The 144179-nt window shown below is 43.0% G+C and overlaps 5 protein-coding genes across 5 annotated transcripts in view; 4 read left to right on the forward strand and 1 right to left on the reverse strand.

Moving 5' to 3' along the window:
- Nucleotides 1-5381: 5381 nt before the first annotated feature.
- Nucleotides 5382-46075, forward strand: LOC308334832 (connector enhancer of kinase suppressor of ras 3-like). Its single transcript, XM_080791699.1, has 13 exons — nt 5382-5622; nt 20114-20277; nt 30796-30998; nt 32951-33038; nt 35078-35119; nt 36070-36189; nt 36455-36514; nt 37109-37177; nt 37424-37573; nt 40842-40966; nt 41276-41463; nt 41883-41972; nt 42710-46075. The coding sequence occupies exons 1-13, from the start codon at nt 5571-5573 to the stop codon at nt 43072-43074; spliced, it is 1716 nt and encodes a 571-aa protein (XP_080647825.1). The 5' UTR covers nt 5382-5570; the 3' UTR covers nt 43075-46075.
- Nucleotides 46076-55399: 9324 nt separating this feature from the next.
- On the forward strand, nt 55400-120790 carry lpgat1 (lysophosphatidylglycerol acyltransferase 1). Its single transcript, XM_080791065.1, has 8 exons — nt 55400-56095; nt 58718-58971; nt 73664-73782; nt 76424-76519; nt 82505-82775; nt 96073-96199; nt 119557-119663; nt 120401-120790. The coding sequence occupies exons 2-8, from the start codon at nt 58734-58736 to the stop codon at nt 120550-120552; spliced, it is 1110 nt and encodes a 369-aa protein (XP_080647191.1). The 5' UTR covers nt 55400-56095; nt 58718-58733; the 3' UTR covers nt 120553-120790.
- On the reverse strand, nt 85778-88726 carry LOC308334080 (ubiquitin carboxyl-terminal hydrolase 4-like; the record flags this gene model as incomplete). The annotated part of the gene is made up of 1 exon (XM_080790668.1): nt 85778-88726. The coding sequence occupies one exon, from the start codon at nt 88724-88726 to the stop codon at nt 85778-85780; it is 2949 nt and encodes a 982-aa protein (XP_080646794.1).
- Nucleotides 120791-131184: 10394 nt separating the features above from the next.
- Nucleotides 131185-136362, forward strand: nek2 (NIMA-related kinase 2). The gene is made up of 10 exons (XM_080790591.1): nt 131185-131459; nt 132448-132665; nt 132875-133115; nt 133234-133316; nt 133412-133538; nt 133632-133720; nt 133910-134088; nt 134749-134803; nt 135150-135235; nt 135579-136362. The coding sequence occupies exons 1-10, from the start codon at nt 131364-131366 to the stop codon at nt 135767-135769; spliced, it is 1365 nt and encodes a 454-aa protein (XP_080646717.1). The 5' UTR covers nt 131185-131363; the 3' UTR covers nt 135770-136362.
- Nucleotides 136363-139422: 3060 nt separating this feature from the next.
- slc30a1a (solute carrier family 30 member 1a) overlaps nt 139423-144179 on the forward strand; it is a 7161-nt gene continuing 2404 nt past the window's right edge. The window contains exons 1-2 of the mRNA XM_080791228.1: nt 139423-139833; nt 140085-140823. Of these exons, the coding sequence (XP_080647354.1) occupies nt 140232-140823 (592 nt within the window). The 5' untranslated portion in view covers nt 139423-139833; nt 140085-140231. The remainder of the gene's footprint in view (nt 139834-140084; nt 140824-144179) is intronic.

Consider the following 144179-nt stretch of genomic DNA (forward strand, 5'->3'; position numbering starts at 1 on the left):
TGCATTGTGCATAAAGTGAAATATTTTAAACCGTTTTTTTTGTTTTCAATCATGATTCTGGCATACAGCTCTCATCAACTCTCCACCTCAGAACAACGAAACAACAGATAATACCAAATACAAACTGAACTACACAAATACTAATTATGGCTGGCCATAACAACAACAAAAAACATTTATAATACATAAATGTCGACCATCTGAAAAGTATGTTAATTTATGCACTCAATACGTGATGGTCTGGGCTATACTTTTAAACAAATTATTTCATCAATGCGGGGCATGGAGATGATTAACTTGTAGCACTGTTGAGGTGTTATGGAAGCTCAGATTTGCTTTGGTAGCAGCTTTAAACTAATTTGTATTGTATTATACTAATTGTATTATACTAATATATAGTGTCTCACGCCTTCCTCTTGACAATAAAACATTTTCTGTGGGGACCACATTTGGTTACCAACTCCATCATTTAGCTGGGGACCACCTGGATCTCCTTCAAGGACCACTGGTGGTCCCCGGAAAACCACTGGTTGTGTTGACTCTGAAAACGATTAAACACAGTGATGATTTGGGGCCATGTTATCCGCATGGTGTTGGTCCACTGACAGTGAAAACTTCACACTGGAGTCAACACAGCCATCTATCATATTTTAGAGCACTTTGTGCTTCAGCGTGTTGACAAGCTTTATGGAGATGCTGATTTTCCTTTACGGCCAGCTCGGTTTGGCACCTGCCAAAACTACTAGTAATTGGTGTACTGTACTGACCATGGTATTACTGTGCTTAAATGACCAGCCGATTGGCCTGACCTGAACCCTATAGAGAATCTGGTTGTATTGTCAAGAAGAAGTTGTGAGACAGTAGATTCAACAATACAAATGAGTTTAAAGCTTCTATCAAAGCAAATCTGGGCTTCCATAACACCTCAACAGTGCCACAGGCTTATCACCTCTATTCCACGCCCCATTGATGAAATCATTTTTTTTAAGTAGCCTGGACAACATATTGAGTGCATGAAGTAACTTTTCAGATGGCCGACATTTCTGTATTATAAATATTAGGGATGCACGATTAATCGGTAGCATAATTGGAATTGGCCATATCGACCATAAAAATGCCATATCGGTATCGGAATGGTCTCAAAATAATACAGATTATTTAATCGGTTTTCATCAGCAAAAAAGAAATATATATATTGTTTTAATCTACATTTAATTTGTGTACAGGACATGTATATGTATGTATGTACCGGTATGTAACGGTATGTATGTGTGTGTGTGTGTGTGTGTGTGTGTGTGTGTGTGTGTGTGTGTGTGTGTGTGTGTGTGTGTGTGTGTGTGTGTGTGTGTGTGTGTTATTTCAGGTATTAATTGCGATGATGATTTGATGTGTGCAAATTGTCTAACCACAACTGCAAGTACAAAATGGGAAAGGAAGGATACATGTGGTCAATAATGGACAATAAAGACAAATGACAACAAAAATAAATAAATAAAATAAAACACTATTGTACCCTACAATATATTTTGTAACCTATAGTTTCTGTCTCCCTCACTCTCTTGAATGAATGGTTGTATGGTAGATGGTAGAAGAGGTCAACAATATTGAAAACTAAATCGATTGTAAAATGTATTTTACTTTTACCTCTACACCAATCCTCTGCTCCAAAAATAGCTGATCTACAAGCTCAAAACACCTAGCTGCAAGGCTTTGTGAGCTTGTAGATCAGCTATTTTTGGCTAATGTTCCCCTCGGAATAGGGTTAGTAAAATGTACTGTACTGTACTTAAATGCAATGTGTTTTTTTTTACTTTACTGGAGTATTTCCCCTTAGATTAGAACCACTGTTCTGAATCCTGAGTTTTATGAAAAACATATTGCTATAGCGAAAACATAAAATGACAGATGCATTCCCAATTTTAGTGTGTTGAATATGTTATCTTTAAATTATAGGGGGCTTGTTTCCATTGTGATCCATACTCAATTCATCAATAAACAAAACAGAACCCCCCCTCAACAAAAAGATTAAAACTGAAAGTTGTATTTAAATACAGTACTAACTAGCCTACCTATAATCCCACAGAAGCTTTTCCATTATCAAAGATTTTGTTTAATGTGAAAAGTCCTCAAATTCAGATGAATCCGGGCTGTATCCTATATTAAAATGTCCTAATAAGTGGATGGTGGGTGGACATCTGGACTTATAGTTGCAAGTTACTCCAATCCGCACACATTGGGGGCACAACAGCAGTGTTACAGCAGTGTTTAACATTTCCATTGGTGGAAAGTAACTAAGAACATTTACACAAGTACTGTATTTATGTGAGTGTATATAGGTACTTTTACTTTACTGTCTGGAGTATTTGCCATTTTCAATAATTTTACTTCTACTCCATGCATCAAGGTATACATACAAGGTTTCTTTGACTATGCATGCACCTCTTGGTGGTATCAGGTGGTATCAGCTAAACCATCTCGCCCCTCGATTTTCTTCTGCCCATCTCACGCCGACCACTCGGTGCCGCGGTTCTTGTATTCTTTATTTTACTGAGAGTTAAGGTTAGAAATAACTTAAGTTTAGGCATAGTTTTACTGGGGTAAGTTTAGGTATGGAGTTACGTTTAGGCATAGTTTTACAGGAATAAGGTTAGGTTTAATCGTTTAAGCATAACTTACTTAGGTTACTAGAATACCAGGCTGCTAATATTTTAGAAATAGGTCAACATTACAAATGACGCTAGTTTTCACCAAAACCAGAGCAGAACTCCCATCACGGGACTCCGGCAATCAATTAATACAGTTGCAACCATGGCAATTATTTCAGCAATAAGTTAAAAAATGGTGAACTATCCCTTTAATGTCAACAAAGTCCACACCCACAACATCATGCTACTGGTATATTAACTACTTTTGCTGGGTACCCCCCTGGAATCCCATGGACCCCTGGGGGTCATGAGGGAAAGCCACTGACTGCAGTAGGAGCAGGATCAATGGACAAGCCTGATTGAAAGGTAACCTGACTGACTGACTGAATGACAGGACAGTGGACACTAGTGACACACACCTGCGCGCACGCACACGCCTACACACACACACACACACACACACACACACACACACACACACACACAAACACACACATTTTAATCTTTTATTTTTGTACGATTTTTTTGGGCACTCCTCTGCTGTCATAGACAGTATTTACCACAAGGAGGTAGTGTAATAAGCTGAATACTAACACTACAGGCATAGCATAGCATGTGCAAATGGACCAAAGTGTGTGTTTGCTGCTACTCTGTTCATCGCCTGTGAAGAAAAGAAGCCGGTTTTTCCCACCATAAAGGGAACAACAACTGCTGCAATTTCCATAGCATGTTGTCGGCCTGTTGCTAAAATAGCTGAAAGTATTGGAACAGGCAATTACAATCACAAATAACATGGAAAATACATGCTTCTGATGGGAAAGCGCCTCTTCTGAGAGGGTTTCTTTAGACTTTGAAGGCCCACAAGTATGTGGAAGAGCAGGGGTGAAACCCCACGTCTTCACCCCCACGCAGGATGTGAGGGTTCCCTCACAGCCCAACAAACTGCATGTCTCTGGAAGTCAAAGCATGTGTTCACTCACTTCAAAGCAGAGGTGGGGGAGTAATGACTTACATTTACTCGGATACATTTATTTAACCACTTAAACCTCCTATATACTTAGTTGACCGGAGTCCCCCAGCGCTTTATATATGCGCATGCATAAAGTGAGTGGCAAATCGAGTGGCACAGTGAGTGGCAAAGTAAGTTTAACGTTGTTTAATGCAATCAGATATGAATTTTCTGTTAGGTATAGGATGCATGGGATTTCAAGGCCACTCAGTAGGTGTTCACGCATTACTTCCGGGTATGATGATGATGTCAAGTGCATACCCTCTAAGACAGTGGATTTCAACCAGTTCCAGGTGGTCCCCAGCTGAATGATGTAGAGTTGGTAATGGAATGGATATACTCCAATACTCCAAAATAACCGATCTACAAAGTCACAATGCGCTGCACTGCAACATGTTGTGCATGAGCTTGTATTTTGGCAATTGTAGATCAGAGCTTGTAGAGCTTGATCAGATGGCTAAGTAGTTCATCCCAAAATATAGGGTCGCTAGGTTTCAAGTGGTTTATTAAGTTTTTGAATACATTACCGGTATACTAGTAAGAATAGTTTTTAATAACATGTTTTTCTTTACATTTTCTTATTTCTTTTTCCAAATCATTACTTATTTACTATTCAATCAAAATGGTACCCATTTTTTATTCAATGCCCATTTTGTGTGCTTGTATCAGAGATAGCCTACTAAAACATTGTTTTAGTTTGATTTGATTTTAGACAAGACAGTTCCGTAGATTTAAGTTAACCCACCTCTGCTCCAAATCTTCCATCCATCCTAGCTAGCCCTTATCACCAAAGCGTTCACACAGTAGATTATCGCACAGAAAAAGCATCTTCCAGTAGCCTCTAATTACAGCTTTCATCTTTCTGCATCCACAACCCGTTCTGTAATATGTGCTGTTTGGGTGTTGCCTACTTGAAGCATGTTTTCTTTTTTAGGTTTCTGGAGAAACGGTTCCCATGGGAAGAGAAGAGTCAGTGAGCGCATCTGATCTGATCTGGAGGACACTTCAGTAGTTTAGTGTCTCCTCTCATATCTATATAATCAGTGGTCGTTCTAAACGTGTGGGCCTGGGTGCAGTGAAGTGACAGTTTAAAGAGGTTCAGCGACAGGGAGGCCCCTGTTACAAAGAAATATGATTAGTAACATAGACTAGACTCCAAATTTGTAACTTTCTTTTCTTTACCTAAAATATCCCTTACAGAAGTGGTTCCCAAACTTTTCCGTGCCAAGGACCCCCAAATTGACATTTATTAGCCTGTGGACCCCCATTTGAAAAGATATGCCAGGCGGGACCCCCATAAGAGAGTGTACAAATGGAACCAAATGAATGGGTCCATTTGGTTCCATTTGTACACTCTCAGAGTTACGAATCCATGGGTGCATTTGGTTCCTAACTATCCACATAGCTGGGGGACTCCCTGGAACTCCCTGAAGGACCCCTGGGGGTCCCCAGACCACACTTTGGGAACCTCTGCCTGACTGCCTTACAGTACAGGCCCTAAATCTCAAGAGAAATGTTCAGTGCGAGATTCTTTAAAGTTTGTCGAGATTATGAGCAGAAAAATAAAGAAAAAAAGGAACATTTTACTTTTTAAACTCCGAACCCCACGTTGATTACCACTGCCTGTAATTGGACACCACCGACTCATGGACCCGCCCCCATGCGCTCGTGTTGCTGCTGCAGCTTTTCACAGGGGAAGGGGAACTTGTTTCAGTGTGTAACACACACGGCGCAGTGAGGACTGAGGAGGACGCAGAGAGCGTGCGTGTGTGCTTGTGTGTGTCAGTGGATATCTCCGTGTTGTTGTAGTAGTAGTCAGTTACAAATTATTATGTTAATTGGTTAAAAAAAACTGCCTGGTTCGTTTCGGGTGTTCCCGTGCGTGTGTGTGTGCTCGGGTAGAATTAAGTAGAAACATGGACCCTGTTACCAAGTGGACCCCGCAAGAAGTTGTGGACTGGATGAAAGGTTGGTACTAGAATAAAAAAGCTAAATAAATAACGTCTCCACTAGACCGCTATGACTTTTGCACAATTTGCTTATTTTACTTTGTCAACGCAGCCGCTTGCTTTATTTATTTATTTAGTTTCCAGACACAATGAAAGTTATTCCCCGATAGTCACAGAACACTTAGTGCTGTGCTGCTGAGTCCTGAGTCCTGAGTCCTGACCCAGACCACATGTGGACCCACTATCTATAGTTTGTTTGCCAACCTGTTGCTGCTGCTGTCAAACACTTTGGAACATTGTTTACTGTAGGACTAGTGGCCTGAGTTGATGTTGATTTTAGTTTCTTGTTATTATGTAGTAGTATAGGTACTATAGGTACTAGGTAGTAGGTAGAGATAAAGATAAGACAAAATATTACCTTTTGTACTACAGTGGTTAATAGGCAGTGTAGAATAACGTGCTGTTTACAGTTTATGTAGCCTAGATGCTATGAATCAGTTGACATTGCCATTGTATGGTATTGTATGGGCCAGTGGATAAAGACCCAGTGGTTATTGTGTTGACATTTATCTATCTATCTATCTATCTATCTATCTATCTATCTATCTATCTATCTATCTATCTATCTATCTATCTATCTTGTTGAAATGCACTATACAAATACAATTGCAGCCTTGCCTTGTCTTACCAAACTTGAAATTGAAAAAATAAATAACCCCAGCAAAACTGTGCCTAAACCTTAACCACAGTCAAATGAATACAAGAAGCCGGTGGGGGCTAGTGGTCCTCATTAGTGTCTAGTGTGGTTGAACACCCCCCCCCCCCCCCCCCCCAGGGTTTAAGCGTTCCTCTCTGGCTGAATGGAGTTGTTATTGTGAGCAGGTTTGACCCACCCACTCATAACCTAACCTCTAATGCACTGTTGGTGTTTTTAAATTAACGTAAAAAAGGCTTCAGCTCTCCATTCCACTGTCGGAAGTTTCAAACAGTACTAGGGGGCGGGAATACAAGAGCGATCGCCCCCAAAACATGATCCCCCTGGGTCAAACCCGGCGGCGGTGACCGGTGTTCCTAAACGGTACCTCAGTAGCTGTGCCCTAAACTATACCTATTACCTAACCTTATAGCCTTAATCTCAGTGAAACTATTCCTAAACCTAACTTTAATCCAAACCTTAAACTCAGTGAAACTATTCCTAAACCTAACCTTAATCCTACAGTAACCTTAACCTCAGTGAAACTATTCCTAAACCTAACCTTAATCCTAACCTTAACCTCAGTGAAACTATTCCTAAACCTAACCTTATTCCTAATCTTAACCACACTAAAACAGTACCACAACCGATGGGCGCAAGCGGTCTGTGAAAGAAATGTGGTGAGATACAGATATCCATATACTGTATATACAGTAACAGTATATAATTTTGGGGGTTCTTGGAACAAAAAAAGTTTGAGAACGAATGGCTTAGAAATAGAATTAGAAGGCATTTTGTAGAATCGGCCTCAGGTCTTTATGGGTTAAAGCCATTTAGATCTTTGCCCCTATCAGACAAACTGTGTGTTTTGTGCCTTTGGGCACCAGCACAATGACACATGACACACAAATGGCTGTTGCTGTGCGTGTGTGAGTGTGTGTGTGCGCGTGTGTGTGGCTGCGTGTGCGCCGTGCATGCGTGCGTGACGGCCAAAAAGAAGTTTGGTGCCTGCAGCTAATATGAAGTGTGTCTGCGTGTACACGTGTGTGTGTGTGTGTGTGTGTGTGTATGTATGTTTGTATGTGTCTGTGTATTATGTTTTTATTAAAATGATTTTATTAGGCTTATAGGATTAGACTTTTGCAGCCTGATTCATAGTTGACCGCCGGACGGAGTCATGACCCAGAAAATAGCCGATCTACAAGCTCACACCGTGTTGCGGCGAGACACGCTGTGTCTCCTATTTCTGACTTATAGTTGGGGTTAAAAAAATTGGCAATTTTTTCATATTCATAAAATTGTGTGTGTGTGTGTGCGTGCGTGCGCGTGTGTGCGTGCGTGTTTCCTGGGGAGATGTTAGAGGTGGTGTTAAAATAACTCTGTTTATCTTGGCATAGTTTCCCACGGTGCCGACGACACCTCGTCTGCACGTCTGTGTCAAAGTCACGTCAGTTAGCCAACATGCGTACATAACAAGGCAAACATGGACTGGGTGATATGGCCATATAAATGTCCTCGAGGCGATACAATGTCTCCATGATTTTCAGAGATATCGTACCATATATATCCGATATCGTGATGCAGTGAGTGAATGCACATATATGATTTTGCAGTTCTATACCTTAATTGGTACTTAAAAATAAGAATTGAGATCACGATGATTCTCACACGATTCTCATTTTTTCCATGAAAATATTTTTTGTATTTAGTCTGTATTTGCTGAACATTTACATTCAAAATGTGGCACCTGGAGGAGTCAACTACTGTGGCTTTAAACAGTACATCAAAGTGCTTGACTTAAACCTCTCTTAAAGTGTCTCTTGTAGCAAATATATAAGGGTAACTACTAACTAAAATGAATTGGACACCAACCAATGCTGCACGATTCTTGCTCATATTTAGAAATAATATTGCATAGGTGTATGAATCTACTGTAGATCGCACTCTTTTTTCGATTAATTGTGCAGCGCTACCAAAAGTATACAAAATAGATCGGCAATTTTTGGCTAACGTTCCCCGCCAGAATATGGATGCTGCCTGGGGTTCCAGTGGTTCACCACCAATTCCAACCTGGCATCCCTATTTTGTGATGCACTTAGTTACTCTCCAGCAGTGTTGGTGGCATTCTGAAACACGTGCTCCCTCCCATGCAGCGGTCACTCAGCCATGAAGTGACAACATTGAGGCATTGATGGTGGTGGTGGGTGCATGGAACTGTTGATGTGTGGATGTAGATATATTATGGATTTGAACTGTATTTACCACTCTGTCAATGACTATGCCAGTGGTTTTTACAAGCCCTTCCTTGGAATCCCCCCCCCACCCTTTCTTATATCTGACAAAAGATATCCCCCCCCCCGAGCCTGTGTTTGAGAAGCACAGATGATGAGCTGGTTTATAGGCAGAGAGGTATAAATACTGTGCTGTACATGTGTGGAGGTTTACATGGAATGCTCTCTCTCACTCTCGTGTTCAGGCATGATTCACATATTTCTCTGGTTTTGTGGCAGCAGGTGCTGTCTGTCATACAGGGGAATTTAGTTAATTGAATTGTAAATCAAAATTTCACATTCAATCAAGGTTGACAGAGTACAGAGGCACTGAACAGTACAACCACAGTCTTCTACGGTTGGTCACTGGGAGCTGACCAGTACAAGTCATCATAATGACTTGATTGGCTGAGCATGGAATGTGATGTATGATCATAAAAGCACTTCACACGAGTGTGTGTGTGTTTTAAAAAATTACACATGTGTGAACTGAGTGGTGAAACTCTCCTCTCTCCCCCCCTCCCTCCTCTCTCTCTGTCTCTCATTAGCAGGCAACAGTACAGCACTGTCTCTCTCTCTGTTTCTGGCACAACAGCGCCCCTACTGGTACTAATAGTCATACTCGAGCTCATTAACGTCACATACATAGGCGGACACATAGGTGAACAACACGGACATTGCTGTTCCTTGGAGTTGTTGCACCACTCAAAAATCGTCTCTTATAGGGACACCTAACACAAAATGTTTTCAGATGGGGATCCACAGCCAAATGCATATCAATTTGGGGGACCTTGACAATGACGATGTTTGAGAACCACGTTGATCTCAGATGTTGAGGAGAAGCAGGGAAGAGCAGTGCTTTAGCTTTCCCAGACTTATCCCCGCTGGCCCTGCTGGGGATTTGAACCGACAAACCGTGGAGTCTTAACCTCTGGATATAATATATGAGCGACAAAACCAATATTGACACCACATCGTTTTCAGCAAGTGTTAATCCTGTAATGTCCTTTTGGACGTCAACCGGCATTTAGATTAGATAACATTCTGATGGGTTTCCTGCCGATAAGCAGGAGAGAGAGGATCTGGAGACACAAGGTTTCCCATCGCCTCTGACAAGATGTTCTTTTACTAGTGTTGCCATGACTGCATTATTATAAGTGACCTTGGAGCTTGTTCTTCTGTAAATCTGCTTGTGAATATCGGTTAGTTGCCGGTTTGCGTTTTGTTCTGGGGCTTGTTTTTAATAGTATAGGGTGCTTATTTGGGCTTCCTTCCGAAATGTTGTTTAATTAAAACCCAGTGGTTCTAAAACATTTTCAAATCAAGGACCACCCAAATTAATTTGCACACAGATTGTGTTCAAAATGTTGAACTTTTTTTCTAGATTTCTTTTGAAAATAGAAGATCTACAAGCTCACAACGTGTCAGATCAATATCAAATCAAATATCCAATGCATATAGGATTCAAGTGCACATGTAGCGTAGTTGCTTCTTTTCGGCTCGTTTTCACAGACCTGGTTGCTTGTTTCTTTCGCAAAGTCTGGCAACGTTGGTGCTTGCACCTCTCCCTGTAGTCACAAATCTCACCATCATGAAACTTATAGTTGACGATTAATTCAATTGTCATACAAATAATAGCTTTTGGCAGGGTCCCCAAAAGGCTGTTGAGGAGCTGTGTACAAATGGAACCAAATGGCTGCACCTCCCACAGTTAAAATAGTGTGGCGGTGTTACATCAATAAGTGCAGCTATAAGTTAGTAACATAATATAAATAGTACAGAGTGAGAGTGTAAAACAATCGTTCAACATCAACTGAGGCATTCAAAATAATTGATTAAAAATGACAATCATCATAAGATAAATCGGAATGGCATAGACTGCCATGCTCACCGATACCAGCATTTTAGGCACTATCGGCAGCTTTTTATCGATAGCTTACTGGTATCGGTATGGGAACAGCTGTAGTTGAAAACATCCATGCGCTCCGCACTGTGTGTGGAACATTGTGTGAGGACAGTTGGACCAAAATGTACTGTTTGTGCATGCCACTGCTCCATATGACCGTATGGCGGTGGAGAGAGGGGCGTAGTGTGTGCGACTTGTTTTGTTACCGTTCAGTGTTTGTCTCAAGACGTCTGTCACCTCCTACGTACATATCTTATCAGGAGAGAAGCTGACTTCCCCCGGTAGCACACCACGTTTTTTCACTGAATCAGCGGAAACGGACAGATGCCATCTCGTTCTGGGATGTTCTTCCTGTTCCTGCTGAACCTTTCTTTCCCTTGTCACTTTTACGTTCATGGTTCAGCCGTGGTTCAGACGGACTGACACTAAACTGTTCCTGCACGTGACGTCTTTGTTAGGGCTGTCACCATTATGAAAATGCACTTACTAAATAATTGCGATTAACAACTGAATTGTCGTTGAACATTATTGGAACATTATGAATGAAAGATTACATTTCTTTTTGGCTTTTGGCTTTTCCTTGGTCCTCCCGGGCCAAGGAAGACTTTCAAAATGATTTGTAGGGTCAGTCTTATGATTGCATGGGAAAACATTGAGGTTGGGGTAAGGCCGGGGATTAGACTTTCAGGGTTGGAGTTATGCCTTATTTAGTGTACGTACAGTAGGTGATCTACAAGCTCACAGCGTGCGTTTGTACGTGCATGCGTGATGGCTCTTCAAGGTATTCATAGCCCTATGCTGATATGAGTTGCTGGTGGGAAAACTATTTTATTATCAGCATGATTCACTGTTTAGTCTCCTTAAGGACTGTCAAACACTGCCACTCCCATGGGAACCACATGCCAGTGATGCCACTCACACTGTAGTGAAATATAACTCAGTCACCAATGACTTCTGTTGGTGTGTATGTGTGTAATTATTTTGTAGTTCATACTCTTGTTTTGGTTCTTATAGTAGTCTTGGAGAATGTTTCGCTTGCACTGATGTTATATTGGATGTGAATCCCGATTCCCTGGCTTGACTTCCATACAAATTGTGATTACTGGTTACTGGTTTGGCCGGGATGCATGGCCGGGATTGTCCCGATTACAATCTGTGTGTCCCGAGTCCCGACAAATATCTTAAAACACTAATGTCCCGGTTTTCAACATTCACTACAAAATGTACCCACGCGCGTACCCACCCGCGTCCCCATTGATTTTAGGGTCCCCGTTTGAGGGGCTGGATAAATGGTCACTGGTCCACTATAGGTTAAACTGATTTCCAAGTTAACAGTCGAGGAAAAACGCAACAATGTTCACTCACATCCTGAACAATCTTTAGATCCTACTGTATTTTATAACAATGGTCTTTCTTCAGGCTGTTAGGATGTCGTGTTGGCTTTGTACTTCATGCTGTATGGACCTTGTGTTTTGCGTCCTAAGCTTGTTGTGTGTTCGTTTAATGCGACCTAAAGAATGCAGCACTTTGTTGAATGGTTCCAGCCTCGTGTTGTTGTCGGAGACTGTTCCCACAAATCCCCAGAATGCTCAAGGAAATCCTTTTTTTCTCTTGAATAGGCTTGGTTTTTAACAGAGTACATGCTTCCTTTGTACCGTTCTGGGGGTGTGTGTGTGTGTGTGTGTGTGTGTGTGTGTGTGTGTGTGTGTGTGTGTGTGTGTGTGTGTGTGCGCATGCACAACAGGCATATATTGAGGGGAGTGACATACCCACAGCGCAAAAGAGACAGACAGAGAGGGAGAGTATAAACATTGTTTTTATTGATCTCTGGGCGTGTTAGAATGCAGGGTTCAAATTCCACCGTCATTCTGTCTGTGGTGTGGGGCCACCCGACCCGTGGCAGACAACACCGCACGTGCCTGACTGTGTGAACAACACTCATCTGATGTACGACCAGGCCAATAAATCACAGTTGAATTTGAGAGCACACACACACACACACACACACACACACACACACACACACACACACACACACACACGGTATCAATGAAAGCAGTGGCTGATTCACTGCACTGACTGAGCCAATGTTTGGATTCCCTCTCTGAGTGTTGAAGTATAATGATTGTCCATCCACGCGTTTTTTAGTTGTTGTTGCTGAAGTGTAGTCACATATTGGCCATGATATTGGTTGAATTCATGTGAATTTCAACGCTATTTATTTTCTAGATGCCTTGATAAAGGTTTGTGTTTTGCTGGTTCACTAACAGTCCCCCAGGGGAGGGTTATTTTGAGGGGTCGTGGCCTGAAAAGGTTGAGAATGAGAACCACTGTGCTGAGCTAAGGGTACATAGTTAAACTGTCACACACCCAAGTCCAGGAGATAAATGTTTTGGGTGAAAGGTGGAAAAGCTCTCATTAACCAGGGAGACACCATCAAGTCTAAATGAGTGTTTTTATCGTTATCGTGAATGATTAACCTGCAGTCTGTTTGTAACTCTGTATGAGAGAGAGTAGCATGACATTTGTAACGATGCCCACAGAGTGCACACACACACTCACATGTGGATTAACTGACGTTAGCCTACTTTTCAGCGTTTTTGCTCATTCTAAATATTCCATCATCCATGAATTCAAGGCTTCATGGGATGTGTAATAGATAGAAGATATGTAGTTTTTTGGGTGAACTACTCCTTTAAATGACTTCTTTGCCATCACAGAACATGATAACCTGTCTTACTTTTCTTGTATTAATTAATAATTACATTAGTATTGTGGTCTTTGTCTCATGCACCATGCGGTGGACATGGACATTATGTAAGAACATACTGTAGGCATAAATGTTGTAAATAAATAAAATTAATGAATACAAAAAAGAAATTTTGGCTACAAATGAAGAGTCTGCTCTTGGCAGCTTGAAGGACAATAAAAGCGACCAGCTGTTCTTAGACCTGGCTGTAGAACAAATCGTATCCTTCGTTGAGGCATATTGCATCACAACAAATGAGTAATTGTGTGTAGCTCTGTTTTATTGTTTTATTATAGTGTTGTAATGTTTTTTTGGTTTTTGCTCAAAGCAGCAGGTGTTTCTCTTCTACTGTCAAACTCTCATCACACTCATCCCGCTTTGTTTGGAAAGGTAACCCCTAGCAACCAGAGCTCGGCCTGTGAATATTTCATGTGTCTGTACTCTGTCCCTATGTGCGTGTCTGTGTGCGTGTGCATGTGTGAGTTTTGTGTGACAAAACAATACTAACTAATGGAGTCACAGTTAGCCAAAGTAGCAGATCTACAAGCTCAGAACACATTGCATGACAACGTGTTGTGAGCTTAGAGATCAGCTATTTCTGAAAATTTGGAGGGAAATATTAATTATATGAAATATTTTAGAAAAATGTCAAATAGGGTCGCCAGATTGAAACATTAAATCTCATATTTGAATGTAAGAAATGTTGTGGTGAGTTTTAAGTCACCCTTGTGGGTCGGGCGTCGGGCCAAAGCCTGATGGAAGGCGACAATATCATGGGATGATGAAATGAAATTGCAACAGAACGATACCAATGTTTTGACTATAAATTAAATCAACGGCTTGTTCTGTTTCTCAACAGAGAAAGTTGTCTCCGGTTGTGGTTTATTGCAGAGCGTTTAAGTGGATTAACAAAGACTGGATTAACTGTCCAACCTCCCAGGGGATTAATGGAGTTTTTAGTACTTTGTTTATCCTAGTCTAACTATAGTCTAACTTCTCAAACATTTTCATGTCAAGGACCCTCAAAATGATATTATTATATATTACATTTAGGCCTGTCACAAATTCACAATTATTACATAGTCGTCTAATCGCAATAATTTGAGATAATCGCAATTACTTTTGCATTACCGTATTGTTTCCATGTTGACGTGTGTGTGTGTGTGTGTGTGTGTGTGTGTGTGTGTGTGTGTGTGTGTGTGTGTGTGTGTGTGTGTGTGCGTGCACAGAGGCTGGCTGTACATCATGCGTTCTGTTTACAGACATCAGCCTCCTCAGGTGACAGGAACAGGATCCTGCCTGTCTGAGACACACACACACACACACACACACACACACACACACACACACACACACACACACACCACAAACACGACAACATAACATGACAACAGCTGGTTAGAACAGTGACAAACTCTGGACAGACAAGCTCCTGGCTTCTTGGTGTCATATTGGATAAACAGTCTTTAGTTGTATTTGTTTAAGTGGGCTCTTAGCATTTTTTGCAGTGTATCCTATTCCTAGCCATTATATTTTGTCTAACAAAATACAGTAGTTGACAGGTCAGGTAGCACACATTATTATCTTATTACAAGGTCTGTCTGTCTGTCTGTCCCTCCTCTCTCTCTCTGACCATTGCTCGTTCAGCCAGTGTCAACCATCTGTTGCTTGGCGTGGCATTCCAAACCAACCAGGAGACGGCTGCCCTGCTGTGCTTTTAATGACCGCATGCGCGCACACACACACACACACACACACACACACACACACACACACACACACACACACACGCACACGCACAGCATTGGGGGTGCCAGTTGCCAGTGCAAAACGTAAGACCATTTGGTGGATGCATTTCTCAAGTGTCTCTTTCTCTCTCGTGTATTTGTTTTTATTACACAGACCATGACCACAGTGGGAATCGTACCAGCAAACTCCAACAGTGTTTTGGTGTCACGGCTCCATCCCTTCAGCTGAACTACTGGAATTAACACATTATAATTAATACACTGTAAACTCTAAAACGCTGTTAGTAGTTCAATATGCCAGTTCAAGGTGGGGTCCAGGCTGGGACCCTCCCATGGGAAATCAGTTTAACCCTGTTTTATTATTAATTTAGACAATAGGCAATGTACAAGCTTAGCTCAGATTTGAGTTTGTAGATCAGCTATTTTTGATGGGACTTCGCGGCCAAATACCTATGAAATACCTACCTATCTTGTCATGCCGGATCCCTTAGTTAGGCTGATCAATTGAGTTGATCAACCACAACAATTATATTAACCATTATTGTCACATTATGAACATAGAATATTTCTCCCTATAGATACCTTTCAACCCATCTAAACTTTATTATTCATATAAAACGTTGGACTCATTCTTCGATTCTGTGCTTGTCTTGCTCCATTTAGCAGCCTTTAAGACATAAAAGTGAGACATGGCCAAAGCATTTCCGTGGGTCCACAGCCAGAAAGGTTGAGAACCCCTGACCTACGTAGTACGTACAGTAACCTACCTAGTGACGGCTTGTGTCAACAGTGGCTCTGTGACACACTTCTATGTTCATTCACTAAACCAAGGGTCATCGTTTCTTCTTGACCCTCTGGCTGCTCCCAGACGTCAGATTATATGGATTACTTTGGTTACTTTGGTTAACTGTTAGGCCCGCAGTTCCTTCCTTCACATCTTTCTCGCCACAAACCATGTTGTTTTCTTAATGCTACGTTCATTTCTTTCTAGCGGTTTTGAGATGTGCATAGTTTAAAGTCTCAACCTTTCAGCACAAGGCGCAGAGTCGCACCGCTCAGTAACCGTGCAGAGTGACAGCGCGGAAGTGTTGATTTTGACAACAAATTTGATTTGGTTTAGTCATAGTCTTTGGTCATCTGAAAAAAAGAATCACACCCGTGTGAAGTGAGGGGCGCTCTGGTCATCGTACATCATCATACACATCATCTCATTCTGGCCAACCGGAATTTGTCTCCTCACCTTCGTCATCCATGTTTGTGTTACGCATTGTTTGTGTTTACACGAACACTCGAAATTGTCCATTCATTGTCAATAGTCTTTTAATGTTTGTGTAGGACAAAGTTTGTGCACATACACCAAAAGCTGGACATTAGTGTTAGTCTAGTTAGTCTAGTCGACTAAATATCATTTATAACATTTTAGTCGACTACAATTGTCTATAATGTATTTTGGCGGGCCTTTATCATGTCATAATGGTTATTTTACACTTGGTAGAAAGCTGAAAATAGCCGATCTACAAGCTCACAACACGTCGCAATGTAACGCGTTGTGAGCTTGTAGATCGGCTATTTTAAGAGCGCAACCGAACATAAAATTGACTTGTCTTTTAGTTCTACTGCATCTCTTCCCCACTACCCTCCCTAACAGGAGGCTTTAGTTTAGCTTTTATTTGTTTGTACGAATTGTCAATATATCGTCATAGCTTCATTTTTATTTGGTTTTTCGCCATAGTTTTGGTCGACAACATCAACAGTGCAGTGCTGGCAGTCAAAGAGCGCTTTCTCTCTGTGGACACAGACACCTGTTTGCCAAGGATGAAGTGCCTGTAGCGACACGTCTGGGTGTCGTCGTCTTCTTAAGCCTGATTTATACTCTGTCATTATGTCGTGTCACACCCCTCAAATAGCTAGCAGAGCGTCAAGCTCACAACGCGTCGTGTTCACGACGCGTCGTGTTCACAACGCGTTGTGAGCTTGTATAGGTCTGCTATGGCAGACAACGCTGTCATTCGGCAGATTCTAAATCGGGCTTTAGTCGGCATGAAGCGGTAAAGCGCCACTGTGCAGGGCTGGAGGTGACGTATATATTATGCATAATTATATTCTTCTGAAATTAGCATAGAACAAACATGGTTTTCTGTAAAGCTTAGATTTTTGGGTATAAACCCGTACAACCGCACCTTGCGTGATTTAAAGACATGAATTCAAGTGCTAGTAACGTTCATTTTGTAATACCTGACAAATGGCCCAATTTGCCCATGAGTTGCAACTTGCAAGGGCCGGCCCTAGTACTTTGGTAGCCCTGAAGATAGTTTGTGGCCTCAAAACACTCCCAGCATAACCCCAAAAAGTGCTAAACCCCTTATCCCTAAACTTCTTTGCCTTTTTTACTATTTTGAAAAACAAGCTCAATGTGTTGGTGTAGATCGGCTAGTTGAACAATTTGAACATGTTTTTCAAAATGGTAAAAAAAGGCAAAGAAGTTTAGGGATAAGGTGTTTAGCACTGACGAAAATAGGGCCGTACGTGTTCTTAGTACTGTCTTATTGTGACTGTCCAACTGATAATTCTCACCTGTCATTTGAGTCACAGTCTCTCACAGCCACAGTAAGGGTTCTTTGAATCTTTTGTGAGCATTCAGGTAGACCGTTATGATCACACTTTTTGATTGCCTGCGTGTTTGGCATTTCTTCCTACTCCTGCAGAAACCATAGAAGAGTACAGAAACATGACTGCTCCACAGGTTGCTCAACATCATCACAGAGCCCAATTTACTTCCCATTGAGTCATCTCCTCTGTTCCCTCTGAACCTTGATTTCCAGGTGGCTAACGGGTCCCAGCCATTATTCCTGTCAAATTTGATGCTTGTATCACAAAGTGAAGGATTGTGTCACCAATCTGCTGCACTCCCATCCCATCGGCAAAGCACCGTTTAGTGGCGAGTTCAAGTTGAGCACAGCTGCTCCTCCCCGCCCCTCTCAACTGAACTTTTTCTTTCCAGTAGCCGCTCATGAAACTATACTACTAATCCCCAAATCCAAAAGGACATTTTTCTTTTCCATCCTTGTATAATTATTGCATTTAGGCTATGTGTAATAATGTTCAGAGGCATTATATTGCCTTTTGTTAGGCCAGATATTTGTTTTACATATTTAATTAATATGTCTTTATTTTGCTAAACTTAACCTGAAGCAAAAGGACAGTCACAGTTTTTTCTTTGTCCTATCACTATCGAGGTATTGAACAAAATTATCGAATATCACATGCTTTCCTAATATTGGGCGGCTTTAGTTGGTTCCTTATGTTCCAAGCGCTTTACAAAGTACATCACATTCACACACCTATGGCAGACGCAACCATGCAGGGTGCCAACCTGCTCATCCGGACCAGTTAGAGGTTAAATCAGTGTCTGTTTCATCGAATACCGGAAGACTCGCCCCGGTGCTTGCCCGTTTTTCCTCCCGGAATTGTCACCAGTGAGGGGGATAACTTTGTAATATGCTATTGGCTGTTTGTATTCTTTTTGGAAAAATATAAAAAGATACTCCTGTAGAAAGGCTATATTATTTTACTTATATTGACCCTATAAACAATTTAGTATTATTTAGTATATGTAAGGTTTTGCACACTCAAATGGTACCTCGTCGGATAATCCCCACATAGCCTACAACAACTTCTGTGAACAGACTTCAATGTAGTAGCTTTTCATAAATTATATTTGTACTTAGGCTGTCTGCTGTCATGAAAGTTTATAGTTAGAGAAATTCAAAGTCCAGCCGTCTGCTGTACAGCCTCTCCCACCCCTCACTGGGGAAAATTCTGGGAGCAAAACAGAAACGGGGCGAGTCTTCTTGTTACCGTTTCATTTTATGAAGAGTTATTGTTTAGAATCTTTTCGTTTAATCACCAGGGTTTGTGAAAAAACGGTTTTCCATGTCGTGAATTGAACGTGCTTTGAACAGCTTGACTCCATCTGTGAATTGAAGCAAATGGAAAGTTGACACCAAGTTGTGTGATTGTGTGGCGTTGTGTCGGGACAGTGTTAACAGCATTGATGCTTCATCAAAGAGTCAATAGAGTGTGTGGGTGTGCGTGTGTGCGAGTCTGCTGTCAGACTGCTATGAGATCATAACACACATCCTCTCCTCTGGCGCAAAGAATGGAGCTCTTTGTGAAGAAACTCAACTCAATCCTCTCCCTTTCTCTCAAGCTTCATTCATTATACTCCCATAGCACAACTGCACGTCCCCACTGAGGAAGTTGCTAATGTTACTCGGGAAGGGGAAAGTCTGGAGCTCTCTGTTGGAATTACCTCCACGACCTGAGTCCGGGTAAGCGGTTGAAGGTGGATGGATGGGCAGAAAGCAAGCCTGAGAGACGAGACCTTCTTTATTGAACTTTCACTAAGTCTTCATAACCGGCTTTCATTCACTCTCTGCCTACAGGCATGTTCTCAATGTGACATCAGTCCAACTTGTCTTACAGACTTTATTATCCTAAAACTTTAACATGGCTAACTCTCCCACATGTTACATCATTGTGAAGCACGCTAATAATGCAACTTTTGTTCTTGGTGCATTATGAGCTTGCAGATCAGCATATTTTTTGCTACTCATATGGGAAGGATATGTAGGGCTTAAGTTGTTACCGTGTGTGTGTGTGTGTGTGTGTGTGTGTGTGTGTGTGTGTGTGTGTGTGTGTGTGTGTGTGTGTGTGTGTGTGTGTGTGTGTGTGTGTGTGTGTGTGTGTGTGTGTGTGTGTGTGTGTGTGTGTGTGTGTGAGAGCTCCGCACACCTGGGGGGTCTCGACCTTTTTTGGATATGAGAAGGGGGGACTCAAAGGGGAAAATAAGGTTGTTTGGAAACCATTGAACGGAGTATAAATTAGGCTTGACACATCGTAATGCTTTCTCATGCATCCACCTATCACAACCCTCCTTCGTTGTGTCTCTCTTTCTCTCAGTCCATCCACCCTTCTGTCCATGTGCTAAATGTCATCAGATGGTGGTCCGTGGCTCAGATGCCAGATAAATAGTGGACCGTGATATGAAAAGGGTTGAATTATTTTTTTATACAAATTAACACTGTGAACAAGCAACGTAAACTAAAGTACCCTCCCCTCCCCTCCCATCCCCCTCTCCCAGGTCTAGACGACAGCCTCCAGCAGTACATCGCGTCCTTCCAGAGGGAGGGGGTGGACGGGGAGCGGTTGCTGAGGGTCACCCACCAGGAGCTCCTGGTGCTGGGAGTGAGCCGCGTGGGCCACCAGGAGCTGGTGCTGGAGTCCGTGGACCTGCTGTGTGCTCTGGTTAGTAGTAGCACCGTCACCATTACATCTAACACCTGCTGTGTGCTCTGGTTAGTAGTAGCACTGTCACCTTTACAACATTTAACACCTGCTGTGTGCTCTGGTTAGTAGTACAGTAGCACCGTCACCTTTACAACATCGAACACCTGCTGTGTGCTCTGGTTAGTAGTGGCCCATTACCATTGGGCGGGAGTGGCTCAGGGGTAGAGTCGGTAGAGCAGCCAGACGGTAACCATCCCGGTTCGATCCCGGGCTCCCCCAGAGTTGGTGTCGAAGTGTCCTTGACCAAGAAAGACGCTGAACCCCAAATTGCAGGTTGGTGCCTTGCATGGTTTCCACCGCCATCGGTGTATGTAAAATGCTTTGGATAAAAGCACTATATAAATGCACCATTTTCCATTTATGACAACATTTAAGTTAGTCGACGATCATCACACAAATGATTGCGATGAACGATTGATTTTAACAGTTTTTGGCCTTGAACATAAAGGATACATTTATGTTTGCCTGGTAATCAAAATATGCACGGGGGAGATGACAAATGATGGAAATATATACTGTATTAATGACATACCGGTATTCATTATTTTTATACTTAAAGGACCACTTCACCACTTTTCAACCTATCTTCATATAATAGGTCCTCACTAATAATCATGATAAAATGGCTGTGTCTCATAGGAAGGCTGTGGGCAGTTCAGAAACCCGTCCACCAGTGGACAAAACATCATCGACATGGGGAATCCAAGCTAATAGAAACTTCAGGCTTTCTATTCCTGAAAAGTTGCAATGGAATGCGAAAATGGAAGCTATCGTTCTCATGATAATAAAAATCACACCCGTGTGAAGTGAGGGGCGCTAATATATTAAAGTCTAACACATGTTGATTAGGTGATGTAATGGTGATGTGAAACAACACAAACATTAAACGCCATTAACAATAAAGAGACTATGACAAAATTTTCCCTTCTCTTTTGCCATTGTCAATGGCGTTTACAAAACAAACAAAAAAATCTTGTTTAAATAAATATCTGCCTAATGATGATGTCACTGGTGGACGGGTTTCTGAACTGCCCACAGCCCTCCTATGAGAAAAGAATTGTGCCATTTTATCATGATTATTAGTGAAGACCTATTATATGAAGATAGGTTAAAGTGGTGAAGTGGTCCTTTAAACAAATCGCAGATCCACAGGCTTACATCCACATATCTACAGGCAGATCTGCTATTACAGCTTTTTATGTATATAAACATTTTTTCAACACTATTATGACAAAATTATTGCAATTACCTCAAATCATTGTGATCATACCATTATGTAATAATTGTGACAGGCGGCCTACTGGTTTATACACCCTGCTTTAAGCCTCTTAGTTGGACTTGTCGTTCGTTTCATAACTTCAATATTGATTAAATAAACACATACCCACTGTGTCCGTGTGCTGTCAAGTGGGTGTGGACTAGACACTCGATACCAACTTCATTGTTATGTTTTCAATACTAGCACATCTAGATTGGCTATTTTTCCTATTTGTGTGCATATAAACTAGGGCTTAAGAGAGGTTAAGCAACCAATATAGCCGTGTGGATGTTGCTGATGAGTTTGGGCTGGTCTCCTAGCAACGTGACTGTGTATATGGATGAAATCATGGTTGTAGGCCATTGTTCGTGACATCAGGTGTTGAAGTTTCAGTCAGGTGTGTTTACATTGTCACAGTGTGTGCTGTTCATGGGGGGTGGGGCGGGGAGGAACAAGGGATTACACTGGAATGTTAGGTCGTCTGTCTGTCTGTCTGTCTGTCTGTCTGTCTCTTTGTATGCATTTCTGTATCTGTGTGTGTACAGTGGTGGAAGAAATACAGATTTACAGACCAGCGTAAACATTTTTCAGAGTTTCTCAAACATTTTGGAAGATTTCAGATCTATCAGCTCACAACTTGGCGCCACGATGCGGACGTGTTGTGTCAGCTTGTAGATCTGCAGTCTTCAAATAGATGAAGTATAGGCTTAATGTGGTTAATGCATGTGTATTAATATTATAAATCTGCAAAGTAACATGTAACTAAAGTTGTCAACTAACTGCAGTGGGGGGGAAAAGTACGACATTTAAGTGCTCTGGCTGTAAAGAAGTGAAGTTTTATCACCGTTTTTGTCGGATAATATCTTTGATCCAGTCAGCCTGGACTGACGTCTTATCTCTGTATTGATATGACTGGTTTCTATTGTGGCTTTATGGCTTCCATGCCAGAGAATGTGCTCAGGAAAATATCATGCATGCTGCTAACTTCTGTTATCTTCTGAACAGAGCGCCTCCACTCTGTCACAATCAGACAAACCAAGCTAGTATGTTACAGTATATTGACGCTGTCATCTTTGTGTGTGTGTGTGTGTGTGTGTGTGTGTGTGTGTGTGTGTGTGTGTGTGTGTGTGTGTGTGTGTGTGTGTGTGTGTGTGTGTGTGTGTGTGTGTGTGTGTGTGTGTGTGTGTGTGTGTGTGTGTGTGTGTGTGTGTGTGTGTGTTTGTTTGCAATTGCATGCGTGCATGGTTTTTACCTACTGTAATGACATGACCAAACTATGGTTGCCAGCTTGAAAGCTGTTAAAGATGTCCGTGTTATAAATATTTAACCAATGAAGCTATTAGCAAAATAGCAACATGATGATATGATGAATAACTAGAAAAAGTGCCCCTCTGGGCACAAGTCTCCACCAGGCCAGGTAAGGTTGTGGCCTCCTGGTGGCGCTATAATAGGCCATTGTGAAAAGGGTGGCATTTGTTCTTATGCCTTTGATGGCAATTGGATGATTTGAGGCATTTTGTTCCAAAAATGTGTTTTGCAAAAATTGGGATATATTCCTGAGCCTAGTAGGAACTAGGAAAGTGCATGAAAGATTTCACGTAAATTGCACACTGCATTCATGATTGGATGCTTTCACGGACGGACGGACACACACACACACACACACACACACACACACACACACACACACACACACACACACACACACACACACACACACACACACACACACACGGAGTGAAAAACATACTCTCTCCCCATGCCTTCGGCCTGGTGGAGACAATAACTACATTGGCTCCATTTGGAGCCAATGTGCTACTTTGGCTATTTGTTTTTCCATTTCCTGAAAATGTTTTGGACATACAGTAACTGCACAACAAGGTGTCCACTGGATATAGTGAGGATTTTCTTTTTATCAAGTTCACTTGATGTGCACAGTGTACACACGGCAGGCAGTCATGTAGTGGACATCTTACTCACTGTATGTGCAGTCGGATAATGTTAATGTGTCGTCACTACAAAACAAGATTACTTCGATTGGAAAACGGGTGGTGTTAGCACTGAATCACAAAGAACGTTTTAAACAAATTGTATTGAATTCTAGTGTGGTTTACAGCCTGATGCGCTGCATTCCGTGCATTTGTTTTAACATTTTTGAAAATATCCATGACCATGACCTATGACTCCAAATGTGGGCAAGGTTTCAGCCCATTGACCCAAACATTTTTTACAAAACGTAGTGAAATTATTCAAAAACTCTGAAACGTAGTTGCACGTGAAAAAAGAATAGCGGAGACCTACTTCTTTGGCCTACTGGAGTACTGGCAGTGTGAGTGTGCATACAAACGTTGTTGACGCTGAATGGGTCCAGCTCTGCTCTGCACACACAGACACACTGACAGACCCTCTCATAGATGGATAACTTCCCGCAGAGCCACGCTGTCAAAAGCATTATTGAAAAACTGTCATTGTTGACAGTTACTGTACAAGTGTACAGCGTCAGCAACTGTCCTATATGAGTTTACAATCAGTGCTGTGTATTTCCAATTTCCAGTACTTTTACTTATACTCCTCTACATCCCAGAGGCAAATATTGTACTTTTACTCCAACACATTTATTTGAAAACTTTAGTTACTAGTTACTTTGTATATATTTGATTATTATTATTACAAAACATACAGTAACCACTTCAGCCCTATATACATTTCGGCCATTTGAAAATAGCCGATCTACAAGCTCACAATGCTCTGCTATTTTCGTAGATTTATTATTATACATTTTTAAATGGGACATTCTGCACAATTTGTACTTTTACTTTTGGTACATTTTGAAGCCAATACTTTTGTACTTTGTACTAAGTAAATGTTGAATTCCGGACTTTTATTATATTGTAGTATTACAATATAGTATTGTAATACTATTAGTATTTCTATATTGCAGTATTGAAACTTATTTAAGAAGACTTTTTCCACCACTATGAAGCCATCATGGCTCCGAGTGACGCCTCCTCTGAGAGTTGTGACAAACATGTCATGTGACAAACATGTCTGAACTGACCGACCTCAGCCGTGACCCCCACAGAGAAAAACAGGGAGTTCATATTGTTTTACACTTTTGGCCTGATCTGGTTGACACTGTGACCTTTTACCTTGTGGGGAAATCTCTAACCTTGTGGCCAAGACGAGTTGCAGAGAGAAAAAACATACAATGTGAAATGCTGTTCTTTATGTATGTAGTAGTAAAGTGATTCTGAAATATTCACTAATTGAGAAAGAAAAAGTGGCAATATGGGAAATTGTGCCTTTTTTGATAAGATACAGTAGTCTGACAGGCATTGGGGGGAGAGAGAGATGGGGAATGACACGCAGCAAAGGTTGTCGGGATCGGGAGTCGAACCCGCGACATGTCACGCTGTCAGAATTAGCAGCCTAGGTGTCCAGATGGCTGCACCAGCCGTGTGAGAAAGAGAGAGTGATAAAGCAGAGAAACGTGGAAGCTGGGAATAGAGGGAGAGAAACATTGTTGACTTGTCTTTGTATGCAGTTGTTAGCCAAAATGTACTGAGATACTGTACATGTAGTGACTGTAGTGTATGACTACTAGTCCGGTAATTAACACAGTTTTTACTGACTGTATGTCCTAGTCCTACTAGCTTAAATGTACATGGTAAACATATGTAGAAAGCTGCTGTAGTTGTCGTCTGTAATGAGAAGCACACCTGCAGTCAGCACATGGAAGTCTTTAATCTGAGGTGGAAGAAGGTTCACTATCATATGGACATCAAACACCTTGTCTGTCTGTCTGTCTGTCTGTCTGTCTGTCTGTCTGTCTGTCTGTCTGTCTGTCTGTCTGTCTGTCTGTCTGTCTGTCTGTCTGTCTGTCTGTCTGTCTCTCTCTTGTTCGTTCTTCCGCTGCGTTGGTTAGTGTGTTGATGATGATGAGAGCTTGCCGGTGTTGCCCGAGGCAGGGCAGATGTTGTCCACATCTGGGCGTCCTGACGTGCAGCCCGGCTCTCTGAACATCTGCAGCTCAAACAGCCATGCGGCCTACTGTACTTGAGCCCAATTTCATATGATTGATTTCAGGCAGAAACCTCTTATCGCCATATTCAAACTTTTGTGATCCGTTTGTAAAGTAACGCCCTACAAGCTTGAAATGCGGGCCGTATCGCTGCGCTTTGAGCTTGTAGATCTGCTACTTTTGCTGTTTTCTTTTTTACTTGAATCCTGAAAAGTAACAGTTTTGGCCATATGAGGTTTCCACCCGACAGAGACGACATGTTGTCGTACAAAAACAGCGGAAACAGCTGATTGACGAGCTCACAGAGCTTGTAGATCTGTACATTTTAAGATCAAGATGTTTTACTTGACTGGCCACGAGCACACAAGAGTACAATTCTCAGTGTAGCAGCAGTAATTACACAAACAAATAAATACTAAAGAATGGCAACAGTAGTAAGAAAGATGGTAAAGTACTGTATAATTATGTACATTAGTCATCACATACTTGTGTGCATGGTTCCTACTTAAATATTATCCATATATTATAGATAATTAAATCCTCCCAATGCAATAAATCTACCGTAACGGCACGCCCTGAGAGACTTACAGGATACGACAAGTCTCACATTCTTCTTTATCATTCTATATCTGTTCTGTTGACAACACACGTATGTGCACACTCATGCGCACGCTCGCATGTGCGCGCGCGCACACACACACACACACACACACACACACACACACACACACACACACACACACACACACACACACACACACACCGATGATAATGTAAAATGGTGTTGATTGGGGTCAGTTTTTTACTTTTGATTGATTGGAATTTGGATACTTTATTATCTGCAATTGAGGCAATTTGAGTTTGGAAGTGCTCGTTGGATATCACTGAACGGCAAACTGAATTAGCATATAATGCACATAATGCAGGAGGCAGCAGGACGTTGCTTTACTGATAACGAGTGCTTCCAAACTCTGACATCATCTGCAAGGATGAATTTGTTGACTAAGATTTCTATGGTGGATTTTTATGAAACAAACACTTTGCAGATTGAAAGACGATAATTCAAGCTTTTCGTACAGCTTGTTGGACGCTGTTTAATACAATCGGATAGTACTTTTCTGTTTGGATGAATGGGCTGTCAATGGGAAATTGCACATAGTTACCACGACGCGGTCTGCATATGGTCATCAATTGTGTCTGCTCATTTCTTCGTGTCATCACTTTCAATTTCACCTGTTTAATCTGTATCCTGTCTGACTTCTCTATTGTGATTGGATAATTTACTGAACAAACACTCTACAGTGGCAATGAGTACTATCAGAATATAGTGCCATTTAACACTTATTTTAATTCTGAGGACGTATATATTCTATCGATTTGGAGGTCATTGGCACAAAGAAGTTTGAGAACTACTGATTTAGAAGGCATTTGTATAATCTGCCTCAGGTCTAAATGGTTAAATGCATCTTTGATAGAATACAAATGTTCCCTCCCTTGCCCCCTGACCCCGTTTAAAATCCTACCTGCGGCTTTTTACTGCATAACACCCCCCCCCTCTCTCTCCTGCCTTCTCTCTCTCTATTTACTGTCTTAAAGGTTTTCCCCCCAAGCACCTGTTTTTATGGGTTGTTAAACATCGCCTTTTTACCTTTCCTACAAAGAAAAAACCTAGAAAAAAGAATTCCAGAAATCTTTCGAATGTTTCCACAAAAACCTCAGATGTTCGTGAGCTTTTAGATCGTCTACTATTGTCACTGAATGTTCGCCCCCCAGAATAGCACTTGAAGTTGTTAATGCTGCAGAGGGACAGGCCTGAAGCATCACACTTTAGTTTTTTTTGGTGGCTTGTTGCCAGAGATGGGCAAAATACATTGAAAATGTATTTTGATACAAAATACAAATACTGGGTCAAAATATGTATCTAAATACATCTTCCATCCCAGCGAAATACAAATTACAAAATACAAAAACGTATTTCAAATACATGTATTTCAAATACATGTATTTCAAATACTGCCCATCTCTGCTTGTTGCATTGTCCTCTGTTCTGCCTCCTTAGCAGGAGGAAAACAAACGCATTGCACACACACACACACGCACGCACGCTCGCTCGCTCGCACACAAGCACGCGTGACCCTGGGGGCTTGAGAGAGAGAGAGAGAGAGAGAGAGAGAGAGAGAGAGAGAATCAACATCATCTGATCTGAACCCACTGGAACAATGCTGTCATGGCTTTTCATCTGTGTGTGCGTGTTAGAGTGAAGTGAACAGAACCGTGTGTAGGCCTACAATACGTTTGTGTCTTTGTGCGTGCATGTACTGTATGTGTGTGTCCTTGTACTGTATGTGTGTGTGTGTGTGTGTGTGTGTGGGTGTGTGTGTGTGTGTGTGTGTGTGTGGGGGGGGTCTATTTGACAGGTGGGCGGGGACACATGTGCTTCCTGTTCGCCACGAGAGCACAACTGATCCCAGTGACCCTTGCACAAAAGAAAACGTTTTTTAACCTTGTGCTAAAAGTAAATGTAACTGTTTGCTATTTGACAGGTATAGAAAATGTAACTACATTTCCATCACACATACAAGCTCTCGGAGTGCTCCAGTGAGTCACAGAGGAAGATTGCGTACCACACACATACATAAGGATTGTGTTGTCGTCGGGCAGAAACCTCTTATCTCTCTCCATATTCAAACTTTTTTTCCCTTTCGTAAATGTTATGCCTTATATTTGATCATACTGTAGCTTCACACAATTATTAAAAGTAACGGATCTACAAACTCGAGAGCTTGTAGTCGTAGATCTGCTGCCTTAATAAATATTTTAGAATTTCGATTCAGAAAAGAAACGGTTTTGGACATACCATGAGGTTTCCACCAGACAGAGATGATGTCGTCCTTCTCACAGCTGTCCCTGGTTCGAATCTGCATGACCTGAGGCACTTGACTGCATGAAAGGAAAAGAAGAAGACCCCCCCCCCCCCTACTGTTTCTCTGTTTACTGTCCTAGCAGTTTGTCCTAATTATTCCTAGATTTTCTATATAATTGTTAAATAGCAGAAATAGCCAATCTCCAATCTCCCAATGCTCATTGTGAGTTTTTATTTTTATATATATTTTGTTGCTATTCTTGAAATGGGGCTTATGTGGCTAAATGTATAGGTTTGGGGACGCACGCATGTCGCTCACCCTATTTTCGTCAGTGCTAAACCCCTTATCCCTAAACAAAATAGTAAAAAAAAAAGGCAAAGATGTTTAGGGATAAGGGGTTTAGCACTGACGAAAATAGGTCCCTATATCTAAAATGTCTGTCTGTCTGTCTGTCTGTCTGTCTGTCTGTCTGTCTGTCTGTCTGTCTGTCTGTCTGTCTGTCTGTCTGTCTGTCTGTCTGTCTGTCTGTCTGTCTGTCTGTCTGTCTGTCTGTCTGTCTGTCTGTCTGTCTGTCTGTCTGTCTGTCTGTCTGTCTGTCTGTCTGTCTGTCTGTCTGTCTGTCTGTCTGTCCTTCTGTCCGTCTGTCTGTCTGTCTGTCTGTCTGTCTGTCTGTCTGTCTGTCTGTCTGTCTGTCTGTCTGTCTGTCTGTCTGTCCTTCTGTCTCTCTCTCTCTCTCTCTCTCTCTCTCTCTCTCTCTCTCTCTCTCTCTCTCTCTCTCTCTCTCTCTCTCTCTCTCTCTCTCTCCCTCCCTGGAACACACGCACTCATCATGATGTCATTACCGGCTCCTCACAGACATGGCTTACTTCCTATGTTCATTTCCTTCCGACCAGACTCCACCTTCACTTCCTGTTTTAACAGTAGAGAGTGCATCTGTCTCACATGTCCCTCATGAGTCTCACATGTCCATGTGCTCACTTCCTGTTTAACAGTAGAGAGTGCATCTTTCTCACATGTCCCTGTGCTCACTTCCTGTTTTAACAGTAGAGAGTGCATCTGTCTCACATGTCCCTGTGCTCTCTCTGTCCCTGCTCCTATACTCTGGTTATCAAAGTGGGGTCCGGGGACACCCAGGGGTCCTCGGGGGGGGTTCCAAGCGGTCCCCAGCTAAATGATTAATAGTTAAGAACCAAATGGAGGCCTCTAACTCCTAGAGATGTGAGAAAATATTATTCTCCTGTTTCGTCCCATGCAGTGAAGTGACTCCCAACATTAACATGGAGTGTTATTGAACGGCTTAGTGTTAAAGTTATAACAACGGCCTAATGCTTCTGCTAACAACTTCACTGCGATTTGAGTTGAGAGGCTTTGCTTTGACTGAAGCTGACGCAGGCCGGAATATTTTCTGGTCAGATGATCGCTATGGTGACTGGGCCCAAGGAATGTGGGAGTTCTGTGTGTGTGTGTGTGTGTGTGTGTGGGGGGGGGGGGTCCAGGGGTCATGAGAATGACTCTGGTGGCTTTAATCGCCCATCAGTCACTGCGGGTTATGACAGAGTGTTACGCGGTCTCGACCCGACGTGGTCAGGAATGTGGTCTTCTGGCATCATATGGACGGGTGAACCCGCTTGGCTGAGGGTGCCGATCTCAGCTGTCCCTTCGCAGGATTTATAAAAACATTCGTCTGGTCTTTGGTCTGCCTGCCAGCAAGCTGTCTCTCCTCCCCCTGTCTGCCTCTGTGTGTGTATTTATGTTCATAAGCGCTTTCAACCTGGTGCGTGTCTATTTTTGGGAATGTCACTGTCAGCGAAAACATTTTTCAAATGATGTTCAATTACAGCAAAAGAATATCAGATCTGCAACGCGCCGCGTTGTGAGCTTGCAGGCATCAGGACCAGACTCCAGGTTCAGAAGCACTAGACCAGTCAGTGGTTCATCAGGACCAGACCCCAGGTTCAAAAGCACTAGACCAGTCAGTGGTTCATTCTTGTCTTAGTGGGTCACCTCTGTAAATGTTTTGTTCCATTTGTACACTCAGTTACACACCCGTATGGGGCCATTTGGAACCCATGCACTCAGGGACACTTTGAGAGCCACTGGTGTATCGGAGTGTTTCCAGTGAGCCAACACGCACAATAGCAGCACCCTGACTCTGTTTGACCAGACTGGAACACAGCCTTCATTAGTATCATCGGTAACGCTTACAAGGAAGTGGCGTGTGTGCATAGAGCCCACTGCAGTATAGTCCAAGCGATTTGTGATGAAGACGTGGCCCTTTTTAATCCTGTAGAACTGTGGAGTGGCGTGACCTTTGACTCCTCTGATCCCTGTAGAACTATGGCGTGGAGTCGGACAACCTGAAGACGCTGGTGGGCCGGATGCGCTCGGCCTCGCACAACCTGCACAACGCGGCGTCCGAGCGCAGGAAGAACCCCGCCTACGACGGCGTCACCGCCCACAAGCCCTCCAACGCCTTCCTGACGGCCGTGGTGGAGCTGATCTCTGCCGCCAAGAGTCTGCTGACCTGGCTGGACAGGTAATGACATGCCATTGGTTGAAGATTGATTGATTGGCCCTGTCACATAATTGTCTAATCGTAATTATTTAATCGTGATAATTGTTTGCATGTTGGAAAATTTTCTTACATTTTAAAATAAACTGTGAAAAAAAAAGCAGAAATGGCAGCAGTTATAGTATAACATTATTGGTGAACTCACAAGTGTGCGTACAAAAGAACAAACACACACACACGCACACACACGCACAAACGCACGGAGGGACAGTAAGGCATTCTTCACTTAACTGTCAGTGAGGAATTCAGGTGATGAGGACATTAACAGCGTTGTTAACGAGTGTCTTCCTGTCGGGCTCCTTTAAAGCAGCGGTTTTACAGTCCAGACATTCCATCTGTTTTCAGGACGTTTTGTGGGCTTCATGTGTGCAAATGGCTACAAAAAAGGATGTTTAAACTCTTTTTAAAAGTAAGTGTTGCTAGCAAAGTTAGCAACACTGCAGAGCTCAAGACCCTGATGACAGGAGAGTGAGGAAGGCAGCGCTTCAAGAGTAGTCCCTGATGACAGGAGAGTGAGGAAGGCAGCGATCCAGGAGTAGTCCCAGGTTGGTGTTGGCTAGTCCACACTCTCACAGTGTGAGACGGGACCCCCGTGGAAGACCCTCAAGGACCCCTGGGTGTCCCCGGACTCCATGTTTAGAACCAGTCTCGATGCAATGCAAAACGACACAGCTGCAAGACGAAACGCTTCGACATAACGCAAAGACATGTTGAAGAGTGTCTCTCACATCAACGTGATAACATATTGTACATTTATTTACAGTAGATTGGTGGCCACTTAATCCTGGCAGTGTTGGCAGTCTTGTGTAACTCCGTGGCTTGTATGGGCCTGAAAGGCATTCCTGAAGAGCCTGGCAGTGTGAAATCACAACAGATCGTCCCTGTGTCGGGTGGAAACCTCAAGTGTCCAAAACTGTCCAGGATTCAAATTCAAAAGTAGCAGATCCACAAGCTCAAAATGCGTTGCTTTGAGCAGCGTTTCGAGCGTGTGGATCTGATACTTTTGATGCTTTTATGTGACGCTTTAGTGTGATCAAGTTCATTAATTTACAACAACAACAACATATGGAGATAAGAGGTTTCTGCCCGACAATATAACAACATTGCATTGTCAGATAACTGCAGCTGTTGAGCTTCTTTCAACACAACATGATGTCATGTTGTGCAGGGTTTACTGCAAACCACCATACATTAGTGGAGGAAATTAGCCAAGTACTTCTACTTCTATAACTCCACTAGTTTAGTTTAATTTAGTTTATTAGTTTGTTTGTTTTTTCCAACAAAAACATTCTTAGTTCATCACAGTTATTTTTTCTTGGTCTGGGAAAAAAAGCCTAAGCTTATTAGGTCTACCCTTTTGTCATTTAACTTAAAATAATACAAATTAAATATATGTATACCCCTTTTACAGGTTTCCAAACAAAAACAGTTCAAGTAAAAGAATAAAATAAAAGTGCTATACATTATAGTCGTAGTAATGTAATTTCCACAAAAAAACAAAACAAATGACAGTAACACTTGATCTGCAGCTTTACTCTGTGTAGCTATTTATTTTACTTTGTTTTTGAATACCTTCTTAAGTTTGTGTGCTTATTCCACATTATTTCAGTTCATCATTACATCTATTCCATAGCTTGACACCCTTTATCGTTATACATCTACCTACATCTCTGAGGCAAATATAGTAAATCTTTCCTCTACTACAGGTACAGTTATTAGTTGTTACAGATTTATATTAATAGATATGAAGGCCACAGCTAGATTTCTCAGTGGTTGTGTTTTGTGGAGTTTAAGAGGAAGTGACTGATGGCATATTTTGTGTGTGTGTGTGTGTGTGTGTGTGTGTGTGTGTGTGTGTGTGTGTGTGTGTGTGTGTGTGTGTGTGTGACTGTGTGTGTGTGTGTGTGGTCTGTCAGGACTCCTCTGGCGGGGATCAGCGACTTCTCTGGGACCAAGAACAGCATCATTCAGCTGTGTCTGGAACTGACCTCCACCGTGCAGAAGGTCAGCCACGTCTCACTGCTTTCACACCTTCATTCCTTTCATTTTATTATCATTGATTTATTCATTTTTATGTTAGAATATTTTTTCTAATTCCAATTCCTGAAAATTTGGTTTACATAATATGTAATAATGACTAAATCCTAAATGAAAAAAATAAACACAAAAGAGAGATATTTACTCGTGACCCATAAACATGGCTCTGCGACCCAGTGTTTGGGAAACATCGGAGGAGAGAAGGTTAAAAACACAGAATGATGACAGAGAAGTGTTTCCTGCCTAGGGGGAGGCCAGGGGGGACTCTCATAACCTGACTGCCAGATTGCAGCAGTATTGAGTTCACAAGTTCCCTCCTCCTGCCTGCATCTGGGCTCTCTCAAGCAGAAACGATGAAGCCGGAAGCAGCGGGACAACAATCTGATATCTCCATAATCATTTCGAGTTGTAGTCTTGTTAGGTTGAGTTTACATTCACGCTGTGGCACCGCTTCAATAGGTCATAAGTCTCGCGTTGATTCAGCCTCTAGCGGTCCCATACGGCTGCATATCGCTCCGGACAGAATTGGTCCGGAGTTAACATCGTCTCTGCCCGAGAGATACCAGACTCACCTTCTGGCAGAATGCAAATGTTGTCCAGCAGGGGTAGTGGTTCCACCAGGCTAGGACTCTCAGTCAGGCCTACTCGCACAATCCGCAAAGGTCTTCTGGCCTGGAATCCCTGCATCCTAAGTCGGATTAAAATCTTGGGCATCATGAGCCATGTGTGTGCGCGTCCAGCATTCCACAACACAGTACAGTGTGCACATACAGTATCATTGGCAAGTCACCACGCTTGTTGCAATACACACCAACACAAGCTGTGGAAATCCAAACACTGACACACCTCACTGAGTGAGGGCCTTCAACACATGTCACTGGATCTTAACATGTACAGTCGGTCTCCATCAGGGGCTGTGACTCATATGGTGAGTGTACTTGCATTACTGTACTGTATGTTTGTGAGGACCACATGTCCCCACAAGTATAGTAGAAATAGACATTGTGAGGACAATTCACTGTACCTGGTCCTGGCAAGAGAAATGGTTCAAATGATAAATACTCAAGTCAAAAGTAATCAAAGAAAGATATATATTACCGGTATGTACAGTACATACAGCATATTGTATCTGTCATTTGTTTAAAACTGTTCATTTTCATGATTCAAATTCAAAAACACCAAAAGTAGCAGATCTACAACTACACGTGCCGTGTTTCGAGCTTGTGGATCTGCTACTTTTGATGCTTTGGTGTGACGCTGTATGATCAAGTAGGGCATACAGTATATTTACGGGGAAAAAAACACGTAAAGTTCGAAAATGGAGATAAGAGGTTTCTGCCCGACAGCAACGAAGTATACAGAAAGCAAATGTTGTATTAAATACAGCATATATGCACTTGATGTTTAGTACATTAGCATGTCAAGCTTGCAGACCCTCTGTTTTCACTATTCATCGTACGGCACTGCAAAAGCATACAGCGCTTAAAGTGGTTAAGGGAATTCAAAATGAACCATTTGCAATCAATTATGGAATGAAGTGCAAGCTGTAAGGGAACACATGTGTTCAGAATGTGTTTGGGGTGAATAAATGCCGCCTGACGTCGTTAACCGCTGGAGGAGTCTATCTGTGGGAGAGCCGCCCCGCATTCCGCCGCTCGCTCGGGTTCTGCTGTCTCGGATGGCTGTTTCACTTCAAGCCACTGTTTGTTATTGTGTCTCTGTTTACCATTCTCTGTGGTTCCGAGATGTACTTCCAGATAGGCTGTGAAAAGATCTCCCATCTTTCTCCACAGTTGAGCCTCATTTATTTACACTTTAGCACATGCGCCGCGTTGATCAGTTCACATTCAAACCCACAGTTTTGTGATATCTATGAGATTTAAAACCCACAGTTTTGTGATATCTATGAGATTTAAAACCCACAGTTTTGTGATATCTATGAGATTTAAAACCCACAGTTTTGTATGAGATTTCAACCCAAGGTTGCGTGTGTTTTTTCGTTGCAGGACTGCACTGTTTACGAGATGGAGGAGAAGATCATGGAAGTCGTAAGTGTCTGTTTTGCTTCTTTATCGTCTCTGGCCAGAGATCCTAATTGCACACGTACAGTATGCACACGTACATACACACGCATGCGTGTGTGCATACATAGTCGTACACACACACACACACACACACACACACACACACACACACACACACTGACACCCACGAAAAAGATCTTTTCAAATATCGGCCGACAAAGAAAACACTCCCCATGCAGTCACATTGGGTTGCAAACGTGCACAAAAACACACGCACGTTTAGCCTAAATACACAAACACTCGCTTCCTCTTTCCTGTCATACTGTATGTGCTGGCCGTCCTTGTCCTTGGTGTGTGTGTGTGTGTGTGTGTGTGTGTCATGTGGCTTCACAGAAGCCCTTCTATCCACTTCCTGTGTTAGGTAACACTTCCTGTGAGGGTTCAACGAAACCCACCCACAACTTCCTTTAAAACACTTTCAACCTGGTGTCTCTATTTCTGTCCGTTTTTATTAGGTGAAGGTTTGACAACATTTTCAAAAACAGCAGATCCATGAGCTTAGTAGAGGGGGAAAAGGGATCAGAACACTGTTACTACTCTCTGTTTCTCCAAATTACATTAAAGGGCCTTCCCCTATTTCCAACCTACAGTATCTTCATGTAATTGGTCCTCACTGATGCTCATTAGTGACATCATCGATAGGGCAGGTTTGGTCATTTCAAAATCTTTCATTTAATGCACGAACGACGGCTTCTATTTCAGCATGCTAACTTTCCATGAAGAGAAAGGCTGTAGTGTAATTCTTTGTAATGTAGTTCATTTCACTACGTATATTTTCATATTGGAAGATATTTTCGTCAATGATCATTGATCATGAATGTATTCTCTCGCTGTGTGTGTGTGTGTGTGTGTGTGTGTGTGTGTGTGTGTGTGTGTGTGTGTGTGTGTGTGTGTGTGTGTGTGTGCATGCACAGTCAAGGGCTCTGAACGGTGTCTGTGAGCAGACGGTGCGTGTGACCTCTGACCCTTTGAAGAGTCATGTGACCTGCCTGGAGGAAGTCCGCATCACCAACGTCAAGCCTGGAGAGGGACTGGTGAGCACACACAAATAGCATATCAAAAGCATTTTAAGCTCAAATCCAAAATCTAAAATTTAATGACACATGCTGCCTTCCCAGTCTTAATGTGTTAACCCACATTAACCTCATAGTTGGCGAACATTCAGCCACAATAGCCAAGATTGCCTATTTTTGTTGAAGGAGTTGACATTTTTATAGCGCTTTTCAACATACCCAAAGTTGCGTTTTATGAAGATAAAGAGACGAAATGATGAAAGGATGATATTTTTCTCTCTTCTAGGGGATGTACATCAAATCAACATATGATGGACTACATGTCATCACAGGAACCACAGAGAATGTGAGTGAGGGCACTCGCTTAATATGGTTTCAAATAAATCACCACATAATACTTTTGCCATCATTGAAAGGGGTGCTATACGACTTGTACGTGATGGGTTTTTGTATTTTCATTGTTGCTGTAGAGCAGGGGTGGGCAACTTTGACGATGGCGAGGGCCAATATATTTCCACACTCACTCCAGAGGGCCACATTGCATATTACTGTCGTAGCAAAAATATTACTGTCGTAGCTGATCAAGCGCGTTTGAATCAATACTATATCAGTATTCTGATATTAACATGTGGGCCGCATTAAGTGAAGGTGGGGGCCGCCAGTTGCCCACACCTGCTGTAGAGTGTTTCTTCACTAATCGGTCTACTCATCTGTCTAGAGTACTAAATCTAAATCCATTTTAAGATCGGGATACCAGGTTGATCCAATACGGAGAGAGAACACTATAGAATTGAAGCTGATGAATTGTTTCTCTTATGATTGGACGAAATTGGCAACTCACATGAAAATGTATTTTCTTTTAAGCCTAGCAATTTTGTCCAACCATCCCACAAATTGATTTAAGTTGCAATCCATAACGTCGTACGCGTGTGTTGTTTAGTCTCCAGCAGACAGAACCCAGAGGATCCATGCAGGAGATGAGGTGATACAAGTCAACAAACAGACTGTGGTATGTGATACGCACGCACGCACAATGTCTTCCATAACTTTTTTCATGATTTTGCGATTTACAAGTCTGTCCCTATGAGTGCATAACTGAGTCGAGAGGGGAGGCGGGCACATAGCTTGATGAACCAATAGGGAGCCGGTGTCCCGTTTCCCCCCCTATAGTTCCGCCACTCTGTGCCAAGAAATTTCGCATGCTTTTGATGGTGTTGACGTGCAGGTGTTCTGTGCTGTGCTGTGATTGGTCCAGGTGGGCTGGCAGCTGAAGCACCTGGTGGGGAAGCTGAAGGCGGGACCAGGGGAGGTTGTGCTGGTGGTGAAGAAACGCCCCTCTGGGACATCCTGCAGCTTTGCCCCCGCGCCCCTGAAGAACCTGCGCTGGAGACCCCCGCTCGTGCAGGTACAATACCTATTTTGTGTGTGTGTGTGTGTGTGTGTGTGTGTGTGTGTGTGTGTGTGTGTGTGTGTGTGTGTGTGTGTGTCTGTGTGTCTCTCTCTCTCTCTCTCAGAGATGGGTGGGCCGTGTGCATTTCCAGAGCACAGTTGTGGTTGTTCCCAACGGAACCAACAGTTATAGAAGGAGATAATGTTCTCTTGCCATGGCACAAATCATTGTGCACAGACGGACCCATCATGATGAAACAGGGTGTTCCTAGCTTAGGACAGCCATCATGCCATGCACACACAGTCACACACAACACTTCCTTGGTTAAATATAGGCTAAAGTCTTGGAGGCTTTCAATTCATGTCTGATGAATAAGAGGCTAAAACCTGGAGGCTTTCAATTCATGTCTGCTGTTTGTTCTGCTGAGGCCCTGTCTGTTTGGGGCACAAGTCTTAATTAGAAACAACAGGTCTTCCTCAGCCTACCCAGAATGGGTTTGCGGGTGTTGTGTGTGTGTGTGTGTGTGTGTGTGTGTGTGTGTGTGTGTGTGGGGGGGGGGGGGGTGCTGAACAATGGACCCCTTCTTCTTCTTCTTGGAAGAACATGAAGACAGCGTTTAAACATGAACCTCACCCTCTTCAACGATGTCAGACGTCTATTGTGACATTTGTTAAAAAGTAACTTACTGGAGTACGACTTTGAGGTACTTTTACTTTACATGAGTATAGCCATTGTTCTAATACTTCTACTCCACTACATCTCTGAGGCAAATTAGGCAATTATTTGAAAACTTTCGTTACTTTTGGTACTGCAAAAGTACAAACATACATCAACCCTATTCATAAGTAGCCGATCTACGAGCTATTTTCGAAAGATTTTGACAATTAAAAAAAAAAAAACTTTCTTTTGATACTTGTATGTACATTGGCATTTTTGATGCCAATACTACTTTTGTTCTTTTAAGTAATTCAGGACTTTTAGTTACTTAAGTAAAAGTACATCTTCCACCACTGCTCCATCCAGAGAAGGTGACTAATATCGTTGCTGTCGGGGCAGAAACCTCTTATCTCCATGTTCTACATTAACACCCTACTTGATCGTACTACCTCACAGAAAAGTATTAAAACCAGCAGATCCACAGGACACATTTTGAGATTGTAGATCCGCTACTTTTGTTTTGATGCTTTTGAATTTTAATCCTGAAAAGTAAATGTTTTGGACATATGAGGTTTCCACCCGACAGAGACGATGCGTTAAAGACAATGGGACAATGGTGAATTGAGCCAGTTAGAGTTGGGTGTGTTGTTTGTTTTAGGAAGAAATGCAGGATGTGTGTTTAGGGCGAGATAGGCTGAAATGAATGCCCCGTAAAATGTCACCCCCTCTAATCTCAGTAAAAGGTGCCCCTAAAGGTGGAAGGTCGGTCGGTGGAGTTCTTGGGTCATTTCGGAGCATGTGTGCGCACACACACACACACACACACACACACACACACACACACACACACACACACACACACACACACAGGCTCTCATGTGGTGAGATTCTGTCTGCTTTCATCTCACCCAATCATTGGTGTCGGGCAGAAAGATTCTCCATATTTCAACTATTTATGTTTTTTTTGTTTCGTGATTTAATTTGCTTTGTCTGTTGTGCAAAAATAGCCAATCAACCAGCTCCCAACGTGCTGCATCGTGGTGCTTTGTGAGCTATATGTAGATCTGCTATTTCCGCTATAAAGAAAAAACCTAACCAAAGTGAAAGTTTGTTTAGTTTTAGTTTAGTTTTTTAGTTGCAGTTTATTTAGTCCCAAGCTCTTTATACTTTTCACTTAAATCTCACAAACAAAAACAAATGCTGTGGATTCATTGGAACACAGGTCCTTTTTTTAATTTCCTGAAAAGTAATAGTTTTGGACATACAAGGTCTCCACCTGACAGCAATGAAGTGGAACGTCTTAGCTTGATGCTAAGCATTAATTGAAGCATTATGGTTCATGTCTGGAGGCCGGGAGGAAGTTACTGAGGAATGCTCTTCTACACTCAAATGCCCTTGAGAAAGCCAAGGTTGTTTTTTTTTAGAAGCATTGTTGTACTTCCTCTTTCATGAAAACATTGACGTCAACAACAATTCTGCTTCTGCCAGAAATGTTAAATGGTGCATTTATATAGTGCCTTATTCAAAGCACTTTACAATGTACATTACACCCATTCACACTCACATTCTCACCGATGGTGGAGGATAATCATGCAAAGCACCAACCATCTCACCGAGAGCGGTTAGGGGTTCAGTTTCTTGCTCAAGGGCACTTGTATAGTAACACCGGGGGAACCTGGGTTCGAACCAGGAATGTTTAATTTCACTATTCATAAAAATATCTGCATATAAAGCACCGAAGTCCTGATGTCACTGTCAGTAGAGGGCGCCAGTCCACATGTTTGTGTACTTTTTATTTGCATTGAAATCCCCAGAGATTTATATGAAGAGATTTTAGATCTCTTCATATAAGAACTGTGTTTGAAAAATAAACCGATCATCCCAGCCTTTTCACTCAGATGGATATGAAGCGACTATATAAGCGACTGAAGGTGGAAATGTACAAATATACCCAAAGAGTAACACAATAAGCGCTAGAAACGAGTCAACCAACCCAGAGACTACATTTCCGGGTAGGCGGGGTGGCTGCAGCTACCCGCACAACAGAAACTGACATGTTAATTTATTTTAATTTTTATGTTTTGTGGTTAGTACGAGTCGAGTCACCGCCAGCTGAGCTTATGTCAACGAGGAATCTCAGGAACGTTTTCAGCTGGATGTGACGTATATTGGCAGCGACATTGCTTTCATAATAGTTTCAAGGCTTTTGCGGCCAAATTAATTCCATTTTCTCCAGAAACTGGCTGTATCAAATATGAATGGACATCATTAACGACGCACAGCCACCCCCCTGACAGAAAGGCCGCGATGATCGGTTTATTTTTCAAACACAGTTCTTTATATGAAGCGACCTAAAATCCCCCTATGGGAAATAAATGCAAATAAAAGAATACATGAACCTGTGTACTGGCGCCCTCTACTGAAAGTGACGTCAGACTTCGGTGCTCTATAGGTGAACATCAATGCACCAAGTTGATCTGTTTGCCTCATACATTTTGTATTTTCAGTTATTCATCATGACATTGATATATCATATCGTATAATCAAAATGAAAGGTTTAATTGACAGGTGAAATCCATGAACTGGCCAATAACGACTCTTGTGTGATACTGTCTCGTCCTACCAGGCGGCCCCAGGTCTACACAAAGCCCCGCCCACTGAAGACACTCTGGACGCTCACGCCAAGAAAGACAGACCCAACATCCTTGAGCTGTACCTTCCTCCTCCTCCAAATGTACCCTACATCCCACGGTAAGAACCTCGTATTTATCGTAGTTATAACTTACTAGAGATCCATACAGGCAACATTTTCAATTGCTGAATATGACCCCCTACAAAAAGGGGGTCATATTATAATCTGGGGACTAGACTTCTTGAAAAATAGGAGTCGTCTTATATTCGGCACAATATGGTAATATTATTTATATTCTTTTATTTAAATATTTTGAAGTAATTCTACATGGGATTTTTACTCGAGTCATAAAAATACTTTTCCCACCACTGGTAAAATGTTAAACTTGGTTCTCTCTCCTCCATGTCGTGTTGTGGTGTCCTCTCCAGGGATGGGAGCACACATGCCAGTGTGAAGCTGAGGTGCAAGTCTCCCAACTCCTACCTGGACGTGGACGGGAGGAGGAGGTTCACCGTGGCCGACCTAGAGCACAAGATGTCAGTGGCAGCTCCTCCCCCGGAACCCTGCCTCCTGCTGCAGGCTCCTGTACGCCTCCGACAGAGGGCCTCCACGCGAGGTACACACACACACACACACTCACACAGAGGCCTGAAGCCGATACTACAAATCGTCTGTTGCGTGGAAAAATCTGTTTTGGAACTTTTCAAGATTCAATTTCCAAAACGTCAAAAGTAGCAGATGCACAAGCTTGTAGATCTGCTACCTTTGATGCTTTCGTGACGCCTGTAGTGTGATCAAGTATGGCGTTAATTTACAACAACAAAAACACACACACACACACACACACACACACACACACACACACACAAGAAGTTAGAATATGGATGGTTGCTGCCCGACAGCAACGATAGCCTATGCCTTCTAAATCCTAAGAGTTATGAAACATTTATGTTGCTATTTCTACTGTATATAGCTCAAATCTAAAATGGCACAGATGGGTTATAATGGTGTTTATTTTAACTGTTTGCTTTGCAGGTAAACCTCGTCCGTTGTCCATGCCAGTGAACCCTGGCTCAGTGTTGTCCGATACGTCCTCCAGACCCTGGCTGGCTCAGGGAAGAACAGGTGAGCATGCTGTATAAACTGTACTGTACTGTGCATGCTTCCACGGAACTGTGTGTGATACACAATACACCCTCTTCTCATAGAACAACCATGGACCGCCTCCAACTAATCCAAAACGCTGCTGGCAGATTGTTTATCCAGGTCCAGCATCACTCGAGTTCTGCCTCCTTGCACTGGTTAATTTCAGGGTCCCATTCAAAGTTCTGCTGCTCAGCTCACTTATGAGTCAAGGCCCCGGAATACTTCACAGGCTCATTAACCATGCTGGACAAACTGGAGCCGCGTCAGCCTGCATGCTTAGAATTGTTACCCTGTTGTTCATTAACTCTGAACCTCTGCTGACCAATTAACAGCGTTGGCTTTTTATCCTTTGTTAACACTACTGATACTGGCTTCACCTTGAGCTGTAAGGGTGTGTGGGGTTTTGTTCTGTTATTTTCTTAAGTAGTTTGTCTAAGATAGCATGGTAACTATGCTATTTGAGCTGCAATGAAAGTGTGATAAAGTATTATCTGGTATTTTGTGGGTATTCATTCATTTAATTGGTGTGAGATAGTCCAGGTGGAACCTATAGATTTAACCGTTTCTTTTTGTACTGGAAGTGTAGCAGAGCGGCATAGTGTCTAATATCATAAAGTCTAATATCTCCCCTGAGTTCCAGGGAGTGTCGTTGGCAGTCAATGTGTGAAGTAAGGCCGTTTTCTGACTCTCCCCTCCTCTTCCTCCTCCCTCCTCAGGTCAGGACCCCCTCCACAGATACCTGAGCTCCGAGCGGATCCCCAGCACCATCGCAGAGGACGAGACCCCCTGCTTCCCCCTGCCGTACCGCGGGCCCACCATGGACCCCCGCCACGGCCTGGTGCGCGGCGTCGACCACATCAGAGGGAGCCAGTGCTTCATCAACGCCGACCTGCACAACAGCGCCACCATCCCATACCAGGAAACGCACGGCACCAAGAAAGGCCAAGGGGGGAAGGCCGCCGCTGCCGTGGCCCCACCCCCCACCACCGTGCTGTCTCCACCCACCGCTCGCTCTAAGCCCGCCCCCTCCTCCTCCATCCTGGGAGGCTTTCTGTCCCGCCTGAGGCTGCTGAGTCACTGAGAGTTTAAATTCCATATATTTATATTTTTTTAAACATTCACAAGGGGTTTTTGCCTTTATTAGCCACTTTAACCCTGGGGTGTCCTTTTTTTTCGGGCACGTTATTACTGTATAGGAGATTTTTAAAAGCTGTTTGAAAATTTGACAATTTCTGAACATTTTTTTAAATAGGGCTTAAGTGGATAAAGGAGCACTTGACACATTTTCAACCTATCTTGTCTCCTCACTAATCCGTCTACTCACTGGCTATGGACAGTTCAGAATCCTGCCTAACAATGACATCATCGGTAGATGTTTTGTTTTGTTTTTTATTAATGCAAGAACAATGGCTTCTATTTCAACGTGGCTAATAGCTTGGAATCCCCATTGATGATGTCATTGGTATCTGAACTGTCCAGTGTCCACATCCCACCAAAGAGATACAAAGACATTTGTAGACAGAAATGGTGCCATCTTTTAATTAGCATTAGTGACCACCAATTCTATGAAGATTAGGTTGAAAATGGGTGAAGAGATCATGTAAAAAGTTGCGAGGGACACAGAGGATATGATCCAACATATGCATCCCCCCCTACACACTGTAGCGAGTGAGGAAGTAGGGGTACGAATATGATGCCTTTGTTCGATTGCACGAGACAGATTGTATTTTGACAGATATCATATCAGGGTGAAAGTTCCTCGGCTAGTTACTGTGTTGGCGTGCTCAAGAGCAGAACCCACACAAGAATCTCAGATAGCAATAATGCCACATGGTTATTATAATTATTGCGGCTGCTGCAATACCACTTGTGCCTCTGTTATGGATTATGTAAAACACTGTCCCAATCCTGCTGCTGCAATCTTCACTCAGTATTATATTTAACAAGACTTTTCTATCCTGTATTTTCTTGGAGCGGACATGGGACGTTTGTTCATTATCTTGCTCAAGGACACTTTGATATCTCAGTTATGAGAACCTGTGACCTTTTGTTCACAGGACAGCTTCTCTAAACCCCCAGTGATTTCAAGCAACCCCCATAACTCTGAGTGCGTACAAATGGAAACAAATGGACAGGTCTATTTGTTTCCATATGTACGCTCTCAGAGTTAGACATGCATGGGTCCATTTGGATCCCCCTCAAGGAACCGTTGCGGTCCCTGGACTCCACTTTGAGAACCCTTGCACGAGACCACCTTGCTTGGTGGTTGAAATCTTCAAGAATCGGCACCAGCGAGAGCAATTCGCGGTTAAGTGCCTTGCTCACATGCTCCTCGCAAGCAATTGTTCTTACAGTTCCTCTGTACCCAGACTTTACATGGCGCGTCTTGGCATTCGATTCATGTAACATACGTTTTTGGCTATGTTCAGACTGGCCCCGCTAATCCGAGATTCAGATTGTGTGAATTGGTTATCAAATCAACACATGGAAACTGGTCTTTGTGAATAGGATTTGAGCCACATTCCTAGATGGATTGAAACGCGATTGAATTCTGATTTCAAAAGATGCGTCTCAGTCACACTCTGACACTGAAGTAGATCTGCAAGCTCACAACCGATCTGACCACTTACAAATTGATTTTGCCTGTGGTCTGAACTAACTTAACTAAGTAGGAATCGTCCATTTTGGACGGGTTGTCTATTTCCATTTGTGCACTCTCAGAGTTAAATTAACACTGAGGATATTATAGTGTCGATAGGGGGGTTCCAGTATAGATTATTTATTTAGGTGATTCTCAACCTTTTTCATTTCAAGGACCCCCCCAGTTTGATATCGTCTCTGTCGGGTGGAAACCTCATATGTCCAAAACAGCTAAAGTAGAAGATCGTAAAGCTCGAAATCGAAAAGCGTCACTTGGCGCCGCTTTTCGAGCTTGTGGATCTGCTACTTTTGATGCTTTTGTGTGGCACTGCAGTATGATTAAGTACATGGCATTTATTTACAAATGTTTTGAATATGGAGATAACATAAGAGGTATCTGCCCGACAGCGATAGTTTGCCCATTCGATTTTTGTTTTTGTTTTCCCTTTGGGGCCCATGGGGCTTAGCGCCGGGCTTACATCAGCATGCGGCTAAAGCACAGAAAAGTGTGAAAGCACTTGAAAAGCTGCTGTTACTGCACATTCCTCTCTCCAACAACCCCAGAGGACTGTAATACCAGAACCAAGAACACTTAACTCCTTGCTTCTCTTATCTAAGCTACCCTTACTGTTGTAATTACTTAAATTATTTAGTTAGCACTGACACAATGCCTTGTAAATATCTATGTCTAAAAGCTGTCTCATTTTCAAACAATATTTCTGTATATATTGGGGACCAGTGTGTTTGTATTTCAGTGCTATATAGACAGAATTCAGGTGAACTTCTCTAAAGCTTTACTAAGTCACATGGAAATGATGCAATTCTAACATGTGGCTTTGAAGTTGTATATCTGTTCCACATTGAAACATTTCTCATAGCATTGTGAGGTAGAAGTGTGTGTGTGTGTGTGTGTGGTTGTGTGCGTGTGTTGAACCTGGGTCAATAGTGGCATTTATACAAATAAATACATATGGGTTTCAAGTACAGATCGTTACAAATGTACCTGAAAGTCCATTTACTACACTTTTGTCTGACTGACTATTTAAAGGCTGATTATACCTGACACTGCCTGCATTGTGTTGGTTCAGACACCCCTTTGCTGAGTCGTAACAAGTCTAACAACACAAAATGCTGCTACTATTTTGACCAGTGGTCCTCAAATGTTTTAATTTCAAGGACCCCCATAATATAAGTGTACACATGTATACACTCAGGGTTACTGACCCCCTATGGAAGCCGGAGGGTCCCTGGAGGACCCCCTTTGAGAACCACAGATTTTTGAATTTTGACCCATTAGAGGTCTGGGTTGAACATTGAAAGAGTGGGTGTGATTATTTCATCACCATCTGGTCTTAAACATTTCAAGTGTGGCTTTATACTTTGGAATGTAAGCTAGTAGATGCAATGCGACAATACAATAAATTCAATTTAAATAATCAAGAGCACATTGCCTGTCTTGTGTCCTTACTTGCTGCTGTAGTGATTTCCACATTTCTTCTCAGATAATTCAATCATTATCTATTCTACACTGTACAATTATCAGTGTTAACTCTGAGAGGGTACAAATGAAAAAATATTTCACCGTATGTAGTATGGGTATAGATTGCAAACGAAAGCATATAAGTCAATGCAATACAAAAACTGATAATTTGTATTGCATTGGCATATTGGCATGTCATACAGCTGACCTCAAAGTTTGAGGTCAGCTGTATGACATGCCAATATGCTAGGCCTTAAACCCCCACTTTTATTTCTTCCTAGTATGATTTAAATGTATTTTATCTTGTTATGACTTTTTGTAAAGCACTTTGAATTGCCTTAATTAAATTGTATGGATGGTGAAGTGTTTGCTCGCTCAACAACAGTATTGTAATGGAAACGGCGCCATCTAGTGTTCAACCTCGTTACCACACTTAAACAGATTAGCAGAATCTGCCAGAGGTTAAATTTGCATGTGAAAGTTAACTTTTCTAAACAGCTTGCAGCTCTAACAATAAGACACATCGGGAGTGCATGCAAGAGTATAGTCATAAAATACACATACTGTATACTTATTGATGAATTAACAAATTGTGGTACCAATTTAATTCCACTGGCATGGTGTATACTGTAGGCCTACATTCTTTCCCCTCTGTACCAGTTGAAGTTCTCTTAATAGATGTATTTGTAATTGCACTAGAAAGCAATTGATTTTTGTATTTTATGGCTAGTTTTGTTTTGATCTGCTACTTTTGATGCTTTTAGAATACGGATAGGAGATTTCTGACCCACGCAACAATACTGTCACTGAAATGTGACTTGTAGATCAGCGACGCCCAACCGCGTTGACCTTGAACGCAGCCCAATGGGAAAGCAGGAGACAAGACAGCAGGTATACATTCACGTCTACTTCCGCATTGGACCACCAAATTTGTGTCTCATTTACGTTAAAGGAGGATGGCGGAACAACAACACAACAACATCATAATCTTAAATTGTATCCCAGGCTAACTATCCATGCAGATATCATGTAATGGTGAAGATGTTTCACCATCAACCGACAACCACCACCAACTCGTTATGAGCATCAATCATTATGGAAGCCAAAGAGAAGACAACCATGCCTTCTAAGTTCTACATAGCCCAAATTTTCGTCTCGTAGATTTATTTAATATTTATCGATTCTACCTTAGTACCTTCTACATACAACCACAGGCACTGTAAGTAAGAAGTATAACTAAGCTTATGCACTTATACAGGGATTTGATCAGAGTTTTTGCATGACCACTTCTTGTTTCTGTAGGCTACTTTACACCACTTTTCCCCACCAACTTTTATTTAACATGGGCAGCAAATATACTACTACATCTACTACTGTAAGTCATTATTATACAGCATGAGATGTCATGTGATGAACAACAGAATGTGGTGGAATGGAGGCCTTCAACTGATGTAAAACTTGTCTCTGCACTTGCTTATTATCAGACAAAGCTGCTTTGCATGAAGCTACAGCACAACTACAGTACAGTACACGGTACAGTATCACTCATAATATTCAGATGAAATAGACATTGTCCTACTGTACCTCTCCTGGCAGACATCAAAGCTGAAGTGTAACAGGTGTTTCTCTTGCCTCGCCAGGAACCACGTTGATGGAAGAGCTTTACATGGAATAATTGCTTCATACTGAACATAATTCTGCCCTACAGAGACCATAAGCTAACTGTGAGTAGAGACTCCATCTCCTGAAAGTATTGCTTTGTATCATTTGGTCGGACTGGCATGCATGAGGATGAAATGTTTTGTTTCTAATGAAATTAAATCTAAACCTTTCTAGAACCTGATGGATGCCACAATGGAGCCAAAACAACAGACAGCTTCCAACAAACCTGGTCTCTATTTTCTGATATACGCTAATTCAGCATTTTAGAAACTGTAATGGTCACCATAATTGACAAGCAAGTCTGTTTACTCTATCATAAAGTTAAGTGAATTAAATAGCTAGAATTATGGAAGACATCTCCCTGAGTCGGCAAGAATGGATTAAATATGCAATAATTTATGTTAAACAGGTGTTTCATTGTTTAGTTTATTTTTCATAGCAGCCATATCTACATGTTTCCCGCGAAGGGCCAAGAGTATTGCAGTTTGCAGGTCCTCTTTCCAGTCAAATGCTACGTACAGTAATCTGTAATGAGTGACATAAACTGATGAGAACACCACTGTTTATTGCATTGCTTTATGGTGATAGCTTGTACTCTTCCTGTCTGTTTCAGGTTGGTGTCACAGGCAGCTGGCTTATTACTTCTCCCTGCTCTGCTTTCTGTTGACTCTGGTGACACTGCTACAGACTCTCTATAGTGAGTACTGGACTTCATGTATCCTATGGTGACACTGCTATATAAAAAATAAACACGTATTTTTGGAAAAACAACAAAAACAATGTTGTACACTGCCCTTTTTTTTTCTTTCTAATTATCTGTTCCGCCCAAAAAATGTTTATTGTCATGATTTGTCAACTCGGCTGTTGTCCGAGGCTTTAAAGGTCTTTCAATATATACTTTTTGAACTTTTTGAAAATACTTTTTTCTATGGGGAAAGTGAATGGGGAATTATTTCCTGGTGCCCTCGTCGTTCTTAAAGGGGGCGGGACTGCGACGCTCTATAATAGACCCTCTATATTGAGTACTGTACTACCAGATTTCCACCAACCCGATTGTACAGTATGTCATTTTGCTGAAGGGCATATAGGCCCGGGCCCTGCTGTCTACTTCTCAGTGCACTGTTGTTGACTGCCCAGTGTTCAGAGCACAAAAAATGACATTTCAATTTTCAACCAGATAAGTTGGAGGTATTGTACCTTGTAGGAGAAGATAATGGGCCATTCAGGTACAATGCCAACCCCCTCTGATGATGATGTTGGCTCAGCACATTGAAACACAAACACAATGTGCCATGCTGCAGATGTTTATTGATCACTGTCATTCAATGTTTAAATCAATGTTTATTTGATCACATCCATTCCAGTTGCAAAGCAATGTGAAGGATTACTTGCAGAAGTTCTAATATTATCAGAACTTCTTGCCTGGATAGAACCCATCAAAGGTTTCCTCAACAAAACCAAGATACAAGGAAGGAAGAGATACTCTCACATGATGTCATGTCGATAGTACACTGAACATTAAACGGCAGACAGCACACACGTTCACTCAAAACTAGTTGTTTTGGTTGTAGAGTAAGATTAAGATATCTGAATGGTTCGTTTTTGACGTCTGTCTGTCTGTCTGTCTGTCTGTCTGTCTGTCTGTCTGTCTGTCTGTCTGTCTGTCTGTCTGTCTGTCTGTCTGTCTGTCTGTCTGTCTGTCTGTCTGTCTGTCTGTCTGTCTGCACTGCAGTAGTGAGTGTCACCTTGATGTTCCAGTCTCAGTCTAGCGTACAGCAGTCCAGGCTGACAGAGCTGACCCACAGACTGGACTCGGTGCAGCAGGCCTACCAGCTGCTCTTCACCAAGTACCCTGCCCTCAACCACTATTGTCCAGTCACCAACACTACCAGCAAGGGTAGGCAAAACCCTACATACACTGATCTGCACTGAATATTATAATACATGTAAATATATAAATCTATCCCCCATGCATGCGTGTACAGTATACGTCTATATCACCAAAGGATATATCAGTGGTCCAGTGACCCCAGCGGTCCTTGAGGGGCTTCCCCATACAAACATCAGTTTAATAATAATGGATTGCATTTTTAGGGCGAATAGAAAGGGTGCTTACTCAAAGCAATTACAAAATGTTCCATTCATTCATACATTTGGAGTTTAACCATTTTAACTCTCTATATTGCCTATTTCAGGAAGCACCATCTTGTGGTTGCACAGTATTTCTCACTTGTTAACATGTTTAGTCTTTTATTTATTTATCTTTGGTCAGGGTAGTTTCAAATCAAAATAACGTTCTTATGCAAACAATTATGTTTTAGGCAGAATTTTAGGCTTACAAAGCAATTTCCTTATTTCAAAGCCTTTTGGCGTTTCCTTTCAGGGGTCGAATCATCTGCCTCCATCCCTCCATCTCACCCTGTCCTCTGCCACTTCTCTCACACCAACTAACTTCATGTCATCTTTCACTACATCCGTAAATCTTCTACCGGTATTTGGTCTTCCTCTAGGCCCGGCAGTTCTGACCTCAACATCCTTCTACCGATATACTCACTATCCCTCCTATATGTACGTGTCCAAACCATATCAGTCTGGCCTCTCTGGCTTTATCTCCAAAACATCTGACATGCGCTGTCCCTCTGATTTACTCGTTCCTGATCCTATCCAGCCTTACTCCCAGAGAGAACCTTAACATGTGTAACCTCGTAATCTCACAGTTCCACTTGGGTTCCTCTCATTCACACACATGTATTCTGTCTTGCTGTGTAAATAAGGACATTTTATGCATTTCTATTTATTTATTTTATTTCATGCATGACTGAGGTAGTGCTTCACATTAATTCAACCTGCTCAAGTTTGTTTCAACATGTTTGGTGAACACAAAATAAATGATTCTGCCAGAACAATCTACTGTCTACTACCATTACTTATTGTTGTGTTTTTCTTCTTCCCAGAGCGTAAGTGTGAGCCTTGTCCTGAAGGATGGCTGTTTGTAGGTGAGAGGTGCTATCTGTTCAGCAAGGACAGAGCTGATTGGATCAGCAGTCAATACCACTGTATGACACTAGGGGGCACTCTGGTCATGATCAGAACACAGGAAGAGCAGGTGAATTCTCTCTGCACTCTGTCTCTCTCCCCTCTCTGTTTAGCTAATGTATATTGTTGTTTCTCTCTGTTACTCTCTCTATCTCATTTAAGGTTGGAGTGGCTTATTGTCTGTATTATCTCAATCTCTTAAAATCTCGTAAAATACCATGAAACTGCAGCACAATGCTGGTTTTTCCCCTGATACTATGAAGCAGCACTGACTTTAATATAATACATACAACGAGCCCTTTGCCATACAATGATGTCATGCACAGCTAAAATAGCCAATCAACAATTTCAGAACACTTGTAGATTACCGGTATGTCTCTTTTCACTATTTTTGAAAATGTGTATCTATTAGTGATGACATGCCCAAAATAGGGGTTATTGACAAGAAATGAAAAGGTCAGAGAGAGAAAGATTAGACTGACTGGGCACTGTGCCAAGCACCCAAAGCTGTTTGCAAGCAAATGGACACTGCGGGGACCAAGCCACGGCACAGCTGTTTAGGGAAAGAGGCACACTACCTCCGTAGACGTACTGTGTGCGATATCGGGGCTAACAACACTCCTGATGGTGTTGACTAGTCTGCACTCTCACATCATCATAATCATTGGTTGGTTTTTGAGCATAGTCTTTTTTTTGTTTGCTCTCAGGTGTTCCTGTGGAATCAGGCCCAGAGTCTGAGCCAGGGAGATTCCTACTGGCTGGGCCTGAGGAGCAGCGTTTCTGATGGGACCTGGCAGTGGACCGACTCCACCCCAGTTGACAGGAGCCCACAGTAAGCAGGATGTTAAGATCACTGATGGAAACACAGTCCTAGTTTTTATACCTTTCTGAATCAGGGACCACTTGAAAATATCACTTACCCTACCCCCTTAGATAGCATTTCTGTAGACTTAGATAGCATTTGATACAGACTTATTTTAATGATCAATCAATCAAATTGTGTTCTGGCTAGCATCAATGGAACTAACTTAGTATGGTTTAAGTTCACAATGAAAACACATTTTTCAAGGTATTCAAGAAAAAAACAACAGCTTAAGCATAAGTAACTTTTAATATTGATGATATTATCCATAAAATCTTAGTGTTTGGCCAGTTACAGTATGTAATACCCTCATGTCCCGGTTGGGGAAAGCCATACTATAGAAGACGTTCATCATTCCACCTTGTCTTCACAGGTTTTGGTACCATGTCCCCGATGAAGAAAGAAACAAGGAGATGTGTGGTCGTCTGTCCCCAGGAGACAGTCACAGCTACAAGATGAGCTGGTACACATCCAGTTGCGGCAACCATTTGAAGAGCATCTGCCAGAGAACCCAGGGAACCCTGCAGTGATGGACAGAGGGAAGATGGAGGACACCTACCTCTGGATCATAGCGTCAGTGGTGGAAAAAGTACTCACATTCTTTACTTAAGTAAAAGTAGAAATACTGCAACTTCTGCAAGGTAAAAAATAATAGTCTGTTACAAGTAAAAGTCTGGTATTCAAAATTTACTTCAAAATGTACTTACTTGCCTAAACAATTACATTATTTTTGAGGGGCGCTAGCTGTCCTATGTCCAGTTTCGAGCGTTTGTGTAAACACAAACATTGAAGACGAAGGTGAGGATGCAAATTCTAATTGGCCGGAATGAGATTATATATGATGAACATGTACCATGATAAGCACGCCCCTCACTTCACACGGGTGTGATTTCTTTCAAACACTTTAACAACATTTCAAGTCTTTGTCATGGTCCTTCCAAAGTGTATTAAAAGATTTAAACAGATAAATCCACTCCTGTGAGCCATGGTAGGTGCTTTTCTTTCTGTGTTCTAAAGCTTTTTCAGATGCAATGAAAAATGCCCTATATTAGCCAGCAGTTTTGCCTTTTGCCTGTCAATCATCGCCCGTGCTTCGGGTCCATTTTAGGTTACACACAGTCAAAGTTAAATGACTGTGTACTGTGTACTGTGTATCTGTTGTAGCCTATATGCTTGGAAACAAAACTAGCCCCTATCAACAGACTCCACACAGTCTATTGATTTACTTCTGTCTCCTGAGCCGAAGGTGACATATTGTGCATCATAGTGCATAATATGCATTATGCAATGCATATCATATAAGAATCATTCATAGAGAGTTTAATTAACATGGTAAATAAGGTCCCTGTGTAATTTGTTAATCTGTTGTATGCCTGCAAACAAAACAAGCCCACGAATTGATAGATTCGTAGAAATAGGTCAACAATACAAATTATGCTAGTCTTGTGGATTAATTTGGTTAATTTAATGGGTGGTCCCCAGACCCCCACCAAATGACCGAAACTACTTAATATTTACCTAAACCAGACCAGAACTGCCACCACGGGACCCAGGCAGTCAATTAATACCGTTGCAACCACTATACTGCCCTACAAAGCCGAAGTGCATTTCACTACATTTTTGGACACGCCGACTTATTTGTGTATCCCAAAGGTGAAATTACCTTCGTGATTTTGGGGGATAAACAATTGTAGCCTCTGCCGGGAGGCTAACCCGGGTTCTCCATTCCGCAGGCACAGTACGTTACCAGTCGACTAAAGAGCCATGGCCCGATAGGCAAGTAGTAACGCAGCACCGTATAGCCTACAGTCGTCCACCCCACCTGGAAGCGCGTCCACGCGTGCCAGCCAGGAGCTAGGCTCGACTGACTGAGGGGACATCCACCCCAGGGAGACCGACGGAGCTGTTGACTACAAGGTTAAGGTCTGTGCCGCCCGGCAACATACTTGTAGAGGTTACCCATATCACACCACTGCCACCAATGTAGCCTCGGCCAGGAGGCGAACCTGGGTTCCCCATTCCACAGGCACAGTACGTTACCAGTCGACTAAAGAGCCATGGCCCAATAGGCAGCACCGTACAATTACAATTGCAGAGTGCGCAAGTACTGTCGACCGCTACAAACTGTCAAATCTCAGCTTCTCTGTGAAGGAACGTTTGAAATGTTTAATTATTAGGTTTAGCTATTTGCTACCTACCTACTTTATGCATGTAAATAAGTAGTATTATGAAGTATGGTACAAGTTTCTATCTATTAAAGAAATACAGTTTTATCGATTTAGAATTATTCTGGATCCCTTTTTACTTTCTCAAAGAAAAATAAATCATCGATATCCGATGAAAAAAAAGGTATATAAACTGAAATAAAATATGTTATCACGTATACAGTATAATTATTCTTATTATACTTTTCTAAATTCCGGGGCGAGCCGTCTTCACTTTTCGCGGGGGCGGGTTGGCAAAGGGGCGAGATGACCTGTTACCTTATGTAGTTACTGCACTTTAGCTTTGCAGGGCAGTATATTAATGGCAAGTGAACTAACCTTTTTAGCCAATTGCTTGTATATCAGCTATTTTAGAAAAAGTGGTATATTTTGAAACAGTGAAATAAATTCATACTTTTACTCCATAGCCTAATGCAGACCTACAGGTCTGTAACTCTATAACTCTCTGTGAGTTCTGGGGGTTCTGTGGCGTAATCATTCACACATTAAAACACTCACTGAACGGCACACTATACTACTGCCGAATAGGACCTTGCGCCTAGCAGTGGACAGTTCCTTTTGTCAGGTGTAATACAAATATAGGCCGGCAGGGGTCGGGACCGAGCTAAGTATGAACTAAAACTACTCAACTGTGATGGAGATCCGAATCATTGAGGCCAATTAAAAGTATACATTTAAATTTTTATTTATTTGTTGGCTAAATAATATCTGGTTTTATTTGAATACCTTGAGTCTAATTGTACAAATAATGATGATCACGTTTGACTCCTTTTGAATAATGATACTGTACAGTAGGCCGTGAAATGTCTCACACTTTCACATTATAGGCCTATAGATTAATGTAATAGTGAACAAAAATGTGGAGCAGTTGGTAGGCCTATCGACCAACTGAGAAGGATTATGTTCTGTTGCGTGAAATGCACATTAAATCATTGGACGAGGTCATAAATTAGATGAAATAAAATGTATTCATATTTTTAGATTTGACGGTGTATGACAATAATGAATATATACTATTATAAAGGATAATAACAATAATATGACTGTTTATGACATCTAGGGAGCATGCGGCGTGCGCTCTCAGTGCTCAGTGGAACGGAGCAGGGATGGATGGACAGTGATGTCACAAACTGGTACGTAGCATGCGACCCCCAGACAATTCCTTAATTTTATTTAATAGTTTTTATATTAATACATTTTAATCTAACTTGGTTCTGAAATGTATTTTCTATTATTGTGCCGAGAAACGAGGAGTGTTGTGCAACATATGTCTTTTTTTAGTAATTTTATGATTATCCATTTCATGAAATGTTATCTGATCTGATCTCCCCCAAAATATAAATAACTGAAGCACTTCCTCCCCCAGATCAGATGACGCGTAGTAGTGACGTCAGTGACGAATCCTTGTCGGTTTTGCGTTTAATTGTAGTCCTCCCTTCGTAATGACGGCTGCATGAACACTCGTCATACACACACACTCACACGTCCACGCACGCACAGCACAGGGACATAACGGGTCGGTACTGAACGGGCCTGCTGGAGCACACACACTACACCCGTCTGCGTTTGATCCAGCGGCGTACATTTTTTTATCAATCTTAATTTATATCTGTGTGTGCGTGTACGCGGGGGGGTCTCTTAATAACACCTACACTGGATTTCCGGAGGCTATCTATATCCGCAGCATTGTCTCCTAAATGGGAAGATGAAGCTAGCCTTTTTAGCTTCAACTTGATGATGAGGATGAAGACAGAGACGAGGATGATGGTGGTGATGATAGTGATGCTCCCGTCGATGAATCGCCTCCTAGAGAATAGATTCTAGGTGTCGGACTTTTATAATAATGGATCCTACGACGCTGAAGGAGAAGGAGACGAGCCACCGGGTGTGCGCTGTGTGGATCCGTTGTGAACGACATTCATGATGCGCCCGTGGATGATGATGATGAGAGGATGGGATTATCATTACTGTTGTGTTATGATCACCATTACGGATCTATAAATGATCTCCTATCGCCGACCATCGTCGAATAACGGCTTGTTCTCCTTCGAACCTGATCGAGATGTGTTTTCACTGTGGTGGACGCTGCTGCTGCTGCTAACTGGACCACTGACTTCGGCATTAAAATCGGTTATTATCGGTTAATCGGACATCTCCCCTGTCTCTGTCCAAGGACGGTTCGGTGACATTTCATTGGGTGAGTATCTAAAAAGAAGAAAAAGACAAATATCCATCTCTTTATCTGGGGAGTGTTTACAAATGGACCCCGGAAGGGTCCATTTGGTTCCATTTGTAAACACCTCAGATAAATCCTTAACAGTAAACACTGAGGAAGGATTGTAGGCTCAGGCTATATTCTGGAGTAATAATCCACTGCTCGTACTGTAATAACTGTAGTCTAAACTCAACGTTGCGTTACAATGAAAGGCGATCGCAGTAAAAGTACGTGACGAAATGTGCCTATTCCAGGGTCTCCACCGTACGTGCACCTCCTCCAGTCCTCAGTCCTCATAAATGGCATGTTGGGGGGGGGGGGGGGGGGCTGATGTGCCCATAGAGTATGTGCCCCCTGATGCTAGCTAGCACGCTAGGCTACAACTACAAGTCTTTTATCCTGGTTACACTGTTGGTTATGATGATGGACTGACATATATAATATCTCGCGCGTGCATAGGTAGGTCAGGGTTTATAATACTGGTTTTAAACGTTGGGTTCAGGGACCACCATGGGGTCCAAATCGACCCCTTGTTGAGTCTAACACAAAAAGAAATGACAACAACAACAAAAATGTTGTGACTAAATGGAACATTTGGTTCTATCTGCAGTTCTGCACATTCTCTGAGTTAAATGAACACTGGCTGATGACTGATTTGTAGATTGGGATCCTAGAGACAAAGAAAAGGTGTAATAAGCGTCTATGGTGTAGTAATGCATATCAAAGTGTCCTTAAAACAAGGTTGAGAATCACTGCCATAGAAGCCATGTCATTCTCTAATGGGGGTCCCTGTCCCTTCCTGGCATATGTTTTCAAATGGGGGTCTGTGTGCTTGTGCTACAGTATGGTGTAATGTCGTCACCTGGTATAGAAGAACCTTTTGGTCGTATGATTCGTATCATACTGTATGTATTGTCCCCTCCTTGGCACATTCCTTCCTGGGCATTTGGTCATACGATCTGTTGTCCTGGCACAAAAACTAGTTTAAGCATCACAATCAACTTTATTGTCTTGTCCACGTTATCACAAAAGACGTGGGGGCAATTCGTTTTTTGTGCTGGCATTAGCTATGTCGTCTAGTTTCTCGACCTGTGCACATTTAGAACAAGATAATCTATTTCTAATTCAATTGTCAGTAACAGCATCAGTGGGGCCTGTTCCATCAGATATAAGGACTTAGGTTAATGAATAATACTGCTCCAATGCAACGCAGCGTTATCTACCAGGAAGTACATTTTTGGTTGTGGTGATGTCATGGTGATTTGGTCTATAAAAGGAAATAGAAAAGAGAAGAGAACGCAGAGTAGGTACACATAGAAAGGTAGTCCACCCCACAAGGCAACATTCACAGAGGTAACATCTACATTGTAAATCCACGTGAGAAAGTAGTCTGGATAGGCGAACATAAGGAAAGACATTTGATCGCATAATCTGTTGTTTCTTCCTGGTACAGGTCAAGAAAATGTGGTCATATAATCCCTTGTCTTGCCTCAACTGAAGTGTTCTGTAATCTGTGCCAGAGCTAGTTGGTGATCATGAGCACCAACCAATCTTCAGAATCATTCCAGCATTATATATCATATCGCTACATGTCATGTGTCCAGTCCACCACATTAGACCAGTTGGAACAGCTGTCATTTAACACTTATGACAGCAAAGTATGGTAGGCTAGTGATTCTGTTTCTGATGCTTCTCAAGCCGTTTAGCAAGCGACAGAAACAGTGTTTTTGTTTTTCTTTCTAAAAGGGTGATTAAATCAAGTAATTATGACTTAATTACATCATCAGAGGGATTGGTTTCTCCAGGCCAGGTTGTTTACAGCAGTACAAATCTCCATCTTATTATTCTGTTCTGTCGCCCGCTTGTTATTCATCTTGTTTGGAAGTCCTGGACATAGAACAGGATCAATCAATCCGATTCCTTCTTTTTGATTAATTGAATAATCCAAAATAGCAGCTCTACAAGCTCAGACAGGAACACAACACAGAATGACACGTGAGCTTGTAGATCAGCTAGTTTCACTATATTTGAGATGGTTTTACATGTTATAAACTAAGCTGCTAATCTATAATGAAATGCTCAAAATATGAATTGATGATTTTATATATATATATATATATATATATATATATATATATATATATATATATATATACTTTCAGGCTACTTTACGGTTCCGCTACAGTATGTCCAATAATAATATAGGATAATCAACTATTGATTCATTTTTCATAATATGTAACTTTGCCCTGTGTTTACATAACAAAACACTATATACATTTTGAACCCCTAATTTCCCTCTATACCAGCAGGTGTCCGTCCACACATTGCCCTCGCTGCATTTTGCTGTTTTCACTGTTTGATTTGGTTGCCCAAAAAAACAGCTCCGTCTACCAAAACAAACAGTGAGAACGCCTAGATACAGTCGGAGTGCAGTGTGTTTCTGCAGGTAAACGCCACCACACTACTCCAGTGGCTGATAACTGCTGGCATAGAGGAAAATGATTCGTACGCAGGCAACTGGGCAAAGTTATCCATATGACTTCAACTTTTGTCACCATTATGTTGTTGTGTGACAGTCTCTCTCTCTCTGTCTCTAAACAGACGGCAGGCATTCAGGATGGCACCGCTCCTGGACGCTGCCCGCAAACTGGGCTGGATTCTACTCAAGTCGTTTCTTCGTTTCATGTTCATGTTCATTAACAACTGTGTAGCCATCCCGTCCTACTGTTTCTACCTGCTGCTTCTGCAACCGCTGAGAATATGGGACAGTGCTGCTTTCTGGCACGTGGAAGGAATAATGTTCAAATGGATGCTGGCCATGGTGTCGTCCTGGGGCTGGCTCGCAGGTTACACGGGTGAGTTGCGTTCTACCTGGTCACTCTCCTCTTTGGTTACTGCTAGACACATTTTTGGACAGTCCATAACTCTGAGACACAGTAAGTTATTAGCTGTGTTGGGTTTCTTTAGGATTTTAACAATTCCTGTTCCTTAAAGATTCCCTCTTAATGGTCCCCTTTACTATTCCTATATTTAAAAATAAATCAATATAATTTTGACCTTCAAATTAAATCATATATACAGTATTGCAATGCATACATATTATTACATGGTTTACGTGATTTTACTCTAGGCATTAATGTTGTGAAGTGATTCTGCCGTGTCAGGGGTGTTTGGTTGCAACAGACGGAGCCACAAGCAAAATGCTTACAAATTACTAAGTGCAGAACATGACGAGCAACAAGGCTCACTGCTTAATAATGCAAGGCTTTCTGCCTATAGAACACCTTATCTTCACTTATTAGTATATATCATAGCCCTTGGTGAGCAGTAAGATTATGAGTGGTTTTATACAGAGTCTCTACACAGACTTGGTGTGGAAGGAGGAAAGGAGCGGGCCTACTACATACTTCTGGGGTACTCGGGTCAACCAAGTATATAGTGGTTAAGGGGATAAGTGTTCTGCTCATGGGCACTTCGACAGTCAGGCAAACCAGCAACTTTCTACATTATTATATACAATATAATGTAAATTATTATATTCAGTCCAGTCAAAAGTCAACTTTAAACTGGATCGATATTCATAAACACAAACACATTTAATCACTTTCACTTTAAAAAGTCTTAAAAAATAGCAAAAAATAAAAACGTGTAGTTCATTAATATGTTGCAGCCTTTGTGCGACACTCGAAGTAGGGCGTTCATTTACAAATAAAACTGATACAAATATAACAAAATAAAAGCTGAAATATGGAGATAAGAAAAGGTTTTCTACCTAACAGCAACTATATACCATATACTTTCCCACTACTCTTCCATGAAAGCTTGACACACTATCAGAGAAGCCATGTGATAGGGGCCGGTGTGGTGGTTACATCAAGGACACTTTGACATGGATGGATTCTGTGGGGTTGGTGATCAAACCTGTGACCTTCCTCTCACAGGACAGCCTGTGTGTGCAGCCATAAGTCCACTATGCTGATCATTTAACCCTGTTTTTTCTTTTTTTTATTGGAACAACAACTCCAATCCGTGTGTCCAAGGTTGCGGTTTCACCGTTCCTCTGTGAAATGGTGCTGTAAATGATTTATTTCATTTCTTTTGTCAGAATAAGATAAGTGTCTCTATATATTCTGATAGTTAGCAGTGAATGTTTGTTCAGTAACAGGGGTCCCCCCTCTCTCTCCAGCTCTTAAGTAAACAGAAAAATGCAACAACAAAGAAAGAAAGAAGTAAAAAAAAGAATGGGATACCAATTTTAATCCAATCGGGAGAGAGCAGGTCATACAGGATACAACAAATGAAATTGGAAGTAATGACACAAAATAAATTAGCAGACAAACCTGAAACTGGAACACTGATAAAATGATAAGTGGGTACTCTCTTCCAGATTGGATCAAATTAGCAATCTTTTTCACAAAGAGCAGCGAAACAACGGCCTACACTATTATGTGTCTTTGTTATAAGTCGTTATGCAGAATTCTAATCGGAATTATAAATATTAATAGCAGGTGTTATAATATACAGTCTTACAACACGCGTAATGAATTCCAGCATTTTAGTTTGAACGCTGGCAAGGTGATTTAGATGAATGGGCAGCTGTCATAGTGACGCATGGTTTGAACTGGCCCTCTCGCTCCCACAGTCAGAGCCTTTGGATAGCTATCACTGTCTGCTCGTGAGGCAGCACAATGGTGCCCTGTGGGTGGCGGGACGTGTTCATTTGGTTAAACAAATTGCAGGCAGAAAGTGACATGGATAGATAGATATGCCTTATTACCGTGCATATTGGCTCCTTCAGAGAAGAAGTGTCACTTGCCACGGGACAGTTGTTATGGGTTAGAACAGGGTCTTCAACAGGGTGTCCGGGGGGGGGGTCCACCATATGACTTTGTGTGTTTGGGTGCATTATTAATATTTAGCCCCGTCATGTGAGATCATCATCATGCTAAAAAGGCACCGCTCACATCACATGGGTGGGATTTTTTAAGGGACGATATTTTACACAAACATTAAATTCCTCATTGACAATGAATAGAGAATTTACGTCATATTTGGACGAGCAAATCGGTCTCACACAAACACCGGCAGGTGTCCTTGATGCTGATGGGAATCAAAACATCAGTCATTGTGATAGGTAGAACTTCTTAAAATTGGGATTGGCATCAGACCTAAAAATGTAGAATCGGTCAGAATGGGTTGTGTATTATGATCAGTAGAAAGAACTGTACTTTAATCACTAATGAGGAAGCATGACTGTGAGGGTTCCAGCGTGCTTTAAAAGTCAGGGCTTAAAGTTCTCAGTCCTGGGGACTGATTTCAGTCCTGAAAATTTCATAGGGGTCAGTGCAGATTTGCAAAAAATCTTTTTCAGTCTTGGGATTCTTTTTAGCTTTAAGCCCTGTTTAAGAGTGCTGTTATGTATTCTGCTGAAGGTAATTATGCTGCCTGCAGCGTGACAGGTTGGCCCGTGTGACTTGTTTACCTTTGGATGGATAATTCCCCCGTTCAAGGCTATACTTCAGCACAAAGCTCTAAACACCATCTATTCTCTCGTTCTGTTTGTGTTTTTGTTTTAAATTTCATACTAGATTCATGCTGAAGTTTTCTTCTTTTTCTTTCGGAAAAATGTGTATCCCATCGGGGGTCGCCACCGCGGAGGATCAGTTCCCATTTGGTTCTGTTTTCTGCGTCTTCCTCGTTGACTCCATGTTTCTGCGTCTTCCTCGTTGACTCCATGTTTCTGCGTCTTCCTCGTTGACTCCATGTTTCTGCGTCTTCCTCGTTGACTCCATGTTTCTGCGTCTTCCTCGTTGACTCCATGTTTCTGCGTCTTCCTCGTTGACTCCATGTTTCTGCGTCTTCCTCGTTGACTCCATGCCAACTGCATGTCGTCTCTCACCGCATCCGTGAACCTCCTCTTTGGCCTTCCTCTTCTCCTCTTACCTGGCAGTTCCATCTTCGGTATAATTCTCCCAATGTACCCCCTCATCTCTCCTTTTCACACGTCCAAACCATCTCAACCTCTCCTCTCTGTAAGACAGTTTTGCTAAAGTAAAATTAATGGCCGACCTTACACGTGATGCTTGTGTCATGTCCAAAATACATTATGCCAGGGTGAACGTTGTAGACTTTAGTCGGCTCTTTGTACTTGGACATCTTGGCAATCTCTTTGCCAAAATAGCCAGCGTTGCAAGTTGCAACGTGTTGTTGTGAGTTTGTAGATCTGCTGTTGTTTTGTAGCTAAAGTTCTCCCCATTTGCTGTTTTGTAGCTAAAGTTCTCCCTAGATACGCTGTTTTCTAGCTAACGTTCTCCCCAAATCTGCTGTTGTTTTGTAGCTAAAGTTCTTCCCAGATTTGTTGTTTTGTAGCTAAAGTTCTCCCATATATGCTGTTTTGTAGCTAAAGTCCACAGATCTGATGCTGTTTTGTATCTGAAGTTCTCCCCAGATTATGGATGGCTGCTGGTGTTCAGGTAGTTTAAAAGTCTAGTACTAGTTAAGCTAAGGGAATCTTGAGCAGTTAGAGTTTATCAAAGATCTTTCAGTCTGTCTTCGTGCCACCTTTGACACTTTTGTATGATCAAGTAGGGCATTGATTTACAAAAAACAAACGGTTAAGGTCCCTGCACACTGGACACGTTTTCGGATTTTAGCAGATTTTTCCATCGGTTTTCCGAAAAAACGCGTCCAGTTTGCAACCACCTTTTAATATGGAGATAAGAGCCAGGTTTCTGCCCGACTGCAATGACAAGTGCTGTCACAAAGCACCCCAATATGACCCTGATGTTGGTAAAGCGCCCCTCACTTCACATGGGTGTGATTTTTTTTTGTTCTGCTCTTGCCGAGGATATTTCAGTGTAGGGGGGGAAAGCGCAAAGGAGTGGGCCTAGTATGGTATGCCGTTCTTTATAATGGCTGTGTTAGGTTTAGGTGTGTCAATATATACATTGGCGATACTGTTGACTTACCTACAGTACTTGCATACTTAACCATGGCTTCGGGCACACCTACAATCTTAACACACATCACTCGTTTGATTGGCTGCAGCCTGCTATGGTTTTAATCTGTTTTTTAATTTGATCTGGAGACCAAACTACCAAATCAGCCTGGCCCTGCCCTTTAGCGTGCGCGCACACACACACACACACACACACACACACACACACACACACACACACACACACACACACACAGTCACACACACAAACATAAATTAATAAAAAAGAGAATGGCTCACACACTATTGATCTCAGTAAAATAATTATTATTTATTTAGGCGATGTGTGGTTGAAAGAAGACAAAATACAGAACAAGAGCTCTGGTGGGCTTGAAATGCTGCCTCATTTGGTTAATAATTTATTTATTGGGAGTGTGCCAGTCTCGATCTTTTTTGTTGTATCTCGTGAACTGTAAAGAATCACACCTGTGTGAAGTGAGCTCTTCATCATACATCATCTCATTCTGGCCAATCACAATTTGTGCCCTCACTTTTCCGTTTCCACTTTTGTCTTCATTTTTTGTGTTTACACAAACCTGGAAAGCTGAGCTATATATAAAAAAGGAACATGGGCAGCAGTGTATATCTCCTCATTTCAAGGGGACCCTATTATTATCTCCACCTGTAGTTCTCTGACGGGTCAGGTGCTTTTTCAGGCCAGTTTTGAAATAAGCCACTGATTCCCCTTTATGGTTGAAGTCAGCCGACATTCAACATAATGGTGGCAGAGTAGTAGAATGAATGTTTTCCCATGTTTGTGCTAAATTTGGGGGGTACCAGATCGGAGGTGTTGTGGCTATGACTCTCTCTGGAGAATTAGTTAAACATCTATGTGGGCAGTTGGGCACTAACTATCTTAAATGCCAGGCCCATTGGTGTTTTCTTAACCCTGTATTCTACCCTGAGCCATCCCAAACTATCACAGTGATAGGCGGCTAATAGGTGGGTCATGGGCTTTAGGGGTAGTAGTCATATCGGTTTATTTCGTTTTAGTGACATTGAGCCAATGTTGGAGAACCAAGCGGTGCAAGTATTTTTTGAAGGGCGCTAGCCCCTCCTATATTCAGCTATTAGTGTAGATTTTCATCTTACACAAACATTAAATTCCCATTGACAATGAATGAAGAATTTACGTCATGTGGACGAGCAAATCTGTTATTTTTGTCCTATACAAATATTGTGTATTTTACTTATTTTAGTATTGCAAATCTTTCAAGTAAAAAAATAATAAAATAAAATGCAGTAGTGCAAAGCAGACAAAGCCCTCCTTGTCTGTCTGAGATGAGAGATCAGATTCCAGATTTGCTGAGCTGCTGGGACGGACGGGGCTCAGATCTCTGCTCAGCCAATCGATCCAACGTGCAATGTGTTCTTTTGTTGATCCTGCATGTGGGTCGTGACTCGTCAGTTGATTATTTCTCACATCCAACAGGTTCTGGGTGTCTGGCCAGTTATCAACATTCACTACCAAATTGTTTGAGTTGGTTTGGGATTTTGAAAATATTGTCATTGAATATTGAAGAAATGTCACGTCCAGAATTGATTGAATTGTGAGCTGAGCTTAGTTTACCCACCTACTGTAGCTTAATACTTAAGACTGTTGACCGGGAGTTGCCAAGACTCACCATGGGGCAGCCTGTTCTTGGTTCCCTCCTTTCTCCCTCTTCTACACTCTTCTTCTATTTTGTTTTAATGTCTTCTTTGTCTTTTACACAATGTCCTCTTTCTCTGCAACGAAAATAGCTTATTTTCACTGAATGTTCGCCTACTATGACGTGGTTACACCCTGTATGGTGTTAGTATGTTAAACAGCAAAAATAGCCAATCTGCAACACGCCATAGTGTGAGCGTGGTCTATAGTTTGAACATTTTTTGACAATATAATGACATGCCCGAAACGGGGACGCCAGGTGGAAAAGTGATTAATGTGTACTGAGATGTACATGTGCTATTGCGGCTGTATCTAGGCAGTTCAAACATGAGAGCTAAGAGACACTGTATGACACACACACTCAAGAATCCAGGTCCACTTCAATCCTTGTGCTTGACCATTTATTATACAAACCAAACGTTAACATTACAACAGTTCCCAGCACACGATTGTAAACTAAACGTGGGTGTTGCGGTCAACAAGAAAGGCCGGCTCCCACACTCACTCCCAGTCTCTGTCCAAATTCTCAGACTCATGTGAACAGGTCAACGCCATGACTAATTGTCAGCGTGGCAGCGCCCTAGCTCCGGTGAACACCACCACCTAATACCAGTGCAGTGCCCAATCTGTCAATCAAGTGAATACCTTACTTCAATAATAAAGAGCACGAGACTTGGCATATAAGTCACATAATGGCTCCTACAAGTGCATTTGTCTTTCCTAGTAAACTAGACCAGCTGTTATTTGAACCGCTCAACTCTGAAGATCTATTTCCCAGCAGACTTGTTGTAGAAGCCAGGTCATCGTGACATTGCATCGTGTCCCTTTTTTCTGCCCTTCATTATGGATAGTACAGTGTAGATAGGACAGGAAACAGGGAGAGGGAGAGCCGGGGAGTGACATGCAGCAAAGCCTCAAGAATCGTACTTGTGAGTGCAGACCATCTGCGCCTGGTCCGTCTTCGTACTACAAGTTCTACTGCTAAACTTACTTACTTAATTATCCTCTACGTCCCGGGTAGGGCTTGAGGCCGTAATCATACACTTCCACTGAACCCTGTCTGTCTTGTGATTTGGCCTGTGCTTCATCATCACTGTCCTTCGCCCAGGTGTTTTTTGGTCAGCACATGACCAGACCATTTTAGCCTGTGTTTCTTAATCTGAAGGGACATGTGCAAGCTACTGCTAACTTACTGGCCTTTTTATATCTTTTGATCATTAACCGTTGACAGTTAATGAAAGTGCAAAAGAGGAAGCTGCTTTCAGGAAATGACACCAGTGTGTGAAGTCAAGTGTCCCTCGTCAGTCGTCGCATGATATCAAGCCAGTGGAAAATACCTGTGTGCATAATGCATATTGTTCAATGTCATCTGTCTGGTCTCTGGCTTCTTTGGAGGGCTGTCACCATCATGGAGGTTTAGTTATATGAAATAGGTTGAACGTTGGTGAAGTCCTCCTTTTAAGCCAATTTGAAGCTGCAAGTGGTTAAAAGTCAAATATAACGTTCTAAGGATTATGCAAAGATAATTGAGGTTAGATCAAATAATTGCGATATAAGGTGAATATGTAATCATTGGCTTCTCATTGTTTGTTCTCCTGAACCGGTTCCTGTGTCACTGTGCCCAGAGTGTTTAAGCTGCCTCAGTTGTCATTTGGATTAAAGAAGTGTTATTATTAGAGCTGCCTGTCACCATCATGACATGTTAATTGTCCTACAAATAATGATTGATGATATAGTTAATTGTGTTTTTGGCATTGATCATTGGAACATATAAGAAAAAGACATTTCCGTTTGGCTTTTAGACAAACTTTCCCTATTACTACTACTATTCCCTAAAGTTCAAATATGGATATAAGAGATTTCTGCTGGACAGCAACGATACGATTGTCTCATTATAAATGTGAGTTGACGTGCGGTTGGAGAGGTGTGTCTAAATAAAGCTGCCGGTGAATATCAGTCAAACCGATATACCGGCGATGAGTCGATGACCGATCTGGTGCAGGCAGCGGAAGGTGTGCCCAAGGTCGACAACACGCACACACGCACACTCATGCACGCACGCACACACGCACCCATGCATGCACACATCAGCCCTGCCACCATTCTGTAACTGTGTCATCTCTCAAAGACAAGCTCCCTATAATGAATTCAAAGTGACAGATGACCCATCTCTGTGATACTACTTAAACGTCCCTCAGTCTACACTCCATGGCAACGGACCCGAGCATACTGGAGGAAAAAGGGTTTTTGAGGGGCGCTAGCCCCTCCTATGTACAGGTGTGTGTTTGTGTGTATATGAGCATGGAATGTGTTTGTAGTATGGTATGTGATGATTTAAATGGCTGAGCACGGAATGTGATGTATATGATGATACATGAAGATCGCCCCTCACTTCACATGATTTTTATTTTACTAAAGTAGCAATATCAGTAGAAATACTTTCACAATTTCTTTCAAGATACCGCTATTTCAAGAAATAGCAGATCCACGAGCTCACATCATGTCTCTCACTCGCTCTCTCTCACACACACACACACACAACTTCACGAATAGATGGGGTGGGGTAGCTTGTGTGTCCTCAAGAGTGATAGATGTGTTGTTCTGTGTCACGGTGTGTCGTGCACTCAACAAGAGGATTGATTGTCATTGTGAGGAGGTGACCGAGGGGACAGGGGAAGGAGACCTAAATTGAACAGGCCAACAAGTTGTCCTTCGTTCCTTTCTGCTCCGTTTCGTCTGTGTCAGGATATCGTCGCTGTCGGGCTAAAACCTCTTATCTCCATTTTGTCTTCTTTTTCCTGTAAAGTAACTCCCGATACTTGATCATACTACAGCGTCACACAAAAGGACTAGATCAGCGAGCTCCAAATGCTTCGCGGCGCATTTCGAGATGTCCACTTTTGAATTTGAAGTCCTGAGAATTAACACTTTTGGACATGGTTTCCATGTACTGTAGACAGGGTGTATAAGGGCTGCAAACCAGCAATCATACATTAATTCCTTAGCGGTTGCTATTTCGATTAATCGAATAATCGAGAAGCTTTTTTTAATGTTTAAACTTCTATTTGACTGATAAGCCCGCTGCTATACTTGGTTGTACAATGGTGTTGTGTAAAATAGTGAAAATAGCCAATCTACAAGTTGAGTTTTGAGATGTGGTATCAATATTGACAAATGGACACGCTCAAGTAAAGTAAAAATATCTCAATCGTACTTAAGTACAGTACTTGAGTAAATGATCACACCTGTATCACATCACTAACACTAATTATGCCTGTTTATACTTCAAGTTGTTGCGACGGTAGGATTCACGATGCTTCAACTTTACACTAAACCAGATAGATTTTTGTTGTTGACAAAATGAAAATTGAAACTGTGCTTCTATCACGTTTATTGAAAGCTAGACAACCTGAAAGTACGCATTTCAACTCCTATTTTTTTGATATCCTAAGATTCCCCTGTGGGGGATTACATTACAACACAAATAATATACCCACGAACCAGGGGAACAGTGCCAGTGACGTCAGGACTACAGTGGTCTTGTGTTGTTGGCAGACAGTCCATGTACTGAACACTAAATATGTCGCCGTGCAGCTGTCGTGCATTCTGAGGTTTACATACTACAACATATAGTACATAGACAACCACAACAGTTGCTTTTTTACAGTTTGACTACTCTGTGTGACCGATCCGCACCACACTTTGCATCACGTTTGTGTCACCCTGGTTCGCGAGCACTGGTAGGACGGGAAAGAGGTGCGCCACCTACAGTACATACTGTATTGTGGCGCGACAGCGGACTTGGCGACACGGTACACTGCAGAGCTCGCGACTCTGGCGCTATAGTCCGCTCTCTCACATTGCAGAATGTTCACCTATTATGACATGCCCAGAATAGGGTTGCTATATGGTTCATGGGGTTAACCCATTCTGACCTGAGATCAGATTCATACGAGGTTTCCACTGGACACACACTGGTCTGATGAACCCATTCTGACCTGAGATCAGATTCTAAAAATGTCAGTCGTTCTTTGATTTTTCAAAAATAGCAGACCTACAAGCTCGTAGCGCGCCACTCGGTGGCGCGCTATGAGCTTGTAGATCTGCTATTTTTCAATAGCTAAAGCATGACATGATGCTGACACCAAAACGGGTTCCCGGTCAGAATGGGTTAAAAGGGTGCTGAAATAGAGGAGAACCCGACAGGCCCTCTCACTGTAGCGAACACATAAAGGTTAAGCCCTAATGGCTAGATTTACACCATGCAGCTATGGGAGTGGTGAAACCAGACCTCGCGCCCCACTTGATGCTATGTACTCTTACACTTCAGATACACTTGCATAGGCTTGTAACGTAAATCACGTTGCAACCACGTTGGTGGGAGTGAGGGTGCACTTTCAAGCATACATTGCGTCCTATACATGTCGTCGCTGTCGGGCAGAAACCTTGTATGTCCATGACGGTTACATTCTGAAGAGATGGGCGGGAAAAGAGTGGAGAAACTGGAGATGCAGTGTTTCTGCCCCGACCGCAACGATATCCAAGTAAAGGTGTTTACGAAACTCTCACGTGACACGTGATTTGAAACAGCAGAGCTAGTTGTTCCGGGAATATGAGTTGCATGAGTAACGTGAGCACTGAGCAGGTACCTGTAGGCCCCCAGGGGCGAACTTGAACATGATCAATGTTTTCAGTTCCCATTCGTCACTTTGATTCGAGGCTGGGAAGCATGGATCGATGAGAGGTTCCCTGCTTCTAGCCGCTGGGGATCGGGTGTCACACCTGCAGCCGTAGTACAGGCTGATGTTGTTGCGCTGGGAGGTGAATCCAGTGGTGGAAAGTAACTGTCAGTGCATGTACTCAAGTAATGTACCGGTACATGTATACTGGTAAAAGTTTGAAGTACTTTAAATTTACTTCAGTATATTTCCATTTTTTTTAAATACTTCAATCATTCTACTGCAATATATCTCAAAGGCAAATATTGTACCTTTACTACTCCACTTACTACAATTATCTTGGTAAGAAAACAAAACAAAAAACTAAACGGGGGGGGGGTTTTGTGCATGAGTTGGTGGAGTTACAGCTCTAGCCTTGCACCTCTGCAGACGTCCTCCTCCTCATGCTTGAGCTTGGCTGTTATTTATGCACCTTTTTTTTTGTCTTAACTTGTTCAGTTGCAAAGCAAAGAGTATGGTTGCCATGTCGGCTTATATTATGACCTTGCTGTCGGGAGGAAACCACCTATAAGTCAATGTTTTCTCTCCACTAGCAGAGATAAGCAACCTTTGGCTTATTTTTCGGTAAAGTTGCTTGTAAATATTGGTAGTTGCGGGTTGCAGTTTTTTAGGCTTTTTTCCTAATGTTGTTTAAACCAGTGATTCTCACACATTTCCATGTCAAGGATCCCCAGATTAATGTACAGGTATTTGTCCAAGCTTGTTTAAGCTCAACTAGACTGCATGCTTTCTTCCTGCCTTGCTTCTGCATAATATGCAGAAGAGGAGCAAACATCACATAACAACCAGGAACCATATTATGGTTCCTGGTTGTTATGTGATGTTTGCTGTTTTCATAGGCCTGGCTGCTTTTTGTGCTTTCTCTCACACAATCTGGCAACACTGGCAGAGAGGCTATCTTAAGACGGGCAGTGTCTGTATGCCAATCAGAGGCAGGCGGGGCATTACCAGGTCTATGCTCGGACGTAGAAAGAAATCACGCATCTTCTATGTGGTCCCGGGGGAGTAGGAGGAGGGGGGGCATTGTTCCTGGGCCCTCACACACGTACACAGCAGGGTCCAGGCTGCTTTCATCCATTGTTGCATCTTCTCCCGGGTGTTTGCTGTCAACAATCACACGCCAGGGCGGAATTCTTAATGAAGTGCTGCTGTATGAGAGCTCTTCAATGAATGGAGGTGTTTTTTCCATGTAAAATCAGTGACAACAGGGCTCCGCTTTCAAGCGAGACAGACTGTGGACTCTCAAATTCAAAGGAAAAGAGGGCGCTCTTTTTCCTTTATTTTTTCATGATGGGTTCTCAAACTTTTCAGATTGGTCCCAGTGACTGCAAAAAATGTCTATTTGTTAAAAAAAAACTTTATACCCGACAACGACACAATGTGACAAAATGCTGTACCCTTCCAACTGTATACTTGTTTTCTCATGCCAATATTTATGCCTATAGCCCCTTTAAATTGTGGGACAGGAGCAGGAGACTTCTGTGACTTCTGTGTTTTCAAAACAAACAAACCCGTCTTACATTTACAATACTTTACAATACCGGGCCCGACGGGCCAAAACAACTATAGTATAGAATTTGAGAAACAGGACAATTTTCCTGGTCCTTTCCTGGAAAGGATTTAGGTTTGGGTAAATTGGGTTAGCATTAGACAATTAGAGGTTGGGTGTAGGGGTTAGAATAGAGATAGAGTTATGCCTGATTTATATACTTGGTTGTGCGCTGGTGTCATGCACTGTAATATATAATATACAAGTGCACAAGCTCCCCAGAATCCCCACCAATTCCAGTTACCGGTACATTTTAATCAAATGAGCCCATACATACTTTGTCATATGATGAATGGCAAAGAAAATGGTTGTACACTGGCTTCATTATTTTTTATTTTATCAGTTTTACATTTTTGCCTATGCTGACATGCCCAAAACAATGAGGCCAGGTTGAAAGTGGCTAAATAATGTCAAATACAAATTGTGTGTTTGCAAGCAAGTACAGTATATTGTTGAATTGTTGGAGAGAGAGAGAGAGAGACCGAGAGTGTCAGATTATGTGGGTGGTTGACTGGGTGTGCCTGCAAGTATGGTTAGTATGCATTTGCCCGACAGTATATAGTTTATTACTGGGTGGTTTATTTATTTATTGTTTTATTGTTGTGCATTTTTTCCCTCTTTTTTTTTTTAACGCCCTGAATTTCCCCCTGGGAGATTAATAAAGTGTTATCATACAGTACACTATCCTGTTTTGAAAGCACAACTGTTGTGTGTAGTCTAAAAACCTTTCTCTCGGGAAGCCAGGGATATATCGTCCGTCGCTGTCTCGTGGAAACCTTGTAGTCTGTAGTATGTGAAAAGCCATAACATCTTTTTGTTATTAAAAAAAAAAAAAAGAATTATGAAAATAGACGATCTACGAGCTGTTGTGAAGTGATGTGAGCTTGTCCATCAGCTATTTTCACTACTTTTGTGTGACACGTTTACGACAACGGTAAGATTCTTCTCTGAATGTTGGCCTATCATGACACGCACAGGCTTTTCATTATAAGATAATTATACTCACTTTGAGTCTCATTGGTTGGCTGAGGACAGTTCAGAAACACCTAGCAATGACATCAATGATGGGGATTCGAAGCTAATGGAAACTGCAGCCTTCCTCTTCCTGGAAAGTTAGCTCGCTGAAATAGAAGCCATTGTTCTCGCATCAAAAAAATGAATGAAATGATCAAATCTGCCTATTACTGATGATGTCACTGGTCGGTTTCTGTCCTCCTATGTCACACAGTGTCATAGGCGCCGGAGGGGGGTGGGGAGGTGTCTTTTGAAGTTTGAGTTCATTTGGGTCTGAATGTCCCGCACTATTGGGGGATGCCTGGTATATTTATTTACTTACTTTTCCCAACCGGCGCTGGTGCATGTCATGGTCTTGCACCGTTTCTATTTAGCTGCACAATAGTCGTTGCATTGGCTGCATATGTGCAGTAATTAATTGCAGTTGCTCTTAGTCTCAACTTGATCAAGGTGTCAGACGGGCTAATACACAACAATGTTAGTTGTGCAAGTTGTTCCATCTGGTGAAGTGCTCTGTCCACAGCCCGTGAGACGCAGAGGAGACAGAAATGATGCCATGCCATCCTATAATGAGTGGGTGAATGGGTGAAGTGCTCCTTTAAATGCTCCTGAAGTAGTTACCGGTATGTTGAAACCAAACTGAACTGTCGCATCCCATCACAAGTTTAGTTTACACCAAGTACAAAGGAGTGTGAAAGTATTTTTATGCAAGCTTCCGGTGACTGCAGTTAGACAGCTACAATGCTAAATAAAGATTACGAAATAAAAATATGAGTTGAGAAGACAGCATTAATTAATCCAAGTATTATATAGGTTCTGTGACAATGGGGAAGTGCCCTCATTTTGTCCTTGACACAGAGTAGCGGTTTGCTGGTATTGTGAATAATTGCTTGTCATGTTAGACCTTGTGTAATTTATATCGGCAGTTATTAGCCTACCCGCTATCAGCTGTGGAGAATTGCTTTGCATGCTTGTGCTTGACAACGAAGAGCTACTTGTGAAGAGAATAAGAGCTATGTTTGATTATTTATTTAACATCTTAAACCCTATACTGTATTCTTTGTTGACCCCAGCCAGGGGTTTATCTATACTTAGTTGGACCCCTCCTTTTTCCCCTCTACACCAGGGGTCTTCAATGTTTTTTCAGGCCAAGTGCCCCTTAGCTGAGAGAGAGATATGAAGGAAGGGATACAGTATGAAGGAAGGGACCCTTCTACATCACTGTTGTGTAAATTGACGTTTATCTTTTTTTGTTTATTTCAGACATTTAACCACATAAACCCTACTTAGTAAACTTGACCTTTGGCTCTGAACTTGATTTGCTCTTGACTTTCTTCCCTCTACACCAAACCTCTTGGCCTGAATCTACAAGCTCTACAACGCCTCAAGCTTGTCGATTGGCTATTTTCGGCTAATGTTCCACAGAATATGAAGGCTAGGGTTCAAGTGGTTAACTCAAAAGAATCACCCACATCTTTACACCTGTGCAACCCTGCGATGTGTCAATAATTTAATTCCGATTCCACCCGACAGTCGCCACCGATGACATAATACCGTCTTTGACTGAAGTGTGCCTTGTGTCTTCCCCGTTTCACAGTAATGGAGTGGGGTGACGACGTGAGGCCTATCTGTGAGGAGGAAGCCATGGTCATCGTCAACCACCAGGCCACGGGGGACGTGTGCACGCTCATGATGTGCCTGCAGAACAAGGGCACGGTAAGGACAATGACATCACCGCCAGCAGCTCAACAGCAGCAGCATGTCCCTGCTACCATCCCTAACCCTAACCGCCAGCAGCTCAACAGCAGCAGCATGTCCCTGCTAGCATCGTCACCAGTGGAGAGGGAGAGAGGGGGAGGCGGCCGGCGGGGGGGGGGGGGGGGGGATAACATCATTACAACAAGGTCCCGTGCAGATGTCAACATGACATGGCAGTGACAGCATGTATACGTTTCCACGGGACACAATATTGTATCTTATCATAATTGCAGTCGGGCGCACATCTATTCAGTCCAGATCGGCTCCTTTTTTATTATTACATAAAAAATCACACACGTGTGAACTGAGTGGTGCAACCCCCCCCCCCCCCCTCTCTCTCTCATTAGAGACACAGCACTACCCCTCTCTCTGTTTCTGGCGCCCCCTACTGGTATAAATAAGTCACATACTCGTGCTCCCACACGTAAACAGGTACACTGTTACGTGTTATATATTTATTTGTATTGCCCTGGTATACAACCACCAGACGACAGATTATTGCACAAAACATGTTAATTTTACACCTACACATTTTGTCCAAACATGACAAACGCTATTATCCTGGTGGAGACCGGCACTTCTAGTTTACATTGTGATATTGCCACTTTTACTAAATAAGTACTTTTTCCACCACTGTGCACGGTTCTTCCTGGCAGTAATGTGACCTTGTGGGAGCCATCTGAAACCAAGGAGTTTCCCAGGCTATTAAGGATGTGTTTGTATTCTAGAATGTGTCTGTAAGATAAGTTCATGTTTATTTACCCACATGAACCCTATGCATAGTAGGAGAGCATTTGGCAAAAACAGGCGAACATTCGACAAAACCATTATCTCGATAAGTCATGTGATCAAGATGGATCCGTCTGACTTTTCATATTCCATCCTGATTGGCGCATTCCGAACATTGCTGGCCCCCAACAACCTGGTGGACACCACATGGAAACCATCGAGTCCCCAGGACGTTTTTGTGTTATCCTTTTAGCCTTAATGTCAGACTGTAGCCTGTGCTGTTTACATTTCTGACTACTGTTCAATCAATCAAATTAGGACCCCCAATTAGTGTACCCCCACATTTGATACCATATTCTTTAAGGGGACCCCAATCTACACTGTAAAATCAAAGCCAAACCTGTGATGGTTAATTTGGACCCATGGTGTAGGGGTGGAATAGGATAGCACCGGGGGTAGATTCTATACTATATTACTATACTATACTCACTCACAGGTACCCTCAGACTTACGGAGGGAAGGTGCAGGGGAATCCTTTTCGGGCATGAGATCTACTTGCATGTCAAGGATTATTAAGATTATTATTAGGCCGGGCACGGACCCTCATTTGAAAATATTTTGTTCCATGGACCCCCCCCCCCCCTCTCATAAGAGAAGATTTTCTGTAGTTAGATTACAATTAGGACAGAATAATTCTAAAACTTTTTGTATATGTATTGAATGACGTGAATAATGGACGAGAGGCGAGTTTTGGCCTGATTTCCTTGTTCCTGTTCTTACTGGGACTTGAACGGTGAATCCTAGGTTAACCAAGAGCAACATCTAGTGTAAAAACACAAAAATGTCGTAAAAGTTGACCATGGCAGTGTGGGCCATTGGGAAAATCCCTGGGGATCCCTGGTGTATCCGGATCGCACTATTATACAACGTAAATATTGCATAAATATACATTTATCATAATAAAACCACCATAGTATAAGTCAGTTATTTAATGTGCATAGTAAAGGCAAAACCAATTCTCACTACCACAGAAAGTGCTTTGCACCGCAAACGGGGAAAAAAGCTTTAGCTGAATATAACACCTGATCCTGTTTCATACACATCAAAATTTGACCATAATAATCCAGGCAGGTATTACTGGATTCAACATGAAATGAAACTAAATAAGATCAGTCTTGCAGATTGCATGAAATTAAATTTGCACATCTGTTGCCGTCTACTGCAGCAACGCTAAACTGTCTGCTGTGTGGTGAGAGTAGTTGGCACTGAGAAGTGAGAACTAGCGGCTACCACATTAAAGCAGTGGTAGTGGAAAAGTAGTTAATACTTTTTGAAGATGTACAAGCTCACTCCGTGCCGCTCTGTGAGCTTGTACATCTGCTTTATTATAAATCTCCCAAACATTTTTGAATGCGGCCAAAATACATATGAATTAATGAGAACCACTGCTTTAAAATCAAGTTCGATTATTGGTACCACTCATTGTCATGTCTATCTTGGTGTGGCGGAGATCTGCGATCCGAGGAGCACACTATTCTAGTTGTTGATGTTGATGATGTTGTTTGTGTTGTTGTTGATGTGTTGAACTGTTTGGCCTGACTCACACGTGCACAACAGATTGATGTATAGCTGATGCTTGAGACTTATTGAATGATGCAAGCTCGCAATGCATTTCCAATGGGAGTCACATGGTTTGACACAACATTTGTGTTGTATGAGGGGGAGGGGGGCAGTCGAAACACAGCCGAAAGCCGTACAACACAAATGTTGTGTCAAACCATGTGACTTCCATTGGAAATGCATTGACACTTACCCTTTGTTTACATCTGGCATGAGGAGGACTAAAGCTCATGTTGTTTCCATCCTGCAGGTGGTACGGAAGATGATGTGGTTGATGGACCACGTCTTCAAATACACCAACTTTGGTATCGTGTCTTTCATCCACGGGGACTTCTTCATCAGACAGGTAATAAATGATAATAATATTAATAATAAATTTGTATATAGCGCTTTACATGGGGGGGGGTCCCTGGCACAAAACATTTTCAGATGGGGGACATATGATTGTAGCTGTCTTTGAAAAAAAGAGAACAAATGGACTGCTCGACTAGAGGAACTCGGAGGATAATGAGGTGTGCATAGCAGCGGGACACAACAGTCTAATCCACTGATGAGCAGGCTTACAGGACACACACACACACACACACACACACACACACACACACACACACACACACACACACACACACTTAACACAGACAAGAGGGTGGGGCTTAAACACACACACACACACAGACACACACACATTTTGAGAGAGAGAAAGATGGAGAGAACACAAACGTTTCCATAGAAAGATCTAAGATGTGTATATTTATACATATAGCATAGAAAGTGGCAGTTGTGTACATGAGGTTAGACATAAGGTGCAGCTAAACAAAAACACAAAGGTAGCAGCAGCTGCAGTACATCAGTGGATCGTTACCAGATACGAGACACAGGCCCACATCTGTATATCTGAATGCTGTAGTGCAGCGGTCCCCAAACTGTATTGGCCGTGCACCCCCTGTTAGGACCCCCACATTGGATATGTATTTATTTGGCCTGTGTGTGTGCGTGCCCGGAGCTAATATCGCAAACCTCTAGGCCGATTTGTGGCAAACTTTGTAGGAACATTGTGAATAGGCTTCACCCTGCCTTATTTGCTTATAACTAGAGCTGTGCCCATTGGGCACTGGCCTACTTGGAACAATCCAAGTTGGAAATGCAGGCCCCACCCAGTTGTCATGTCTGTGTCCCTTTTATGCCCATATATGGAGTTATTTCTCAGGCATGCCCAAATATGGAGTCTATGCAGATGTCAGAACTTCATTGTGACGTCAGAACAGGCCAGCTCCATATATGGAGATCGATGGGGTGATCAGGTGTGATCAATTGGCTAATTTGGGCCCTGTACACAATGGTGTATGTCACCGACTCAAGGCCGGGCACTGCACTCCCTGTGGAGTCGGTGGGGCGAACGGTTCTCGAGTTACAGTACGTGGATTACAGACGTACGTACAGACTACAGAGACGTGGTACATTTATCAGCCTATCAGAATGCTTGTTACATTACAAAATCATTCTCTGCCTAAGTCCTCTCTTTGACACGGGCAGAAAAGTGATTTTGGAACGTAACAAGCATTCTGATTGGCTTAGGACATAGGCAGTGGTGTCATGCTCGTAGAACGCAGTACCACGCTGTGGTACCAGTAATCTTTTGACGTGCACGTGCAGGGACGGAGCGGTTACAGAATGGTGCATGTGCGTGCACTCTAGAACGCGTCCCCCTAGATTCAAGAGAAGATGCATCTAATCAACCTCGTGTCACCACCAGACTTTCCAAGACGCACAAAGTACCCATGCAGTGGTCTAGGTTTACTACTTTTACTCAAGTAGATTTTGAATTCTGGACTTTGACTTGTAACAGAGGGTGTTTCTAAATTGCAGTAGCCTATTGGTAGTTTTTACTTAGGTAAAGAATTATGTGCGTAATCTTTTGTCACCATTGCTCGCAAGGTTTTCCCGCCAGCACATTGTTGAAGGGCCTGATCTCAATCTGCCCCCCACACACACACACACACACACACCCCACCATCCTGCTCCGGGCACACAGTGAACAAGGCAACGGGCGGCCAAACAGGCCAGCGTGTTAAATAGACCTGAGTGAGCAGGTGGAGTTAATCACTCCCTCTCTGCTGCTGTGGATCAGGCGTTGTTGACGTGGCGCTTCGAACACCCACATTGCTGGACAAAGTACTCGACACCACCAGTGTGCTTGGTTGACCAAATGTTGCGTGCTTTTGAAACGGCTTGCTAAACAGGCGAATGAATGCCTGTTTTAAGCACATGGTTTTAATATCAATGTATTGAAATATTGGGATCTACCGAAAATAAATTCCAAGAAACAAATGGCAGGGGAAAAAAAATACAGATCTACAAGCTAATATATAAATGACATAAACATATGTCATTTATATAATTAAAATGCACACGACCCACCACGTATGTATGTATTCATTTATTCATATTTAACTACTGTACCAACTGCACACACAATCACACATTATGCTGAGATGGTATATAGAGTTTATTGCTTCTGAAATGTTTTCATGTCAAGGAAGGACCCCCAAATTGATACGGATTTGGCAACGGACTCCACCCCCCCACCCACGTGTGTGTGTGTGGCTGTGCGCGCATGAATGGGTGTATGTGTGTGTGAATGTAATGCACAATGAAAAGCACTTTGGATACTGGCGCCAATTTACCGTCAAAGCACCATTTTTACGATGACGTATAGGGCATAAATGGGTAATCAATCATCTACCTGTGCTTGGTCTCTCCACCAATGAACGGCAGCGTCACGCTATGAAATGCTTCCATATTTGCATTCTCAGTGAGCTTTGCGCGCATGCTGTCACGTGCAGCTTCATAATCTGTGTTCACATCAACCATAGCTACAGTAGTCACTAAAGCATGGCCCTGTGTTTACATCATCCATAGCTACAGTAGTCACTAAAGCATAGCCCTGTGTTCACATCAACCATAGCTACAGTAGTCACTAAAGCATGGCCCTGTGTTCACATCAAGCATAGCTACAGTAGTCACTAAAGCATAGCCCTGTGTTCACATCAACCATAGCTACAGTAGTCACTAAAGCATAGTCCTGTGTTCACATCAAGCATAGCTACAGTAGTCACTAAAGCATAGCCCTGTGTTCAGATCAACCATAGCTACAGTAGTCACTAAAGCATGGCCCTGTGTTCACATCAACCATAGCTACAGTAGCAGTTTTACTTTTACGTACTAACTCCGCTACATCTACGATTCAAATATTGTACTTTTACTCCACTACATTTATTTGAAAACTTTAGTTACTTTGTAGATTGTGATTATATTATTACAAAACATACATTAACTACTTCAGCCCTATATACATTTCGGCCATTTGAAAATAGACAACAAAGCTCACAAATCTATTTCAAAAGATTTTCATACAGTAGATGTGATAACTTGAAATCGGACATTCTGCATAATGAGTACTTTTACTTTTGGTACTTTAAGTACATGTTGATGACAATACTTTTGTACTTTTACTCAAGTACATTTTGAATTCCGAACTGTCAACTTGTATTTCTATTTTGCGGTATTGATACTTTTACTTAAGTAAAGATTGTAAGTACACCATTGTACAGTACTGTAAGTAGTCACTGAAACATGACTATATTATTCACATCAACCATAGCCCCCAAACATCCTTTAAACCTGGATTGTTGAAATTAATGTTTGTTTTTGCTTTTATTGTCCGGAGACTCCCGTCCCTGAAAACTATTTAAAACAAAACAAAAAAAACAATCTCTTGATATGTCTGGCGATATGTAAAAATCTTTTGGAAAATTGCATTGTCATTTTCTCATTCTAACCCTGTGATAAGAATAGATCTGAAGAACAGATGGTGATGACAGATTCCCCAGATCTAAGTGCAATACTTTTTTGTGTCTGTTGTAAGATATTTTAGTCAAACTACATGACGTTAAGCAAGTATTCCAGTCTCGGATTTGTCACTCCCGGTTAAGAGACAACATGGATTAATGTTAACAGTCACAACAACTGATTTCTGTCATTTTTAGATTAAAGAGCATTAGAATGGCTCATGCTCGCAATAGAATACATGTTATATTGTTTAAGTTGTAAATTGCCGTTCAGATGACCTGATGAAACCCTAATGGCCTCGATTATTTCACATAAGCAAAGGTTAAAAGCCTCAATCTGTCATGTCGTCAACCTGTTGGCTGTCTGTAAAACAAGAACATATATGTTTAGTATGATAATGCCAACATCATTCTACAGAGCTATTCATTTAGAAGGCATTTGTAGGAAGGTCCTCAGGGGTTAATACCCGAGGCAACTACAGACTACACTGTTTCTTCAGGTTCACACAGAGTACCACTGTCAACAATCATCTCAAAGTTCCATTTGTTGTGTGTGTGCCAGTCCTACATGACATAAATGTTTATGATGTTGTACGGTGCAACCTCATAAACGTTTATGTTCATATGATTTATTTTTGGCATCATTTCTAGTGACGTTGAGAGAGCGATACAGGAAAGGGCATTGAATGACATGCTGTACACAGGCCGGCCAGGTATTGGGCCACCCCATAATAATTTATGTTTATGATGTTGTACTGTGCAAACATCAGTCCAGCAGCCGCAGTCAAACAGTTTCGCAAGTCACTAGGCTTAAGCTCAATTAAATAGGACATAGCAGTGTTGGCCATTTTCTGGTTCCATCGATCCAGACCCCATTCTTTTTTTTTTCTCCAAAGATTTCCAAAAAATATTTATATAAATTATTTTATGGGGAAATTATTTAATTATATCTCGAGAACCGCTGAGCCGATCGATTCAGCACGCGTGCCACGGTGGACCCGAGTATGATGCCCGACTGTCTGTAACGCTGAGAGCGTACAAATTAAACCAAATTGGAACTCTTGAGAGCATACAAATGAAACCAAATGTGTTGTACCCTCATTAACCCATTAAAACCAGGAAAGCATCTGTGTCATTTTATGTTTTAGCTATGTAGGTATTATAACAGCATTCGTTCTTCAGAAAACTTGTGGTTTTAGAAGGGTGGTTCTCAAAAATAGCAGCTATACAAGCTCACAGCGCGAACTTGTACAATTGCTGTTTTTGAACAATTATAAAAAAATGTTTTGGGGAGGGGAGGTCCCTCTTTTCGGGGACACCATTTGGGTGTGAAAAGGTTTGACTAGTGATTTAGAAGGCGTTTTGTATCATCACCCTCAGGTCTTACTGGGGTTAACGTGTGGTGTCATTGTTCCTCTCAGGGTAAAGCCCACCCTCAGGTCTTACTGGGGTTAACATGTGGTGTCATTGTTCCTCTCAGGGTAAAGCCCACCCTCAGGTCTTACTGGGGTTAACGTGTGGTGTCATTGTTCCTCTCAGGGTAAAGCCCACCTTCAGGTCTTACTGGGGTTAACATGTGGTGTCATTGTTCCTCTCAGTGTAAAGCCCACCCTCAGGTCTTACTGGGGTTAACATGTGGTGTCATTGTTCCTCTCAGTGTAAAGCCCACCCTCAGGTCTTACTGGGGTTAACATGTGGTGTCATTGTTCCTCTCAGGGTAAAGCCCACCTTCAGGTCTTACTGGGGTTAACGTGTGGTGTCATTGTTCCTCTCAGGGTAAAGCCCACCCTCAGGTCTTACTGGGGTTAACATGTGGTGTCATTGTTCCTCTCAGTGTAAAGCCCACCCTCAGGTCTTACTGGGGTTAACATGTGGTGTCATTGTTCCTCTCAGTGTAAAGCCCACCCTCAGGTCATACTGGGGTTAACATGTGGTGTCATTGTTCCTCTCAGGGTAAAGCCCACCTTCAGGTCTTACTGGGGTTAACGTGTGGTGTCATTGTTCCTCTCAGGGTAAAGCCCACCCTCAGGTCTTACTGGGGTTAACATGTGGTGTCATTGTTCCTCTCAGGGTAAAGCCCACCCTCAGGTCTTACTGGGGTTAACATGTGGTGTCATTGTTCCTCTCAGGGTAAAGCCCACCTTCAGGTCTTACTGGGGTTAACATGTGGTGTCATTGTTCCTCTCAGGGTAAAGCCCACCCTCAGGTCTTACTGGGGTTAACATGTGGTGTCATTGTTCCTCTCAGGGTAAAGCCCACCCTCAGGTCTTACTGGGGTTAACATGTGGTGTCATTGTTCCTCTCAGGGTAAAGCCCACCTTCAGGTCTTACTGGGGTTAACATGTGGTGTCATTGTTCCTCTCAGGGTAAAGCCCACCTTCAGGTCTTACTGGGGTTAACATGTGGTGTCATTGTTCCTCTCAGGGTAAAGCTCACCCTCAGGTCTTACTGGGGTTAACATGTGATGTCATTGTTCCTCTCAGGGTAAAGCCCACCGGGACAAGCAGCTGGCCATCCTGCGGGACCACCTGGACAGGTACTACCACAGCCGGGACAGGAAGTGGATAGTGCTGTTCCCCGAGGGCGGCTTCCTGCGCAAGCGGCGGGAAACCAGCCAGTCGTTTGCCAAGAAGAACTCGCTGCCGCACCTGACGCACGTCACACTGCCGCGCCTGGGCGCCACGCAGGTCATCCTGAAGACCCTGGTCGCTCAGCAGGAGAACGGCAGTGTCAGCCAGGACGCTGGGACGTCAGGTAACCAGGAGGAAAATAAGAACATAGGCGGCACACAGATTCATTTCAGTCATTTGGATTCCATAGAAGTCAGCATGTCTTCTATGGAAGCATGCCATGCAACGGAAATCTACAAGCTGCAAGTTCTGCTATTTTCGAAGATATTTGAAAAATATAAAAAGAAAAATGGAAACATAAATCTTCTCTTCCGGGAGTTCCCCTGGCACTAAATATTTTTAGATGGGGGAACACGCTCCGTTGCCAAATACAAAATACATTTGAGGGTCCTTGACTCCTTGACATGAAAAAGTTTGAGAACCCAAGTAGAGTAGAGTTAACCTGACGCTGCCAGATCCAAAAAGCTTGCTACACAAATTTGTTTCACAGCTTATTGGGATCTGGGATCGCGGAAGCAAATTCGATGACGGGGCTGTTCCTTTTTTTCAAGATACTTGGTAGATGATTGGATGGGACCATCTGTCTATCACCGTGTGGGCGTGCAAACACAACCAATCATATTGACGTGTCTATATAGCTTCACATCCGGTTTCGCACATATCCCGCCCTTAGCTCACGCTGATTGGTTCGGTACGGAGCAGATCGGCGTTGGCTCAACTACCTGAGAGATCCCAGATGAGTGGTGTGTTGGAGAATATGGTTCCCCAATACCGCCCTCATCTTGCAGCGTCAGGTTAGAGTAGAGTGGGGTTAATAATAACGCCTCTATAGAGTCATTTGCCTCATCGTTTCAGCACCTTTTTTGCAACAGTGCTGATCCGATGGCGTCAATCTGAACCATAGTTAACAGTAAGACGCCTAAAAGGGCTGAGACACTCTACCAGATTAATGTCACTTCATTATGTTTTTTTTTTAAATCAAAGGCTACTTAATATCCAAATCCAACAGATAAACAAGTGCCTATATGAAGTGTCTTCAGTGTATATGAATACTCAAATGTGCTTTACATGGGGGCATGAGAAAACAAATAAAACAACTTTATTAGGGGGGAATAAAATCAAAAACTGTGGAATGAACTAGCTGGGGAGTGCATTTCACATGGGGGTGGGGCAGACCATTTTCTGACCACCGACTTCCACGCATGCTGCTTCGCATCGAGGACAGCTTGACAGCTTCGTGCTGTGGTGAAATCACCGCGAGCCTCCGGTGTCCTCTGCGAGACATGTTAAGCTGAAGCAGCTAGCATGGAAGCTAACGTTGGTCATATGGATTTATGGAACCTTTCCCTCCGATATTGCACACAACCATGCCGTTATCCACGGCGTCCATCTGATAGCGTTTAAATGTAAATGTCCCGTCCCATCCACAGAGCAAAAGCCATATAAGCGGCTTCTTCATTTATTGACTCGTTTGGGCTTTGTTGTTGTCTGAGTCTGACTGACGGAGCTGTAGAGTGGACTCAGTGTAGTGCTGCCGTGCAGTGTTGCCAACTCTCCAGTAACGGAAGTAGCTAGTGGCTCCTCGAAAAGTAGCTAAAAGTCGCCAGGGGTGGGATATGCGCGCGCGTAGCGCGCGCCGCCCCTAGCGACTTTGTTGCGTCCCTAGCGACTTTTAGGCGCCCCTAGCAACGAAAATATGTAGCCAGCCCAGAAAAACATTTGTCATTTATGTGCACTTAGTTTGTATCATCTCTTCATTTGATAACACATCGTTTAAACTCATTGTAATATTAAAAAAAAACATACCTCAATTCAACTAATGTTTAGAACGCTATTTTGTTCCGATCCATACAGGAATTAGAAGGTTAATACTTTATGCATCCGAGTGTGTATTTTATTTTTACTAGCAGACTAAACTGAGCTGCCAGTGCTTCCTCCTTTCTTGCTCTGTCGAGCTCGAGGGGCGCGTTCGGAAATACCGCACCGGAGCGCACTCACCTAGGCAGAGCAAGAAAGGAGGAAGCACTGGTAGACAGTCTGTGCAGTGTGCACATAACCGAGCCGAGGAAGCCACTGAGCCTGCTGTGACCTGTGAGCCAGACCAGACGCGCCGACCACTTTTAGTTTTGCCAATTTCGCGGATTTGAGGCTGAGAAAAAAAAAAAAAAAGATTTTATCTCTGGCGCATATCTGGCGCCTGTCAACACGATTTGTCCCCAATTCACCAGGGGAAAAAAGCTAGATTTCTCGCCAGAAGCTTTTCACTAATTCAGTCGCTAGGGGGGTCTGGAAAGAAGCTAAATATGACGACAAATCCGCTAAGTTGGCAACACTGCTGCCGTGCAGGCGTGCAGTAGCCTATTCAGTACTTGTGAAACACGGCCAGTGCGAAACGTTCCACGGTTAAAACAAAGGTGGGATTATATGCGTTAATGTTTTTATCGCCATATTTTTCGTTCATCATTCATGTGTTTGGCCCAATGCTGCTCGTGTGTGTGTGTGTGTGTGTGTGTGTATTGTGTGTGTAGCAGCAGCATTACATGAAGAGCGTGATGTGATGGATGAAAGCATTGCATGCTTCCTGCACGTTTCTATAGTAAGTGCAAGCTGCACGTTTCTATAGTAAGTGCAAGCTGAAGTCGCAATTACGTTTTGTGCAATTCCAGCTTTCAAAGTACTTGTGAAACGTGTACTTTTAGCTTCAACTTTTAAACTTTTAGTTTTTATTTGTATTAGTGGCAAGATTCAAAATGGCCAGTAAACTAGACATAATTGATCTACTAGTCTCCTAGTACAACACACAACGTGTCCCATGACCATTTTTGGTAAAACTGCAGTTGCTACATTTAAATGTTTCTGACAGATGATTTAATTTCAGTTTTTTTTGTGAAACCTTTTTATTTTTTATTTTTTTAACACATTTTATTTTAGCAATTTTTTTCAATTCTAAAACTAACAACATAATAAAGTATTAGTTGTACTTATGTTAATACAATATATCACTTATACTATTGGTCATTGTATTCTGTCATCCGGATCTTCCATCATGCAAGCAGGTAAAAATGTCAGCACACAAATATAATAAGAGGGAAGTTAGTCCTTTGAAGACCCTTTTCCGGGGTCTCCTCATAAAGAGGTGCAGGGCTGGGGCTCAGAGGGATCCTTCCCATCTCTGCGCTGGTAAAACAGTACATAGGCTTCTTCAGTCACAATGTCATCCTCCGAGGCAGACCTAACACTGCTATCGTCAAAATGATGCCACTTTCCGTCCACGTTATTCTTGCCGTAGGCTGTGTAGTGGCCTCCTCCCAGTCCGCCAGAATGGTTGGAGACAGCAATGAGGTCGTAAACGCAGGGGGCAGCCTTGGGATCGCACACAAACTCTGACATATTGAGCTCCCGGACGGGGAAGTCCACCATGGTTTCCAGCTTGTCCCTAGAGTACCGGTTGTAGGAGAAACGTTTTAGGTGAACTACCAGGATGCGAGGCAACGACCACAGGTCAAACTTTTTGGTGGCCTGCTGTTGTTTCTTACACGTGGGACAATACCATGGATCGTGTTCTCCCAGTGTCTCCATGGTTGTGAAGAGCTTGATGCATGTCCCCAGAGCCACTGTGGATGTCGTGGGTGGGAGCATGCTGTCGTGTTCATCAAAGGCCATTGCTTCCTTGTCGTCATAACACCGTTCCCTTGTGCCATAGTCCCATTTGCCCTCTACAGTTGAATATGGATCCAGTTCAAGGGTGTCTCCATTGAAAAGCAGTGGGGGTTTATAATCATAGTTTTGAAGCATGGAGAGGGTGAAGAGCTTGGGCAGTGTGGAGGACGGCTTAGCTTCAGTTACGTCTTCAAAGCCAGACATCGTCTCCTTGTCCTCTTTCACCTTGCTTGCCAGGATATTTTCTTGCTCCGGTCTGCTCACCTGGTGGTCCATGTTCTCCTCACCCTCACGTTTGTTGTCCTCTTCCTCCGTGCCATCTTTGGACTCCTGGTAGCTCGACTCGTCTTCCTTGCTCTCGCTGCCATTAAGGAGGCATCCATGATGCTGGAGCCAGTGGGTGACCTTGGTTGAAGCGCTGCTGCAGGGGCTCGGGGAGTGCTTTATATAGCGTCCGATCCTTTCTAGGATTTTATCGTACAGAACATCTGCTGTGAGGTTCTGCCTGGGCACAGTTATGAGTAAAGGACTGCCAAATGTGTTGTAGTAGTTGTAGTAGCCAGCACATCTGAACTGCACACGCACGGTAATCTGACTGTCCTCCTCCTGCACTTCGTACACAACGATGACGTCATATTTTCTGATTTCGTCGAGGGCATTATCCCGCTTGAAGAGTTTATAGATGCTGTTATTGTAAACTTCAGTCACCACCATATTCTCTGGAGGGAGTCCACAGAGTTGAGACAAGGCGCTGCACAGGTCCATAACAGTACCCATCTTGGGGACTGCCACCCTGTACTTTTTGGGTCTGGACTGAGGGTCTGATCGGACCAGGGAGACCTCCATGGTGCAGTACGTACTCATGGGCAGAGGCAGTGAGAGGTAGCAGAATGGGTCAAAGGTGACAGAGACCTTGGAGCACTCTGGGCACACCAAAGTAGACTTGAAGAGGCCGTGGAATAGGTCGACTATAATCGAGTCATTGCGCAAGCGATGATCAGTCCAGGCTTCTTTAGCCACAATCTCATCTGGACGGCCCTCTGCATCTCGCACTTCTAGGTAAGGCTTCTTTTTGACACGGTTCAGATCTTCATGCAGACCATCCAGCAGAAAGGCCAACAGCTCCTGGGAGTCGTGCTGCTGGTAGCCATTAAACTGAGGGGCAAACAGCCCAACCTGCTTCTTAAAGTCAAGTGGGGCCACCCAGCTTCTGCGCTGGCGCCACATTCTCTTGACCAGGTCACCATAGGCCTCTGCAATCTCCCCCCTCATACCCAGTGGGTTCTCCCGGTTTATCTCTGCCCCATACTGATTAGCCCGCAGGAAGTATTGGGTGAGCGGCGATGCATTGCTCAGGCACTGGAGGGCAGAGTTCATGAAGCACGTGTTGCCTAGATTGCGGAGACCACAAAGGCCAGGCTCGGATTCCGACGTGGAATTGAAATTGAGGCGTGTGCTGCTGAAGTCATCTCCATTGGTTACTCTCGAGAGCACTAAAGCGGTGCTGGATTTGGAATGACCCTGTGGAGGAACTGTGGCAGTGCTGGATTTGGAATGACCCTGTGGAGGTACTGTGGCAGTGCTGGATTTGGAATGACCCTGTGGAGGTACTGTGGCAGTGCTGGATTTGTGATTGAAGGCATGTGTGGGGCATTTGCCATCCTCCTTCTGTCCAATCACAACCACCACACCTTCATATAGACCGGCATCATACACGGTACTGTCTGCTGGTCTGTTCAGCTCCACTATCGTGTCTTTGGTAGACGCCGTCTTCTTTCCATGATTTGTCTTTTTTGACATTTCCAACGGCTTGTGCTTATAATAGAGCTGTGTCTCTCTCTCCGTTGGAATTTCAAAATGCGACCTCATCTCCTTTTCTAAGGTACCTAAAGTATCAGCTTTACTGAAATGACGAGTTACCACCTTGTCCATCTTGTCAATTTCACACAACGTCAGTTCCAACAAATAGACCTCTACTTTGTATTGCGAACCAAACATGCCCTGTTCAGTTACCTTCCTGACAATGGCTCTCTGGCCCTCGGGACAACCATACCAGCTGACCAGCTTGTTCCATGCTTCAGTGGGAACTAGAACATAGTCCTGCATATCTGTAAGGCCCTTTTTCAGGACTTGGGTCTCATGGTCTTGGAACAGCCCAGAGTTATCAATACGTCCTGGATAGAGGATGGTGTTCTCTCCAACATTGTAAACGTTGAAACTGTTACATCCCACATATTTCTCCCACTTCTTGAACCACCGACTATCTATCAGGTACCATTTGTCGTCCTTTCGCAGAGACATTGTACTTAGTGATGTTATTGTCTGTTGCTGATTTTCATTTGAAGGTATCTTAGCGGCTACCGGCTTGGAGTCGGAGTCCGCCGTGCTGCCGGGTGCGTCTCCCTCAGTCATCATGGAGTTGGTGCCAAGAATGTGCTGTTGAAGGGCTGCTTCCGTTTTCATTATGATTTTTTTATTTTTTATTTTGTAGTTTGGAAATCAGGGCGAACAGGTTTGGTTGAACGTGGGTAAACGTTGTGCCTGTCCACGGTGTTATCAATATTGAAGCAATTCAAACTATTAAGAAGCGATTTTGACAAAAAAGAATAACTACACAATAACAGTCAGAGATGATCTCAGAACAAAGTATTGGGCATCGTTCAGGAGGTCTCGTAGGCATAGAAGGTGGAAGAGGAACAGACGTTTCTACTGAAACCACGGCTGCCTTTAAACAGGTCTGCTCGGTTCGCTCGCTTGTGTCATCTTAGTGAGGTGATGATCATCCATCCATGTTTGGACCATCTCAACCATCCATGCCCATATATGGAGACTATAGGGTCATCGTCTATTTTGTCCAAATATGGAGTCCATAAGATCTGGACACACGACCTCTTTAGTAACCATAGAGATCCAAGCTGGAACAGTCGATTGATCTATACATGCTCTGAAAATGCACATGTCCCACCATGTATGTATGTATGTATGTATGTATGTGACAGTATAGGATACAACCTGGTGGCGCATATAACAGGCCCATGTAAAAAAAATTGGGGCAGAGGTTCTGCTCTACACAGTTTTTCTTCGATCAAGCCAACAGTGCCGGAGATTTGCTGTTCACAGACGAACACATGGAGAGGAGCGCTGTCTCAGTAGTAATTCTCACCAGAGTGTCAGGAAGAGCACTATTGCAGGCTGGGTGACCCAGGGGCCCTGCTGAAACCCCAGGGTCTGCTAACGCAGCGCTCCATGTGCTACAGTCTCAGCACTAACACAAGCCGGAATCTGAAGGTGTCAAGAGGGAAGGCAGAATAGGCTGATGATAATATGGTTCCATGTTTTTGTAGACAGTTCACAAACCTGCCTACCAGTGACATCATAGGCCTTTCCCCCCCCCCAACAATATTTACAATTTATTTTATTTTATTTTATTTGTGAGAACAATTATAGCATTCTAACTTTCCAGGAGTAGAAAGCCTAGTAGCTTAGATTGCTTATTGATCACTGTCACTGGTAGGCTTCTGAACTATCTACAGCCGTCCGACACAGACCGAGTAGAGACAAATTACCATAAATACCATATTATCAGCATTCGCGAGGACCAATTATATGATCATCTATTGGAACACACTTTTTAAAATGATGCTTTGGTACTTTTCTGCCTTTATTTCATAGTACAGTGACAGTGAGAGAGTTGACACGCAGCAAAGGTCCATGGCACGGGGCTCTGGAATCCAACTCGCTGTCAGGCTGCATCATAGCCTATATGGCATGTGTCTTAACCACTCGGCCATCAGCGTCCTCTTTTTTTCTATTTTCGATCAATTTTGAAAGGGAATTTTGTCTGTGGGTTTTATGCAAGGCATAATGAATTGCTAGGTGGTCATTGTTGATTAACAAATCACAGACGGGGTGATTTATGTATCAACAATGACCACCTAGCCATTCATTATGACACGGCTACTTAATACATAAATTAATAAATTGACAACAAAAATAAGTATTTACTCGCTTATGGTAATGAAAGTATTCCAAGTTGGCCCCGCAGAGTAGACGGCACAGAGCACAACACAGTCGCCTCGGAAAGTGAGTGTTGATCAAATGGAATACAGTTACGGTACTGCATTGTCAATTTCTCGCTTCAAATGTTTTCCAAAATATTCTTGAGAATGAGAGCAATGTTTAGTTGTAAATGACATTGTGTGTTTGTTTACATGTCTGTCATGTTGGATACAGCATAAAATCCAAGCGGTGCAGCAGGTGCTCTGAGGCTTTGATTAGACACCGGTCATTATTCGGTCATTATTCAGAAATAACACACTGCTGAATTCAGCGATTGATTGACTCAGCGATTGTTTTTGGACTTTGGTTTCCTAGCTCTCAAAGGAATGAGCCCAGCTTAAACCGTAAATTCTTTGATATTGGAGTGTTGGTGGTTTGTGACAGTTACAGTTAAGACACGCTGTGTTTTTTGGGGGGGACGTGACCTTCCATTTGAATCTGGATAATATAACATTAAAATTGGGAGGAGAGACGGAGGGAGTGACCGAATGACCGCAATGTCCCTGGCTGTCCTCTGGCTGTCCTGCTGTCTGTCTGTGTGCATATGCATGCATGTATGCAGCGGTTCCATTTGGTTTCATTTTGCGCTCTCAAGTGTTAAAGGAGAATTCCATGTTAGAAGGCTTTCTTACCTTTATTTGTAGTTGTTACGTCCCCAACAAAGAGGTCCAGGTGTTATTTTGTGCAAAAGTGCATTATTGGCTATTTCCTCTAATATAAGCCCTCAATGAATTGAATTGAATTGAATGGGGCATTGGGGTGTTGTGCTAATTCGCTTATTTCCATCGCTCAAATTAGCACAAAAACCCAACACCCATTGAGCGCTTATATTAGGGGAAATAGCCACTAATGCACTTTTGCACAAAATAACACCTGGACCTCTTTGGTGGGGACGTAACAACTACAAATAAAGGTAAGAAAGCCTTCTAGCATGGAATTCTCCTTTAAAGATCTAATAAGGGTCCATTTGGTTACCAACTCTCATTTAGCTGGGGACCACCTGTTACCCCATCAAGGACCACTGGTGGTCCCCGGACCACTTGAAATGTTCGGAGATAAAAGGTTTCTGGCTGACAACAACAAAATGTACTTTGGTTACTGTGCACCGCTGACAGTAACATACAGCCTGCATGGCTGCATGGCACGCAGCAGCGCACACCGCTGCAGCTCCTTCACGCCTGTCCAAAGGTAGCCTGGAAACCAGACAAATCTGCCACAGGGAAAAAACATCCGTGGGGAGATTGGTTTGAATTATATTTCTCTCACCTGTCCCCAGAGTTGTGATTGAACAATCAGAGCCCACTATTTAAAGTGAGACGTTTGAATCTGTTTCTTAACCGCCCCTTGGAAATACATCTTCCACACCGAAGTTCCAGACTAATATCTATGCAGTGATATTAGTCTGGCCATGCTAGTCCAAAGGTCGGCGAGCTAGCCCCTTGTCTCCCTATAACAACCAATCAGAGACCTCCCTACCCCTCACCCGTCCCGCCATTCAGGAGGATGATGGGGAGGGAAATACGGTGGTGACCTTTCAGGCCGTGTGATTGGCCCGCACGCCTGATGGCGCGCCTTCCCTCTGTTAGTGTTTACTAAAAGGGCACGGCTCCTCACTCTCTCTCTCCCTCCCTCTCTCCCTCCCTCCCCGGTGTGGGTTTTTAAAACATTTGTTCCAGTCTTGTACTGTGTCACTGCACAGGGAGCTTGTGTGGTGACACTTTTTGGCACAGGGCCCGGTTCTGTGGGCGGGCCGCTTTGCAGGGGAGAGGAGACGATAGCTTCGCCTTTCAGTGCAGAGGTGTCTCATTACCCCACCTGGCAGGGAGCTAGGGTATCGTAGTTAAATACAAGTAACGAAATAACTTAACTAGTGTTGGAGTGAAGTAGAAATACAATTAAAAACAAGGCTTTACACAAAAACCATGACTAACTATAAAACTGTTTGGTTACAAAATTTACTAAAACTAACTAAAACTCATAGAGAAAATGCCCTTAGTTTAAGTCTTTGTCAAAAAATCTATCTATATCTTCAAAGATAGAAAATAAATAGTAGATCTACGGGCAAAATTGTAGATCTGCTATTTTTGCTCATGTAAAGCTTTCAGCCTTTTTTTTTCACGATAAACTATAACCGCAATCAAATTAAGTGAGCGGTGCCTTTCATCACAATGATGATGTCACCATGACGTCATGGACATTCCGTACTCAGACCTTAGATTATATATACCAGTAAGACGCGCAAACGCGGGAAGCGAACGCAGCTCGTACATATTTGGGTTTTGGACGTATAGCTGCTTTGGGGACTCCTTATATGGTTATGGCTGAGTCATGGTGACGTAATCACTCAGCTCCATATATGGGCACAAAAGCGGGACAGACAGACACACAGACAGACATGATCTGCTAGGTCTCATAGTAAGTGCTCACTGCGTTCGCAATTAATAGAGACGGCACCAGATTTCTCCTCCCATCCACTTGCATTAAGTTGCTCAAAAGCGCATGAGGCGATTTCACTCCTCCTACCGGGTAGGAACAGAGTGCATTCTGGGATGGATTGGGCCAAATCGTGAACGCGCTGTGCCGTTGACTATCATTGCGCCGTTTGCGCGCGTTCACGTATGAAACATAGCGTTCACGTATGAAACATAGCGTTCACGTGTCATGCCCCAATAACATGAACGTACGATAGTCAACGGACCAGTGCTGGCTCGAGCTGCAATGCCAAATTCGGCCACTATGTCCATTTCTCCTCAGGGTTTCCGCCCGGTGCCGTCTCTATTAATATATACTCTAAGGCACAGACAGACAGACAAAGCTGTGCATTGGAGCGGTTGCATGCACCGCTCAAAAAGAAAAGTCAGAACTAAATGATGATAACCTTGAGAGGGAAGGCTGTTAGCCTGAACTTCCTCAATAGGGTATATAATAATTTCTTATCAAGACTATTATGCAAATACCAGTTGTAAAACTATTCTTGCTTCCTCATTGCAGCGATTAGATGTCTGTACACAGGGTTGATTAGGTGTGTTAATCACCTGTGGACCTTTTCAGTGTTGCCGGTGGCTAGACTGGCGTCTGCACCACACCCAGACCATAACTCTGAGTGTCTAGAGTACTCTAGACCAGTGGTAACCAACCTTTTCAAGCCCAAGAGCCCATTTTATTCCCAATTATAAGCCAAGATCTACCACTAAAACGTGTTAGAAAAAAACACTTGTTTTGTTGCTATTTCTGACAGGCTCAATGCATGTGCACACATCCACACAAAGACTAAAGCTTAAATTAGAATAAATACTTATAGTAAGTTATATTATCAATGTCAAATAATATTAAGACAAATTAGAAATAATTAGTATTAGAAATATTTTGTTTCTCATTTCAATGAATATTCACATTGGCAGATGTTCAAATGACATAGGCATAACATGACCATATATATTTGCACAGATATGGTGACATACTCTCAGGGTCAGCCCACCTTTAATGAGACTGCTGTGACTGCACGTTATCTGCAAGCGTTTTGAAATCTGGTTCATATTTAGTGATTGCCAGTCTGAGGGTGTCATTAAGATGTGAGTCAGTCATACGAGTTCTAAACTTGGATTTTATTATTTTCATTTGTGAAAAGGCCATTTCACATAAGTACGTGGAACCAAAGTATAGGCATGCAGCTTCAGTGCACACGACACAATCAGGGGATACTTCTCTGCTCACAAGAGACCAAAATTCCTTCTCTTTAGCTCTGACCTGCAGGTTACAGTCACTTACTAATCCAATAATCTCCATTTAAATATCTGAAGTTAATGCAAACACATCCTGCATTTTATCGGACAGCAGTTCAATGACAGTAGGCTCAGTAAAGAGGAAAGGGTTTGATACAAAAGCAGCTACTTAATTGACTCATGCGTTGTACTTCAACAGGTTTTCATATTTCATATTTATCATATTTTTTGCTCTATGTGTGCGTGTGTACAGAAATCAAACTGTAGCATTGATTATTGTCACGGACAGAAGTCATTCTTTCCCTATGCATATGCCCTGGAGTGCACTCGGCTATTAGTTTGCATTGCAGACTGGTATATTCAGAACGCGCCTTTAATTAAAAACCAAATGCAGCTGTGTATGTGGCTCTCAGCGTGCGATACCCCCCCTCACCTCTGTGCTGGAAATATAACGTCTGGGTTTCCGAGGCTACATCCATGCTGACGCAGTGACTGTCCTGTTTCTGGCTAAGCTTTACGCGCAGGGCACATGAACCTCTCCGTCTCCAGTCAGTGCTGGTTGTTGTTTATTTGCATGGCTCAGAAAATGAGTAACAAACTAAAATGAGAACGTTATCGAGTTGTTGGAGGAGAATAATAATGTTATATTTCTTATTGTGTTCTCGGGCTGCTGTGCTGCGTTGCTGCTGCGCTGTGTGCCAACCACATCATCATCTTTTCATTTTGACATGATTCACATGAAATAATAATCCTGCACCGCGTGTAGCGTTTGGTTTCATTAACGCGACAAAATAGCCTACAGCTGCTGCTGCCAAAGATACCAAAGATTGGACAGTGCTACGCAACATGGAAGTAACACCGACTCGAAGCCGTTTATAAATCAGTCAGTGAAGTCAACTTTTCACCGCCGTTTAGTCGGTCATGAACGAACGAATCAAAATAACTAGTTCTTTTTGGTGAACGAAACCGATCCGGTCACTTCCGTGAACGATCCGTTCAAAATGCAAATGACGGGGAATCGCCCGGCTGCTCTTCTCATTCAGTCAGTGCGAGGCTGCGAGACGGAGCAGCCTGAAAGGCAAGCATTTGCATTCCAATGGGTCTGACACTTCGCGATCGACTCGAAAGGTTCCCGCGAGCTACCGGAAGCTCGCGAACCCCCGGTTGGTGACCCCTGCTCTAGACACACGCACACACACACACACACACACACACACACACACACACACACACACACACACACACACACACACCTAAAAACATATTTTTGGGGGTCCCCAAATTATATATATATAATTAAAAAAAGAATTGCACCTGAATGGCTGGAAAAAGGAAATTAAGAGTTTACATAGTATGTTGTACATGCATACACTTTCCTTGAATGATTATATCTGGTTTCAGTATTCATTTATGATATATTCTCTCTATTATTAGGGTTATGTTTGCAGTCAGTTTGAATTGGTGTTGGGGAGGGGGGCGGGGCGGGGGGGCGTGAGACATGGCCAAAGCGTTTCCGGGGGTCCCCAGCCAAAAACTTTGAGAACCCCTGGTCTAGACCAGTGGTTCCCACACGCTTTTAGCTCCAGAGAGTCCAGACCCTAAAGAGAACTTTGATGTCTATTTTCATTACTTTGGAAAAAATGAATTATGTTTTTAATATTTTGAAAATGTAATTTTACCCACCCTGACAAGCACAAGGAATTGTTGAGTCAATCAATTTAGCTTGACTCGGTTCCAAGCATGAATACTGTGAAAATAGCTTGTAGATCGTCTATTTAAAAACATATGCCTCTTTATTATTATTTGACAATTTGGCCGGTGTTTGACCAGTTTTCATAGTATAGTTTGTTGATATCTTTCTTTTTTTAAATGTATTAGGTATTAAATTATTTTCTTTGTTCACCTATATTGACATGAGGACGTCGGATTGAAATTGTTTAACTCAACTCTTTCTTTCTCTTTTTCTTCTGCCAATGACAGGTCGCAAGTGTAAAGGCCTTCAGTGGGTGGTGGATGTGACCATAGCGTACCCAAAAGCACGGCCCATGGACATCCAGACCTGGATCTTCGGCTACAGGCCTCCCACGGTCACACACGTGCACTACAGGTAAGGATAAGACGCAGATCATTACACGCTACACATGGTCGCAGCCCGCACCCAGCACAAAGGCCATGGTACTATTATGCTGCACCTGTGATGTTCCTTTTTACTGACACCAAGTTTAAAATAACAATTGAGTGCACAGAATATCAATATGAAGCAACTGAAAAACATGTTATTATATTGGTAGTGGATGGAGAAAGAGGGTTTTGTCCAACCACGAAACGGGAACCAATGGGTGCGAAGAAGGGCACAACCATGGGCGGGACTTGGTTAGGGTGAATTGGTTATAATGCATGGTCCATAATGGTTATCCCATGGTAACTTTATTAGTCAACTGTTTACCATGCAGCCATTTTTAATTATGGCCAGTACAGTGCACCATAAAAGGGCAATGTGTCGTTTTGTAACACATTAACAAGAATTTGGAGACACGCCTCTCTCTCTCTCTCTCTCTCTGTTTGAACTACCAACGTTTAATTCCACAAGCGGAAGACTGTGTTTTGTGTATCGGGTGCTTTTTAGATCATAATGTGTTGGCATGAACTTTCCAAAGAACACACAAGTTATTTTGAAAGTCCTTGTAAAACATAAATATTTTATTAGGACATTGCGTTTCCAGAATAGATTACCTGTCTCCACCAGGCCGAAGGCATGGGGAGAGAGTATGTTTTGCACTCCGTCCGTCCGTCTGTCCCTCCGTCCGTGCGTGCATGATGCATCCGTCTGTCTGTGTACAGCTAATCTATGGCACCTCTGCCCACACATTTTCCACAATGGCCTGATATAGCGCCACCATGAGGCCGATTTTAGAAAAACACATTTCTTTATATTACTCGTACAGATTTTGCCCATACATCACACAAATCGCTATACACCATCTCTACAGTCATGTGATCTGTGATCAATACGGACCTGTCCGCTTACCCATATCCCCAATCGTTAAGATTGCCTTAGTTTACAGGATTTGTCCATTTCCAACAAAATACCTCAAATCATTAACACAGCGTGCGATTTCCGTGAAATTATGCACACACATTCCCACTAGGCCGAGGAAGAAATGCCACATCTGCCGGTTATAGTGCCACCATGAGGCCGATTTATGTAAAACACATTTCTGTACAGTACATTACTCGTCCATATTTTATCCATACATCACGCAAATCGGTATACACTATCTCCATAGTAATGAGATAAACACGCATCTCTCCTCTTTCCCATATTCCATCCTGATTGGCTAAGATTGAGCAAAATGCCTCAAATCATTAACACGGCGTGTGATTTCTGTGAATTCTGAATGCACACACATTCCCACCAGGCAGAGGACGAAATGTAAATGTTTACACCTATTTCTGCACGATCTGTCTTACGATTTACTATTTTCAAATTGCCGAAATGTGTAGGGATGAAGTGCTTAATGTATGTTTTTTAATTAAAAAAAACCCAATCAAAATCTACAAAGTCACTATAGTAGCACTAGCTAGAGAGTAAAAGTACAATATTTAATCCGACATGTACGTAGTAAAAGTACTGTACTTAGTTACTTCACACCACTGCCCCTGAACATGTGACTCCGTAGCGTCTACAACCCCTGATAAGCAAGTCATATTCTGGGCACACCTGACTGCAATTAGAGTTTTTATTGAACTTATTGCTGTCCTTTTGTGCGTGGATCATAAGATGAAACTTAAAAGCAATTCCAAATCAACATAAAACTCTTTGGGCCCTATCTTCTGCCATGGCAGTGCCAATTATCATTGCCATCTTCCAACCGTTGCAGCTGTGCCTGCATGGCACCCACGTTGCCAAAATACCAAATGATCTTGCGCCTATTTGAGGCGTGGCCTGGAGCAATCGGGGCGCACTACTATCATAAATACAGACTTTGCGCTTTGTGCCAAGAACAGCATTTAGTTAGTTACTTCCTGGTGCAGATATCATGTAAAATGTGGTGAATCCATGGCCTCCTTGTACGCTACAGTAAGGTCATCATCAACATCCACAGGGGGCTCCGAGCACACGACACGTTCCCGCTGTGTTTCTGTCATGCTTCAATATGCAGTATAAAAATAAACTACCATGACAATGGTAGTTGTTGTGAATATTGAGTTGATATGCCAAGATATCGGAGATGTGTTAGAAATGAAGGGACAGGCTCCTGACATCATTATGTCACATTATAAATGCTACTCCTGTACTGTACAATGTATATGGAATGCAGTTTTTCCTCAGCAGATCGCGTCTCTTCCAATTTGCTGTTTAATTAACAGTGCGCTATGCTGAAAGCGCTTCTTAAAGGTAATGGGAGCCCAGTCTCTGATTGGTTTAATTAACGCCCAAAACACACCCATGACTAAATCAGACTCTGTGTCATGCAGTGACTTTTAGCGCCATTCGCCAACCTTTAGCACCCAGATAAGCACTGCTTAACTAGTAAAAGTGACATGTCAAAACTTACTTCTCCTTCACGGCAATAAAAAGCAGTGGACTTAAATGGACGCTGTGCTCTTTTCATGTGCATTTCAGTTCATTGCTGATGGTTATCATAGTCTATAGAGGAACTAACGTTTTTACAATATAGCCTCTATGCACACAGAATAACTCTTCCTACTTTAAGCCCGTTCCCTACTTCCTTCACAGGTGTTACTGATTAAATTTCTAATTAAGGCTCTCTTCCATTTAGTGTACAGTGGTACGTATTCATTTCAATGTAATTAAAAAGTTGCCTTTTGGAGAAGCAGGGTTTTCTAGTCCGCTTTGAGTCCAAGCGGTCTGTTATTGAGCTCAGTGGTCATTATTCAGAAATAACACACCACTCAGCATTCAACCAAGCCGTGTAATAAACGGAGATAGTGTGATAATGTCCCTTTGTGTCTGGCTGTAGAGATGAACCTCTCATTACGCTCTTCTTATTGTTCAGGTTATGATGATTTAAGACACCACTGCCATCACAGGGTTTATCCTGTCACGGAAACCCTGGTTAAAGTCATTGAATTTGAAAACAGACTTTTCCAAGCCTGGAAAGGTTTTGGAAAATGTATTTACCGTATTTATTTATTTTTAAGAAGAATGTTATGAGATCATTGTCCACATTAGTTGTGTCTACTCCACAAGTTCCACACAACACATTCATAATGTGTGGTATTTGAAAGATAATGCATGTGTATTCCAAAGGTTTTTCCATTGTTTACCTGGTGCATGTCCATGTTGCTAATCCCCATTGGGTGTGGATTATACGGCGTGCAGGACTTGGTGTGAGATTAACGTGTTCCTCTGTCTGTTGCATCACCTTCACATGCTAGATTAAAGGGAGGAGCGTTAGTCTTGTGGGAATGGTCCTCTCAACTCCTGCAATGTGAGAGCCTCAGACTGGCCCGCACAACAACTCCGACAGGGTCTTGAGCTCTGCAGTCTGGTTTTGCTCTGCTGTCGTGCCGCAGTGTGACTACGTCAGGGTTTCTCAAAGTGGGTGCCGTGGCGCTAGTCCAGGTGTGCCGCAGAATATTTTGATAATATTTAGGAATTTATCAATATCACTTAGCCAATTAAACCCTCCATACATAGTAATGGAGGGTTTAACCTTGACAAAAATAGATTTACGCGTTGCTTGTGCTCTCTAGATTCTGAGCGTGCCGAAAATGTGCAAACTGCTAGTATTTATAAGCGCAAACTTTCCCGAAAAACAAGCCCACAGTCGCTTATAATATGGCAACACTGACGTGCACACGCATGGTACACGGTACCGCCCTGGAGCTTAGCACAGAGGCATGCTGTCGCGCAGCGTAACGAGGATTAACCTGCTGATTAAGGAGAGACGGTGGGCGTGAGCGCGTGCGTGCTCATGCACATATGCATGAGTGTTTGCTGCGTGTGCGTGCTGCCGCATGAGGGCAGCTTGCTAGAATAGAATAGAGGAGTGGTCCCTGTTTGAGTGTGGACTCGATGTCTTATATAGAAAAAGGACTATACTATACAGAGACATTGGAGATGTTGCCACATGGAGGGGGGATGAGGGAGGGAAGAGGGGTGGGAAAAAAAGAAAAGAAGAAAATCTTGGGAACTGCTCTTGTATCGTTTGTAGAAATGCCATATGTACTATACTATACTGCACTTTCCAAATAAAACAAATATTATAAAAAAAAAAAAAAAAAGAATAGAGGAGTGGTTCCCAAACTTTTCAGCTCGAGACCCAAAAGAGAAATGAGACGTTTGCCCCGGGACGAAGCACCGCGTTGTGGGCTTGTAGATCGTCTATTTTCACAATTTATGGAATTTATTTGATCTTTCTTTTATTTCTTAATGAAATTACAGAAAATGATAATTTAATTTTGTTTCATGACAACTTTTTCCTTTTTGGGTAGGTTTCTTTTTTAAATGTTTTGAAACGATAATATATGAAAACATCAATCAAACATCCAATCAAAAGGAACTCATAAAAATGTGTCTGCGAGACTGCGACCCACAAATGTGTCCCGACCCACTTTGTACTAGGGCGGTACAGTTATAGGAAAGAAAACATTGCAAAACAGCACCATCACTGATAAACTGACAAACAACTTTGTAAGAAAGCGGTATACGAAGATATCATTGCCACCTAACAGCCCCTGAATCACTAGCCACGGCCATTAAAAATATATTCCGGCGAAGCGATTCGGGTTCTGGTGACGCTGTCGAAGGCAGGGTTTTCTAGGTTGAAAATGGAACCGGCCCAATGGAGATGAGGGATGATCCGGTATGAACCAATCGCCAAAGAGTCCCACTTTGGCCACACCGTCATTTCAGAAAACAGGTTAAGGTCAAGATCCCAATTTCATTCAATCTGAAGTGATAAAACTAAATTATTAGAAAATTCGAACTGGAACACACCTGTTACTGTGCTCAATGTACAGATTACAACGATTACTATAAGAATATAGATTTAACTAAACAAAAAAAAAGATTGATAACCAAAATACATCACATACGACACTGACATTGGCAGCAAATAGTGTGCATTATGTTCCCTAATTGTTTTGGACACTTGTGTGAATGTGTGCGTGCGTGCGTGCGTGCGTGCGTGCGTGTGCGACTATGAGCTAGACATGATAGATGATATTGGTTTTGGGGCTACACATGTGTCCAGTCTAGTATACTGTAGGTGTGGTATATAGTATATACTCAATATGTAGTGGACTAAGTGGAGTATGCTTGGCAGTGTTGGGATGTCAGATGAGTGAGTGTGCATATGATTTACAGTTTCCCCAGGACCCAAACTAGTGAAAATGGCAGATGTTGCGATGTGTTGTGAGCTTGTAGATCTGCTATTTTTACTACTTAGTTTGTTTTTTCTTTTCTTTTTTACATTAAGGCTGTCAGTTTTTGAGGGCTGCTAGCCCCTCCAGGGCATGGCCTCCCGAAATGACGTCATATGGCAGCCACGTCTATGGGAGACAAACTTTTAATGTTTGTTTAGGGGAGTTATAATGTCATTTATTTTATGTTTGTTTAGGGGAGTTATAATGTCATTTTTTGCCAGCCAAGTCTATGGACTTTGGCAGTAAATGATAACGTAAGATGTCATGCTGCTTTAAATACATCTTGTAATACATTTATTTAATTTATCAATACTAGGCACAGTAAAAGTATATTTACAGTCAGGAAAGCAGGTGGGGGGTGATTTATTTTGGTAAGCAAGAAGACTTCTCTAGGTCCAGTTGCAAATTGCAGACAGGTGCTCTTTTTCCACCTCCATAATAAGCGTGTTTTTCACCCATCTGGAGTTGCTGCTCATCAGCCAGTTCAGAGATTGTCTGATATCTCTCTAGCGATTTGTGCTTGAGAGTGTTTTCCTTTTGTCTAGGACAGGGCTGGTCTGACTGGTCCCTATCTCTGTCGGTTCAAACATCCCATTGACTTTAGTGGAGAGAACCAGGAAGGGGGGGGGGGAAACATATCCAATGTAGTTATTATTCAGCCACAAGCTCTTTTTACAATATGGTTCAGTTTTTATAAAGCTCACAGAAAGACTTAACCACAAAGTTTTGCAAAGGCTCACGACCTGTTTGAGTGGTAAAGACACGGGGAGTAATACAGTTTGCATACATAATAATACAATAGTTAGTCAATAGTAATACAGTTATACTCTTTCAGCAGAGAGATGTCTCTGGCGAGAGACTGCTTCTGTTGACTATGTGAACAGTCCTTACATTTGGGAAGTCTGTGTTATTTGGCACTCAACACAAGCTTGAGAATAGTGATGCAATTAAAGCAGTGAGATGGAAATGTTGAATCCAAAAACCAGTGTCGAGTACCTTGGAGACACTCTCGTCTACGGGGAGGAAATTTCAAATTGCACCTAGAATCTTATCTAAAACGGTTACACCAAAGTACTGTACCAGGTACTTCAGGTAAGGGAAGGCACGGCAGTTTTATTTGTATTTGTATTTCAACAACCGCGGCCACTTAGGAAACGGAAGGTTTCCGGTTCGATCTTCTTGAAAATAATTTTTGAATAGTTCAAATAGCCAATCTACAAGCTCACAAAGTGTCGATGTAGATCGGCTAGTTGAACAATTTAAAAATGTATAGTATAGAAAGAAAACACCCGTGTGAACTGAGTAGTGCGGCATTCCCGCACTAAAGTGGCTATTTTGGCCATCTGTCTAAATCCCTAAAACACCTCCGCTACCCGTTACATTATACATAGATGTGGTTTGGGTGTTACAATAATGAAACCAATCACTGTGCCACATGCTATTGCCTTTAAGAGATCCCTTATCCGTTGTTCGTTATGCCCAGTGCTATATTGCTTCATAGCCTTACGGTCTATGCTCATAGCCCATGGATAAGTGATGTGTTGCTGCCTTGAAGCAGACTTGTGCTTCATTTGGTATATATAGATTGTGCATGTAGGTCGTCTCTACGAAACGGTATCAAGCGATAATGACATTTCGCTCTATACCAAACTAATTTGGCATACGGCTTATGGGTGCTTTTAAACTCCACTATGAGCCTTCCCATATGTGTGCGACCAAAATAGCAATTTAGGGGAAAGCACAGTGTCGGCATAATAGCGGGTAACGCTAGACCAATAATATCATTTAGGGACAGAGTAAGCTCCTATACTCGTAATTTTCGGGCAGAGCCTGACTTGCGGGCCGCGTCGCGGGTAACGGCGGTGACGAAAATCGAGCCCTTAGTCAGTGTCCTCACCCTAACCAATCCTTATGAGCAGGTTGGTGCCTCAGCCGTCTCTGTGTGAATGTGAGTGAGTGAATGAATGTAATGCACATGGTAAATCGCTCTGGATAAAGGTGCTATATACTGTATATATGCACCATTTACCATATCATGTCATTCCAGTATGGAGGAATTGCTTTCACTATGAATCCACTTCCTACTGTAGATACATTATAGTCTCTCCAGTTCTCCGCCCCACCCCCCCCCCTTCTCTCTCTCCCTCTCTGTCTCTATCTCTCTCCCTCTCTCCCCCTCTCAGTCAGTTTCTCTCTCACACCCAGTTTGTCTCCCTGTCTCTGTCACACATACATACATTCTCTCTCTCTCTCTCTCTCTCTCTCTCTCTCTCTCTCTCTCTCTCTCCCCCTACATAATCTCTCTCTCCCAGACAGTAGCTCCATAAGCCCCATGTGATGTGAATGGCAGATGGGATGGCTTGGTGGGTGCAGGAGCAGGGGAGGTGTTAGATAAGTTGGATTCTATATTATTGCTGCTGGGCAGAAATCTTGTATCTCCAGCACACGAGTTCGTTAAATGTTCTATACGTTGAATGAGTCAAAATCAGTGTGGAAGGAGGTAAGAAGGTGGCAAACTTTAAAGATGGAAAGTAGAAAAATCCTTTATTAACAAGGGTTAAAAAACGACCAGCATGGGCCTTCACCAGGGTCAACTGGGTCGACTCCATATTTCAACTTTTTATGTGTTTGTTTTTATTTGTTGTGAATTAATGCCCTACTTCATCATACAAGAGTGTTACAAATCTACAATCCGGTCTAGGGCTTGTGAATAAACTACATTGGCTCCATTAGGAACTTCCCTCCACAATTCCTGAAAAGTACAGTTTTTGGACATCATCTTTTTTTGTTGGTCCTTTTCTGCTGCCCTGTGCGTCTGTTTGAGAACCTAGCCAAGTTGATATGATTTATAGTCATCCTCAATCTGCCTGGTCATCAGATGGATGCTTCGTACCTACGTACCTGACACGCACGCACACGCACGCACACACATGCAGTCATGCACGCACACACACACTCTATAACTGTGAAAAGAATCAACAGAGGTCCGTAGTCATTACAATGCCAACTGAGCAACTGAGTCAATGTTGGCTAAACGGCATTGCATGGACGGTGGAAGTCCACTCACAGATCAATCTTAACCCATTCTGACCTGAGATCAGATTATACAAATGTCTGTTTGAAAATGACAGTTTTCTGAAAAAGTCATGTTTCTATGTCAGTCGTTCTTCGATTTTTCAAAAATAGCAGACCTACACCTCGTAGTGCGCCACTCGGTGGCGCGCTATGAGCTTGTAGATCTGCTATTTTTAAATAGCTAAAGCATAACGTAATGCTAACACCAAAAGGGGTTCCCGCCTAAAATGTGTTAACTACAGAGGTGTTTGCAATTGTAATATAAAAACGGTAGTTAAAAATAAATAAAGGAAGGCAGTGTTGATATCTTGAGCAAGTTAACTTCATTCTCATACCGTGCTGAGACGGGTGGCTCTAAATCGAACCACAGTTTGGAAAATGCTCTGGAAAAAACGGTGGGCAGTAATGCTAAGTACAGTACGCGGTACGGGATACCATGAGTCATAGGCAATGGACTGAACATGCCACACCACTGGTTTGGTATGGTCCTTCCATTAACCCATTAAGATCCCAGGCAGATTCTAAATATGTCTGTCAGTTTTCCGAAAACCTTTTTGCCTTCCTTTGTTTATTTGTAACTACCTTTTTATGTTACCAAACACTGTAGCCCCTGTAGTTAAGATTGATCTGAGTGGAATTTAACCGCCCGGGAATTATTAACCACGCAATGACGTTTAGCCAACATTGACTCAGTTGCTCAGCTGGCATTTTAATGACTACAGAGAAAGTGTAAACAAACACCAGATCTAAAAATGAAGCCATTAACAGGTTTATTCATGATAACCACTTAAACCCTATAGGACAGGGGTTTTCAACTGATTGTGAACCAGGGACCACCACCTTGACTAAGGATCAACCTGGGGACCACTGTTGTGTTGCAATGGGATATGGGCTAAGATTAGTGCTTTCGTAACACTTGTTATGGAATGCATCCCATGTCTTATACTGTTTCTGAACAGTATAACTGTTGAAGCAGATCTACATCCATACATTATGGCTATTATCGGCTATTTGAACTATTTTAATAATAGTATTTATATATATATATATATATATAATATATATATAGTAAAAATGGCAAATACGTGCAAGATATAGCACATGATGACATGATTATATGGGAACATTTCCTAATAATGATGACTCAATCAGGCAAGCTGGTACACTTCACCCTTCTTGAGATTCTGCCTTTTCTGTGGAATTTCTTAACCTCAGACTTCCCAGTAATTCTGATAACATTGACGCACTTTCATGGAACAGTGAGTGCACAGACGTTTAGTGCACTGTTCCGTGGAAGAAAATACAAAATCTTCACTTTGCTACATTACTAAATGCATGGTCAGGGACCACATGCAATACCTCCACGGACCACCAGTGGTCCACGGACCACTGGTGAAAACCCCTGCTATAGGAGTCCCCCAGGGATCTATACTATAGTGACCCCACACACAGTCACGCTCATGACGCATTGTGAGCTTGTAGATCAGCTATTTTCTCAAGGAACAGTTTTGGACATACAAGGTTTCCACCCGACAGCATCTAGTATAAAACTAGTGTCTCTAGTTCTCGGGGAGAAACCACCTAACTCCAAAATGTTCATTTTTCAGGAAATGATATCTGTCTTTCAGGAAATGAAGAAAACCTTATATTTTAAAACAATGCAATACTGCCTCATGAAACTTGGTATTGTGACTTTATATATTGTCAATGACTTGCATGAGAGGGGGAGGGGGGGGGGCAGTTAGCTGCTTTAGCAGACAGTTTGAGGATCAAATGGAGTTGAGAGAGGTTTTATATATATATATAAAAATATAAAACTAATCTAAAACCTAAAATCGAATTAGGTGGTTTCCTCCCGACAGCAACGAGTTATAGTCTTGTTTGTTGCTTGGTGGAAACCTCATATGTTCAAAGCTTTTGTGTGATGATGCTGTAGTAGAACATGGAGATAAGAGGTTTCTGACCGACAGCGACGATATCTTAATCTAGTACACCTGTAGTATAAATCAAATCTAGTGCATACTGGGTTTTTCTTTTGCCAGATGTTTGCCCCCAGAATAGGGGCTCTAGGATTCGTGGTGTGACAAATATCAATTTGAATTTGAAACGTGTTCTTTTTCATGTGGTCACACATCACACTCTCTCCCAGACTCCCTGTCACTTCTCTGTTCTCTCTCTCTCCCTCCCTCTCTGAGACTCAGACACACATTTGATGAGGGGATAATGAGAGTCTGGGGGATCGCAGACGGCCTCAGGGGATCGTAGATGATTAGACGTTTTTTTTACAAGTGCCTTAGGGAGTTGGCGTCGCCGTGGAGATGCGAGCACATACACATTCTCAAACGTACTGTTTCTCTTTTTTTTCTTCTATCTTTTCATCTGTCTGTGTGTCTCTCTCTCTCGCGCGCGCTCTCTCTCTCTCTCTCTGTCTTTCCGTGTTTATTTATTTATTTATTTTCAACTCTCCAGGCCTGCCTCCTATTTCTCGATGGCAAGATCTTCACTTCACTGAGTCTGTGTACATGGTCAGGGCTTTTCTTTGTTTTGTGTCGGCCCCTGCGCTCATGTATTCTGCCACTGTGTATTCTTGGTTTAGGGCCCAATCGCATTCTAGTTTGCTCTGCTTTTTTGTTGTTGTTCCTTTCCAATGTGTCAGGTTTCTTTTTGCTGTCAGTAGTAGTTTGGTCCAGAGGCTTCTCTGTCTGGTGGCTCTGGTCTCTTTCTCTCTATCTCTCTCTCTCTCTCTCTCTCTCTCTCTCTGTCTCTCACTTGTAGATCTGATATTTTGCTGTTTTCGAATTTGGATCCTGAAAAGTAACAGTTTTGGACATGAGGTTTATAGTAGTAGTACATGGGAGGTTAATATAATGCTGTAACCTAAAGCACCTTCCTCCTCTCAGAACAATGCTTCAAACCCACAATTATATGAAAGAATAGCTGATCTACAAATTGTAGCTCGGCTATTTTACATGGCACCACACAAGGAGAAATTGGACTTTAAGCACCAGCATTGACTTGTGCATCAACAATGTTATGTGTGAGGGGCGCGGTGGCGCTTTCGTAGCACTGTCGTCTCACAGCTAGAAGGTTCTGGGTTCGATTTCCGCCAGGGGTGTTGGGTGTTGGGGCGTGTTCTCTCCTCCGTGTCATCAGCGCCCATACCCTATAGGTGGTGTTGGGTGTTGCCTCACAAAAATCATGCAGTAATCCTGCTCTCTATACTGCCTCCCCCTGGCCAGCCGGGACGCCTGATGGAGGGGAAAGGAACTGGTTTGGAATAACGTGATCCTTCCGCATGCTATGTCCTACCAGGGAAACTCCCCCCTGTCAGGTGATAAGAAGTGGCCTGCTCACTCCTCATGCTTTGGAGGAAGTATAAGCTCAGTTCGGGGTTCTCCCCAGGTTGGCAGAGGGGGAGTAGAGCCCAGGATTACAGGTTAGGAAATATTCACCCGGTGAAAAATGTGTTACAAAATTGTTAACAAGCAGTTTATCTCAGGTCATGTTGTCCCTTATCTACGTGGGAAAGTTGTTTAACAGTCAGTGAGTGATAAGCGAGACAGAGTTGTGTGTGTGTGTGTGTGTGTGTGTGTGTGTGTGTGTGTGTGTGTGTGTGTGTGTGTGCGTGTGCGTGTGTGCGTCATTGACCTTCAGAGTTCAGACCGGCTCCGTCGTCCCTAAACACTCCGGCGGGGACGGCCGTGAAGTCATGACTTGGCAGAACACGTCACCAGGTGGACGTGTGCACGCACATTACAACCTGTTGGTGTGGTGTGTTTTGCTGCCGTGTGGTGCAGTTTGGTGCTATGCAGTGTGGTGCAGTTTGGTGCTATGCAGTGTGGTGCAGTTTGGTGCTATGCAGTGTGGTGCAGTTTGGTGCTATGCTGTGTGGTGCTATGCAGTGTAGTGCTATGCAGTGTGGTGCTATGCAGTGTGGTGCAGTGTGGTGCTATGCAGTGTGGTGCAGTTTGGTGCTATGCTGTGTGGTGCTATGCAGTGTAGTGCTATGCAGTGTGGTGCTATGCAGTGTGGTGCAGTTTGGTGCTATGCAGTGTGGTGCAGTTTGGTGCTATGCAGTGTGGTGCTATGCAGTGTAGTGCTATGCAGTGTGGTGCTATGCAGTGTGGTGCAGTTTGGTGCTATGCAGTGTGGTGCAGTTTGGTGCTATGCTGTGTGGTGCTATGCAGTGTAGTGCTATGCAGTGTGGTGCTATGCAGTGTGGTGCAGTTTGGTGCTATGCAGTGTGGTGCAGTTTGGTGCTATGCAGTGTGGTGCAGTTTGGTGCTATGCTGTGTGGTGCTATGCAGTGTGTTGCTATGCGGTGTGGTGCTATGCAGTGTGGTGCAGTTTGGTGCTATGCTGTGTGGTGCTATGCAGTGTGTTGCTATGCAGTGTGGTGCTATGCGGTGTGTTGCAGTGTAGTGCTATGCAGTGTGGTGCTATGCATTGTGGTGCAGTGTAGTGCTATGCAGTGTGGTGCTATGCAGTGTGGTGCAGTGTAGTGCTATGCAGTGTGGTGCAGTTTGGTGCTATGCTGTGTGGTGCTATGCAGTGTGTTGCTATGCGGTGTGGTGCTATGCAGTGTGTTGCAGTGTAGTGCTATGCAGTGTGGTGCTATGCATTGTGGTGCAGTGTAGTGCTATGCAGTGTGGTGCTATGCAGTGTGGTGCAGTGTAGTGCTATGCAGTGTGGTGCTATGCAGTGTGTTGCAGTGTAGTGCTATGCAGTGTGGTGCTATGCAGTGTGGTGTAGTGCTATGCAGTGTGGTGCTATGCAGTGTGTTGCAGTGTAGTGCTATGCAGTGTGGTGCTATGCAGTGTGGTGCAGTGTAGTGCTATGCAGTGTAGTGCTATGCAGTGTGGTGCTATGCAGTGTGGTGTAGTGCTATGCAGTGTGGTGCAGTGTGTAGTGTTTACTACTTCTTACTTACTACGTGTGCGTGCGTGTCTGAGTAAACCACCTGTGCTGTTGCCTCACATTTGACCTGCTGACCTCAGACAGAGGTGGTGGTGTCCTGACCGCTGTTGTTACTCTTTTTTTCCTGGAAGCCACGGGCGGTGTGCAGCCAGAGGGGGACGCAGATTAAACCCTAAATGGACCAATTATTAACAGCTGGGATTTCACGGCCTCCGGCATCTGTCTGATTTTCAATAAGTACTTTAAAAAATAAACAGTAAGCGTGACCCCATAATAACACGTACAGTATGGGCCCCAGTGACCCCCATAATAACACGTATGGGCCCCAGTGACCCCATAATAACACATATGGGCCCCAGTGACCCCATATTAACACATATGGGCCCCAGTGACCCCCATAATAACAGAGCTACAAGTGTCTTTCATTCTATTATGTCTTCTATAGCAGTGGTTCTCAAACGTGTCATGGACCAACCCCTCCTAATAACCCCGACAAGCACTTGGAGTTGCTGGAGTTCAAGCATTCCATTTTGTTTGACTTGTCTCCACAGAAAGAATGTTTGACAATTGTTTGAATATGTTTTTATAATGATAATTTGATTACTTTTGACGCTGCTTTTTTATTTTAGAGGTATTGACAGTGGCTTAAAAGTCAATAATTGTCACTAGTTATGTGCAGATACCCTGTATACACTTATGCTGTTTGTTGGTTTACTGTTGAGTGAGAAAACAATGTTACACATTAAGCAAATCCTCTGTAGGGACCTTCCAACAGCATGGTTTTACTGGAAGCATTGCACCTGGATACAACTGCTAATGGCAATTAATATACACCACCAACATAGCAATATAGTTTCTCACCGCTCCGCTTTAAACATTTTCATCTAATCTAAACAAAAACACCCTTTAAATGATTGGCCAAATATGAATGGGATTTATAGGCAAATTATGCAGTGTCTGAATACATGCAAAGCAAATATACCATGTATTGCCGTTGAAGCAGTCATTTGCGATATGTATGTTGCGCATGGTGATATTGCGATGATGATAAATTCGATATACTGTGCAGCCCCTGATCACAAAGCCACGTTTTAGCAACAAATAGTCCTGTCCCTTACCAACTCCCGCTGGTAAATTAGCTGGCAACACTGATGTCAGTTGCATTCTACCATACTTATAAGAGCCAAATGTCCACACAAGTATATAGGCTGAGGAACCGAGTGGAACATGGCGCCACTTCTCCGCGGCCGCTCTGTTCTATTCAGTCACCCTATTACTTTGAATGGTGTCCTCAAGCTCGATAATAGAATTTGATAAATAGACATAGTGAGGACAAATTAGGAACTTTTTTGCGACAAGTCGACCATGCCCCCCTAGCAACTCCCGCTGGTAATTAGCTGGCAACACTGATGCCAGCTACGGTGACCTGCCAAGTAGCTGCCATTAACAACCGTCGTCCCTGCTGCGCTTTTGTTTGCGGGGCTACCGTATCAACATGGTGCTGAGTGAAGGAAACCCAGTATGACTGTGTTTCGATCAGAACGGTGCACTGAGTGTACTGGCGGCCGCGTGGGTGGCTCCTCTTCGCTCCTACCCTCACCCACTTGGCAGCGGTCCTAGAGGGTAACTCGACACCCTGGCTACCCGTGCAGACAGACAGCTGGTGGCGCGAGAGGGCATCGGGGGCATCGCTCTCCCTACCCTGTTGATGACCTATACCTCCGACATCAGCCGTTACAGTTCTTTGAGCAGTCTTCTGGAACCGTGGCGGGGCTAGTATCTCAGCGCTAATCTCAGCGCTTGTGTTTATTGTACACTTGGAAGTGATATGGTGTGCTGTTGTGTTATACGCACTGTTTGAGGGGTCTGGGTCAAACATAAACCAAAACACATGTTTGGCTTCCTTTCAAAAGAAAGGCAGGGGGCAACAGATAATTTAAAATGCTGGACATTGACACACACACACATGACTTCATAATTTATTTATTTTTATTAATTAAAGTTTATAATTTATATAATCATCAAGAGACTGGTTTTGGATGCTAGACTTTTACATAATTAATTTATAGGACAATATTGTACTCACAGTGCTGCCAATACAGTGTACCGGTACATGAATAGCCCGGAAGCTGAGAAAAAGACATTTCTAAAAATGCAATAACATGGAAGTGAACGGTGGCTGTTATTTTTGCGATCACGTGGTTTCCTGCAAGACCGTTTCACGGAGAGTAAAACGGTGCCTCATAGGTTGCCAAAGAGCGCCGTCTAACGTAAAGTACAGTCGCCAAAACACATCCTTGGCGGTGTGGGCTTTTTGGTTGGCGGTCATCAAAACTCGTCCTTGGCATTCAATCAGTAATACAGTGCATGTCTCAATTGGCTGGCCGTTGACATGAAAACGTTTGAGAACCAGGGATTTATGTGAGCATTCACCCTCGTCGTTAAAGGCCTCCAACCCTGCATCATAAACAGTCAGGTGTGTGCACGCTGTTTGACAGTGACTGATGGCTGATGAGCCACTGACCTTATTCTACTGTTGGAAAGCTCTGGTGAGGTGGTACAGTGATGCAAATTGTCGCTGTCGGGAAGAAACATCTTATTTCCATATATTTGTTATGTTTTTTTCTTTTCTTTCTTTCTTAAATGAATGCCGTTTTGGACAGTTTTGGACATAGAGCTCCATTGGTTGTAAAGTAAAGAATATTCAAAACAATATCTGTGTGTTGGGGGGAAAGTAATGAACGTGGCTGAACAACAGTGACATTTGAAGCCAGTGACATTTGAATTTGTGGCTTGAAGATGGAAAAGTTAATTTCCTGCCTTGCACCTCAACTGTCTCTGGTTGAGATAAGAGACTGAGCATGGCGGCCCTCCGTACCCTTTGACTGTGTTGCCTTTGTCATAGCAACATGTTGCACACACACACACACACACACACACACACACACACACAACAGCGTCTCCGCCATATAGGACGGCTGCCAATTCTAGCTGAGACGCCACAATACTTTGCCAGCCTTTTTGCCTCCTTTTTGGGCATCCCAAGTTGTTGGAACCCTCTAACAACCAGTCTGTGCGTATGGGCCTATAGGCTGCCAAATATAAAGACAAATGACAGTGTTTCGGTGATCTGTTCTGTGGCGTGGTGCAAACAATGAGGGACGTGAGTGGTGGGGAACCAGATGGAGAGATTGAGTCTGGTGGGAAGGACTTAACTGTGAATGTGATAATGTCCTCATTGAGTGCAATGTTCTTAATGAATGCGTGTGATACAGAGTGATCAGCATAGGGAAGACATGCAAGTTTCCCTTGGAGTTTTAGTCCATTCCAGTGTTGTTGGTGTTGGTGTCATCCATGAGGACTCGTCTGGCACTTGTAGCTGTGTCCAGCATAGGTGACCGTTGCCCTGACCTGGGGTCAGTTATAATGTCCTCTGACTGAGACCCTCACAGTCTCTGAGTTAGACCGCACCCACTCCACACACACACACACTGACACACACACACACACACACACACACACACACACACACACACACACACACACACACACACACACACACACACACACACAGATGATCAGCTGTACTACTAGGTCAGTATTTGTGGACCCCTCCCCCAAAAGACATACAACATTGTTGCTGTTTTTATACATGTTTTTTGGATGAGATGACTTGCTCTCACTATGGAAAGACAGATTCATTATGAATCCCCGGGTTTTGAGTTTCAGCTTTACCCAGTTGATGGCTGCTCAGATAGTCATCCGGTAGTCTCGCGTAGCCAGACAACTGTTACACATTTCTGTTCACGGACATTTATTTTAAAATCCATTTCTGCTAAGCAGCAAGCTATATTAGATGATTTCGATTTATATTAGTATAAATGTGTGCGACTATAAAGACGAAACGGACGTGGGGAGGAGGCCTCACTTCCGCTTTATCTCTTTATCCCGTGACCAAATCTTGCACGGGTGTCACTGGAACATAATATTTTTAGATGGAGGTCTGTGGCCAAACACACTCATTTGGAGGTCCTTGACATGAAAATGATTGAGAACCACTGCTCTTAAACAAGATAAGACAATAAGGTTTGACTGACCGGCCCGTAGTCGCTTATTTTAGGCTTGTTTTCATAGACCCGGTTGCTCGTTTCTCTCGCAAAATCTGGCAACACTGATTCAGCGCAAGCCAGCCAGCCTCTTCCAAACCTCAGTTTCCTTTCACTGACACACTGAATTCCTCCATGAATATTTGACGTGCAGGATATGCGGCAGGCAGAAAGCCACCTGCCTGCCATGGCTCTTAAATGCTCCCGACCTGCATGTATGTAGTGTAAGTGGCCCCGCTTCCCTTTCCCCCTCCGCTAGGATTACATCGCTATCGGCTTACAGTCACAACAAGACTTGCTTTACGCTAGGAGCAGGTGCGAGGTGCCTGGCCACTTCACTGCTCCTCACTGTCTGTCAGTGCTGTCAGTAGCATGTGTGCCAGCCAGGCCAGTGTGTCACACTGCCACCAGTAGGGCTGTCACTGTCATGACATTTCTGTTATTATGACTAAACTACTATCCTATCCTATCCTATCCTCCTACTATTATATGAGGAAACAGCTCTGTCTGTCTGCACTGGGCCGATATGACGAATAAATAATAATCGTGCTAATAATAAAGTATTCAATCAATCAATCAAAAATAATTGTGATTATCTGAAATAATTGTAATCCGGCAATGTAATAGTTTAATTTGGTACTTGGGTGCTACAGGGTGTTTAGCAGGCTGCCAGCTGTGGGGCAACACGTCGTCACACTGCCACCAGTTGCCGGAGAAAATGTGAAATGAAGTCATTTTATTCTGCCTCAGTGCATCTCACAGAGGAGACGTAAAGGGACATGACATCCTCCTAAGCTTGTTTTCCAGTTCAGGTAAAAAAAATGAAAAAATAAAATAAACTACAGCAGATTAAATACATGGCAGGCTAGCAAGTAGCACAGCTGCCACTGCTAATAAAAGCAGCTTTAAAGAGGCAGTTCAGCCTTTTTTTAACTTTACAATAGTTAGTGTAATTGGTCCTCATTATACGATGGCACTTTACTGAGCATAAATCAGCAGCATATATTTAGCCGGGCATGACCAGACTAATATCATTGCGTAGACATTAAGTGGAATCATTTCCAAGGGCCCGCTGCCCACTGGTGACAAACCTGCCCCATATTTGCATACTGGTTCCTGATTGGTCCCTCACTACTTCAGAGAGTGAAATGAGCGGTGCCAGACCAAATATGTCGGCTAGTATAAATCAGTGCTTTGAAGCTGGCGGCTGGCACGTAGCGAGACCCAGGTGGCAGCCAGCCAGCCAGCCAGGGGTGACATGTCACATGTGATCACCCAGGCCACTGTGGCAGAAGACGGGCAGGGTGTGGCGGCCTGGCCGGGTCCCTTGTCACCCTATCAGGTGGCCACGCAGCCAGCCAGCATTACGGTAGACCCAGTTTTGCCCTTTTTCTTTTTTTTCCCCTTCTTTTTTTTCCCTCTCCTTTGGGTGACACTGTTGTTATGTTTCAAAGCCCCACCAATTTGTTCAGGAATGCAGAAAAACAGGCTCGTCCATTGAATACTGTGCCATTTGTCCTGGATTTTATGAAGACCCTTGTGGCATGAACCTTGTTCTAGCTATAAAAGGCCTTTCTAGACCTTTTGGAACGAGTAGAAACATGAACAACTACTGTTGCTTTTTCTTTTCTTTTTCTTTTTTTTACAGCAACAATAACGCTTGTTAGAAGGCCAGGAGGGGCTGCATGTGTTCAAACATGTCACTGAACCCAGCCAGTGCTGGAAGAAGTACTCCGATATTTGTTTTTACTCAAGTAGAAGTAGCCATACAGTGTAGTCATTGTTGTTGTTGGGCAGAAATAGGCTTATCTCCATATTTTAACATAGTCATAGTCTTTTCTCGCAAAGTAACGCCCTACTTCATCACACTACAACATCACACAAAAGCAATGGTGCTGCATTTCGAACTTGCAGATCTGCTACTTTTGCAGTTTTTGAATTTGAATCCTGAAATGTTGTCCAAACAGTTTTGGACATTTCGCCGGTTTTCACCCGACAGAGACTCTCTTACAAGAAACAGTCCTGCATTCAAAATGTTACTTGACAAAAAGTGCGTACTGTAGGTATCAAAATATACTACCGAAGTAAAAGTACATACGTTTTGCCATTTGGAAAACTTTTTTTCAAATACAGCCGACAACACGTTGCATCGTTGTAGAGCAAACAGTGGGAAGTGGACACATTATTATGGGTCCCTTCCCTTCATTTTTTTTGTTTCATACATTTAGCTTTTAATTATCATTTCAAAACATTTTCGAAAAACATTCCCAAAAGGTTCATGGGCTAAAAGGTTTGAAAACCACTGTTGTAGAGCATGTAAAATGAGTGGTGGTTAAACTGTGTTGTTTTAATGATCTAAATCTGCAAAGTAATGCATAAGCTGTCAATTGATTGTAGTGATGTACAGTAGTGATGTATAGTAGTATTTGTCTCTTGAGATGTAGAGAAGTAGAAGTATGAAGTATCGGAAAGAATGGAAATAGTCAACAAATATAAAAAGTACCTCAAATTGTACTGGAGTACAGTACTTGAGTAAATATACTTTCCAGCACTGACTGAACCTTAACTAGACTGAACAACACCTACACTGACTCTGGTAATGACACAGACAAGCTGCCGAAGGTGACCCATTTGACGAGGCGAGGCACGTTGAGTCATCAGGTGATTGTGTTATCTTCTCCTTCCCGGTGTGGCCGTGTACAGTCAAAGATCTCTGATGTATTGCCAAAATAGACAACCCCCATGCCAAGATTTAGAGAATCCAACACGTTATGATTTCAACTGTGGAGAGGCCTCCTGCTTCCATTGACATACTTGGGGCATACATGTGTATTAGTAGGCAGTAGGCACCACTACAGTATGTGGCTCATGTTTTTGATTGATTGATTGTATTTATTAGTCAAAGATGTAACACTTGGGCTAAAAGGATAACACAAAAAGGGGTACTTGTTTCCATTGTATGTCCCTAACGCAGTTCAGGGTTTTCTCTGTTGTAATGAATGTAATCAAATACCGTAAAATGTTGAATACAGAAGATAGCTCTGTCACCGTGTCGAAAACAACTCGACGGCTGGCGTTAGCTGTGCACTGTTCACCCAGAAGCTGTGTGTGAAGACTCACCCGAAAAACAGCAGAAATGGCACTGCCGTGCCGTATAGAAGCAGGCCTGAACAACTGGTCTGTATCCTTGACCGGGGTCCCCTATAGAGCACCGAAGTCTGACGTCAATATCGGTAGAGGGCGCAAATCCACGGGTTCATGTACTTTTTGAGTGGTGCAACCACTCCAAGGAACAGCAATGTCCGATCCGTGTTCACCTATGTGTTCACCTATGTGGCCATGAGCACCAGTATTAGACCGAATCAGCCGTTGGCAAAAAAATAATTGTAACACGACAGTGTGATTTGAGTCTGGCTTATTAGCCAGGCTACAACAGTATATGACTATGAGTACCAGTAGGGGCGCTGTTGTGCCAGAAACAGAGAGAGAGAGATAGTATTAGTGCTGCACTGTTGCCTGCTAATGAGCGAGAGAGAGAGAGAGAGAGGAGAGGAGGGGGGAGAGAGAGGGGAGTTGCACCACTCAGTTCACACAGGTGTTCTTTTTTTTATTTGCATTGTAATCCTCACAGGGGGATTTTAGATCGCCTCATATAAGAACTGTGTTTAAAAAATAAACATGTCATCCCGGCCGTTTCACTCATATGGATACGAAGAATCAACTGACTGAGAGAAAACGCTATTGTTACTGCTGAATTAGTTACATTTTCACTAGAAACAGACTGTATCATATATGAGTGAGTGACTGTTGCAAACGATACAGAGACACCTCCCTGACAATAACGCAGAGACAGCTTGTTCATTTTTTAACCACAATGCTTATATGAAACGATTTTAAGATGACCCCATGTTATTCTCCATAGAGAAATTACTCTATGGAGTAATCTAGCACTCTATGGCGCTATCTTTGGTTCGGGGACCCCCGGGGCCTTGAAGGGGTTCCAGGGTGGTCCCCAGCAAAATTAGTTAATATAGCATCAAAATCATAACCACATTCTATAACCAAAAATATTGTACATACTATTTAGAAAGTACTAGCCAATCTACAAGCTCACAATGTGTCACAATAGCGACCCGTTGTGCTTGTAGATTGGCTATTTTCGAAGAACGCTCGCATTATAATGACTTGTCCAAATTAGGTACTCTAGGTTTCAAACGGTTAAAGAGCTGACTAGCTGTTACTGTAATGAGTGTGCCTGGCTGACTGCTATCTGGCACCCGGTCTCGGCCTCAGACAACATTCCACAAACACAAGTCATCTGTCTCCGTAATCCTGAAGCTTCAACTGTTGCCTTTGTGGAAAAGGCTCTCTAATGAGTGTATTGACTATTTTCACAATCGATCAATAAACGGCTCACTGGCACCACCGCCGCCGCTGCTTCCCTCGCTACCTTCTTGCTATTGTTCTGGTGGCGTTCTGGAGGAACGACTGAGCGAGTGAGAGCATGTAGGAAACGCTCCTAGGGATGAGAGTGTAATAACCTCTGTCTGAAGGTGATTGGAGAGAGAGTGAGTGTGTAAAAAGGTCCACTGGGGACATCCGCAGGCCAACAGTGGATCTGCAGAATCACTCAATTTTCCTTGGCAAGGGGGTTAGCAAGCATTAGCTGAAACTGTATTGTCAATTTGTCAGTCACACTTGTGAAAACAAAAGTGGGTGAAATATTATACTTAATAAGAACTTTGTTTGTATAGCACCTTTCATACATAAAATGCAGCCCAAAGTGCTTCACAATAACATAACAAATAGTAGATTGCCAGATTAAAACCAAAAAGGCAAACAGAGACATTCAGTATATTTTAAAGGACAATAACTGTCTTTCTTTTTCAACTGGGGGCTCAATATGCCCCCCCCCCCCCCCCCCCCCGTTATAGACGGCTAGACTCCTGCGGAGCTACACCATAACACACCTAATAAAACGTATTCGCCACGGCAGGTCTCGTGTTGAATTTCCACTGGTGCATCCTCTTCCATTTCTACGGTTGGCTGGCCCAGACCAAATGCAGAGCAACAGTAGTGTGAAGTTGTAACGATATTAATTACAGATGTTCACAACACACTTGTGTAGGACTATTGTTTCTGTATTATTAGTTAATGAACGGAAAAAAAACACAGTTAGAATACCGGTATGGAGATACAACTATATACATTTAGGTAGCATATTGCTGATCCCATCCCTTAACCCCCCCTCCCCACACACACACACACACACACACCTCCCATCCCATCCCTCTCAGCACTTCTGTCACCTGCTAGCCGTCTGATGAACCTGCAAGCTAATGAAGTGCCCAAAGAGCTGAGCTTAGCACACACACACACACACACACACACACACACACACACACCGTCACTGTCAGGTGGAAACATTGTATGTAAAAAAAAAAAGTATTTTGTTTCACTGGTTTAATTCATATTTATAAAAACCCACTGACACTTTTACCACTTTTCCCTTGAAAGTGAAAGTAGCCAATCCACAATTTTCGCTACTTTCACCGTGATACGGGTGAAGTAGTGCATCGGTTTAATGAAACAAAATAAAGCGTTTAAATGGCGGAGATATGTGGTTTCTAGACGACAGTGAGGACACTGATAGGCAGGAGCCAGGGACCAGGCTGACACCGCTGGTTCCAACCACTCCTTTAAACACCCATCAATTCAGACAGCCTGTGCTGAGCACGACTTGAATAATCTGTTTTTTTTGTCTGTCTGTCTGTCTGTCTGTCTGTCTGTCTGTCTGTATGGAAAGGAGCTTTTACTGCCATAAGAAAATGTCAACGTTGTCACAATGTCACATTGCCAAAGCAAATGTGAAATGGTCAAAACTCAAGTGTACAATTAAAAGGGAATGCAGAAATGTGTAACAACTCTTTGTCTGTCTGTCTGCCTCTCTCTCTCTCTCTCGCTCTCTCAGAATGTACCCCATCAGAGAGGTTCCTCTGGACACAGAGCCGTTGACGGACTGGTTGTATCAGAGGTTCGTGGATAAAGAAGACCTGCTGGCTCACTTCTACGACACAGGTATGTCTGTCTGTCTGTCTGTCTGTCTGTCTGTCTGTCTGTCTGTCTGTGTCTGTGTGTCATCCACATCGTAAAAAACGATATTGTGAAATGAAATGGTGTTTTCATTTATCCGATCTGTATGGTAGGTAGAGTATGTCAATACAATATAATTAGTGGTTGTCTCCCTGATCTTCTATTCGCAGTGGTTCCCAAACTGTGGTGCCTTCTAGGGGGTGCGCGACATGAAAAGTCTAATGGTGGTGCTATGGTTTTATTTTAAATGTAATCATATACTATATATATATATATTTATGATAGTGATACAGTATTTGAAATTATGCCAATATATGGCAAGTAATGCAGAATATAGCCTATGCTGCATATATTATGCCATATTCAGGTTCATATACTGTATGTGCATACCGGTATATGTGGATAAAAAGGAAATATAGGTCTCATATTATATATAGCTTATGCAATTTATATTTCCATGTGGGGGGTTTGGGAGCCGCTGTTCTATTGAGACATGAATTGAACACCAAAGGCAAAGTGGCATTGCTTCTAAACTTCCAGGCAGCTGTCATCTTCTTATCGATTAATCTAAAATAAATCAACAAGGAAACAAATTTTATATATTTTTCCTCAATCGCCTATATAATAATTCAGTTAGTCTGATTAACCATTTCTCATACTCTGTTTCTATCTCTCTCTCTCTCTCTCTCTCTCTCTCTCTCTCTCTCTCTCTCTATCACCAGGAGCGTTCCCTCCGGCGAAAGGCCAGAAGGAGATCGCGTCGTGGCCGATGGAGCTGGACGTGGCGGGGCTGTGCATGGTCCAGGTGCTGGCGTTCGCGTCGGGTTACTTGTGGTACAGCGTGTTCCGCTACCTCTACGGCTGCGTGTTCTGAGCAGGGGGCGGAGCCGGCGGCCATCGGCTTTTAAAAGAAATAAAAGAAGAAGCAAAAAGAAAAAACAACGAGGCGAGGAGGGGAGGAAGGAAGGAAGGAGGGAAGGATGGATGGATGCAGGGGACGACAAGTCTTCGGTGGAACCGTCGGCGAAAAGCCTCAGGATCCGTTTTTTGGGGTGCGGCGAAACGCCGGCCCCCCTTCGCCCACCCCCGCCCCCCACATAAACACACACACACACACACACACATACACACCTCCACACCCCCTAAACTCACCCCCCACGATGGATGAATGTACATTTGAGAATAGCAGAAGAGACAGAAAAAATAAAGGCGAAGGGAAACGTTACGGGTTAGACGAGTGTGACTGTGCACAGACAATACTACAGACCCACGTGATGCACACCAACTTGTTCTCGCACACACACACGCACACACGCACGTGCGCACACACACGCGCGCCTACGTGACACACTCGCTCCGAACCCTAGCAGATAAAGCGCATGGTTTCAGGCGACCTCTCCCCCCTTCCCATCACCACCTCCCACACACGTCGATGTTGTTTACATGTTCCTCATCATGCGTTGGCCAGGCCACGCCCACTTTGCTCATAACATTTTACGTTATAACAATCTTACCGATCACGAACGAGGCTCAGGACCACCCCTCCTGCCCCCTCCCCTCCAAAAACTAAACGAAACTAAAAAAACAACCCAGAATCTCCCTCCCCCCATGGCTTTCGCCGCAGTCGTTTTTGTGTTTTTGTGTGTGTGTGTGTGTGTGTGTGTGTGTGTGTGTGTGTGTGTGTGTGTGTGTGTGTGTGTGTGTGTGTGTGTGTGTGTGTGTGTGTGTGTGTGTGTGTGTGTGTGTGTGTGTGTGTGTGTGTGTGTGTGTGTGTGTGTGTGTGTGTGTGTGTGTGTGTGTGTGTGTGTGTGTGTGTGTGTGTGTGTGTGTGTGTGTGTGTGTGTGTGTGTGTGTGTGTGTGTGTGTGTGTGTGTGTGTGTGTGTGCGTGTGTGTGTGTGTGTTTGTGTGTGCGTGCGTGCGTGCGCAGTTATGTGCAACTCTGAGAGAGTGTATATGGAACCAAATGGACCCGTTGTTACAGGTGCATTTGGTTCCATTCGTACACTCTCAGCGTTAAATAAACTGGATTTTCCAGTGTAGATTGGGGTCCCAGAGATTTAAAAGAAAAGAAAAATGTAATAAAGTAAATCTCTTTCCCCCCGGGCTTTTGCCATAGTCGTTTTACAGTGTGTGTGTGTGTGTGTGTGTGTGTGTGTGTGTGTGTGTGTGTGTGCACGTGGTTATGTGTGTACATGCGTGTGTGTGTGTGCGTGAAAAAAAACAAAAAAGCGTAATGTCTGCCCGTTGAATCCTTCCTGGTGAGAACTGAACTACACCCTCTGGTGGAACTCTGGTGACTTTGCGGCTGAAGCAGCCGGACCACCACACCCTTCCAGACGGAGGAAGAGGAGGGGTACCCCACCCCAACCCCCTCTTCATTGCACTAGGGATCCATACTGCCCTTCCTGCCCTCCCACTCTGTCCCTGTCTACACCCCACCCAGGAAATATTCCTGGAACGGTAGCTGTTGATGTTTTTTAACTTTTTATTGTTTTTGTTATTATTGTTATAATTATTATTATTTTCCAGCCCCTTAACCCTCTTATGTCTGATGTTTGGGGTTTTTTGGGAGGGGGGGGGGGTTGTGTTGTCGATGTGTTGTCTTCATTGTCTTTCTGTCTGCAAGACAGTATTCTGATCTGACTGAGAGAGAGAGAGAGAGAGAGAGAGAGAATCAATGTTTACACTGGAGGCCCATTTAGGGCCTGAAGGGTATGATGACTTATTAGGGCCGGGCGATATGTCAATATCCATGTCGCGATACGAGACTAGAAACCATATAGCATAAGTGTTGTATTTTCCTTGATTGATTGAATTCTTCATTTAATTTAATTAGCACGTATGAAAACAGCACGGCAGTGCAGTTTGGAGGACAATGCTAAAAGGAAAACCCAAAAATCTCAGGAGAGATGCACTCCTTTCATAATCAAGGTTTAATCACTTATGAGCCGTACTTTATACTTTCAAAAACAGCTGTATGGCCCCGCCCCATGATGAATGGCCCCGCCCTATGACGAATGGCCCCGCCCTATGATGAATGGCCCCGCCCCATGATGAATGGCCCCGCCCCATGATGAATGGCCCCGCCCTATGACGAATGGCCCCGCCCCATGATGAATGGCCCCGCCCCATGATGAATGGCCCCGCCCCATGATGAATGGCCCCGCCCTATGATGAATGGCCCCGCCCCATGATGAATGGCCCCGCCCCATGATGAATGGCCCCGCCCTATGATGAATGGCCCCGCCCTATGATGTATGGCCCCGCCCCATGACGAATGACCCCGCCCTATGACGTATGGCCCCGCCCCATGACGAATGACCCCGCCCTATGACGTATGGCACCAGGCTCGAGTGACGCCCTGATTTATACGCTCTGTGGCGCGTCGAAAGGATCTCCAAGCTAACGGCGCTTGATTGAATACTTTATTAGTCTGAAATGTAAACGGCACGGAAGTACAGTAAACGCTTGGATTACAGGATAACGGAACAAAAAAAGACTTTGCGTCGCTGTAGCTTGCCAGATCCATTCTGTGGGTGGAGGGGTTGGGTTGTTCTGAAAGACATGGCGAGGAAGAAGAAGAAGAGGCGAGACTGGGGGAACGTGACCCGAAAGCGCTGATGAAGGCACCACTGATGGCACACGGGACAGAAGTTTGGTCAAGCACCCTCTCTTCAACACCCCCTGGAAATACTGTAACCCCATGGAGAGGTGCCCCATGGTGCAGACATAGCTGAGGTGTACCATTAAGCGCAGATTGACACCTCAGCATTGATTGCCTACACCTGGCCTACAGGGCACCGTTCCATGGATTCGTCTTTAAGTGACCCCCCCCCCCCCCAAAAAAAAGACTGCTGCTCAGATCGAAGACAACTCCTTCTGCAGCACACACCCCCTCTGCATGTGTGCGCGCACACGCACGCACACACACATGCACGCACGCACCACACACAGACACATGTACACATACAGATGCAAACACACACACACCTGTGCGTCTTACAGCTCTCGCTTCAGCCAGATTGAACTGAAGGGTGCAGACGCTGATCGATGGACCTCATCGCAACCACATGTTTTTGCAAATAATTAAGCCATACGTTTATTGTCATTAGGGTGAGACAATGACATAATAAGAAAACATTTTTTATAGAACACCACCCTGATGTTCAGCATTCGAAAAAAGAAAATAAATCAAGATTTTGGTTTCCGAAAGCGTAGGCGTCATTACTGTAAATTCACAGCATAACCTGCCTAAAGTGAGTGTGTGTGGTTGTGCCCCCCCCCCCCCCCCCCCTTTTAAATAATATATAATATACGTATATAATTAACGCCATGTTGCTCTGTGGTGTCAGAGTTTTTGGCGGCGAAAAAAAAAAACACTTGTTAAGTGGTCCTGTTTTATTTCATTTTTAAATTACTTGAACTTGGTCCTCCCGTTGTCACGATATTATGTTTAACCTTGTACATAAAAAGCTGAGGAAGAATTAATTGTTCTGAATGACTGCAAAAACGTGCTCTCTCTCTCTCCGTTCCGTAACATTTCTGATTAGGGTTCTTTTTCTTTTCTTTTTTTTTTTTTTTTTTTTTAAATATCCTGAATGTTTTTTAAATGAGCGGTTTTAAAAAAAAGAAAAGAAAGTGAGGATTTCTCTCATCACTCAGTGTTACTTTCGGTTTCTTATTTCTTCAGTTTTTGTTTTGAAACCCCCTGACCTTGACCCCTGACCTTGGATGTTAATGTGTGCTTAAAGATGACACTTGAGCTTTGGGGCCCAAAAGGAAGGCCCCCCTCCTCCTGGCTCCGGCGCTGCCCGATCGCTCAGTCGAGGCCCGGTTTCAAAACCTCCTTGTGGGAAATACAATCTGCTGAAGACATTGATTTCAGGTGAAAAACAGTTTCTTATAGGGTCTCTCTGCTCTGATCCTTTTGGTCCTTGTAGAGCAGTGGTTCTCAATCTTTTCAGGCTGCGACCCCCCCCCCCCCCCCCCCCCAAATATTTGAACTGAGGACCCCCCATAATAATATTTGAACTGGGGACCCCCCACCCTGACAAGCACTTGGAATTGTAGGAGTTGAGGCATTACATTCCGTTTGACTCGGTTCCACTGATAAATATTGTGGAAAATAGTCGATCTACAACCTCACACAACGCTAGGCGTTGTGAACGTAAGCTTGTAGATCTGCTATTTTCAAACTTTTTGCCTCTTTCGTATCTCATTTGACAATTTGGCCAATGTTTGACCTGTTTTTTATAGTATTTGTAAGGTCTTTGTAAAGTCCTTACATTGCCACTTCACTCATCTGGGGACCCCCCTTCCCATTTTTCCTTTTAAATAAATACAAAATAAAATGATTGTGTGAACCCGACCCACAGATTGAGAACCACTGTTGTAGATGGCTTTAGCATCACCGGCCCCTGGGCTTATTGTGTTTGTTTTTTTTGGGTTGACGATGATCATTAATTAACAGTTTAAAGAAAACGTGTCCGGAAAATGGAGTAGTCACGCTGAAACTGGGCCCGTTGAAGGGGGGAATTCTCGGACGGTGTCCCGGCGCTGACGCGTCTAACCTCTCTTTCATGTGCTGGAGTTGAATTGTGTAGTAGTGAGGTAAAGCCTGTAGGCCCTAATGTGTACTTTATGGTGCGACATAGGGGGTCACAATAGCCTGGAATCCATACGAGGCACTCTTTCAGCGTTTTCCCTTTGAGCCTGATTTCCGAACACCACCTGTTTACGTATAGGCACGTGATTGCTGATTGGACACTGCTCAAAGAAATAACACGCGACTTGGAAGTTTACATTGGAATGCTCCGAGGCTCTGGTCCCGCCCCACAGACCAATCACCGCCCTCGGGTCCGCGGTGTCCCTAAACTCCGCCCCTTTCACAGAGGAAGACTGCCAGACAGAGAAGCCAAGTGAAAAAAATAAAAATGAAGTCTCAGTCTGGATTTCAGGCTAGGGTCACAAGACCTGTCCTTCAGCTGATGTGATGTTAGCGTGCAGGTCAGCCATTTTCGCTCTTCGTCATATCGTCTCTTCTCGGGTGGAAACCTCATACTTTCAAAACCGCTACTTTTCAGGATTCAAATTCAAAAGCAGCAGATCTACAAACGTGTCGCTTCGCGCCGTGTTTGGAGCTTGTCGTGGATCATGTGCTGCTTTAGTGTGACGCTGCAGTATGATGAAGTAGGGCGTCACATTGCCTGACAGCGACTAAGTGATGAAGCACAGGGCGTGTAAAGTAGCGCTATGCACAGAGGATGCGTTTTCACAGTGATCCGTCTGCCCTCTGTAGACATGTGACAGCCGTGTATGGAATGAGTCCGGTGAAGGTCGATAAAGAAGCAGTTTGTGTGTGTCGTGGGGGGGGGGGGGGGGGGCTGTCGGGGGCCCCTCGAGGTCGCCCTTCAACGTGAGAGTGACCAGTAATGAAGCATCATCTCTTTTTGACCCCTGTCTCCCCAAAGAAGGCATGGGGTAAGGGGGGGGGAATCTAGTTTGTTTTCCTAGATCATGGTTTTAGGAAATGAAACACCACATAGGGGTTTAAACGAATTTTACTAGAACTGTCTTGTCTTTTTTTTTTTTTTCTCTCCATTTTGTACTTCTCCTTTAATTCCTAGCGACACAGCCATTTTACAACACAAAAAGAACTTGTGCTGGAATAAAACGTAAAGATCCTGATGTTGTATATTTGCTTTTCTTTCTTTACATTGCAGTTACTGAGGCAGATCCTACAGGTGGGCGTTAACACGGTGTTAAGCGGTCAGATGGGTGGGCCATGTGCATTTTCACAGCATCTTTATTTTAAAGATCACTCAATCAATTGTGTGGAATCGATCAATGGAATTAAGGCGATGAAGGGACACTTCACGTTAATGACGTTTAGAAGATTTTGAACACTTTCCTGGGGGTCTTTATGTGTGTAATATGGTGTTGTGTGTGCCTCTAATGTCGTGGACACTGGGCTCACTTACTTCCTGGACTACAATTCCCATAATGCGTTGGTGCACTGCTCCTCCTTGTGGATAGCTGCTGCTGTTTAGATCCTCAAATAAAATTGTATACTGTGCACTCTCTGTGCACATCAAAAAGCAAGTGATTAGAAAACAACCTGTGATATGTAGATCTTTAACTCTTGAGAGTGCTGTAAAATGAAACCAAATGGACCCATAAGATCTATAAGGGTAAATAACATTATTTACTTATTCTGAAGCCCTTATATTCGCCAGCTCACAACCAGGGACTATTTTTAAAGTCCAAGCTTGCTCACAACCCGGAAGTAAACCGGAAGTGTTATATTCGCTGGCTCTACAGAACTCTTGGTGGGTCTCCATTGCCTGTGTCTCACCGCTGGCCCTCCGCCATGCCCTCCTACCGTGCCTCCTTCTGCTCAAAGCTTCCTTGATCCAGGAAGTAAGTGAGCCCAGTGTCCATGACAACAGAGACACTGGGCTCACTGCTAAAATCTAAAATATTTAAAACCACATATTACACACATAATGACCCCCAGGAAAGTCTTCTAAATCTTCTACATCATTAACATATCTTTTTACAGTTATCGGTATAAGAACTATTCGCCCCTGTCCGGAGATAAGAGGTTTCTGCCCGACAACTGCGATGTGCAGATGTGTACGTGAACATGTGGCCATGAGGCGAGGTTTAGAGGTAGAAGCAGGTGCAGACAGACGGTGTCATTAAGGTTGCACTTCACTAGATGGGTTAAGTGTTTATTTAAGTGTGGTGTCTTTCACTGGGAGCTCAGAGCTGGTGGTTCAAGTTTCGCAGACAGCTCCTGTTTCCCTGAGCCTTAAACACTTCAACCTTATAGAAACCTTGTGGTCTATACTTAGTCTGCTCCTTTTTTAGCCTCTCCAACGTCTAGCTTTCGGAATGACGTCATATTGGCAACCAAGACTTACAGTATAATTACGTAAAGAAAGAATTACCCCGTGTGACGTCATGTGGAAGCCAAGTCTATGGACTTTTAATGTTTGTTTAGACTAGAGTACGATGTTTGTTTAAAGGTATGAGGCGTCCGTCAGCAATCAGAAAGTTCTTTAGCTGTGATTTAAAAGAAATAACAGTGGTGCAGTTGTCTGGGAGTTTGTTCCATGATGTTGTGCATAAAAAACGAAATGCTGCTCCCCCATGTTTAGTTTTGGCTTTACTACCCGTGAAGATTGCACAGTCATGGAGGCTGTGTGTATTGTTGTAATATTAAGCTTAATTAACTTTCAGTGCCACTTTGAATCGTTTTCAAAAGCTCCTCACTTGGTCAAGTAGGCTACATTTTGAATTCCGGACTTTAAATTGTAGCAGAGTAGTACAATTGTGTACTTTTTGCACTGCCCACACGTTTAGCAAGTACAGAGATAGCTTCGCATTTTTATAGCTGTCCCCTGTCGAGGTGATTGCAGCTTGTCTTGAGTCAGCAGACAGTAAAAGGCATCCAAATGTGTGAATGAAGGCCACGCAGGCAGCCTGCCAGGCCACAGGGTGACCTGCCTGCTGCCTGGAGGGACGCAAATAGCTGCTCAACGTCACACTGCTGCAGCAGCCACTGGACACACCCACTCTCCTAGCTCCTCCCCCTGCTGGGGGGGGGGGGGGGGCTGAATGGTTGCAATGGTCACCGAGTTATGGCCATTTGAAGTTTGAACACGGTAGATCAAAGATCAAAATCTAATGAACAGAAATAGAGTAGTTACTCACACATTATTTTTGTGTTGTAATCATTTTAAGTGCTTTAAATGATTAAATTAACCCTGGAACCCCCTCAAGGACCCCATTAAGGCATCCCTGGACCCCATTAAGGCATTGATACGTTTTTGCAGGACCATTCTTCTCATGCCATACAATACTTCATGATATAGTCGAGTCATGGCATGTGTGAGTTTATATTGTAGGCTACAAGACGTAGGCTCATGATGAGTGATGACTCATGGCTCTGGGCATTTATAGCCGACCAATCAAAGCCGCGAGACATTAATGACGCCGTGTGACATTTCAGGAGTAGCTCTCTGGGCCAAGTGGCTCACAGCTGAGCCAAATTATGTCACAAAATCTGTCTCACAGGGGTCGTGTTATTATGCCTGATTTTGCACGCCAGTATATTTCACCGATCTACAAGCTCACCACGTACCGCAGCCTGGCGCGTACATGGGCTTGTAGATCGGCTATGTTTCCCAGAGAGGCCTCTCTTTCGGATCCCCTGAAGTGACTGTTCCTGGATGAGGGCAGTGTTGCCATGCTTGCTTATTAAAAGCAACTTTGGGCTTATTTCTCTGTAAAGCCGCTTTTATATTGGTTGTTGCCTGTTGCGTTGTTTTTTGTTTTTTTTTGGGGGGGGGGGGGGGGGATTGTTTCTAAAATGTAGTTGCTTATTTGGACTTGCTTCCAAATGTTTTAAGTATTATTTATATTATTTATGATCGGCTGTTTTCAAATCTATACAGTATTGGTTTAAAGTTCTCATGTGGCCTATTAGTCGCTTCTTTTGGGCTTGTTCTCCTAGACCTGGTTGCTTATTTCTCTCACAAAATCTGGCAACACTGGATGAGGTCAAATTCTGGTGTCACACAGGAAGCCCCTCGCTGTGTGTGTGTGTGTGTGTGTGTGTGTGTGTGTGTGTGTGTGTGTGTGTGTGTGTGTGTGTGTGTGTGTGTGTGTGTGTGTGTGTGTGTGTGTGTGTGTGTGTGTGTGTGTGTGTGTGTGTGTGTGTGTGTGTGTGTGTGTGTGTGTGTGTGTGTGTGTGTGTGTGTGGAGAAGGTGACAGTGTGTGCCAGGACGCAGACAAACACAAGGGTAATTTTATCCTGCTGAAGTCTTTGCTGAAGTCCTTGAAAGGACCCACCCATCCCAGACATCAGCAGCATTATGAAAATCACATAAATACAATTTATTGTTAGGGTGAAATTTACTCGTGCAGCGTTATTGTTCTAAGCCTAGGGTATATTGCTTTTCTGTTTTCAAATGTCTTAAGCCTATAGGCTATGTCTACAAACATAATCCATGTTCCTATTTGCTTGCAAACATTTGCCTGTGCAGGCCTGTAGATTTGCAAGAGCTGCTAGGCTCTGATACCTAGGGGGAGATTCATGAATATCCACACAATTTTAATGATTTTCTCTCACATGCAGCCTAATACAGATAGATTTTTGTTCCATGTCACTTTTTGTCATGTACTTTTGTTTTCTAAATCAGTAGCGTGCGTGCGTGCGTGTGTTATTTTGTTTGATCACTCCATGGTGTTGAAAGCTAATCAATATATGCAGTGTTAGTATCACTCTTGGGATGGGGAATTATCACAACAATTGACTCCTGTCTGTCCATTCCTCCAGGCAAGACGTAAAACACAACGATCACACACACACACACACACACACACACACACACACACACACACACACACACACACACACACACACACACACACACACACACACACACACACACAACCATTGCAAACACACAACCAGACCATGCAGAGGGGTGGAGTGGGTTGGGTAATTTACAAGTCTAAAGCAGTGGTTCTCAAACATTTTCATTTCAAGTTCCCCCAAACTGATATATGATATGATATAGTACTTTATTGTCAGTTCACACTGAAATTTGTCTTGCGACACAGCAAGTAAGTATGCAGAAACACATATACAAACACAAAGAACAAGACAATAACTGTTACAAAATGTTATGTATCTGGCTGTGGTGTGGACTCCAATCTAAAATATAACAATTTAAAATTCTAGAAATAGCCGATCTGGAAGTTGTGAGCTTGTTACATAGGCCTAGTCATGATTCATGACACAGGAAAAAAGTAGGCCTACGTCAAATTAATTAAGGCAGTTTGTATAGTGCATGTCACAACAACGGATGGATGGATTGTGCTTTTATCTTTCACCTTCCATTTTATTAATGATGTAAATATTCACATGTTCCAGTTTTGTAAACTACCATGTGAGTATATGAAATTAACAATAATCAACGTATAGCTAGTTAGGAACCAAATGGGTCAGCCAGGGTCCATTTGTACACTCTCAGAGTTATGGCGGTCCTTCCTTGGCCTAATCTGCATACCAAACTGGGTGTTCTCGAAACCAAACTGTTTGAGAACCACAGTCAGACAGTGAACCACCACTGACAAACAAGGAGAAAACAAAAAGATGCTGCATTTCATCCTGTGAAACAGTCCATTCGTCTACATTGTTGCGTGTTTCTGCTGCCGCCTGCTGGAGACATTACAAAATGCTCAGTCAGTATGTTGTACTACTGCGACGCTGTACTACCGCCTCAACCTGGCGGCGTTTCAGTTGCCACGCAACAGAAACGTATCAGTGGGGAAGCCAATCAGCGTTCATGAGTACAGAGTAAAATAGGCCAATCAGATGCGAGGATCTTCTCGCACCGATTTAAAACGAGAGCTTCCTTCCTGTTTGGTTTGTTAACCTACAAGAAGAAGATGTTTGGTTTATAGTTCGTAACAACAACTCAACAAGCTGAAGAAAACAGAATTTACAAAATACTTAGCCCTTACATAGGCTAGTGGGCGGCTACTAATAATAATCTGTCTAGTATTTAGTTGAAACTTCTACAGTGGGTACGGTAGACGTTTATGACTGGATCACATTGATGTTTGTTGTTTGTTGATTAACGATAGATCCTTTTACATTTTTTGGGAGATGCCGTCCCCTGCTCAAGAATATGAGGTTTTATTCACCATAGGCTCTGGTTCTTATGGTAAATGTCAGAAGATAAGGAGGAAATCCGATGGCAAAGTAAGTTGTTTTGTTTGTTCCTTTCTTCGCACAACATGCCGATTGATACTAGTCTAGCCTTAGATTAAGACTCTCGTAGATGTATTTTATCGATTTTTACATGTTCATATAAAAATATCAATTAATCTATGAAATGCTAGTCTTCTCACTATTCTGTCTGTCTGCAGTGCTTCTGCTACACGTGACGTAATGAAAAGTAAGATTTTGTTTTGAGTCAAAAACCCAGTTTACAAGGGCCCCCTGCTGGCTAACCCAGTTCATGCACTGGCCATATGTGCGCGTGTGCACCACAGTCTATGGTGTGCACTGTGCACAGACCATACACTGTAGGCACAGACCTTACAGTCTATGGCACAGACTCACACCTGAGTCTTTACATTGTTGTCATTAATGACAAAACAGCCTTGTCACATGACGGCAACATTTTACATTACATTACATTTTACAGGTATAATCATTTGTGGTATAAGCTAGGCTGTGCTCCTTGTGTACAAGTAGTCGAGTACGAGCAGCTTGTTGTGTGTTCTATCTCCACAGCAACACTACACTGCTGGCATCAGCTGGATTTCTAGTAATCTCCCCCTTTTTTGCCGATGGGTTCCCAGATTGGTTTTCTAGTAGTTTGTTGACCAGTTCTTGACTCAATAGTTTTTTTTTTGTTATCCAAAGTTTGTTATCCAAATACAAACCAAATAGGTTACCTCTTATTTACTTGTGATTACACGGTCACCAACTCGAATCGCAAAATACTTGAATCGATTGTTTTTCCCAGGTGTAACTGGGAAAAATAAATTGTTTTCAGAGAGCTAAGTGCGGATATTGTTGAGCTCATAGCTGAGGGGGCTTTTTAATCATGCAATTTGCTCATGTCCCATTATTAGATCTATTGGGACACAGGTTCTTATCTTTCCATTTCCTGAAAGCTAACTTGTTTTCCACCCCAATGGTGACTATACTACATAACCTGTTTGGTTTTGTTTGTCAACAGATGCTGGTATGGAAGGAGCTGGACTATGGAACCATGGGTGACCGTGAGAAGCAGATGCTGGTGTCAGAGGTCAATCTCCTGAGGGACCTGAGGCATCCCAACATTGTCAGATACCACGACCGCATCATCGACAGGAGCAACACCACCCTGTACATTGTCATGGAGTACTGCGAGGGAGGAGACCTCTCCAACGTCATTGCTGGGTGCATCAAAGAAAGGTGAGATTTAATCTGCATAGGACTGGACAATCAAGCTAAACTAAATGATTGTATGTTTCACAGTTATGTACATTAATGAAGGACCCCTGTTGCTGAACAAACAAAGCAATGGTCGACTCAATGGCAATCAGTTATTCTGCTAAACCTATCCCTGCATTTTACGCCATTGCTCCATTAGATCATCTGTAATGGTGTGTATCTGTCTCCAGGCGCTATCTAGAGGAGCAGTATGTCCTGCGGGTCATGGCACAACTGGCGCTAGCCCTGAAAGAGTGCCACACGCGCAGCGATGGCGGCGTGACCGTCCTCCACCGCGACCTGAAGCCGGCCAACGTCTTCCTAGACGCCAAGCAGAACGTCAAGTTGGGCGACTTTGGGCTGGCCAGGATCCTGAACCATGACACCAGCTTTGCCAAGACGTTCGTTGGGACACCTTATTACATGTCTCCAGTAAGTGTTTGTTGTTCCCACATTTACAGCCTTATTTTCAAGTTTTGAGACTTTTCACTGTTTTTGCCATAGCTTTTCTACATACACCCATGCATATTTTCTTTTTTTTCTTTTTCAGGAGCAAGTCAATCGGTTGTCTTACAACGAGAAGTCTGATATTTGGTCACTCGGATGTTTGCTCTACGAACTCTGCGCATTAATGTGAGAATTGACTTTTTTGTTTTTACCAGTTTTAATTTGTTGTGGTGTTTGTCTGTCAAGAATCTGACACTTGCGTGCTTTCCTCTCTCGGTTAGGCCTCCGTTCAACGCTTACAACCAACAGGACCTAGCCGAGAAGATCCGAGAGGGCAAGTTCAGACGGATCCCTTACCGATACTCTGACGAGCTCAACTCCCTGCTGTCCAGAATGATGAACGTGAAGGTTGAACATCAATGCAGAATTCAACAAACATAAAGTGGCTGTCTGGTTTCATTGGATGAGCACAGTGTAACGGTGTGGCTTTTTGGTTGTCAGGACTATCAGAGGCCATCGGTGGATGCCATCCTTGACAACAACTTGTTGGCAGAGGTGATCATCAAGGAGCCAGGGTTCCTCCTACGCAGGTATACAAAAGTAGTGACTTTATTTGCGCAATTTCCCAGTCTGGATAAGTATGGAGGAAAAACGAAAGGCGAGTAGAGAAAGATAACCGTTTCCAGACTAATGTCTGAATTCAGATTTTTAAAATATAAAATTCTGAATAAGAATAACTTATCAGTATAGAATTTTAAAGTTGATGGAACCCTGTGTAGGAACGCCCCTGAGGAACAGAAGAAGGTGAAGGGCCGCAGGCGGTCTGACGAGGGTGCAGCCAGGCCCCTGCAGAAGCCTGTGGAAGCGGCCCCTGTTTCCACCACGGAGCTCCGCATGAAGGAGAAGCTTCTGAGAGACAGAGAGACTGTGTTGAAAGAACGTGAGGAGAGGCTGGAGCGTGAGTGTTTTATTGTCATTTCTCTCACCACCGCTGTCCTCCAGAAGCCTCATTTATTCTCCATAGGAAGGTGTTACTTGTCAAGATAACCCATCTACAAGCTAACAATGTGACGCAGTACGCAGAGCTTGTGACTAAATAACTGGATCCATTCCATTGGCAGGTTCTTTTTCTTTTCTTTTTTTTTGGAAAGGTAATGGATTTGGACATGCATATTTGCAGCCGACAGCGAGGATATGACTGACTGACAAATAATAAGAAATACATTATGTGCTACGGCCAAAAGAAGCCAAAAATGGCAAACTAGTGTATATGACTACATATTTATACCATTCCTCTGCCCACGTCACCGGTCACAGCGCGTGTCTGTTGTTGTGATCTGTGACATGACATCTAACTTGGCTGCCGGCGAGATTAGATATGAGCAGTTTTGCAAGAACCGTCCCAAATCAGGTCACAGGTTTAGATAATGTATCCAAAGCCTTAGAAATGACCTGATATGGCACCTCGGGTGAAATGGGAGCACGTTACTGTCGGGTGTACTTTCACCTTGTATGTCAAACTGTTACTTTTCAGGAAATTGCTATGTGATCTATGCAAAGAGCTGTATTTATTTTCACTGCATGAATTATGATGTTTGGTGTCTTGTCCTCATCACAGGAAGGGAAAAGGAGCTATGCGTTCGTGAGCAGATGTTGGATGAAAAGATCACAAGGTGAAACCGGCGGGAGCATTTTTTTCTTATTTATTTATTCTTGACCATGCAAACCTTAATCCTAGAACTAGTAATAATCACAAGTATTATCATTTTACCTTGTCTGTTTGGGAACGCTAATGTGTCATTATGTCAATGTTTCTCAATATAGACCACCAGGGGACCAAAAGGACCCTTTTGGGTCTGGAACTCTTGAAAGTATACAAATGGACCCGTAAAGTTCCATTTGTACACTCAAGAGTTCACTAATGCATATCAACTTGCCGTCTTTTAAATAAAAATAGGTTGAGAATTGAGGTTGTCTGCTTTTGGTCTTACCTGGCACTGTGTGGTTTGCTTGTTTCAGAGCAGAGAACATTCTAAAGAACTACAACCAACCTACAAAGCAGCGGAAAGCCCTTGCTCCCTACTTCCCTGACCTGTCTGAAATAGGTATGATCTGCCAAGTCAGACCCCGGCACAAGGACTGAGCGTTGCTGCAGATTGCTGTTGATGGCATCAACTGTTATGAATCTAAAAATGTGTTTGTTTATTTTAACTTGTGTAAATAAAAGAATATCTTTTTTTTAAACATTTTTAATAAAATACGAATGTGGAGTGGTGGTGAGTTGAAGGGAAAATAAGATTTGCATGACAAAACAATAATACTTTCATGACAAAACAACTTGAATGACAACCATAAATTCAAGTTCTCAGCCCGAGTAATCTGATGTAGATCCAGAATGACTATGCGTGTAATTGGCTCTTTTATTTACTTGGTCCTGTCTGCTCCTAGATGTGGAGGAGAGGCTGTCTCCTAGTCCTGGCAAGAAGAAGGTCCATTTTGCTGCTGGGGACAGCAAAGAGAACCACAGGCCTGATCGGCACGAGCTATATCTGAAGAAGACCCATATCTACATCCCAACTCTGGACGAAGTGGAGAGAACCTACACATTTAAGAGTCGTCAGCTCCTGGGCATTCGCTGAACATTTCTTTGTAATGTGACCAATGACTCCTTTTAAACTACTGAGACTGTATAGTGATAACGCACTATAGGGCTGGGTGATAGCCGAGGTCCCTAGGACTTGAAATCAATATAAGTGAAATCAATAAGTGCAAGTGAAACTTGCTCTTGCTCTACAAGTGCTTTATGAGCTTGTAGATTGCCTATTTCTGCATGCCGCCATTGTACAACAAAGTATAATACAGGCTTCCATGGTTAATCAGACTAATCGATTTAGTCGATTATATAAAACAAGTATTTAATTGTTTTAATGTATGTATATAATCTTGATTCTGTTATTCGATTAGCCTACATGATGGCCAGTTATTGGTGCTAAAGCTTTGATATATTTTCCATTAATGGTCAAGCCCTAACGAACTGTGTTGAGAGATTTTTGTTATTTGTATAATGTGGAGATTTATTATAGTGGTAGCTAGCTGATGCTACTATGTAGTGGAAACTACATTTCAATGTTCCAACTTTTGCTATATTTATTGATTCTGCTGTGTATAGTTTCAATATTCATACACCTAAACCACAGTACGTTCCATACATCCAGGAGTAGACTGAAGTAGATTGACTTAATTACAGTAAATGACTGTAGTGGTGATCTGTGAAGGTAATGGTGGTGGGTTCTATGTTACATGAAGAACACGTTTAGTTGAACATTGTGTTCATGAACGTTTGTTATTAAAGGCAGCTGTTTTGAACTGATGTGATTTTTATACAGTGCTTTTCTAGATAATTGCTTGCTTTCCAAATCAAACAAATTACTTATTAGTTAAAATGGTCAAAAGTCTGAAGAGGTGGGTTTAAACGAGGAAAGCTTTGATGGGAGTAGCGTGTGGGCTCCATTAAATAATGGATGTTACATGCATGATGCTATAGTTCAGTGATACTCAACCTCAGGCCCGCGGGCCACATCGGGCCTGCGGGACCATTATGACTGGCCCACCAATGAAAATCTAAAAAAAAAGAAGAAAAAAAAAAATCTGGAAAATGAAAAAAAAATAAAAAAATCTGAATGAAGTTATCTTTAATTACATTATTATAAGTAATACTATTAGAGTTGTACTATTACTCGAACGAAAATAAGGGGGGGGAGATGCAATGCAAATGAAAGACATATACTGTGTATCCCTATTCCCTGACATAATTTTATAGCTAAACGGACAGAATTCTATTTTATTTGAATGATGAAACCCAGCTGCCATTAATAGTTGGAAATGGTAATGGCAATTGCGGAAATGGTGGAAATGGAAATTGCGGAAATGGAAATGGTGGCAAAGGAAATTGCGGATATTGCTGAAATTGCGTAAATGGTAATTGCGGAAATTGCTCTTCACTTATAGCTATCTATTTTCAGGTAGATTGTTTTATTTTACTCAGTCAGCCATATCACTACTCATTTTTTTTCATGAAAAAGGTCATAGCTGGGTAATCTATTTTCAGGCAAATTGTGTTTATTGTATTTTATTTTACTCAGCCATAACAATTTATTTTCTGTTAACCAACTTGGCTGGCTGGCAGGCAGGCAGACAGCTACTCATAGACAGGCAGACAGACAGACAGCTACTCATGGAGAATTGGACAGGCAGGCAGTCAGACAGCTACTCATAGACAGGCAGACAGACAGCTACTCATGGAGAATTGGACAGGCAGGCAGATAGCTACTCATGGACAATTGGACAGGCAGGAAGGCAGACAGCTACTCATAGACAGACAGACAGCTACTCATGGACAATTGGACAGGCAGGAAGGCAGACAGCTACTCATAGACAGACAGACAGCTACTCATAGACAATTGGGCAGGCAGGCAGACAGCTACTCATAGACAGACAGACAGCTACTCATGGACAATTGGACAGGCAGGAAGGCAGACAGCTACTCATAGACAGGCAGACAGACAGCTACTCATGGACAATTAGGCAGGCAGGCAGACAGCTACTCATAGACAGGCAGACAGACAGCTACTCATGGACAATTAGGCAGGCAGGCAGACAGCTACTCAGACAGGCAGACAGACAGCTACTCATGGACAATTGGACAGGCAGGCAGGCAGACAGACAGCTACTCATAGACAGGCAGGCAGACAGCTACTCATAGACAGGCAGACAGTAAGACAGCTACTCATTGACAGACAGACAAATAACTACTCATGGACAGACAGACAGACAGACAGACAGGCAGGCAGGCAGGCAGGCAGGCAGGCAGGCAGGCAAAGAGCTACTCATGTTATGTTATTATGTTATTATAACAGCTACTCATGTTATGTGCAATAATTTGTGCAGTTATGGAAACAGCTCTTTGTGTTTATGCAAGAAAATGTAACACATTTATTTATTTACATATTGTGTGCATGCACATTGTACTTTGATACATTTTGCGAAAATAAAGCAATTGAAAGAGAGAAGTTATCAAGTATCATTAATGTCGTAATTTTATCTACTGGCCCCTGGCCCCTTGCCATTTTTGTAATGTGGCCCACAGGTAAATCTATTTGAGTATCCCTGCTATAGTTTATTCCTCAAACCATGAAATATCTGTATCTGATCAAGTTCAATACATAAAACTGGTTCTCCAGGTATTTTCCACACAAGACCCCCATAACTCTTGAGTTACAGACCTGGCTGTAATGTAAGGATCCGTTTTGGAACCCCTTCTAATTGAAGGGGTTCCAAAATGGCTCTAGGAACCCTGAGAGCTTTTTGAAAGCTTCTCCTCATCACTCGCCCTACTCGGTTTGAGCAGATATACCGGTATACATAAACCGTTGCACCGGGATTCCCTTCCCATCCAGTGCTGTCTCTATTATATCTATGCTCAAACCAAGTGGAAGTGTATAGGGCGAGTCCGTGAGGAGCTGGTTTCAAAAAGGGGGTGAGGGTCACTGGACCCCACTTTGACAACCACATAATGTAAAAGATTGACCCAAATCTTTCAGAGGAGTTCAAAAGAAGTACACATTCCTACTTCCTAGGTGTTATAGTTGCATAGTGCATTGTGCTCACTAACATAGTTTGGGCTCCTCCAATGTGAATAAGATACAAGGTCCTTGAGTTAGGGTCCTATTGCATATTTAGTCACAATTGAACTTTTGATCTGCGTACATATCTTCCACCACCAGGGGTCATCAGTTTCCCTTTGAATAGAGTTCATAGACCCCACAACAACAGCATTTTTTATTCAGAAAGGTAACGGGGTGACAAGCCATGCTTCAGGTGGGTCATGTGAGTTATCAGAAAATGTAAGGACATATTAACAAACTAGCTTTAATTATAATACATTTTCAATTATTATAAAACTTATGTAATGCAATAACTTGATTGAGATTGTCAAATTTGCGACATAAATAATAATAATAATAATCAGATTGGGATACTTCATATAAAAAAAGTTGATTATGACTGAAAACGACATTTTAATATTTGTAACACATTGCCCAACCTCCTCATCAGTAGCGTGCGTAGCAACGCCGTTGTCCGGCCAGCTAGCCCCGCCTATCCGTGACGTTCCCCAATCGACGTCCACCTCGCGCCGGAGCGGCCAATTGCACGAGCTGGGGGGCGTGTCTACGGCGGTGTTGTTCCGTGTGGAAAAACTTTGCCGGCTCGGGTGCAAACTTTGATCCGTCTGCAAACATCACATCCCCCCGCAGAAGACGCACTGATGATCACTTACGGACGGTCTGGACGGTTACATCTCGGAAATATCTAAACATCGGGGGGATTTTAATGTAATCTAAGTCGCACGGTTGGATCCTAGAAACGAGCCGAGCGACCCCGCTGTAGAGCCATTCTAAAACAAGTTAGCACCGTGTTAGCCTCAGCTCGTATTGTCTCTGGTTAGCCAGCTAGCTAAACCAGTTAGCCTGGTTTTGTACGTCTGTGTGAGTGAGTGTGTGTGTGTGTTTGGTCAGCTAGCTTACAGGCTAGCAGAACAAAACCTTATCTAGTTCTATAGATAAGTTCATTTAGAACGGAACTTGGAACGAGCCAGTCATCCAGCGGCAGCCAGACAGCCGGGGTCGTGGTTGTGAAGAAAGGGGTAAGGATTCGGACCGCACACCTGAAACCAGTTAGCGACAATAGCCGATATACAAGCTCAGCTTGATGCTTGTGGATCTGTTTTTGTCCTGATTTCACCCCAATGTTATTTTTTATTGTCATTTTCACTTTACATTTGATGCATTATTATTGGTTTTTAATTGGAATCATTTTAATTGTGGTGAGAATCAGGGACGATTTATTTGCAGAACGTTGGAAAAACCAGGAGCATTTGTATTGTTTTTCCCCCAGATATTTGCCTATCGGTGCTCGGGGACAATACAAGCTTGAAATCAAACCGAGGGGACAGTCGTTCGGTCAGACAGTCCCGTCCCGCACCGGGGCGTGTGGACACACTGCAAGTAGGGTGAGGAGTGGACCAGAGACCGAGGCATCACCATGGCGTGCGAGCCGAACCGTGTCCGGCTGCTCTGCATGCTGTCCCTGACGTTCGGCTTCTTCATCGTGGAGGTGGTGGTGAGCCGCATCACGGTGTCGCTGGCCATGCTGTCCGACTCCTTCCACATGCTGTCGGACGTCATCGCGCTGGTGGTGGCACTGGTGGCCGTGCGCTTCTCGGAGAAGACGCAGTCCACCAACAAGAACACGTTCGGCTGGATCCGCGCCGAGGTGATGGGCGCGCTGGTCAACGCCGTGTTCCTCACGGCGCTGTGCTTCACCATCGTCCTGGAGGCCGTGGAGCGCTTCACTGAGCCGCACGAGATCAAGCAGCCCGAGGTCGTGATCGGCGTTGGCGCCGCGGGACTCCTGGTCAACCTGTTAGGGCTCTGCCTGTTCCACGGACACGCCGGAGGGGGCCACGGACACTCTCACGGCGGCGGGGGTCACTCACACGGGGGGAAGAAGAACAAGAGGCTGTGCAAGTCCGAGAGGCCGTCCTCTGGGAGCGGGTCGCCCGGGGAGGAGACAAACAACCTGGTGGGCAACCACAACAGTCCCAACGGTGTCAACACGGAGAGACGCGGCCATGGTGAGTAGCTCTGGATGATGAAACAGTGGGAAGTGGAATTAACACGACACTACCGTTTTGAACTGGTATTGGTCAATAGTTAGGCATTTTTTTCTTCTTCGAGGGTAGCCTAATGGCGTGGCCCCGTCTGAAACTCATATTGTATAATAATATCTCATGGGTGGACTTACCCACACTGGATGAGCAGTAGCTGTTTCTGTCATTATTTCTCTCCCCTTGTGTGCACATCTTAACAAAAGAGTATAATTCAGAGCCAAAGGCTGATAGGAGGAGATTTCTCAATACACCATACCGGTAGTAGGGACTGAGGGATCGTATCAGGGCTAAGCTTTGTCATGAAGTTATTGCCATACTATGTGCAATGCAATTGCTACTGTTGTGGCTAAACATTAAAACAGGGTGTTTAATGCGGATCATCAGTTCGTAATAGGGTTCTTTAAAGTGACATTCCAAATTGAAGCCTCTACAATCTACATTGGCACTTTGTATGGGCTGATACAGATCAGATAGGCTATAAATTGGCTTATCTATTCTACATACAGTGTGACTCAGCCAAGAAAAGAAAATCTTTGCTTGTTGTGAGTGAGTCCTTACTGACAAGTCCAAACATGTAATGCTGCCAAAAAGTTCTCTTTTTGTTGACCTAAGACACTCATCCACAATTGTGTGTGTGTGTGTGTGTGTGTGTGTGTGTGTGTGTGTGTGTGTGTGTGTGTGTGTGACAATTTGAATTTAATTACAATTTCAGAAATGGACTTTGTGAGAAAGAATCTTTCTTTATAGATATTTAATGTTACAATTAGGGAAAGTAATGCCTGATTATAGTACTAGTAGTTGCTTGCTCGCGAGTGTAAACTCATGCACCATAAATAGCAGATCTACGAGCTCACAATGCTGTGTGCTGAAATGTGTTGTGAGCTTGTAGATCGGCTACTCCCAGGCTTTAGGGTTAGGGTTGAAAGTGAAACCCAAAGGTAAAAATGGCATTTATTTACTCATCCTAAAATGTTCCCCCCTCCCCCGCTGATGGCTGCCACTGGGACATACATCAGCCTAGCCGGGGAGCAGACAACCCCGGCCGCAGCATTAACTGCTGATGAATGACCCTGGGAAACAAGAAGCTAGCGGCTCCTTCTCAGGTGCACACGGCCAAATAATGGCCCTTAAATGGTCCTTTGGAACTATCACCTGTCATCTTCCTCATATGGCTCTCTAGAGTCTAGAGAACCGTCTTTGGGTCAATGTTGGGAGACACCGGTCGACGGAGTATGTAGGATTTAATTGGTTGGGAGTGCTTTAAATTTGAATCAAACCCTTGATATTTATTTAAAGAACCGTAGTCCGAAAGGTTCTTCCTGGGTTAGGGGTTGGGTTTCGGTTCTAGACGTCGTCTAGGCAACTATTATCTTTCTGTGTGTGCTGACCGTTGGGTTCAGCATGGTGTACTGTGTACTAGCTCATGCTGCCTGACTGCTGATTGAATTTCCTTTAATGTGTGTTACTATGGAGAGTTTTGTTGTTGTGACGGCTTGACGTAGCAGCGTTCAGTTGTTGGCTGGGGTCCACGTCTGTGAGAGCGAACACTGTGTGGCTCACATTAAAGGACAACTTTAGTTTTTTTTCAACCAAGGTTCATGTTTTAGGTTGTTATTATAGAAACTAAAAGGTGAGTGTTAATTTTCTTTCATTTGCTGCTTTCTTTTGTTTTGGGGATTTTAGCAGTTTTTGACAGGGGCGCGGGGGAGTATGGGGCTAATATGTATTTTTTTTTACAAATTATTATTATGGTGATTTTTATTTTTATTAATTACTATAGTCCTAATAAACCCCAAGAAATTACATCTGACCACAAAAGATCACAGGATATATTGAATGTGACAAACTGACATATTGAGCCTATACACACAGTATAAGCCTTCCCCCAGTAGGCTACCTTCTACATTCAGTAGATCCTGTGATCTTCTGTGGCCAGATGCAATTTCCTGGGGTTTATTTTAGGACTATAGTAAATAATACAAAAATAAATCACCATAACATTTTGTAAAAAAAAAATACATATTTAGCTTTAGCCCCATGTTCGAATGCCCCCGCCCCCCTGTCAAAAAGAGCTAAAGTCCCTAAAACGAAAGAAAGCAGCAAATGAAAAAGAATTAACACTCATCTTTTACTTTCTCTAATAACCTAAAACATAAACCGTGGTTGAAAAAAACTAAAGTTGTCCTTTAAGACACTTCATTGTAGTGATTATTCTGCGATATGTCATAGTAGTACACAACACTGTTTCTCATCGGCGGGGGGGGGGGGGGGGGAACCCTTTCTGGCAGTCATGTAAAATCTACATGCTCAAAATGTTGGCTATTTTCAAAGGTTTGTTATACATTGTGAACTTGTGAACTTTTGGTACTTTAAGTATATTTTGATTCTGATACTTTTGTACTTTTACTCAAGTACATTTTGAATACGGAGGAATCATGGCCTATGTGAATGCTGGCCAGCGGGGACCAGGAAATCATATTTGGGAATGGTTCAAATCAATCGGACCCAGTTTGAATCTGCCCTTGGTGGAAATGGAGCCGGAGCATGTAATGGAGTTCCTTTACACTCACAGTTCCAGACCCATGATAAGGTTCCATTTGGACCCCTGGTGGTCTCTAGGCCCAACGCTGTGAATCACAGTCAGAGACTCTGTGTGTCTCCTTTCCACCCGATTGAGATGCAGCTCCCATGGATTCTCACAGTCGCCTTGAGACTGGTTTCTGTCATTTTTAGAAGACTAAAGAGTATTTTAATGGATCAAACTTGTTCTATTGTGTAAATTGATGTTCGGAAGCATCTTCTGTTAAACCCTAATGGCATTGGTTATTTCATAAAAGCAAAGGTTAAAGGCCTCAGCCTGTAATTTCTTCAACCTGTTGGCTGTATTTAGAATGATAATGGCTAAACAGTAGGAAACGGCATTAGTCAATAGTGAAGGACTCCTTTCACACGGTTTCACAAAACACAGATTGGGACGGCCCGTGATTTGTTTTTGCTTTAACCCCGGAGCGGAGCTCATGAAAAAAATCAGGCATGCACTGAATATCTGAAATTCTGGGCCGATACCGATGTACCGTTTATTCTTTGAATGAGCGCGAAATCAATTAGAAGTGTGCACTGCCTTTTCAATTCGATTACGATTTGACGTAACGATTTGATTCTACGATGCATTGCAATGCATCACTTTTCTATAATAATACTCTATTCTATAATAGATCTATATTACTGCACAACATGGCCACATTTTCATGAGTCAATACAAGCAGTCAGATATATTGAACAATCTTATTTTGAATTATATTTGTAATATTATATGCACT

This window comes from Protomyctophum bolini (assembly GCF_963924005.1).
Source record: "Protomyctophum bolini genome assembly, chromosome: 19".
In the NCBI taxonomy this organism is placed as follows: domain Eukaryota; kingdom Metazoa; phylum Chordata; class Actinopteri; order Myctophiformes; family Myctophidae; genus Protomyctophum; species Protomyctophum bolini.

Bases quoted from the DNA above. Each gene is read 5' to 3' on its own strand.
- nek2 (XM_080790591.1), top strand. From the start codon at position 131,364: ATGCCGTCCCCTGCTCAAGAATATGAGGTTTTATTCACCATAGGCTCT. The intron at 131,460-132,447 runs GTAAGTTGTTTT...GTTTGTCAACAG, and splicing joins GGAGGAAATCCGATGGCAAA to ATGCTGGTATGGAAGGAGCT. The intron at 135,236-135,578 runs GTATGATCTGCC...GTCTGCTCCTAG, and splicing joins CCCTGACCTGTCTGAAATAG to ATGTGGAGGAGAGGCTGTCT.
- lpgat1 (XM_080791065.1), top strand. From the start codon at position 58,734: ATGGCACCGCTCCTGGACGCTGCCCGCAAACTGGGCTGGATTCTACTC. The intron at 82,776-96,072 runs GTAACCAGGAGG...TGCCAATGACAG, and splicing joins CCAGGACGCTGGGACGTCAG to GTCGCAAGTGTAAAGGCCTT. The intron at 119,664-120,400 runs GTATGTCTGTCT...CTCTATCACCAG, and splicing joins GGCTCACTTCTACGACACAG to GAGCGTTCCCTCCGGCGAAA.
- LOC308334832 (XM_080791699.1), top strand. From the start codon at position 5,571: ATGGACCCTGTTACCAAGTGGACCCCGCAAGAAGTTGTGGACTGGATG. The intron at 5,623-20,113 runs GTTGGTACTAGA...CCCCTCTCCCAG, and splicing joins AGTTGTGGACTGGATGAAAG to GTCTAGACGACAGCCTCCAG. The intron at 41,464-41,882 runs GTACACACACAC...TTTGCTTTGCAG, and splicing joins ACAGAGGGCCTCCACGCGAG to GTAAACCTCGTCCGTTGTCC.